The 131,013-nt window shown below is 45.8% G+C and overlaps 5 protein-coding genes, 2 long non-coding RNA genes and 1 pseudogene across 9 annotated transcripts in view; 5 read left to right on the top strand and 3 right to left on the bottom strand.

Annotated features, from left to right (window-relative positions):
• The first annotated feature begins 15,192 nt into the window (after window positions 1–15,192).
• On the top strand, window positions 15,193–81,127 carry LOC140704270 (G1/S-specific cyclin-D3-like). 2 transcript variants are annotated; one of them, XM_072988971.2, is made up of 5 exons: window positions 15,193–15,317; window positions 56,417–56,632; window positions 60,377–60,536; window positions 63,584–63,726; window positions 79,002–80,509. In XM_072988971.2, the coding sequence occupies exons 2-5, from the start codon at window positions 56,462–56,464 to the stop codon at window positions 79,173–79,175; spliced, it is 648 nt and encodes a 215-aa protein (XP_072845072.2). In that variant the 5' UTR covers window positions 15,193–15,317; window positions 56,417–56,461; the 3' UTR covers window positions 79,176–80,509. The 2 variants fall into 2 exon arrangements, with proteins under 2 accessions (XP_072845072.2, XP_072845071.2); XM_072988970.2 differs by lacking the exon at window positions 15,193–15,317 and adding an exon at window positions 53,075–53,315 and having other exon boundaries at window positions 79,002–81,127.
• Window positions 15,316–22,373, top strand: LOC140701263 (uncharacterized). The gene is given in 2 exon segments (XM_072988961.2): window positions 15,316–17,071; window positions 17,073–22,373. Coding segments are annotated over 2 exon segments (1,959 nt in total). The 5' UTR covers window positions 15,316–15,518; the 3' UTR covers window positions 17,479–22,373.
• On the bottom strand, window positions 35,107–44,686 carry LOC144587256 (uncharacterized; annotated as a pseudogene). The gene is made up of 3 exons (XR_013542426.1): window positions 44,379–44,686; window positions 40,466–40,638; window positions 35,107–36,775 (listed from the first exon to the last, which is right to left on the bottom strand). The product of XR_013542426.1 is annotated as an uncharacterized LOC144587256 (transcript).
• A 350-nt stretch (window positions 81,128–81,477) lies between the features above and the next one.
• LOC144587070 (UDP-N-acetylglucosamine transferase subunit ALG13-like) lies at window positions 81,478–84,622 on the bottom strand. Its single transcript, XM_078386420.1, is given in 4 exon segments — window positions 81,478–82,803; window positions 82,805–82,872; window positions 83,749–84,014; window positions 84,609–84,622. Coding segments are annotated over 4 exon segments (429 nt in total). The 3' UTR covers window positions 81,478–82,722.
• A 17,108-nt stretch (window positions 84,623–101,730) lies between these two features.
• On the top strand, window positions 101,731–107,967 carry LOC144587183 (uncharacterized). Its single transcript, XR_013542380.1, has 2 exons — window positions 101,731–104,008; window positions 105,117–107,967. It is a non-coding gene; the product is annotated as an uncharacterized LOC144587183 (long non-coding RNA).
• Window positions 107,968–109,363: 1,396 nt separating this feature from the next.
• Window positions 109,364–115,341, top strand: LOC110071098 (hemojuvelin). Its single transcript, XM_020778826.3, has 3 exons — window positions 109,364–109,572; window positions 111,799–112,301; window positions 114,639–115,341. Exons 1-3 carry the CDS (start codon window positions 109,461–109,463, stop codon window positions 115,257–115,259), a joined length of 1,236 nt encoding a protein of 411 aa, XP_020634485.3. The 5' UTR covers window positions 109,364–109,460; the 3' UTR covers window positions 115,260–115,341.
• Window positions 115,342–122,646: 7,305 nt separating this feature from the next.
• Window positions 122,647–124,524, bottom strand: LOC144587182 (uncharacterized). Its single transcript, XR_013542379.1, has 2 exons — window positions 124,360–124,524; window positions 122,647–123,573 (listed from the first exon to the last, which is right to left on the bottom strand). It is a non-coding gene; the product is annotated as an uncharacterized LOC144587182 (long non-coding RNA).
• A 584-nt stretch (window positions 124,525–125,108) lies between these two features.
• LOC110071322 (serine/threonine-protein kinase pim-1-like) overlaps window positions 125,109–131,013 on the top strand; it is a 9,262-nt gene continuing 3,357 nt past the window's right edge. The window contains exons 1-5 of the mRNA XM_072988960.2: window positions 125,109–125,447; window positions 125,970–126,070; window positions 128,344–128,394; window positions 128,536–128,902; window positions 130,288–130,464. Coding sequence (XP_072845061.2) covers window positions 125,315–125,447; window positions 125,970–126,070; window positions 128,344–128,394; window positions 128,536–128,902; window positions 130,288–130,464 — 829 coding nt within the window. The 5' untranslated portion in view covers window positions 125,109–125,314. The remainder of the gene's footprint in view (window positions 125,448–125,969; window positions 126,071–128,343; window positions 128,395–128,535; window positions 128,903–130,287; window positions 130,465–131,013) is intronic.

The following is a 131,013-nucleotide window of genomic DNA, read 5'->3' as shown; positions in this document are numbered from 1 at the left end:
GCTTTCTGCTTTAAAAGACTGTTCTGGGTGTTTTTGTAACGTGGTTTTGGGCTGGGAGGGTTATGTTTAATCCACCTGACACTTGATCTATATTGGCTACAGAATTGTACTCAGAGAGTGATGATTAATGGGTCCTTCTCTAACTGGAAGGAGGTCACTAGTGGGCTACCCCAAGGCTCAGTTCTGGACTCGGTGCTCTTCAATATTTTTATTAATGATGTGGATTTGGGGATACAGGAAAACTTGTCAATGTTGCAGATGATACCAAATTGGGCAGAATCATTTATTTTATATACCACACATCTAGACTGAAGTCTACTCTGGGTGGCTAAGAACATAGAAGAAGAAAAATAAAATAAAATAAAATAAACAGCAACATTTAAACCACTGCCTTTTTTCTTTCTCTTTGGGCCTCTCTCAGTGTTAGGCCCCTCAGCCTCCTATCTTGACTAAAGCAAGTGATTTGGGTAGATCTAGGTGGCAGGAGGCATTCTGCCAGATATTGAGGTTCTAAACTGTTTAGGGCTTTATATGTCATCATTCAATGTGGAAATGAACAGGCAGCCAATCCAGGGCAGCCAGAGTAGGGGAGATATGTTGGTGTTTTCTCCCCCAATAAGAAGTCTGGCCGCCGAATTCTGCACCATTTGAAATTTCAGCATCAGTCTCAGAGGAAGCCCCATTACGGTAGTCTAATCTCGAGACTACAAGCACATGGACTAGAATGGCCTTGATAGGATGGAGCCCTGGGCCAAAAGCAACGGAATGAAATTCAACAGGGATAAGTGCAAATTCCTGCATCTCAGAAAAAGAAAAAGTTGCAAGATGGGGGAAGACTTAGCTCAGCCAAACTACAAGTGAGAAGGACCTGGGAATTGTCGTAGATCAACAGTGTGATGTGGTTAAAAGGCAAATGCTATTTTAGGCCGCATTAATAGAAGTAGAGTTTACAAATCCCACACGGTGCTATTCCCCCTCTATTCAGCACGGGTTAGGCCTCGCCTTGAGTATTGTGTTCAGTTCTGGACACCACACTTCAGGAAAGGATGCTAAAGCCTTAGGAGGAAAGTCTGAAATAGTTAGGCATGTTTAGCCTTCAGAAGATAAGACTGAAGGATGATATGATATTCTTAGGCATCCTTCAGTCTCGAAAGACCATAGTAACGCACTCTGTATGAGTGTCCTCTCCAGAGCACCAAGCCTGGGTATTTTTTTTTATTTTATTTTATTTTATTTTATTTTATATTTCTATCCCGCCTATCTGGTCATATTAGACCACTCTAGGCGGCTTACAACAAAAACAGCAATATAATTTTAAAAACATTACAGCTAAACAAAGATAGAGATAGAAGGCAAAATAGAGGAAGGAAGATCGTCAGGGGTTTTCTGTTGGGAAGGCCTGCCTATACATCAGTGTTTTTAGTTGTTTTTTAAAAATGCCCAGCGAGGGAGCCGCGCGAATCTCAGGGGGTAAGTTATTCCAGAGGCGAGGAGCCACCGCCGAGAAGGCCCGATTTCTGGTCTTTTCCTTTCGGGCCTCTCTCGGCGTTAGGCTCCTCAGCCTCACCTCCTGGCTCGCGTGAGTGACACGGGTAGATCTTGGTGGGAAAAGGCGTTCCACCAGGTATCGAGGTCCTAAACCGTTTAGGGCTTGGTAGGTAAGTATTAACACTTTGAAATTGATGCGGAATCGGATGGGCAGCCAATGCAGTGCGGCCAGAGTGGGTGAGATATGTTGGTATCTTCTCACTCCACTGAGTAGTCTGGCCGCAGCATTCTGCACCACCTGTAGTTTCCGCAGCAGCCTCAAAGGTAGCCCCACGTAGAGCGCATTACAGTGGTCTAATCTTGAGACTACAAGCGCATGCACCAAAGTGGTGAGAGACCCCACATCAAGGTAGGGCCGCAGCTGGGCTATTCGCCTGAGATGGAAAAAAGCGGTACCAACCACGGACGCCACCTGGGATTCCATAGTGAGCGCCGGGTCCAGATGGATCCCCAAGCTGCGAACCCCATCCCTGGCAGGCAGAGTCACCCCCCCCCAAAGTGAGGGGGTTTCCCATATCCCCAGGTGAGGGGGCGCCCACCCTCAGTACCTCCGTCTTGTCCGGGTTCAGCCTCAGCCCGTTCTCCTGCATCCATTCCAGTACGGCCTCCAGGCAACGCCGAAGGGACAGAACGGCATCTCCTGCAGTTGGAGAAAATGAGATGTAGAGCTGCGTGTCATCCGCATATTGATGGCACTGTGCTCCACACCCCCTGATGACCCCCCCAGCAGCCTCATATAGATGTTAAACAGCATTGGGGAGATGATCGACCCCTGTGGGACCCCGCAATTGAGGCTCCACGGGGCCGAGACATTCTCCCCAAGCTGCACTCTCTGGGGGCGGTCCTCCAAGAAGGAACGGAGCCAGGCGAGAGCCCGGCCACCTATTCCCAACTCAGCGAGCCTCCCCAGGAGGATACCGTGGTCAATGGTATCAAAGGCCGCTGAGATATCGAGGAGGACCAGCAGAGACACTTTGCCCCTGTCGGCCTCCCTCAATAGGTCATCGCACAGGGCGACCAATGCCGTTTCTGTTCCATGGCGCGGCCTGAAGCCCGACTGGAATGGATCCAGGGCATCTGTTTCATCCAGGAACGCCTGAAGCTGATCGGCCACCACCCTCTTGACTACCTTGCTTAAGAAAGAAACATTGGCGACGGGCCTATAGCTGCCAATTTCATCCGCCGCCAAACTAGGTTTCTTTCTTATGGGCCTAATGAGTGTTTCCTTGAGGGCAGAGGGAAATCTGCCCTCAAGGAAAGACCCATTAATTATTACAGTAGCCCATTCCGTTGTTGAGGGCCTGGCTGCCTTGATTAGCCAGGCCAGGCAAGGGTCCAAAGAGGAGGTGGTGGCACGACAGCGATCAAGCGTCCTGGCCACAGTGTCGGGCGAGACGGGCTGAAAGGAGTCAAAGATCACCGGGCAAGGCGGAGCGCTGGACATCTCAGCTCGACTCACTGTATTCAAAAAAGGAGCGAGGTCCCGGCGGATGGCCTCCACTTTAGATTTTTAAAATGCTGCAAATTGGTCCGGGGTAAAACTAGGGGGAGGCCTATCACCCGGGCCAATTCCGGATAGGTCACGTATTATATGGAATAATTCCGCCTGCTGGTTAGACGCCTCACTTATCCGGTTAGCGAGGTAAGTTCGACTGGCAGCCTTTACCTTAGCCTGGTAAAGGTTAGTCACGACCTTAACAGCTATACGATTGAAAACCGTCGGGTCCTTTCTCCATTTCCACCCAGCAAGATCCCAATACCGTCCCTAGCCCCAATCCACACGTGGAGAGCCTCAAGACCTGGTTTTACCACCGAGGAGCGCCTAGCTACCTCCAGGGTGGACTTATAAATGATGGCCACTCCCCCCCGTCCCTCCAGTCTACCCTGGTGTTGGACAGCATAACCGGGCGGGCAGATGAGAGCAAGAGGGGTACCCCCCTCTCCGCCAATCCATGTTTCGGTTATGCAAGCCAGGTCTGCATCTTCCTCCAGAATAAGATCGTAAATTAGCTGGGTTTTGTTAGATACAGACCTGGCATTCAACAACACCAGGCGTAGAGGGCCGGCTGGTCTGGCTACCTCGATACTGGAGGTTGGTCTCCATCTCAGAACAAGGAACAGCCTTTAAACATCTGTTCATTGTTCTTCTAATACGAGTAGGGATGGAGCCAACGCCATATCGCCCTCTACCCGTGATCACGGAGATGTTTTGTGGCCCCTCGCTGGGAAGGCAGGCCCTCCGTTCCATGACGGGAAGGAAAAGTAAAAGGAAGGACAAAGAGAAACTAATAACTTAATACAATTAAACAAAAAGAAAAAAGAAAATTATACAATATAACAGCTAAACTAAATACATCATTAAAAACATTGATGTAGAATAATATGAAGGATAGGCTGTTACGCAAGCAGCAAATCCCCCCTCTCCATGTAGCTGAAATAGTCCAGTGGAAAGGCAAGAGCCAACACAGCTGGTTCCAGTGACGTCACAGGAGTTGCCAGTTGCTGATGATACACAGCTCTACATCTCCTTTTCATCTACCTCAGTGGATGCCGTCCTGTCCCTTCAGCGCTGCCTGGAGACTGTATTGGAATGGTTACAGTCGAATGGGTTGAGGCTGAACCCAGACAAGATGGCGGTCTTGAGGTTGGGTGGCCCTTCCATTAGCGGTATAGGTTACTCCCTTTCTTTTGGGGGGACGACCCTTGCCGCAAAGAGTAAGGCCCGCAGCTTGGGGATACATCTGGACCCAACGCTTACCATGGAACCCAGGTGGTGTCCGTGGTCCACTCTGCCTATTTTTCGTCTGTGGCCGATTGCCCAGCTGCGACCATATCTTGATGGGAGGGCCCTCACTACTCTAGTCCACGCACTCGTAATCTTGAGATTAGACCATTGTAATGCACTCTACGTGGGGCTGCCTTTGAGGTTGATGCATAAACTTCAGGTGGTCCAGAATGCAGCAGCCAGGCTTCTTAGTGGGGTGAGAAAATATCAGCATATCTCCCCCACTCTGGCTGCCTTGCACTGGTTGCCCATCCGTTTCCGCGTTGACTTCAAACTGTTAATGATTACATATAAAGCCCTAAACGGTTTGGGACCTCAATATTTGGCTGATCGTCTTCTTCCACCTAGATCTACCCGAATCATCCGATATAGCCAGCAGGGACGGCTGAGGGGCCTGATGCCGAGGAAGGCCCGGAAGGAAAAAACAAGAAACTGGGCCTTCTCGGCGGTGGCCCCTCGGCTGTGGGACACTCTCCCAACCACAATTCAGCTGGCACCCTCACTGGGTGTATTCAAAAGCCTGTTAAAAACTTGGCTATTCAAGCAGGCCTTCCCTCTAGTCAATTAAGTAATGTGTTGTTGTTTTTTGCCATCTTGATAATGCATTCTTTGGAATTAATCGTTCTAATTGTATTCTTCTTGATTTTATATATGTTATATTGATGTGTTTTTATCTATGTAAGCCGCCCTGAGTAGACATTGTCTAGAGCAGTGGTTCTTTATGTGGGCGATAATGCCCCCCAGGGGGTGTTTTCATTTTTCAGGGGGGCGGTAGAACGAAAAGGGGCAGTGTGGGGGCGGCGGAACAGAAGGGGGGGCAGTAGGGGGGCACTGGAGCAAGCCAAACCTGCGAAGGCAGCTGCAGCCGTAGTGCTGGCAGTGGATCCGGTGCTGCTGCTGCCAGACGATCCCATTCTTTCTGCTTGCCACATCTCACCTTTCTCCCTTAGGGGAGCACTGAGTGTGGATCGGGTGGAAGGAAAGGGTCTCTTGGGTCCCCGTCCTTGCCCGGTGAAACACTGCCTTGCACCTGGGTGGGGAGGGAGAGACAAGCCCCGTTTGTCCATCCTGCTTTCCTGCACATTACAAGGGAAGCACGGAGAGAAACGGGTCGGTTTGGGGTGGCGTGGCAGGATTTCTAGGGATGGGGCTGGCTCAGGTCATCCTGGGTGGGTGGGAATTTGGCAGCTTTTCTGGCTTTTCTTTTTGTCCCTGTTGTGGCTGGCTCTCAGGGGCAAGAAAGTTCACCTGGCCAACTTTAAATGGCTTTGAGGGATGTCAGACTTGAGATCTTCCCCTGTCTTCCATGTACACGGGTGTGATGTGCCTCTATGTGTAAATCCTCTGGAAGAGAAAGCTCTCAAATTGAACTGAGAGTGCTGAGGGCAAAATCCACAAGTCACCTGCTCCTCTTTCTCCCTGAACCCTGAGGATCCGTTCAGTGAAGGTGAAAATGGCAGCATGTCAGTAGCTTGAGTATAACAGTTTGCTTCAAGTAGGGGGTGGCGGGGGCGCTCCAAAAGGTTTAGACTACAACTCCCATAATCCCCTGCCCTTGGCCCACCTTCCCGCCCATTGCAACAGAAGCGCGGAAAGAAACGAGTCGGTTTGGGGTGGCGCACCATCTCTCATTGAGCTATTCAACAGTTCAGTTGTTTAAAGATAATGTGAAAATGTTACATTAAACAGGTTTCGTGTGTAGAAGGTTGCTTTGGTCAACAGACTTCTGCATTATTCTAACAATGCTCCTTGAATTTAAAAAATTGAAAACTGCTACAAGGCAACATACAACCCTAATTTGCTTCTCTATTTCCTTAATACAAAGTCTACTATCTACAGAATTTCTCTCTAACTTTGCTCTGCTTTTTCAAAAAAATTATTTTGAGACCCAAGTGGGTTGCTATCTTGAATTTAGGGTTCAGACAGCAGCAAAATCAATATTCCTTTCCTTTCAAATAAATACTCCATTATTCTAAGATTCTCTGATTCTTAATGTGTAGCCTGTATAATTAAAAATTGTAAACCGCCCGGAGAGTGCTTGTAGCGCTATGGGGCGGTATATAAGTCCAATAAATAAATAAATAAATAAATAAATAAATAAATAAATAAATAAATAAATAAATAAATAAATAAATAAATAAATTCTGTTAGGACTTGTAGCTGAAGTGACAAAACCAATTGCTAGCATATTATTGCCAGCCATGGCAGTAATATGCCAGCTGACATATTATTGGTCCGTATGAAGACTGAGTATTTTGGTGAAACTAGAATGGGCCATTAATACATAGTCCTGGCTATGTTTTTATCAGGATGTGGCCAGAAGACATGGAGACATATTGTTTTTAATTGCCACCCTTTAGTATCAGAGGTAGTTTGTGGAAGATAAAGTGAAGCTTTTATCAAGCTGCATTTTTCGAGCTTTGGAATACACAGGCTTGTGTCCAGTAAGGATCATCTTGCTGGTGGAAAGAGAAATTAGGCTGCTTCCCTACCTTAATTTTCTTTCTCCTGTGCTGCCCTCATTCTCCATTGCCACCACACCAGGCTCAGTTACCCAACTCACACTTAACAGCAGATCTGAAGTGGTCTGCAAGAGGGAGGGGCATCACTGAAAACTGTCTCCTTCCCTCTTCTGAAAGGGGACAGTGCCTTCTATCAGTGGAGTGACTTCCACTGGATAAAAACCTCAGCACCCTTTTTTCATTTTCATGTCTTGTTTTGTGTTTTGCCCATGGGTGATTGATTGATTAGGCATCCTTCAGTCTCAAGAGACTATGGTAAAGTGCTGTGTATGGAGGATTTGGGACAGTGTCTAGTGTGGCTGAGGAGGCCAATTCGAGCGTGACCATCCCTTCCACAGTGAACACAAATACAGTCTGTACCCCGTCTAGCTCCCTGATGTTGCTGCTTTCGTGACTGCCTCTTTGGCTCAGCCTGCTGGACAAGGGTCACTTCAAATTGGGAGAGGCTGTGATGCAACGCCTGCCTCCAGGCTGAACGCTCAGATGTCAAGGTTTCCCATCTGTTGAGGTCCATTCCTAAGGCCTTTAGATCCCGCTTGCAGATATCCTTTATTGCCGCTGAGGTCTCCCTCTGGGGCGATTTCGCTGCATTATTTCTCCATACAGGAGATATTTTGGAATCCGGTGTCAAAGGGATCTGATGTTGAGCCATCAAAAACTACAGTGCCCTTCACAGGGCCTGATGATGTTAAGGAGTCGAGGTGGACATCCAATCTTGAGAAGTATTTTAAAAAGGCCCTCCTTGCTAACCAAATCAAAGGCCTTTGTGAGATGTATGAAGGCCACAAAGAGTGGCTGTTGTTGTTCCCTACGTTTCTCCTGCAACTGTCTGAGGGAGAATACCATGTCAGTGGTGGATCTCTTCAGCACAACACGGCAAGCAACGCTGAGAAGAGAGATGCCAGGGTAGTTATTGCAGTCGCCCGTCTCCTTTGTTAATATACAGTGTGACGATGTTTGCTTTGTTTATGAATTCTTGTTGTGCTCTGTAAAACATTTTGTGTATCTCTTTGTATTGTACTTTTTTAACGTGCACTCCAGTTCGATATTATATTTTGGTTTCTCAGTTTTATGGTTTCAAAAAAAAATTCTGCTCTTTGTGTAAACTTTTTGTGTAGAGATATATATAATTTGTTGCTCTGATTTTTGTTGCTTTCCTTCTGTAAAATTTTTCTCTATGTCTTTTAAACCCTTTTTATAGTGTGCATGAATATGTATTTTCCTTGAATCTTAATTTCAGAGTTTTCGTCTTGAAATTTTTAGTTCCTGCATTCCGGTTTGTTTTTATGCCCTTTTAATATTTCTTTTTGCATCTTAAAATTCACTTGTAACTAAATCATTAAATGTTACTGGGGTTTTTTCGGGCATTTCATTTTCTTGCAATTGAATTTTATTTTCAGGGCCAATTGGATTTAACTGTCATCAATCAATCAATCAATCAATCAATCAATCAATCAATCAATAAGATATCGCCGTGGAGAGGGGGGCAATGATAACTTCTTCAATGGCTCAATGGGGCATTTCTTTCAAAAAGCTTAAGACCCACTGGTCTAGAGGGGCAGGGTAAACATCAAATAAATAAATAAATAAATAAATAAATAAATAAATAAATAAATAAATAAATAAATAAATAAATAAATAAATAAATAAATAAATAAATAAATAAATAAATAAATAAATAAATAAATAAATAAATAAATAAATAAATAAATAAATAAATAAATAAATAAATAAATAAATAAATAAATAAATGACACAAACTGCCTCCGGGATTCCGGCTCCGGATTTTGCCTCAAGGTTTACTCCTGAATCCTTTTCCATCAGTGGATATAGCCACAAGGCAGTGGAGGTTTGAAATCGGAGTTTTCCTTCTCCTAGATGGGCTGCCTTCCAGGGCAGATGAGCCCCACCTACCCGGCATGCTCTCTAATAGTGCGGAAGTATGATCTGGCCCTTAAAAGTTTCCTATCCCCAGGTGTATGCAATGCTAATTAGCTTTCCTATTTACTAAATTAGGGTCCAAAATAGAATTAGAGTATTTCATGCGCCATTAGGTGTGCACTCCTGCTCATCCTCCTTTAAAGCTGAAAGCCCTTTAAAGCTGAAACATGAGAGGTCTTACAGCTGACCTGGCTGGCGCTCCTGTTGAGGCTCTGGTTGATGGCTGGTTCACCACCGCTGCTAGGGCTGTAGACACGATCGCACATGAACGCCATCTCCACCACCGAGCTTGGCCAGCGCCTTGGTTTAACCAGCACCTTCCAGCGATAAAGCAGTTCAGGAGAAGGCTAGAGCGCAAGTGGAGGAATAAGCTGATGGATCATAATTGGATAGGGTCGAAACTAACCTTTACCTGGCTAAGGTAAAGGCTGCTTTTCGAACAAACCTCACTAACCCGATAAGTGAAACCTCAAACCAGCAGGTGGAATTATTCCCTATAGTATGCAACCTATCCGGAATTGGTCTGAGTGATGGGCCTCCCCCTAGTTTTTCACCGGACCACTTTGCAGCATTTTTGAAATCTAAAGTGGAGGCCATCCGCCGGGATCTCCTTTTTTAAATACAGTGAGTTGAGCAGAGATGTCGAGCGCTCCGTCTTGCCCGGTGACTTTCGATTGCTTTCAGCCTGTGATGCCAAATACTGTGGACAAGGTGCTTGATCGCTGTCGTGCCATCACCTCCTCCCTTGACCCTTACCCGAACTGGCTAATCAAAGCAGCCAGGGCGATAACGGAATGGGCCATAGAAATAATTAACGAGTCTTTCCTTGAGGGCAGGTTTCCTTCCGCCCCCAAGGAGACACTCATTAGGCCCATTAGGAAGAAACCTAGTTTGGCGGCGGATGAAATTGGCAATTATAGGCCCTTCGGCAATATTTCTTTCATCAGCAGAGTGGTTGAGAGGGTGGTGGCTGACCAGCTCCAGGCGCACTTGGATGAAACAGATGCCCTGGATCCGTTTCAGTCAGGCTTCAGGCCGTGCCATGGTACAGAAACGGCATTGGTCACCCTGTAGGATGACCTCCTGAGGGCGGCTGACAGGGGCAAAGTGTCTCTGTTTATCCTCCTTGACATCTTAGCAGCCTTTAATACCATCAACCACGGTATCCTCCTGGGGAGGCTCTTTGAGTAGGGAATTGGTGGCCAGGCATTCGCCTGGCTCCGTTCCTACTTGGAGGACCATCCCCAGAGAGTACAGCTTGGGGAGAGAGTATCGACTCCGTGGATATGGAGGTTTGACAGGGGTCGATTATCTCCCCAATGCTGTTTAACATCTAGATGAGGCCGCTGGGTGGGGTCATCAGGTGTGGGGCTTCGTGTCACCAGTATGCTGATGACACCTAGCTCTACATCTCCTTTTCATCAAGTGCAGGAGATGCCGTTTTGTCCCTTCAGCGCTGCCTGGAGGCTGTACTGAAATTGATGCAGGAAAATGGGCTGAGGTTGAATTTACTTACTGTTTATTTACTTATTGTGCATTGTTTTTATTGTCTATTTCTGGATATTTTTATTTTGCTTTATGTACAGTGGTGCCTCGCTTAGTGATTGACTCTTTTAACGATGTTTTTGCTTAGCGATAAGGTTTTTTGAGCGATCTTGCGTTCCGTTTAGCGATGTTCCCTATGGGGGAATATCGCTTAGCGATCTTCGGGACCTTGCCTCACTTAGCGATGGCAGTTTAGGTCCCCCTGATTCGCTTAGCGATCTTTCTGACAGCTCCGTTTTCGCTAATTTAAAAATATTCTAAAATGTTTTTAAAATTTTTAAAGTACTTGGAATTGTTAGTGCACCAATAAAACCTTCGTTAAATTAATTTGGCTGTGTTCTGAGTCTTTTTTGATTTTTTCGTGATTTTTTTTCCACCATTGAAATGCATTGAATAGGTTTCAATGCATTTCAATGGGGGAACCGCGTATTGCTTAGCGAGTTTTCCTATGCCTATTTTCACTTAGTGATGGTAATCCGTTCCCATTGGAACGGATTACAGGGTTTTCAATGCATCTCTTTGGGAAGTGGTGTTTCGCTTAGAGATTTTTTCTCATAGTGATGGTTTTTTGGAACCAATTAAAATCGCTAAGCGAGACACCACTGTATATGTTATATATAGCGAGGCCAGCTCAGTAAATTCAGTGGTGTTGTAAAGTAATCACTCATGGACACAAGAAAAACGTTTGCTGTAGCTCTTTCAGCATGGCTGGGGGGAAAACTGTCTCTGTCTCTCCGCGTCTCTCTCTTCTGCCTCCCTTTGTTCGCTGCTCCTTCAGTTCTACGCCCTCCCCCAGCCTCCTGTCAGAGCGATTTATTGCCACCATAAAACGCCTACTTGCAGTAGATTTCAACCTGTAGTACAACTCCTAAGCATTACGTATAAACACTACAGCATTTCTTCATCCTATAAGATTTCTACTGGGCTTAACATACACCCCTATAGTACATAGATATATGGAGAGATACATAGACTTAAGCTCTCTGTTCTTAGCAGAACCATATCCCAACATTCCCTCTGTTTTTAGTTTTTATAAACCATCCATCGCCAGTTATACACATCAGAAGGTTCTGTGTCTAGGGATCACATTGCTCAGCCATTGAGCAGGCGGCAAAATCTGTCTTTGCGCAATCAGCAAGTCATAATCATCACCTTCATCACCTTCATGGAGGATATGATATTCGGCTTGGTACAATTGCTTAGGGCTTAGAGAATCAGATGGGACGATCCGATGACATCAGTATTGTAGCATAGATACAAGATAAGGCAACATTGGATAAAGTAACATAAAGTAACTAAAATTACAATTACTATAATGATATACATAACAAGAGTACATTGCCATGTTCAGGAAAAGAGAAAATATTAGCTATTCCATGCATGATTAATGTTCAGATACATGAACTTAACAACCATAGAAACATCTGCCACAGAAACTCCTTTGCTTGAGATTTGCTTCTGCAAAAGAATTAAAAGTTAAATGTGCTCTTTCCACAATTGCTTGCCCTGTGGAATTAAAAAGAAATCCCATGCTTCAGTGTGATTCCCCACTGAACACACACACGCACATCATGAATTTCTTGTATGAGACTTGAGTGGAGAGATGCATGTGGTAGATATGGATTAAGCACTGGCTTCCATACATATACCAGTAAATGTACTTCTGGGCCACTGTAGCAACCCCAGACCTACTGGAGTATCCCACCTTGTAGTTATGCTGCCACCAACCATTCGCTCTCCCAAGTCACCCAGACCAGAACTGGATTTTAATAAACAAGAGAACAAGGTTTATTGAAAAACAAACAGGGTAAATAAAAGGATCAGGTAAATAGGATACTGGAACTTGGTATAGTCCCAATCATACACATACAACAGATTGGTTCCCACGGAACACTTTAAGGTAACGTACAGACCCTGAACCTATCCGTTCTGGCTACCTAGATAGAAATCTGAACCTATCAGGTATGTACTATCTGACGAACAGTTGTACTCAGTCTGACCCACAGACTCCAACTCCACTTCTCCACGTCAGCTCTCTTACGAAGGACTTCCCCCAAATATATACAGTACAGCTCCTCCCCCCTGATGTCCCGCCTTCCACTCCCCATAGGATGGAACTTTCCCTCCAAACCCATGACAGACAGGTACCATCAGTGCTGTATGTGACAGCCACTAATCAAAAGGCAATTAGCAGGTATACTGCTTGGCAAAAGAAGAGCAACTTTAAGAACAGCAACTTTAAGCCCTAGAATCTGCAAGTCAAATCCTATAGCTGTTTTGTCTTTTATTCTTTACTGTGTTTTATTTTTATTTTGGGGGATTAGTAGTAAAAAAGATAGAGGTGCTTGTTAGTGCCCTTAATTTGTCCCTTTTCTCTGGACTTGAATGCTACTTTCAGAAGCTATGAAAAGAGCTTTAAGCTCATCCTACATAATGGTTACTGAAAATGTGTTTCTACAAGAACAAGGAGCAAGATCAAGCATGTCAGATGGATACAGAGCTAAGTGAGCACAGCTCAGAGGTCAACCAGAAGTTCACCTAGTCACTGTATTTACTTTTTTTATATAATGTACATACAAAACTGCCTCCTGTGGGGCCTACTTGTGGCACATTTTTAATCTAAATTTAAATTAACTGTTGATGAGTGACTGGTCTCATAATAAAAAGATACCTGTAAAAATGCCCAGGTGGCATCATGGAGCTATGACCATAACACAGTCATATTCAGACTTGAACAGCCATAGACTCAGAGCAAATTTACACCCGTACAGTATTGGCTCTTTGGCAGCAATCTCAAGCGATCATTTGCATATGTTGAATTGGCCCTAACATTAGACACACTGAGGCAGCTGCTTCAGGCAGAAAACTTTGGGAGCCATGGAAGGCTAAAAAGTTGCTACGTTATTTTACTTCTTATTACTGTAAGAAATAGGGAAAATGCTTTTGGATTTTCTGCCTCATGTGCTAAAGTGATGTGGGTAATTTTGGAAACTGCAGCTAATTCTGAGCATTAAAACTAAGAATTGCTTCTCTGTGAAATTCAATACCCATTGCCCTTTAAGATCTGGCTAACTGATAATAGACAGAGGAAAGACATGTCAAGCGCTCTTATCAACATCACCCAGCGGAAAAGAAAAACAAACAGTTAAATATCTGTTCCTGACAACTGGCAGCATCTGGAACAAGCATTCTGTCCTTCTTTTCAGGGGAGTTCTTTGTAGGCAAGCGTTCCACAGATGAAGTCCTATCATGCTGAGCTACTCAGGAAACTCAGCAATGCAAGGTGTGATAGGAGTTGTAGTTTTGTGAAAAACGGATAATGTACTGTCCAGGATGTTTGCAACCCCTTACAAGTGACTTGAGTGTAACAATGCTTTCTTCAGATAGGAAGATGATGGGTGTTGGTGTGTAGTCGGTACCCCCCTTAGATTTTCTTCCTCCTCCCCTTCTGATTTCTCACAAGACACATGGCTTCTTTTGTACACCAGCCCATGACATCAAATAAATCCTGCAGATTCCCTAGTATTTTCTCTGGGCCTGGAGGCTGCCCGGAGTTCCATCTCTCTGAGATGGAATGTGACCTTGGCCGATCAGGTGGAGATACCGAAGTGGCTGCTGCTTCCAGGCCAGCCAGGGAGGGAGGGAGGGAGGCAGGTTTTTTAGCTGATTGGAGTGTCTGCGCACCTCTCCATAAGACGCACCAAATTTTTAGGAGAAGAAAACAGGAAAAAATAATCTGTTTTCTTCGTTCCATAAGACGCACAGACTTTCCACCCCCCTGTTTTGTGGGGAAAAGTGTGTCTTATAGTGCGAAAAATATGGTACATCTGCTTTATTTATTTATTTATTTATTTATTTATTTATTTATTTATTTATTTATTTATTTATTTGATTTATATCCCACCTATCTGGACTACCAGACCACTCTAGGCGGCTTTTTGAGTTAGAGCTGCTAGCATTAGCAAAGTTACTTGAGCAACTGCATTAATTTCTGCTTGCTGAGTTAGGCAACTGAGTCCTTCTGCTGGCAATGTTTTTAATTCATCTGGGGTTTTCAAGGAAGTTTTCCCAGGCTGGTCAGAATGAGACTGAGAGTCCAGCAGTGGAGCCAAAGAGGCTTCATACACCGTAGGTCAGCCGAGCCACTCATAATTTGTCATGAACTACCAAGGTCCTTCTTCTCTGTTGGTGATCTAGTCTGCAAAGTGGCTCTGCCCTTCCCTGCCTCCTCCAGCAGCTGACCGCTCTGATGAGGAAGCAAGACAAGGATTCTCCCAACTAAGCAAACGATTAGTTGATCGCAGGAAGAGGCAAGGAAGGGCCAGCAGGGCTCTGTTCTGGATTGGTGCACTACTGGAGAAGATGGACCCCAGAAGTGCGTGATAAGACATGACTGGCCCAGCTGGCCTGTGAGATGTGGGAGAGTTTATGTAAAAAAGGTAAAGGTTCCTGTTGATAAATGTCCAGTCATGTCCGACTCTAGGGGGCGGTGCTCACCCCATTTTCAAGCCATAGAGCCAGTGTTTGTCTATAGACAGTTTCAGTGGTCAAGTGGCCAGCATGACTAGACAGGATGCTGTCTAGGCCCATCTTTAGGTAAGAGTTCTATTATATCTTTCCCCTCAGGCTTCTTTTTTCAAAGCTAAACACACCCAGTTCTTTCCTTCTTTCTATGTTGGCTTTCAGTTGTTAATGCATTGTTTTCAAGTTGCTTGCAGAGTGTCTGCTTTGTAATTGCCTCAAGAATTTTCCCTAAGATGGATGTCAAACTGAGAGGTCTGCAGGTCACTAGTTACTCTTTTGGAAGATAGGACTCTTCTTTCATCTCTTTTTCTCTCTCCATCAGGTGACGAAGAGGACAAATGGAATTCTGTTTAGCCAGTCATTCTTTCAGTCGGAAAAAGACATATGAAGGATGAAAAAAAATTGCACAATTAAAAGGAAAAAAGTGAAGAAAGGAAACCAGAAAATAAGAGGTAAAAAGAAATCTCCAACTTCTGCTATTGATGTTGATGCACTTCTCTAATCATCTGAAAAAATCAACAGGGGAAAAAGGAAGGAGAAACGGTTCCCTGTGCACATAAACATTCAAGTTTGCCTCAGATGCCAGTGAACTTGACAAAGTCCACCCAGAGGAGGAACAAAGCAAATACATTGAACAAGGAAAGAGCATCACAATGCACAGTCATTGTACTTCACGTGAAACATCCCTGAGGAGTGAGAGACAGTACAAATGTGTACAGTGTGGAAAGAGCTTCAGTAAGAGCAGTAGCCTCAGTTCCCATCAAAGAACTCACACTGGGGAAAAAACATATAAATGCATGGAATGTGGAAAGAGTTTCAGTCAGAGCAGTGCCCTAAGTAGACATCAGAGAACTCACACTGGGGAGAAACCATATAAATGCTTGGAATGTGAGAAGTGCTTCAGTTGCAGCACTAACCTGAGTTCCCATCAAAGAACTCACACTGGGGAGAAACCATATAAATGCATGGAATGTGGGAAGAGTTTCACTGACAGCAGTACCCTGAGTTCCCATCAAAGAACTCACACTGGGGAGAAACCATATAAATGCATGGAATGTGAGAAGTGCTTCAGTAAGAGCAGTAGCCTGAGTTCACATCAAATAATTCACACTGGGGAGAAACCATATAAATGCTTGGAATGTGGAAAGAGCTTCAGTCACAGCAGTGCCCTGAGTTCCCATCAAAGAACTCACACTGGGGAGAAACCATATAAATGCTTGGAATGTGAGAAGTGCTTCAGTAACAGTAGTACCCTGAGTTCACATCAAAGAACTCACACTGGGGAGAAACCATACAAATGCATGGAATGTGGAAAGTGCTTCAGTCACAGTAGTACCCTGAGATCACATCAGAGAACTCACACTGGGGAGAAACCATATAAATGCTTTGCATGTGAGAAGTGCTTCAGTCTCAGCACTAGCCTGAGTTTCCATCAAAGAATTCACACTGGGGAGAAACCATACAAATGCATGGAATGTGGAAAGAGTTTCACTGACAGCAGTGGTCTCAGTTCCCATCAAAGAACTCACACTGGGGAGAATCCACATAAATGCATGCAATGTGGAAAGAACTTCAGTCACAGCAGTGCCCTAAGTAGACATCAAAGAGCTCACACTGGGGAGAAACCATATAAATGCTTGGAATGTGAGAAGTGCTTCAGTAACAGTAGTACCCTGAGTTCCCATCAAAGAACTCACACTGGGGAAAAACCATATAAATGCATGGAATGTGGAAAGTGCTTCAGTCACAGCAGTGCCCTGAGATCACATCAGAGAACTCACACTGGGGAGAAACCATATAAATGCATGGAATGTGAGAAGTGCTTCAGTAACAGTAGTACCCTGAGTTCCCATCAAAGAACTCACACTGGGGAGAAACCATATAAATGCATGGAATGTGGGAAGAGCTTCAGTCAGAGCGGTGAACTACGTTCCCATCAAAGAACTCACACTGGGGAGAAACCATATAAATGCATGGAATGTGAGAAGTGCTTCAGTAAGAGCAGTACCCTGAGTTCCCATCAAAGAACTCACACTGGGGAGAAACCATATAAATGCATGGAATGTGGGAAGACCTTCAGTCACAGCAGTAGCCTGAGTTCACATCAAAGAATTCACACTGGGGAGAAACCATATAAATGCTTTGCATGTGAGAAGTGCTTCACGCGCAGCACTTCCCTGAGTTCCCATCAAAGAACTCACAGGGGAGAAACCATATAAATGCATAGAATGCGGAAAGAGCTTCAGTCACAACTGTGTCCTGAGTTCACATCAAAGGACTCACACTGGGGAGAAACCATATAAATGCATGGAATGTGGGAAGAACTTCAGTCACAGCAGTAGCCTGAGTTCACATCAAAGAATTCACACTGGGGAGAAACCATATAAATGCATGGGATGTGGAAAGAGCTTCAGTCAGAGCGGTGAACTACGTTCCCATCAAAGAACTCACACTGGGGAGAAACTATATAAATGCTTGGAATGTGAGAAGTGCTTCAGTCAAAGCAGTTACTTGAGTTCCCATCTAAGAACTCACATTGGGGAGAAACCAAACAATTCACACTGGGGAGAAACCATATACAGTGGTGCCTCATATAACAAGCGCCCCGTTTAACGACAAATCCGCATAGCGATGGCATTTTTGCCATCGCTTTTGCGATCGCATTACGATGTTGCCTGTGGGGAAAAATTGTTTTGCGATATTTTCCCCATAGGCCCCATTTTCCCCCAGCTGAGCGGCGGGAGCCTCCGAAGCAGCGCTCCCGCCGCTCAGCTGGGGGAAAATGCCGGCGGTAGCCTCGGAAGGACCCTTCCAAAGGGTCCTTCCGAAACACCTGCCGGGATTCCCCTTCAGAGTATCCGGATCCCCCACCCTCCCACCCTGCCCCCCCGCTTGGATCCGACCCGCGGCCGGCTACCCCAGCCATGGCCAGACTCCCGAGAGTCCGGCCATGGCTGGGGTAGCCGGCCGTGGGTCAGATCTGGGCATCCAGATCCCCCCACCCTCCCACCCTGCCAGCCGCCGCTTGGATCCGATGTGCGGCCAGCTACCCAAGCCATGGCCGGACTCTTGGGAGTCCGACCATGGCTGGGGTAGCCGGCCGCAGGTCGGATCCGGGCATCCGGATCACCCCACCCTGCCCCCGCCGCTTGGATCTGACCCACGGCCGGCTACCCCAGCCATGGTCGGACTCCCGAGAGTCCGGCCATGGCTGGGGTAGCCGGCCGCGGTGTCATAGGAACGCATTAATTTAGTGCGTTTCTATGGGGTTTTTTGCCCCGCATAGTGACGAATCCGTATAGCGATGATTTTTTTGGAATGGATTATCGTCGCTATGCGGGGCACCACTGTAAATGCCATTGCCTGTTTGTATGCAAGGTTCCAGTTCTTTTTTTAAAAACTATGTTTAACTCCCACTAAATAGCTTCTAATTAGCTCTGAAGAAGCTTTTGAAGCCAAGCATTCAAGGGAGTTAATACAACCTCTGGAATTTTCTGCTGTTTCACCAATATGACAAGGAAAGGGAGAGAAGAAACAGCTGAACTGCTGACCTACTGCTCTGAAGAATTTATTTTTCAGGCAGAGGTTGTTCGAGGCAGCACCAGGGCCATCGCCTTCTCCCTTGGAGATAAAAGGCCACGAGGAAAGGCAAGCGAGGTGGAGATCCTGGTTCCTCATTTTTACTAGAGCAAGTGTGAAACATGGACAGAGATTTACAGCTTGCATTCTGGTGACCTCCCAAGCCCTTGGAAGCTAGTGGATGTGTATTTGCCTTTACAACCTTACAACTTTGGTTGAAAGCTGTATATCCTCACGGCCTCATTGCTAAGCAAATACTTACAATCAAGCAGCGACTCCACAGTGCAAGAATATCAGGTGCGGTAAGGAAACAGAATTTTCTGCTCTGCCTTCTCCCAACTGTTTAAAAGTATTGCTGAAAAGTCTAAAGCAGACTAAGACTAAGACAGATTGCTTTTATTTCTGGACAAAAGGGGATGAGTGAGGCCTAAGGCAGATACTTGATTGTGGAATCTCTAAGCACTCCAAAGTAATTGAGGGCCCGCCTGTTCTGTGCTTGTAACTGCACATGTACCTCTGGGTTTAAGTCAAGCCGTGAGAGGATAATCAAACCAAAAGATCTGTACCTGAGAGCAAAACCCATTCTCCAACTTTTAAACCTCCTCCAGCAAGTTGCTAGAAGACTGAAAAAGCCAGACCTTCTGACTGGACTATCTTACCAGAGGACACACAATATTAGTACGAAATTAGTACATTCTACAATATATGCTTGCCTTTATATATATATTTGAATTTTTCTGCTCCTAGACTTGCTAACACTGTTAAGTCAAAATAATTTTAAAGACCTTCTTTTCAAAGTATTATTATTATTATTATTATTATTATTATTATTATTATTATTATTATTATTATTATTATTATTATTATTATTATTATTATTATTATTATTATTATTATTATTATCATTATCATTATCATTATCATTATCATTATTATTATTATTATTATTATTATTATTATTATTATTATTATTATTATTATTATTATTATTATTATTACTGGCATGGTATATCTATATACTTACTCTTAGTAGTACACATTTTACTATATGTATATATCTTATGGTCTAGTACAGGAATAACCTGCTCTTGTTGGACAATGGTTTTTACTAGATGGGGTTATAAAGAACATGGGGCTTCTCCATTACATGGAAACTTATTAGCAGAGAGGAAAGGGAGACAAAAGAAAATTACACATTTCTTTTCTCCCAAAGAGGAGGGCAATAAAATACCAATGAAATTACAACGATATCATCACCACCACCCCAATCTAGACTGGTCAGTTGAGTATCGTTGTTCAGTAATAGAAACAAATAAGGAAGATTATGCTCCTGACCTGGCGACAGAGTTAACAGTTGCAGAAAACGTTTTGGACTCCAGCAGGGTGGAAAAAAGGAGGTAGATGGTCTCATGTTAAAACAAATAGATGAATTGGCACAAGGATGCATCCAAACAGAAAAAGGGCCCTTTCCAAAGCCAGTTAAGGCAAGAGGAGAGTCTGACACTAATACACTATTCCAGTGGGTAAAAGACATTCTAGAGGAGATAACCTTAATTAAAATATTCCTCTATGAATCTTATGAGCTATTAACCACTCTATCCAAACTGAGTTAAAAAAATGTACCTAACAACAACAACAAACAAACTGACCAAGATAATGCATTTTACAGGACAGTTCTGCCAAAGAGGGTAAAAATTCCAAACAGGAAACCAAGAATAGGGCACAGGAAGGATCTCTGTATGGATGCACAAGTAAAAAAAAAAGAATAAAATTAGCAAAAAATAAGACCACATCACCATTAATTAAAAATCCCAAGAATATTAAGAACGCAAATAAATCAAGAAAACCATCCCAAAAAATGAATTACCATAACTTATTTAAACACCTTGAGATGAACTCAAATAAAGAGTCAAAATCTTCCAGACTTAAAAAGAAACTCTGAGTGGTCGGAGGACCAGATGGGTCCAAAATTTTTCAGACCTTCTTTTTGACAAAGATAGAGCTGTTAGACCTTCTACCCTCTTCGCTCTCTCTGATCTTCCTGTTTGGCCACCAGTAACCATAGATGACTCAATTAGAAGCCAGAAAAGCAGAAGGCCTCCATGCCATCCCACCGGACTTATTGAAATGTGAACCGAACTGGTGGACTTCACTCTTTGCTTCCCTTTTCACAGCTAGAGATAATACTGGGATCTTGCCAAAATTCTGGACCGCTGCAATCCTTGCCCCATTTATAAAAAAGGGGGACCTGCACTTCCCGGAAAACGTCAGAACTATCAGTTTATTATCAGTTATTGGGAAACTCTATGCAAAACAGCAACTATTTAAACTTAATTCCTGTATCAATAACCAGACATTGCTAGGCCCTGAGCAAGCTGCATTCAAGAAAGGTAAGGCCACAGTAAATAACTGCTTAATACTTTCGCATCTTATTAAGAAAACAATTAAGCATGAAAATTCTAAATTGTATGTGGCTTTCCTTGACTTAAAGGCAGCTTTCAATTCGGTAGACAGAGAGTTTCTCTGGGAAAACCTTGAAAATATGGGAATAGAAAAAAAGACTCATTTCCCTGATAAGAATTTTATACTCTGGCACAACATGCCAACTTTGTGTCTCAGAAATTCTTGCTCCCTCCCTATTCAACCTATTTATGAATGATCTAGCCCCCTTTCTAGCCAGTGTGGAGGGCCATCCACCAAAATTGGGGACGCATTGTGTCCCGTTAGTGCTTTATGCAGATTTCATCTCCCGTTCCCGTCCAGGTTTGAAATGTTTAATCAACAGAATTGTGGAATACCTGGACAAAAACAAAATGCAACTAAGTTAGGATGAATCCAAAATTTTGGTTTTCTCAAGGTCGTGGAAGCAACTTCAATGGAATCTGAATAGGCACAAAATAGAACAGGTAAAAGGGGGTATAAATATCTAGGCAACCTAATCATCTGCCACACCCCAAGCCTTCACATATATCTGTGCACGGACCAATCTGGCAAGAGAAAAGGAGGAAGATAAAGGCTGCTTTTGCAAGTCCCTGTAAGGACAGGATGATTGAGTAATTGGTCAAATATTAAATTAATAAGTAAAATTCATTAATTGATTAACATTTAAATTAAATATTCATATTGACGTGCCCCTACGTGTCCCCAGATTATTTCACTAGCCTGAGGCCCACGACACGTTCTCTCCTTTACGCTGGCCACCAGTTGACCTCTCTCAACCCCACAGTCCGCCCACCTTAATAAGTTGGGAGGGATGAGCAGCTAAGAACTAAAGCTCCATGTCGCCAGTATGTAGAACAACTTTTAACATGCATTTCTTCCTTTTGAAGACATAGTTTTTCTTCATAAACCTTTGGAGCGAAAGATAAGGAGTGTGTACATGTTGCTAAGTTCTTTTAAAACTTTGTTGGTTTAGAGTTGAACACTAGTTTTGTTTATGAGTCTGATAAGCTTTTAGGGCTATGCTCCTAATGAGACAATTTCCTACAATAAGGCCCATTTCTAAATGATAGTAGTAAAATGTTTGACTTATTCAATCAGGCAGAAGCCTCGTAAAAGCAGGCCCGACCCCCTCCCCCTTTCTTTCTTCGTAGCTCAAGGACTAGCGCTTCTTGAAAAAGCAACATGCTTACAGTCGATAAGAATGGAATGCAGCCTTCTAGGCTAAGTCAGCAATGGTTTAAGATCTATTTAACTGTTCTGCGCATGTTTAAGATGTGTTTTTACTAATCCAATGAATTTCGCTAACTAACTTCACGCCCTTTTAGATTGTGCGCCCACCCCAATCGCCCAGAAGGGAGAGGCTATAAGAGATTGTACCGATTCCTTTGTTCTTTGGAGAAACCCATTATCGCCTTAAGTAGGTGATTTGCTTTCTCCCCGCTATCTGCAGTAGCGTCTCTATCTTGCAATAAACAAACCTCAATAAAGCCTTTGTGTCTCCGTCTTTCAATTTTTGAGAGCTTCCCTTCCTTTAGAGAACCGGATAACAGTAATAATTTTTTCTATGCAAAAGAATTTTGTCCTTTTACTTCACCATTACAATTAGTGACTCAAATAGAAAATTTCCCAACAAACTTGAAGGGTTTTGTTGATTTGTTTAAGGATAAAAAAGTTGCCAATTGAAGGACTGGATGATTAAAATGAGCTCAAAGGATCAGCCGCCTAGAGTGGTCTTAATTGACTAGATAGGCGGGATATAAATAAAATAAAATAAAATAAATAAATAAATAAAATAGATAAATAAATAAGATTATAGCTAAACCTGAAACTAATAAATTATCATGGTACAATTATATCCAATTAGGCATGGTTGAGGATTAATGGCAAATGTAGAGAATGTACTATGGACAATTTCATCATATGAAGACACAGAGAAGGATGCTTTGAAGAAGGGAGTAGTAATTAAAATTTCTAACCTAATTTTGGATCAGGAGGAAAATGAGATTGAAATAGAAGGATTGAAATCAATTTGGGAACATGATTTAAAGGCATAAATCAGAATAAAAGATTGGAAAAATCTGGAAGAGTTGTAAGATTAATGTCATTAATAATAAAGGAGATTTTTTTTAAAAAAAATAGTTTAAGGTGGTACATGACTCCAGTGAAATTGAACAGAAAAACCTCAGACTATTCTAAGGCCTGTTGGAAATGTGATGAAGAAATTGGCATGTATTATCATATGTGGTGGGAGTATAAATGATTCAGAAATTTTGAAAATTGATTTTTAAAGAAACATATAATATATTTGGAAAAGAGATTGACTTTAACTCAAAAATTGCTTTGTTGTCAATTTTTGATAAATTAGAATTTGATTAGTACTCAAAAGAATTGATTTCTAATTTTATGACAAGTGCTAAATTATTTATTAATAGCTAGTTACTGGAAAGACAAACATCATATCAAAGTAGAGGATTGGTATAATGAAATATGGGACATTGTGTGAAATGAAAAATTGACTACTGAACTTAAGATGAAAAGAGGGGAAATAGGTTTGAATATTTTTATGCTATTTGGGGTAGATTTCTTGAATTTGAATTAGTGAAAGGAAAGTAATAAAAGAATTGCTCCAAAGGCTCCTGTGGGTATGGGGTGCACTGGGTTTTAGATTGTTAGTAAGTATTTTGTATTGTTTCGTATTGTTGTATTTGATTTGGAAAATAGTAAAGATTTTTTTAAAAATGAAATCAAGATATTCTACATTCACGGGTTCCCTTCATCCACCAGGCCTGTAACTCTATCAAAAAAAGAGATCAAATTAGTTTTGAGAAACCCATGTTGACTTCTAGTAATGACAGCATTGATTTCTAAGTAATTACAAACTGCCTGCTTAATGATCATCTCTAGAGTCTTTCCAGGTATTGATGTCAGACTGACAGGATGATAATCCTTTGGGTCTTTTTTTCTTGTAATTTTTTTTTTACACTTAGCTGAGTTGAAAGTTCTTTAGTCGACCATTCTGGTTTCTTTAGAGACTCTCTGTGTGTGTGGACCAATCCAGGGAGTGACAGGGTGTCGAGGCAGGGACCCAGCTGCGCAATTCGTCTGAGAGGGAAGTGAGCGGATCGGACCACTGGCACCATCTGATTCAACACTGACGGCGTTGGGTCCAGAAGGACACCCAGCACACACACACACACACACACACACACACACACACACACACACACACACACACACACACACACATTCTCTCTCTCTCTCTCTCTCTCTCTCTCTCTCTCTCTCTCTCTCTCTCTCTCTCTCTCTCTCTCTCTCTCTCTCTGTCTTGTTTGGATTCAGCCTCAGTCTACTGTCCCTTTTATCCTCCCATGGAAGGAGAAGGTGGGAACAGAACTGAGGTTCCCTGTTGATCGATCATCATAAGAGTTTTAAGTAAAAGTTGATGGTGCAAAGCAAAATCGCCCACCCTGGCTTGTCTGTTCAGGGGGAAGAAGGAGGGAGCCTTGGAGGGGAAGCCCCCCCCCACAGACACACACACCCCAAATCAGGATGACCAAGGTTTGCCTCTTGTCAACAGGACCTGACCTTGGTGAGATTTTATTTTAAAAATACACCTAAATAAGATACAAAGAAAACCATACCACCAAACATCAGCACTTTGCACATGCTCAGAAAAGAACTGTGGTGTCATGGATGGAGGACCAGACTGGGAACCAGGAGACCTGGATTCAAATCCTTCCCGGGCCAGGGAAACTGAGAGGAGAGAGAGATTGGGGGGGGGGGGGCAAGGCTACTTCGGCCACCTCTTGAAATGTCACTGACCTTGCAAATGTTGGAGGGATTTGGGATGTGGTTCTTTGTTTTTGGTCCCAAAAGGAGCAAAGAGACACCAACTCAGTCTTGCCCCTTCCTAGGAGAAAGGAAGGAAGGAAGGAAGGAAGGAAGCTCAAATTGTTTCTAAAACTGCTAAGGAATCTAAGGAATGACATCAAAATAATAAAAATGCAATAGACCCTTTATATAAAATTTAAAGTAGTAACAGCTCACAACCCCAGCAAGCTCATTCCCAGAGGAAGCTGGTGGGAGAACAGAGTGGTTTTATTTCTTTATCAATGAATCCACTCCGTCCTGCTTGGTTGCAGATTATGCTGATCACATAACTCCGTTCGTGCTCCTGTTTAGCCCAAGATGCTGCATTTCTCCTACTCCCACCAAAGATCAGACTGGCTGTTTTCCTCTTCTCTTTCTTCCCCACCTTTATTTATCCCCTTTCTCCTCCTCGGCCGGAATCATGATCTCTCCTCTCTAACGTTTATACTTGCTCTCACACCCTTTTCCAGACCTCCTTCTCCTGACGTATAAGTGGGTAGAAACCAGTGGTTCTTAACCTTGGGTTACTCAGGTGTTTTTGGACTGCAACTCCCAGAAGCCTTCACCATCAGCTCTGCTGGCTGGGGTTTCCGGGAGTTGCAGTTCAAAAACACCTTTGTAGAAGTTTAGTTATTTTTTACTAGATTTTGTTATTCATTTAACTGCAATATTCTTTAGAAATGTAATCTATTCTATGCTTAGGCAACAAACTGAATATCTATAAAGACTTTATTTTCAAATAAAAATATTCTTTAAAAATCCTTAAGGAATGGTATTTTGAACAGCAAGTCTGCTGAGCCTGCTTCCGGGGGGTGGTGGCAAGGCCAGGAGATTGCTAATAAGAGAGTCCTATCTTTCTGAGCTTTAGAGAGTCTTAAGGGACTACAAAGCCTAAGTGCCTGTACTTGTTAAGTATAATTTAGTGCAGGAGTGAACCTTTTAGGCCAGACCTGTGGGAAAGGATCTGTGATACACCCTAGCTGGGGTTACCAGGACTCAGCCCAGCTGGAAAGGGGTACCTGGACACCTGGATGCTCTCTGGCCGACTGAGCAGAGATCGCTAGAAGGAGGCTGGTTCGCAACACCCTCACCCAAGGCGGCTGCTGAGGGAACTCCACAGTCCAGGGGACAAGAGGGCAAGTCCTCTTATGGGTCGAGAACTGGTGGAGAAACAGGGAACAGGGAACAGGGAGGAGGAGGTGTCAATGGGCGAATTCTCAGCATGGAGGGAGGTGAGGAGCAGCCTGCCCCTGGGATCTCTCCTGGGACCAGACCTTTTTTTGAACCGGTTCACCAGTTACCTGGAGACAGGGAGAAGCAGTGAGGGAGCCAAGTTTGCAGGTGACACAAAACATTTTTTTTGGCAGCGAAGACCAGAAGGGATTGTGAAGGGCTCCAGAAGGATCTCTCCAAACTGGGAGAGTCGTGGCAAAATGGCAAAGGCGTTTCTGTCTAAGAAAATGTAAAGTAATGCACATTGGGGCAAAAAAAATATTTCAAAACTAGAGTGATCATCTCACGGGTTCTGAGCTGTCTGTGAGGGATCAGGAAAGTGAGCTTGGTGTGATGGTGGAAGGGGGGGAGGAAGGGGGGAGGCAGGAGCCCCAGCTGGGAAGGAAGGAAGGAAGGAAAGAAGGAAAGAAGGAAAGAAGGAAAGAAGGAAAGAAGGAAAGGGGAGGGCAGAAGGAAGGGAGGGAGGGAAGGGAGGGAGGAAGAGGGGGAGGAAGGAAGGGAGGGAGGACGAGAGGAAGGGAGGGAGGGAGGGTGGGTGCAGCTGCTCTCCCTCCCCCCCTCTCTCCCCTCACATCGATGGGGCGGGGGGAAACTAACTACGCCACACATAAAGAGGCAAAATCACAAATTATCCATGAAGAAAGAAAAGCTGTCCTTCACACCTTCCTCATCGTCTCTCCTCAGGAGGAAATGGCGTGGGGGGCGGGAATTGTCTGCTTATCACCTGACGAACTTCTGTCTGTCAGGAAGGCCATTAACTACTTCTCAGTTAATAGAGCAAGAGTCCCAGGTTCGACATGAGGGAAAACCATCCTCTCCCTCGTCACCGCCCCTCTTAAAAACCTCTCCTGAGGGGGAAACCTTCTCTGAGGGCAAGAAATCAACGCAGAAACAAGCCCCCCCCGCGTCATAGCCGTTGCCATGCCAGCAGCTCAACCGCGCATGCGCCGTTTCCCTCCCTTCCCCCCCCTTTCAGTTAACAAGGAGCCCGCCACCGCCACCGCCTGGAAGCAACGCGCCTGCGCATTTTTGTCGTCGTTTTTCTTTCCCGCCCTTTTTTTCTCCTCACCTTTCTTGGCCCTCCAGGCGAGAAGGAAGGAGGAGGAAGGAGGGTGTGACGTGTGCCATGACGTCACCTGCCTGTCTTGGCTAAGGCTGGAGTTTCCTGGCCTATGGCAAGGCAGGAGGTGGGTCTTATAGGGGTGGAGCTTGTGTATATAAGGTGGGTGTACAAGGAGGAAGGAGGTTGTTGGGGAATTGGAGAGTGACAGGGTTAGATATAGGTTAGGTGATTTAGAAACTGTGTGTGAAGTAACTAAGAACTGTGCAGGGTGAAGGTCTGATAAATATAGTAGTACAAGTGATTCTTTTACTAAGTGATTTCCTTTTTATGTTTGCAATCAATAAATCATTATTTTTATTTTAAAATCCACAATAAGTCTGAAGTGTCAGGTTTATGTGTGGTTGGTGGCAGCGAAGAAGTATTGTGTGTGTGAGAGAAGGATCGTGGCCTGTCATCTCTTGTGGTGACATAGGAGGAGGTGGCAGTCGCGACAAAACTGGTGCCAGTGTGTGGGATACGAGTTGTCCAGTTGCCCAGTTGCCCAGAAAAGCCTTGGCTAGTGTGACCAGAGCAAAAGGATTTCAGTTAGGAGCACCTGAAGTGGGGTGTGGGTAACTCTCTAGGATTTGTCTCCAGGGGGGAGCAGATCTAGTAGAGAGGCACCTAAACTTCAGAGTGAGGGAACTGAGTTATGAGCTCTAAAAGGTCCATTTTGTGAGGGAGATTGACCCAAAGTAGAAGGCTGTTGTGACTTGGTCTGAGAGTCCAGAGTTAAGAGAACTCGGAAGGGACAGACAGACCAAGGGCAGCAAAGATTTGGGATCTCTCTGGTGAACTGCAGAACCTGAGAGAGGGTGAAGCTGTGGTGGATTTGGAAGTAGAGCCAAGGGCAGAAAATTAAAGTAGCTCTAAATCTGGCAGGAGGCCCAGTGAAGGGGCAGAAGCCATTAGAGACTACAGTAACAAGCCTAGCCATATCTATTGGTATACCCTATTGAAGAGTGTTAGACCTTAGCACAGGAAAGAAAAAAAGGTGACGTTTTAAACAGAGGCTTGAAAATAGAAAAGAGCCTTCTGTGTAATTAAAATGCCTCTCACGCGCAGTCAAATGGCAGAAGTGAGTGAACAAAGAGACCAAGCAATGTCAGACTGGTCTGGGGATGAGTCAAATGGTGAGGGAAGAGTTGTCTCAGTGCAGGAAGAAGCTAATGGTGAACAGTTAACAGAACTGAGGAAAATTCAGTTAGCCCAAGCTCATGAAGTTCAAATGAGGCAGTTAGAAATAGAAAGGGAAAGAATGGCCCTAGAGAAAGAGAAAATGGAGCTAGAAAAGGAGGAAAGAATAGAAAGGGAAAGAATTGCCCTAGAAAAAGAGGAAAGAATAGAAAGGGAGAAAATTGCTCTGGAAAAGGAGCGTATGGCTTTTGAACTTAGGAAATTGGAAATATTGAACCAAAACAACAACAACAACAGAGATTCTGGTTCTGAACTAAGCCAGTTATCAAAATCAGATTTGAAGAAATTTCCTACATATAAACAGGGGGATTGTCCTGAAAACTTCCTTAAAATCTTTGAACGAAGTTGTGCTGATTTTTCTGTGAGGGAAACAGAGAAAATGATAATTTTGAGGTCTCTCCTGAGTGGAAAAATGGCTGATGTGTATGCTGATATGCCAGTTGAGCTCAGTAAAGATTATTCAGAGTTCAAAAAGATGGTTTATAATCGTTTTGGCATTAATTCAGAACATCTTAGGCTGAAGTTCAGAAAACTTTCTAAAAGATCAGATGAATCTTATATCCAACTTGGTTTTAACCTAGAAAAGTGTTTGGATCGGTGGCTTTGAAAAGGAGAATGTAAAAACCTTTCAGGAATTGAAAAATGTTGTGGGCCTGGAACAGTTTTATTCCTTACTCCATGGGGAACTTAAATATTTAGTTCAAGAACGTAAACCAACTGACGTTAGAAACGCTGCTCAAATAGCTGATTTTATTTCTCAAATAAGGGGTCCTAGTTGTTATGAGGGGAGAAGTGTGAGGAAAACATGGGACCCAAAGTTCTCTAAGGAACAAGCACAGAGACAGACTAAAGTGGGCGGCCATTTTAGTGAAAAGCCCTCAGAACAGGGCCAGCACAGTAAAGAGAAACTTGAGAGATTTGATGGGAAAAGCTCATGGGGGGAGAGAATCTGCTTCATTTGCAAAAAGAAAGGCCACATTGCTGCACAATGTTTTAATACAAGGCAAAATAAAGAAATTCCACCTCAGAAAGTTAATGTAAAGAAGCAAAGGCTGTATTTTGTGTTCAGAGTAAACCTCAAGCTTCTTCTAATGATAGCTCTGTTGCCATGGAAACCCAAGCAGAGGCAGTTAGGAGCTCTGAATTGGATACATTGAAGGAGCTGCCTCTCGCTGAAGTTGTCCACTGTTATTACATAGAGACCAATGGTGCTTTATTGGAATCTGCTGGGGACAGGATAAAAGTCTTTGAAAATGACTATACAGCTTTGAGAGACTCTTGTTCTCAAATTTCTATTTGCCACTCAGACATAGTACCACAAAGTTGTATGATTGCTGACCAGACTCTATCTGTGAAAGGGATTGGGTCAGAACTAGTTTCACTACCTGTGGCTGATTTGAAAATTGAATATCAGGGTTGGAAGGGATTGTGGAGAATGGGGGTGTCTTCTGAGATCCCTACCCCTTTTCTTATTGGTAATGACTTAACAAAGCATGTCAAGAGTGCCCTGGTGGTAACACGTGCACAAAAGTACAAAGTGAAGCCAGTAGTGAGACTGACTCTCAAGAGCCAGAGAAATTTGTACCACAACCTGAGGCATTCTCAGTTGAAATACCTCAGAAAGGCCTCTTTGTCAAAGAACAAACAGCAGATCCCACCTTAAAAGATTGTTTTGCAAAGGTGACTGATAAGGATTTATCACCTGAGTGCCCTGAACGTTTTATTATTAAGGGTGGTTTACTTTATGGGGAAAAACTGAACAATATTTCAAAAGGGGGGCCTGAAGTTAAGAGACAGTTGGTGGTGCCTGAGAAATATCGCCCTATGATTCTGGAAAAGGGACATGCAGACATTTTCTCAGCTCATATGGGGATCAACAAGACCAAACAAAGAATAGCCCAAAACTTTTACTGGCCTGATATAGGCAAACATATTAAGAGTTTCTGTCAAAGATGCCATATTTGTCAGAGACAGGGCTCTAACTGTGATAAAACTAGAGCAAAGCTATGCCCATTACCAGTGATTTCAACTCCTTTTACACGTCTAGGGGTGGATATCATAGGTCCAATGCCCAATGCCACTAAGCGGGGGAACAGATTTATTTTAACTATAGAGACCCAGACTGTGGCAGGAGCCTTAGTGAATTACATGAGTAGGATGGGTTTTCCTTCTGAGATAAACACAGACTTAGGAACCTCTCATACATCCAAACTTATGAAGAGGTTAGGCAGGGGGGTCATTCACATAAATGCCCTGAAGCCTCATTACAGAGAGACCATCCATGTGCAGTTTGCTATAAAAGAGGCTGATAAGGAGGAACATGGGTTGCCCTTCGGGGAAGGGAGGGGCCCACAAGAGTTCAATCCACTAGAGGTGCAGATCAGCCCTGCTCTATCCAGAGAACAGCAGAATAGTTGTAGAGCGCTGGTTATAAAACCTCAAGAAGTGTTCTCAAACAAACCTGGTGTTGACAAGGGAGTGCTACCCAGGATTGACACAGGGAATGCTTCTCAGTCTGTAACACCATATAGAGTAAGAGGTTATTACTGTGACAATATTCACAGAACGCTAGATGAAATGCTAAATGATCAAATTATTGTACACTCATCTAGCGCTTGGTTAGCCCTTGTAGTTTTAATAGACAAGCCGGATGGCAGTGTCAGGTTCTGTGTGTACTACAGCAAGCTATATTCAGTAACCAAACCTGATGCTTATCCTAGGCCTAGGCTTGATGACATAAGTAAGATGATTGAAGGAAGAAGTGATCCTAAGGCCCAAGAGAAAAGCGCATTTGGCAGTCCATTTGGCCTGTTTGAGTTCCGGGTCCTCAGTTTTGGCCTGAGAAACTCACCGGCAACGTTTCAGAGGCTCATGGACCATACTCTGAAAGGGCTTAGTGACTTCACAGTAGCTTATATCAATGACATAGGGGTCTTTAGCAACACCTGGCAAGATCACCTACATCATCTAAAGTTAGTGCTACAAAGGTTGAAAGATGCTGGCTTAACTGTTAAAGCTAGTAAGTGTCAGCTAGGTAACTCAGAGATAAAGTACCTAGGTCACATAGTGGGAGGAGGCCTAATCAAACCTTTAGAGGCCAAGGTAGAAGCAATCCTGAAGTGGCCCAGACCTACCACTAAAAAGAAAGTGAGGTCCTTTTTAGGTCTGGCAGGGTATTACAGAAGGTTTATACCCGGTTTCAGTGAGATTGCTGCACCTTTATCAGACCTGACAAAGAAGCAGAGCAGCAACAGCGTTTCCTGGTCGGAAGAGTGCGAGATGGCGTTTGGACGGCTGAAAGATGCTCTAACCAACCATCCAGTGCTGCATGCTCCTGACTTCAACAGAGAGTTCATCATCTACACAGATGAGTCTAATGCCGGTGTGGGAGCGGTACTGTGCCAACAGGATGACAGCGGAGACCAACATCCGGTGGCGTACCTGAGCAAGAAGTTGCTTCCCAGGGAGAAGAATCTTTCTACCATCGAGAAAGAGTGTTTGGCGATCATCTTTGCGATCCGGAAGCTGAAGGCTTACGTCTGGGGTCGACATTTTACCTTGTGCACTGATCACTCACCTCTATCGTGGTTGCGGACTATGAAATCACAGAACAGTAAACTGATGAGGTGGGCGCTTCTTTTGCAGGACTATGATTTCGAGGTTAAGGTGGTCAGAGGGACTATAAACTGTGTGGCTGACGCCTTATCCAGAAGACTGGAAGACGACATCTAAAGGACTTATGGACTCTGTGTATGATATATGGCAATGTAAAGTGTTTTGAAAGTTATGTATTGTGTTGTGATAAATGTTTTGCATTGAATGTTTTTATTTACCTGTATGGAGAAAATGTAAGTATATTTGTAGTTGTGTTAAACTGTGTAATAAATGTTATGCTTTATGTTTGTGGCAGTTGTTTTGGGGAAAAAGCACCTTAGCTTTCCCCCACAAAACAACTTATTAAAGGGGGAAGGTATGTGACGTGTGCCATGACGTCACCTGCCTGTCTTGGCTAAGGCTGGAGTTTCCTGGCCTATGGCAAGGCAGGAGGTGGGTCTTATGGGGTGGAGCTTGTGTATATAAGGTGGGTGTACAAGGAGGAAGGAGGTTGTTGGGGAATTGGAGAGTGACAGGGTTAGATATAGGTTAGGTGATTTAGAAACTGTGTGTGAAGTAACTAAGAACTGTGCAGGGTGAAGGTCTGATAAATATAGTAGTACAAGTGATTCTTTTACTAAGTGATTTCCTTTTTATGTTTGCAATCAATAAATCATTATTTTTATTTTAAAATCCACAATAAGTCTGAAGTGTCAGGTTTATGTGTGGTTGGTGGCAGCGAAGAAGTACTGTGTGTGTGAGAGAAGGATCGTGGCCTGTCATCTCTTGTGGTGACATAGGAGGAGGTGGCAGTCGCAACAGAGGGCTATGGGGGAGGAAGAAGATGGGGGCGTAACTTTGCCCCCCTTTTGCCGCCTCCATCTCACCTTTCTCTCAGCCGGCCCTAAAGAGAAAATGGGGGGCTGGAGGGGGGGAAAGACCCCCCCCTTCCTCCCCAACTACTGTCTCTTCCCCTCCCTCAGTTGCACACACACACACCCCGCCTGCGGTGCCCCCTTTCCCTCCCTTCATCCCTGGGACCTTCTGAGGCGCCTGCCCTCCTCATAAGAACTTAAGAAGAGCCCTGTGCTGGATCAGGCCAAGGGGGCCCCTCTTACTTCAGCTCCCTGTATCTCACAGCGGCCCCACCAGATGCCTCTGGGAGTACATTTGGAGGTCCCTTCCTTTGAAGCCTGATTATACGGCAATGGTCTTTTTCTCTAGAAATCGGTCCAACCCCCTTTTCAAGGCATCCAGGCCGGAGGCCATCTCCTCAACTTGTGGCAAGGAGTTCCACAGAGTAACCACATGCTGGGTCAAGAAATATTTTCTCTGTTCTCTTTGTTGTTTAGTCATTAAGTCATGTCCGACTCTTCATGATCCCATGGACCAGAGCATGCAAGGCCCTCCTGTCTTCCACCGCGTCCCGGAGTTGGGTCAAATTCACGTTGGTAGCTTCGATGACACCATCCAACCATCTCATCCTCTGTCGCCCCCTTCTCCTCTTGCCTTCATACTTTCCCAGCATCAGGGTCTTTCCCACTCTACCAACACTCAATTGGAGTGGTTTACCCCTGAGGGTTTTGGTATTGTGTTAGAGGGAAAAGAGCTCCCCTCTATCCACATTATCTCTCCCCTGCATCATTTTATACGTCCTAATCATGTCTCACACACACACACATACACACCCCTTTTCTATGGACTAAAGAGTGCCAAAAGCTGTTGCCTTTCCTCATCAGGGAGGGGCCCCAGCCCAGTCCTCATTTGAGTCGCTCTCTTCTGCACCTTTTCCACTTCCACTCTGTCCTCTTTTCCCCTCACCTTCCGTCTCAGAGGGACCTTCCTCTGAGGGGGATTTGGGGGCAAAGGAAGCTTGCCTGTCCCTTTTAGGGCAAGAGGCATTGGACCCTTTTCCTCTCTCCCCCACCCCCTATGGACTGATGCTCTGCAGGGGTCCTTCTCATCAACTTCACCCTTCCTCCTCTGATTTCTTTGGGATCCTCCCAGTCATTGGGGTTTCATCTGCTCCTCACAGCCCCTCCTCTGCTGGGGATTAGGGAGAGGGGCCCTTAATAGGCCTCTAGATGGAGCTAAAAAAGACAATCAGGCCTTCCTTAAAGAAATTATAGTGGAGGAAAGGTCCATAGCATAAATTAGACATCAGGAATGGCAACAGACAGAAACCCGTTTCACATCGTATTAATTTACCACGACATTTACCAGGCTAAATGGGACAAACTGGTTCCTGCTCATCTCTAACCATTTGTTCTGTGTCACCTTAATGGCTATAGGAAAGGTTTTACCACCAGAGGTCCTTAGTTTCAGCTATGGCAATTCTGAGGTGGGTTAAAGGTCTGAATCTGTTGCAGGAAAACCACAAAGGTGTGGGTCCCAGGAAGCATCTCTAGCCATGGAGGGGCCTTTGTTTATCTTTCTAACCCTCACATTTGTGCTTTTTTTTTTTAAAAAAAAACTGATCATGGCCTTTGCTGGGCAGGCCCAGGAAATGAGGAGTTCTCTCTGCTGTCAGGGAGAGTAAAGAAGCAACAGAATTTTGGTTTAAAGAAGGGCAGCCGTGTGTTTGCTGCTCCTGTATCCTTGTGGCCAGAAAGCCATAGAATTGGCAGGGAGATTGTTTGCCTCATGTGACAAAGGAAGGTGGAGGCACAGAGGATTAGGACTGGAAGGGACCATGGGGGTCACTGAGTCCACATGTCTTCTCCAAGGAAGAAATCATCACCCACAAGCATATCTGGCAGGAGGCCATCCCATCACTACCTTTCTAGGTTGTTTAAAAGCGTGCTGCTTTTAAACAACACGCTTTGCTTTGTTGTTCAGTTGTTAAGTTGTGACCCCGACTCTTTGTGACCCAGTGGACCACAGCACACTAGGCCCTCCTGTCTTCCACTGCCTCCCAGAGTTTGGTTAAATTTATGTTGGTAGTTTTGATGACACTGTCCAACCATCTCGTCCTCTGTCGTCCTCTACTCCTCCCCTCCCCTCCTAACTTTCTAGATTGTCGTCGTTTAGTTGTGTCCGACTCTTCGTGACCCCATGGACCAGAGCACGCCAGGCCCTCCTATCTTCCACTGCCTCCTGTAGTTGTGTCAGCTTTCTAGGTAGCCCACTGGAAAATTGTCAAACACTGTCTCTGTTAGGAAGTTTTTTCTGAATCATAGACTGGGGCTGTCACTGCGGGAATCCCCACCACAAGCAACTCTGGCTAGAGGTCAACCAACCTTTGTTTATTTAAAAAAAACACTTAAGCACATGATCAGAAAGGTTGTCCCTTCATCTGAATATATTTCTACAAAGCACTGATATGGTTTCTCTCCAGTGTGGGGTTGTTTGTTTTCACATTTAGCAAGGGTACAGCCCTGTGCCAAGCTTTCTCCACCCTCTCAGCCTTTGTATGGTTCTTCTCCCTGGTGGTTTTTTTGATGATCAGCCAGGTTGTCACTGCGTCTAAATCTCTTCCCACATTCTGAGCACTGATACGGTTTCTCTCCTGTGTGGGTTCTTTGATGGACAGAGAGGCTTCCGCTGTGTACAAAGGCCCTTCCGCACTCTGAGCATTTATATGTTTTTTCACCTGTATGCGTTCTTTCGTGAATAGCAAGATTCCCGCTCTGCACGAAGCTCTTCACACATTCTGCACATTTGTATGGTTTTTCTCTTGTGTGGGTTCTCTGATGATCAACAAGGCTACCGCTCTGTACAAAGCTCTTCCCACATTCTGAGCATTTATACATTTTTTCTCCTGTATGAGTTCTTTGATGAATAACAAGGTTATCACTGCGTACAAATTTCTTACCACACTGTGTATGGTTTCTCTCCCGTGTGGGTCCTTTGGTGGACAGCAAGACTACTACTCTGTGTGAAACTCTTTCCACACTCTGAGCATGTATATGGTTTCTCTCCTGTGTGGGTCCATTGATGGCCTGCAAAATTATCCCTTGATCTGAAACTCTTTCCACACTCTTAACATGTGTATGGTTTCTCTCCTGTATGCGTTCTTTGATGAATACCAAGACTACCACTTTGTGTGAAGCCTTTTCCACATTCCATGCATCTGTAGGGTTTCTCCCCAGTGTGGATCCGCTGATGGTTTACAAGGCTACCGCTGTGTATGAAGCTTTTTCCACACTCTTGGCATTTGTACGGTTTCTCTCCTGTATGAGTTCTTTGATGGACAGCAAGGTTGCCACTCTGTGTGAAACTCTGTCCACACTCCGTGCATTGGTATAGTCTCTCCCCTGTGTGGGTTCGTTGATGATCCACCAGGCTAGTGTGATGTTTGAAACTCTTTCCGCACTCTGAACATTTATATGGTTTCTCTTTTGGGAGAGTTGTTTCATGACTAAAAAAATGTTTTCCGTTTTTTGAGCACTCACATGATTTATCTCCTGCAGGGGCTCCCTGATGTGCACCAGAGCGACCGATTTTTCTAAAGTTCTTTCCACGTTTACGTGGTTCTTCTAAAGCACTGGTTCTTAACCTTGGGTTACTCAGGAGTTTTGGACTGCAACTCCCAGAAGCCTTCACCACCAACTGTGCTGGCTGGGGTTTCTGGGAGTTGCAGTTCAAAAACATCCAAGTAACAAAGGTTAAGAACCACTGTTCTAAAGCATGAGTTCTTTGATGTGAAAAAAAATGTTTTATTTGACTTGAAATTCTTGCCACATTGTGAACACTGAATATTTTTTCTCAGTTCAGACATTCTTATTCCAGTTCTTTTTTCCATGGCATCTTTTCTGGTGCAGGATTCTTCCCTCAGAGGGATTCCTCGGGAGCCTTCACCTTGAGGAAAAAGACATTTCTTTCTCTCCGTTTGATTGGCTTTGCTTTTTATCTGAGGCTGTTGGTGCTTTGTAGCACATTTTCTCCTGTCACCTGCAAGGAAAAAAAGATCTTCAGGAGGGGTCATCCCATCAGAGAGAAAAAAAGACTACGACTCCTAGAGCTCTCCCAGGTGAACATGAATACTAGGGCCACTGTTCCAGACTCTGATGCTGACAAACTATTTTAACATTTCCTGTTTCTGGGATTGTTACCCAAGACACAGGAAATAGAGGCCAGATGTCGACTGATCTCTTCCATGACTTCCCTATAGAGACTCTTCTGGCCTGGATCCAGTAGAGCCCACTCCTCTGGTGTGAAGGAAACAGCCACCTCGTCCAAGGTCATCAGATCCTGAAACAAGAACTGGATTTTAAAAATATAGGCATTAGCGATGAGCATGAAGTACTTCATGCTGTGTCATCTTAATTCATCAGCATGGCAACGCAGGTGCTGTGTCTTCCCTTCCTCATCCCCCCCTTCCAGCTCCTACACTTACCAGTCAGGACACACTGATCATTTCCTTCCCTGTTGCATGATCTTCCAGTCCCGGTAGGAGCCCGGACATCCCTTCTCCACCTCCTCCCTCACTTGCCCACTCACAGACAGCACTGCAGGAATCTCTGCCCTGTCTCCTTTTCTGACTGGGCAGCTGCTGGAGAAGGCAGAGAAGGGATGTCTGTGTTCCTGCCAGGAAGATCATGCAACAGGAAAAGATTGATTAGTACACCCCAGCTGGTGAGTGTAGGAGCTGGAAGGAGGGGGGTGAGGAAGGGAACACGGCATTTGTGGTGCCCTGACAAAGAATCAAGATGACCTGGCATGAGCTTTGTGCCCATTTCTAATAGGAATCCAAAACAGGCTGCCGAAGGCTTTGGCCCGTCAGACTATCCCTCCTCTCCGGGTTCTCCCGCATCGTCGGAGGCGCAGCACTCACAATCCTCTCACAGCCCCGAGCCTCCTCCTATCCCAGATATGAGAGGCAGCCACGCTTCGTCATCCTCGGACGATTTCTCCTCCTTTTCGACCCTCATGCTGCAAATGGCTCAAGCACTCAATCTTGACATTGAACGTCCTCCCTCCACTGATGCTGACCCGGTATTCGATGACATCGATCAGGAACGCCCGGTTCCTTTAAGCCTTCCCTTTAATAAATCCATTCTTCATCTTGTTAAAGACACTTGGGGAAAACCACCTTCCATCATGCAAATTTCTCGCCGCACCAACGGCCTCTATAAAACACACGGCACTGATGCCAATTTTCTCAATAACCACCCAGTACCCAACTCTATCATTGTTGAGTCAAGTCAGACACGGACACAGACAAAGTCCAAGCCTACCCTTGCCAACAAAGACGGCAGAAAAGTCGATACCATGTCCAAGAGGATTTATTCTCTACAGGCATTTTTGCTTAAAACGGTCAGCTATCAAGCAACCATGGGTGCCTTCCAGCGTTATCTATGGAACCAGATGCTTCCATTCATTGAAGCTGCTCCTAAACCTATGAGATCCGATCTCATCAACATACATTCACAAGCGATCTCCCTCGCCAAATACCAAAGAATTACAGCGCGCCATTCCGCAGAGGCTGCCGCTAAAACTTTGGTCACCGCCATTTCCATTCGACGCCATGCCTGGCTTAAATCATCTACAATCTCCAATGACACCAAGTCTCGGATCGAGGACTTACCTTTTGACGGTGCCGGCCTTTTCAACTCCACTACGGATGACACCATGGAAAATTTCCATAAGAAACGCAAGACTGCGCGTTCCTACTCGGTCCAACCGTCCTCTTATCAACGGTCCTTCTACCGTCCGACCCAGTTTCAATACAAGCAATATCAAGCCCAAAGGTTGATATCGTCCTCAACAACCCGACAGGTCATTACCTGCTCCTCAACCTCTCATGGCACCATACAGACCTCAAGCCCTGCCTCGCCAGCGTCAGCCCTTCCGCAAAACCCAGAGGAAGGGTAAGCAATACTAACTATTATCTTTACCTCCTCTCTCTCATGTCCCGCTCTGTTCAGCGAACTCTACCAGATTAGCGCCATTCTTCCATCCTTGGCGGTCTATTACTACCGACTCCTGGATGTTGTCCATCATATCTTCGGGATACCTCATAGAGTTCTCCGAACTCCCCCCTTTGGGACTTATAAGATTCACCCTCTATTCTTCTGCGCTACAGAGTGAAGTTGCTAAACTTCACAAACATGCCATTGTCCCTGTCCCTGTATCGGACCTCCCTAATGGCTTCTATTCCAAATACTTCACCGTCCCTAAAAAAGATGGAGGCCTCCACCCCATCCTTGACCTCACTCATCTCAACCGCTTCATATCCCCTCGCAAGTTTCGTATGCTTACGCTGGACTCTATTATCCCTTTGCTTTCTCAGGGGGACTGGTTCATAATTATCGACTTCAAGGATGCATATTTTCATATATCTATCCATCCGGATCACCACAAATTCCTTCAGTTCCACTTCAACAGCACCGCCTTCCAGTTCCGTGCCCTCCCGTTCGGCCTCTCCACGGCCCCAAGAACCTTCACCAAGTGCATGGCGCCAGTAGCTGCCTTCCTCCGACTTCAAGGAGTAAACATCTACCCTTACATCGACGACTGGTTGATAGTGGCGGCATCGTACCACAATGCCATAACCACTCGGGACACAACCCTTTCCGTGCTCGACAGCCTCGGCCTCAAAGTCAATTATGAGAAGTCGCACTTCACCCCACGACAGACAGCAAAATTCATAGGCATGGAAGTGGACTCCCTCCGAGCGAGATCCTTTCTACCCCGGGACAGAATCACAAAAATCCAAAGGGCCATACGCCCTTTTCAAACGGGCCACTTCGTTTCAGCGCATCACGCCCAGCACCTTCTAGGGCTTATGGCATCGACGACAGCCATCGTGCAACATGCCAGACTCAAAATGAGACCACTACAGGCGTGGTTCCTCTCCCTTTTCAGCCCATCTACAGACCCCCCATCGTCTCTGTTACCAGTCGCACCGGCACTAGCCGCGCATCTACAATTGTGGACTCATCACCCTTTTTGCCTTTAAGACCGTCCGTCCAAGTCACCACCGACGCCAGCCCCACGGGGTGGGGCGCGCACTGCCTACATCACATGGTGCACAGACTTTGGTCCAACTACGAGCAGTCTCTACACATAAACCACCTGGAACTGTTAGCAATCATCAAAGCTTTCCACGCCTTTCTTCCCCTGATCCGGCATCAAGTAGTGCAGCTGGCGACGGACAACACCACCGCACTCTTTTACGTCAACAAACAAGGGGGCACCCACTCCCCTTCTTTGCTCCACCTAGCTATCACCCTCTGGGAATGGTGCTTCTCTCACCATATTTTCCGCATTGCCATCCACATCTCCACAGATGACAATACCTTGGCAGACCACCTAAGTCGCCTACCCGCAAGAACCCACGAATGGGCTCTCAATGACGTCGTCTTCCTCCAGCTGTGCCACCGTTGGGGCATGCCTTCAATAGATCTCTTTGCCACCGATGCCAACAGGAAATGTCCCCTGTTCTGCTCAAGAGCGGGACGGGACAGCAACTCCCTGGGAGATGCGTTTCAAGTGAACTGGTCCAACAGTCTTCTCTACCTGTTCCCCCCTCTACCTCCTCTACCTCTTATCCAGAAGGTGATCATCCGCGTCCGTCAGGACAGGACCAACACGATCATCATAGCCCCGTATTGGCCCCACCAAACATGGGTTACCCACCTGGTCTCGATGTCATCCGACATGATCCGCCTTCCTCACCACCCGGATCTCCTCTCTCTCGACCACGGCGCTGTTCTCCACCCCGACGTCGCCTCTCTTCACCTTGCGGCATGGAGGATATTCCCGATGTCATGCACGTCCTCCTCCAAGCCCGAAAGCATTCCACAACTCTCCTGTATGAAAATAAATGGAAATCCTTCCTGAAATACACCCAGGACAATAACTTACCTGCTATGCCTGTCTCTCTAGACACGCTCCTCCAATATCCTTCATCTCTTTGGCTTTTGCCTCTCTCGTGTGTGTGTTTAGTCGTTTAGTCGTGTCCGACTCTTCGTGACCCCATGGACCAGAGCACGCCAGGCCCTCCTGTCTTCTACCGCCTCCCGGAGTTGTGTCAGGTTCATGTTGGTTGCTTCGCAGACACTGCCCAGCCATCTCATCCTTGGTCGTCCCCTTCTCCTCTTGCCGTCACACCTTCCTAACATCAAGGTTTTTTCCAAGGACTCTTTTCTTCTCATGAGATGGCCAAAGTACTGGAGCCTCAGCTTCAGGATCTGTCCTTCAAGTGAGCATTCAGGGTTGATTTCCTTTAGAACTGATAGGTTTGTTCTCCTTGCAGTCCAGGGGATTCTCAAGAGCCTCCTCCAGCACCACAATTCAAAGGCATCAATTCTTCGGCGGTCTGCTTTCTTTATGGTCCAGCTCTCACTTCCATACATCACGACAGGAAAAACCATAGCTTTGACTATTCGGACTTTTGTTGGCAAGGTGATGTCTCTGCTTTTCAAGATGCTGTCAAGATTTGTCAGCGCCTTTTAATTTCAGGGCTGCTGTCTCCATCTGAAGTAATCATGGAGCCCAGGAAGATAAAATTTGACACTGCCTCCATATCTTCCCCTTCTATTTCCCAGGAGGTGATGGGACCAGTGGCCATGATCTTAGTTTTTTTGATGTTGAGTTTCAGACCGTTTTTTGCACTCTCCTCTTTCACTCTCATTACAAGGTTCTTTAATTCCTCCTCACTTTCTGCCATCAGAGTGGTATCATCTGCATATCGGAGGTTGTTGATATTTCTTCCGGCAATCTTAATTCCGGCTTGGGTTTCTTCCAATCCAGCCTTCCGCATGATGTATTCTGCATATAAGTTAAATAAACTGGGGGACAATATACAGCCTTGCCGTACTCCTTTCCCAATTTTGAACCACTCAGTTGTTCCATGACCAGTTCTAACTGTTGCTTCCTGTCCCACATATAGGTTTCTCAGGAGACAGATAAAGTGGTCAGGCACTCCCATTTCTTTAAGAACTTGCCATAGTTTGCTGTGGTCCACACAGTCAAAGGCTTTCGCATAGTCAATAAAGCAGAAGTAGATATTTTTCTGGAACTCTCTGGCTTTCTCCATAATCCAGTGCAAGTTAGCAATTTGGTCTCGAGTTCCTCTGCCTCTTCAGAATCCAGCTTGTACTTCTGGGAGTTCTCGGTCCACATACTGCTGAAGCCTACCTTGGAGGATTTTGAGCATAACCTTGCTAGCGTGCGAAATGAGTGCAATTGTACGGTAGTTGGAGCATTCTTTGGCACTGCCTTTCTTTGGGATTGGGATGTAGACTGATCTTTTCCAATCCTCTGGCCACTGTTGAGTTTTCCAAACTTGCTGGCATATTGAATGTAGCACCTTAACAGCATCATCTTTCAAGATTTTAAATAGTTCAACTGGAATGCCATCACCTCCACTGGCCTTGTTGTTAGCCAGGCTTTCTAAGGCCCACTTGACTTCGCTCTCCAGGATGTCTGGCTCAAGGTCAGCAACTACATTGTCTGGGTTGTCCGGGATATCCAAATCTTTCTGATATAATTCCTCTGTGTATTCTTGCCACCTCTTCTTGACGTCTTCTGCTTCTGTTAGGTCCCTCCCATTTTTGTCTTTTATCATGTTCATCTTTGCGCAAAATGTTCCTCTAATATGTCCAATTTTCCTGAACAGATCTCTGGTCTTTCCTTTTCTGTTATCTTCCTCTATTTCTTTGCATTGTTCATTTAAGAAGGCCCTCTTGTCTCTCCTTGCTATTCTTTGGAAGTCTGCATTCAAGTTTCTGTAACTTTCCCTATCTCCCTTGCATTTTGCTTCCCTTCTCCTCTCTGCTATTTCTAAGGCCTCATTGGACAGCCACTTTGCTTTCTTGCATTTCCTTTTCTTTGGGATGGTTTTCGTTGCTGCCTCCTGGACAATGTTACAAGCCTCTATCCAAAGTTCTTCAGGCACTCTGTCCACCAAATCTAGTTCCTTAAATCTGTTCTTTACTTCCACTGTGTATTCATAAGGGATTTGGTTTAGATTATACCTGAGTGGCCCAGTGGTTTTTCCTAATCTCTTCAGTCTAAGCTTGAATTTTCCTATGAGAAGCTGATGATCAGAACCGCAGTCAGCTCCAGGTCTTGTTTTTGCTGACTGTATAGAGCTTCTCCATCTTTGGCTGCAGAGAATATAATCAATCTGATTTCGATATTGCCCATCTGGTGATTTCCATGTATAGAGTCGCCTCTTGTGTTGTTGGAAAAGAGTGTTTGTGATGACCAGCTTATTCTCTTGACAAAACACTATTAGCCTTTGTCCTGCTTCGTTCTGAACTCCAAGGCCAAACTTCCCTGTTGTTCCTTTTATCTCTTGGCTCCCTACTTTAGCATTCCAGTCCCCTAGAATGAGAAGAACATCTTTCTTTGGTGTCAGTTCTAGAAGGTGTTGTAAATCTTCATAGAATTGTTCAATTTCAGTCTCCTCAGCAATGCTGGTTGGTGCATAAACCTGGATTATTGTGATGTTGAAAGGTCTGCCTTGGATTCGTATTGACATCATTCTATCATTTTTGAGATTGTATCCCATTACAGCTTTTCCCACTCTTTTGTTGACTATGAGGGCTACTCCATTCCTTCTACGGGATTCTTGTCCACAATAGTAGATATGATAATCATCTGAGCTGAATTCGCCCATTCCTGTCCATTTTAGTTCACTGATGCCCAGGATGTCGATGTTTATTCTTGCCATCTCCTGTTTGACCACCTCCAGCTTCCCAAGGTTCATAGATCTTACATTCCAGGTTCCTAAGCAGTATTTTTCTTTGCAGCATTGGATTTTCCTTTCACTTCCAGGCACGTCCACAGCTGAGCGTCCTTTTGGCTTTGGCCCAACCACTTCATTAGCTCTGGAGCTACTTGTACTTGTCCTCCACTCTTCCTCAGTAGCATGTTGGACGCCTTCCGACCTGAGGGGCCCATCTTCCAGCGTCATATCTTTTAGCCTTTTGTTTCTGATCATGGGGCGTTCTTGGCAAAGATACTGGAATGGCTTGCCATTTCCTACTCCAGGTGGATTGCGTTTAGTCGGAACTCTCCACTATGTCCTGTCCGTCTTGGGTGTCCCTGCACGGCATAGCCCATAGTTTCTCTGAGTTACTCAAGCCCCCTCGCCACGACAAGGCAGCAATCCATGAAGGAGTCTGCCTCTCTCACTCTACATTAAAAGTTTATCTTTCAGCAATCATGGCACATCAACCTGATGACTCCCCTTCCTCCAAGTTGTTTTCTCACCCAACTTTTAAAAAGTTCCTTAAAGGGCTCAACAACATTCGCCCTCCTCAACAACGCATCACTCCCCAGTGGTCATTGCAGCTGGTCCTTAACACACTGATGCGGCCTCCCTTCGAGCCCATGGTGACCATTGACCTCAAATTCCTAACCCTTAAATCGGCCTTCCTCGTTGCAATTACCTCGGCCAAACGGGCCAGCGAACTTGCTGCCCTCCGGGCCGACCCTCCCTTTATCCGGTTTCACCCTGATAAAGTAACTCTTTACTTCGACTTTTCGTTCCTGCCTAAGGTGGCCTCTGACTTCCACCTCAACCAGCCAATTATATTACCTTGCTTCTTCAGGTCTCCCTCGTCGCCACTCGAACATATGCTCCATAATCTCGATGTCAGACGTGCCCTCGCCTTTTATGTTGAAAGAACAAAAGCCTTCAGAAAGTCCAATAAACTCTTTCTTTGCTTTCATGGCCCCAATAAAGGGGCTCCAGCATCCTCTCAATCCATAGCTCGATGGATTGTTCAAACCATTTCCCTGGCTTACACCTTAGCGGGAAAACCTTCTCCAGAGCATTTGACAGCTCACTCCACCAGGGCACTGTCCACCTCTACTGCCTTCCAACGCGGCACCGAGGTCCCTGACATCTGTCGTGCCGCTACATGGTCCACACCGTCCACGTTTGTCAAGCACTACCGGCTGGACGTCAGAGCACGCCACGATGCTGCATTCGGCAGAGCTGTCCTGTCATCCTTCTTACCCTGACGACCCACTAACCAGTAAGTGCAGCTTGCTAATCACCCATATGTGTGCATTCACAGAGACCACGAAGAAGAAAAAGAGGTTACTTACCTGTAACCATAGTTCTTTGAGAGGTTCTATGTGAATTCACACAACCCACCCATCCTTCCCCACTATCCATCATGGGTTAATTGGCCACTTACCTAATTGTTTCCTTCGCACCCGGCGGATAAGTTTGGAACTGAGGAAGATGGTGGGTGGGAGGAGCATATACCTCATGGAGGATCACACCATAAAATTGTTACTTTTAGCTCTAGAATCTTCCGGCGCAGACAATACCCATATGTGTGAATTCACAGAGAACCACTCAAAGAACTATGGTTACAGGCAAGTAACCTCTTTTTTTGTTATAATCTTATAAACAGCTATTAAAATTGCAGGAGCCCTCTCATATTTTTTTCACTTAGTTATCCTAACTTTTGCTAGACCATACAACGTACTTCAGAGTGTAGGTGGGAGACTGTATGTTTAAATAAATAAGTAAATTCCCTTCACACAGAAACCTGAAATGTTAGGAAAATATTAGCTCCTTCATTATATACGTTGTCTGCAGTTCTGGCTGTTACTTAAGAAAAGCTCTACATATGTTCCACTTTGCTGGACAGCCCAACTTCCAGGCAGTAAATGTTTCTTAATTAATTTAAACTAACTTTTAAAAACTGGAGAATCCCGCACTCTGCAGTGGCTGTAACACAAGAGCAAGATCATATTGTAGCATTATTGTCTTGCCCATCAAAATATTTACTGAAAAGGGACTGTAGGTCTCTGTAGATGGTTTGTAATCCAACATGGCAAATTTTTAAAGCGCCTTATGACATTACCTATCTCTGAAACAGTCATACATCCTATTCAAGACTTCACAGTTATGATTTGTGTGGTTTAGGGTTTCATGTCCCTTCAATATAAGATGAAGTTTCATTAAGATATGGCTCACAATGTTTTTGTCATGTTATGAAGGACATACTGCAGATCTTGAAAATTTTACAGACCGCCATAAGGGAGTAGGTTTTGAAGAAACACACATACCCATTTAGATTTTGAGATATCTGATTCATCATTCTACTATAGTTTAGAATATTTCATTCATTCTTCCTCTTGTTATAAATGGACTTCTCTTGCTTTATTCTACAGTGAAATGCCCTTCAAGTATTTTTTTACCGAGAGAAATGCTCAAGCTACCTCTTTTGGGAGACATCAACTTCCCACCCTCGTCCAGTTGGAAACAAAATTTCACCTCCTCCCAGAAAATGAGATTTCAGGCTGCACTCTTCAGTACAGAGTGGGTTTCTTCACTTAAAGGAAACTGTAGTCAATAAAGTTCTTGAAAGGCCCATCTGATCCGCACATTCCCTGCCACATCAGTTAACAAGGCTTCCTTGACCTGGCACACTCCATATACATGTTGAACTGGAGCTTCTTTTACCTCTGGCCAAAACAGTTCAGCACATAATGAGGACAATAAAGGTTGGGAAAAGCTGGACTTCACATATGCACGTCCACAACGGGATTTATCCCTGTGCATCAGGATGGGGAAATTCAGGCTTTGGAATTGAATGTTACCCTCCTGGGATCCTGATCCTGTCCCCTGGGCTTTCCCAAAAAGTTGCCATTATAAAAGGTTGAAAGGCTTCCTCTGTGTAAGTTTACTGTGTCTTAAGATGTCTTAGCTAGAACATTCTGAAGTTTTCTGTCCTATCTTTTTGCCTTCGGCCCTTGGGTACACCACTGGAACATCGCCCCCACGAATGTCTGTGCAATTTTAATTTAAGGGTAAATGTTGTCTTTTGCTTTACTGCCTGTATTTGTCCAGACTGTCTTGAAGAAGTGTCCTGATTCACTTCCTCTGCAAAGTGGGATTTCACTAGACGTGGTCTTGTTGCATAGTTGTTTGCAAGCACAGAGACCTCTGACAATGAGGCAAAAGAGATCTTCCTGCTCTCTTCTTGCAGTACATCCTGGTTTGGTTTTATTGCAAAGTACATTACCCTTTTCTCTTTGAGGTAACATTTGTGAATTAACTGTAAGCACATAACTGCATGCCTTACATCTAGATTCTGTGCAGTCAGTCAGTCAGTCCTGTTGAAGATCCTTCTAACTATGTAATGCTATACAGACACACATCATCTTTTCAGAGCTCAGTTCTGCAATATTTAGAGTCTAAATGCTAGCCTGTGGCAGGTCACAGAATGCATGAACAAGTTTATTTTGGAAACTCTGTCCCATTCTGTCAGGTCCCCCGTTATTAGAAATCATTGTAACTCTGCATACAAAAGCATTATACATTAACGAGACTAGACTAGAGCATTATTTTTGTTCCTTCCTCTTACAGCATACAGTGGAACCTCTACTTAAGAACTTAATCCGTTTTGGAATGGTGTTCTTAAGTTGAAACGTTCTTAAGTTGAAGCAAAATTTCCCATAGGAATGGACTGAAAACCAATTAATCCGTTCTGGCTGTTTTTTTGTTATGTAGAGGTGCATTCGTACATTGAAGCATTAGTTCCCATAGGAACTAATGCAAAGCTGGTTAACACGTACTCTACCACTAGGGAGAGAATTTTTTTTGACCTAACATGACCTAAGGTTAAAAAAAGAGCAGGAAAGGGTTTTTTTCCTGTTCTTATCTTGGATTTCTGTTCTCAAGTAGAAGCAAAATTTAGCAAATGGAGCTGTTCTTAAGTTGGATTGTTCTTAAGTAGGGACGTTCTTAAGTAGAGACCCCACTGTACTGGCTGTATACTAAGATCTTGAGATGAGGGTCATCTCAATGCCATCATTTAGTAAAATACACTATGCTTTTGCAGAAGACAAGGCCTTTTTAGTGCTAGCACTCTGAAATTTCGAACCACCCTCCCTTATGGAGGTTTGGATGGCACCAATTTTACAAGACTTCTGTATCAGTTCAAAGTATTTTGATTTGCCCAAGTACATTAAACTGGTTTTACTGCCTTGCTCTGCATTATTGTTTTATAGTTTTGTTGGCATAGTATTATTGTTATACAAAGAATGAAAATATATCATGCTGTTTTTCTCTCTCTGCCCGTCTGTGTGTGTGCATGCATGCAGGCGTGTGCATGCATGTTTGTAATTTATTCCTGTACACTACTCTGGAATCTGTTAAGATGAAGGGCATTCTAAGAATCCTTCACTCCTCTTCACTTATTGTTTGATGCCAGCCCCTTTGCTTGGCTAAGATCTATTGCTTTTACTACTGCCATGCTTAAAAAGAGGGGGGGGGGGTGGAATAATTCTGTGACTCATCAAAGAAAAACATAGTTGGTATCTTGGATGCCTAGGAACCCTCAGTGCTAGATTTGTTTTTTGTTTTTTTAATTTTCTAAAAGAATTTCCTTTTCTAATTGCCAAGTTCTTTGCCAGGAAAGCCAGGAAGTTGTCCATCCCTAGTCAACAGTGAGCAAGCGCTTGTTTTCCTAACATCCTCTCCCTTCCTTTCAAAACGCCCTTCGGCGGGCTGCTCAGGGCTGCCGGAGCCTGTAACTTACCATTTTGACCTGATAGTGTTGTTTCGGATACCCTGGTTTTGCCAAGCCATCATCTGGGGGGGGAGGGGGGGAACAGTGTGCGTTTTGCAACCATTTTGTTTTTCCCCTCCTCCTTTCTCTTCCCCCTATGCATCACTAAATAAGTTTTGCTTCAGCATATTCCAAGCTGCAGTATCTTTAGTTTGAAAATGCTTGATGCAGAAAACCTGAAGGAATGGGAATTCAGCACTCTGGTTCCCCACGGTTTAGCTAAGAATACAGCCGCTGCCTCTTTTCACTGAAAATGCTGAACGAGATGCCTTTCTACAAACCAAATGACGTTTGCCACAACACACAGAATGGAACTCAACTGGAGTTTAAATTCATCTTACTGGCTTGCATTGGTAAACACAGATATTTTATTCATGGATTCTTCAAATATTTCATAGCCACAAAGATGGGAAGATGTGATGAAAGTTAAGTAAAATCAGTTTAAGAGGTACTTTAACAGGATGCCTATTTCAATTCTCACTTTTGGACACTGGATTCTCTTAACAGGAATGTGTGCGTGTGTTTTAAGTGCTGCTTGTATTACTTCACCTTTACGCGATTCTTCCATGCTCCATTTTTTTTCTAATATTATCTCTACATATACTTGTTTTTTCAGAAACATTATAATAATCAGTTTTGTCAGTAACATCTAGATGAGATGATCATCTATGAATCAGATATTTTAGCATTGCAATTGCTATTTAGAGCTGTAATCTGTTACTAAGGAATTCAGATTCTGATGTTTATTATTCGTATTCATATTCTTCTGATCTAGGCATGGAATACAGGTTACACAGGATTAGAATAAATTATGTTATTAAAAAGAAGCTCCATGTGTGTTGCTAAGCCACACGTATTACGTATATCCCCTCTCTCATATTAGGAATCTCTGTATTTCTCCCATCAGTAATTATGAACTTAGGGGAGTGAGGTATATACTGATAATGTGACTCATTTTTAAACATTTGACATTTATTCCTTTAAAAAATTAATAATATACTCACATGAAAATAAATTTATCTCTCTGCATCCCCCCCCCCTTTACCACGCGGCACACTAATAATATAACAACTAAAAATGGGATAGAACTGAATATTTGCTTAAAACCTCCTTCCCATCTTATTCATGGAGTCCAGAAAAAAAATCTCAAATATATGAATCTGTCTTTCTTTTTCCCATTAAACACAACTATCACTGTTCGATTCTATAGTTATCTGGAATCATAATACTGTACTTGCATTTTGTTATTTTTTCTTTGCTTTAAATAATTGTTTTAAATTGAAATTGTAATTGTAATTTTATGATTTTATATATTTTTATACTGTTCTGTTTTATTTTGTAAGCCGCCCCAAGCAGACGTGGTCTAGAGGGGCGGGGTAAAAATCATATAAATAAATAAAAAATTAACATTTTGAATAACAGAAACTGGCTTAAAAACACTGAGTATGACTTGACTTTTCCTTTGTCCGTTAAGATACTGCAGTACAAATTTTCCATAATGACTATAAACCAAGCCTTTGAATATCACCTAATGAACAATCATGGTCTTCTTTCAATCTACTAATAGAACAAGTCTAACTGCTACGATCCAGGACCCAACAAGGTCTTTGTATTAAAAGGAGTTATTACCCCATTCAAAGAGGCATAATAAACGTGGTTTCTTATTACTAGCATTTTCAAAATAGTAGAAAGCATGTGAATTGCCAAGTTGCCAAAGGAACTGATAGTTGAGCAACCACACTACACATTCCAGTGGCTACCCCTAAATCTGCAATCCTTATTCTGAGCTCTTAATTCTAGAAATTTGAAGTTATGTTCTTAACCATTTATCAAGTACTTTTCATGAACTTTCCTGAATCTGAAGCAGACTAAATATTTTTAGAGATCTGATTTCAGCCTAAGTGTCATCAGATCATGTGATTCAGAATGGTAAAAGTTTCAGATTGTTCTACAGGAGATATACTTTTTTTTCCCCGAAGGAGGCTATTTTGGAAGTTATCTCTGTAGTGATTCTGGTGTATTCTTCAGTCTTCTGTATCTCCCTAAGGCAAAGATAAAGAAGTCAGAACAATTATTGTTATTCTTACGCACCATCAAGCTGTCTCCAACTTATAGTGGCCCTAATAATGTTTTTCCAATATGGGAAGCGTTGAACGAGTATCTTACCAGTGCCACCCCACCACTGAATTCCCGTGGGCCAAGCACCTTGGATTCTTTTTAAGGAGAGAGGTGGGATAAAATTTTAAATAAATTAAATTATTAGTAAATTAATTCGTGGGAATCTGAACCCAGGTCTTCTGAGTCCTAGTCCAATACTCTAGCAAGTGCACTGTGCTAGAGTATTAGAGATTATAATACTGTATTTCCTTGTTGATTTCTTTGTGTGCTCATTTTAACCAAATGGATTATTTTGTGATTGTTTAGACTGAGCTCTTATAAAGGAATTGCCCTGTACAGCCAATGCAGGGCACTGTTGGCAGTGTATGAAATTTGTGAGTTTGGAGGTGTGAACCCATATATCCGAGACAGCCCTTGGTCGTATAACAGCTGTTACTAGGTTTAGGAAGATATTTACAGATAGGTTTATCCTTAACACAAGGCAGATCTCTCACTACCAAATATATATGTATTAATGAGCTAATATATTTATATTGAATCACTAGGTTATAAATAAGACAAGCTTTTGAGTTCTCCAGAACTCTTCATGAGATGAAGATGGGGTTAAGGGCAAACGGTTCAAAAATTGGGCAAGATGCGATGACCTTGGCTCCTCAAGGTCAAGACAGTCAAGAAAGCAGAAGGGAGTTTAGATTCCAGGTGAGGCAGAGGCGACAAAAGGGATCAATTGGTACAATTTCCTCCTTGCTCTGCAGACAAAAGGATGACTTGCGGGGGGGGGGGGGGGGGCTCTCCTCTCCGCCTGCCACCTCTTTTAGGACTTCACCCGGGTCTCTTAGAGGTGTCTATTGTCTGCAGCGAGATGTTTGGGAAGATAAATTCACCACTTCAGTGCCTTCTGTGGTGCAATTTATTCCATTCATCAAAGTAAAGTACCTCTCAGACAATCACTTGAAGTTCCAACAAGGGAAGGCGAGACTCACAAAATTCGACCCATTGAGCAAAGCTGTAGGAATCTAATCAACTGCCTGCCTTCATCCAGTAGTCCTATTACAGAACATAATTATAAAAATTTCTCATCTACGGAAGTTCCAACATTTAGCATTTTATATAGTACTTTTGGACTTGCAGGGACCTTCACACCTACTCTCTCAGAATAACTTTGTGAAGCTGCTCACTGTCGTTATCTCTCCATATTGCAAATGGCGTGCATGTGGGGAAGATGAGAGAGACAGAGCAAAAGTCATCTCCCACATTCAGTTTAAACGGGCACTTTCTGCCTGGTAGCTTTAACTCTTGCCCATTCTATTTAGACAAATTCTTCTCAAATAATAAGGCCAAAGAAATAAGCACTTGACTACACCTATAATAATAATAATTATACACATCTAAGTTAAGCCCTTTGTGATGCCAAGGGATTGGGGGAAGGGACCCCAAATACTGTACTTGGAAAATATTTTGTCCTAGTGGAGACAACCCGGCGAGTAGCTGTTTCTGTTAATGATCTAGAACTTTCTGTGCATTTCCCCAAGAGTTCCACAAGCGTATCTGTAAAACAAGATAGTGAGCAATACAAATGGCAAATAAAATTTCATATAAGGTGCAAAGTACAAAAGGATTCATGTTAGGACAAAAATCACCTCTTCACAAATACATTGAAGAGGCCTCAATTGCTAATCTTAGCCAAACGGTCTGGGGCTGTGAGGAGAACTCAGTAAAAAACAGCTTCATTTTGCAACTGGGGGGAAAAGAGAGGCAAGATAAATTATTTATTTATTTAGAATATTTTTAACCCTACCTTTCTCCTTTAAAAGGACCAAAGTAGGCTTACATAATTCAAAGATAATAATTATGGCTAAAAACAACATGTATACCAAGGTGGCTTACATCATTAAAATGGTATTTAATGCTAAAAATAATAAGTATATAAATATTAAAAAGGAACAAATACCATTCTGAGAAATGATAAACAAAAGCCACTCTAAAAAGCAGTAAGGCATAACAATCCATTTAAAAAATCCCACTCAGGCAGCCAGTCACCAAAGGAAAGGCTGCCCGAAGAGAAAGGTCTTTGCAGTGGGAGGGAGTTCCACAGTCTTTGAACAGCCACAGAGAAGGCCTTCTCCCGTGTCCCCACCAAACACACCTGTGAAGGCGGTAGGACTGAGAGAAAGCCCTCTCAGGATGATGATCTTAGTCTTTGAAATAGCTTGGACCCAAGCCATTTAGGGCTTTATAGATTAGAACCAGAAGTCGCGCATCCACCATCTTGCAAGGCGGCGGCGGTGGTGGTGGTGGGGTGGCATCACTGTATGTCCTGAGGCGCTTTTCCTCTCTGCACAACTCCACACTGTGTTGTGTGTGTGTGTGTTGTTGTTTTTTGTTCACGTCCCTGACTTGTGCGAAGAAGAAGGGTAGCCATCAGGAGCCAGGAGATCTTGCCCCCAAAGAGGGAAGGGGGCAGAGAGAGACCGGGGAGGGGGGGGCTCGATCTCCTGCTGGAAGAGGAAGAAGAAGAAGAACATCCTGGTAGCAGATCCCGCCACCGCCGCCACCAGCCCCCCCCACCCCCTCCACGACCTCCGCCTTGGCTTCGCAGCCTTTTCCCCTCCAACCATTCCTTCCCCCCCCCGGTCCGGATCCGGACCCCCATCATGGAGGAGGAGGAGGGGGGGGACCCGGAGCTGTTGGGGGACCGGCGGGGGCTGCAGGACCTGCTCAGCCGGGAGGGGCGACGACGCCCCCGGGCCGCCCCCCCTTCCCCTTTCCAGGAGGAGATCCAGCCGGGGATGCGGAAGACCTTGGCTGTCTGGATGCTGAAGGTCTGTGCGCGCGCCCGGGAGTCCGGCTCATCATCATCCCACCCACCCCTCAACTCTAACCCCCCCCTTCTACAATAAACTTTTCCCTTGATTCCCCAGAATAAAATCCGTAGGGGGGGGGGAATTCTTCCTTTCCCTCTTTCTCTCTCTGTCCCCCCCCCAAAGAAAGCCTTTAATTCGCTTTTAATGGAGTTACTTCTGTCCCAAGGAGGGAAAGGAGGCGAGGCTTGCGTCAGGCATCCCACTGGCCGAGCCTGAGCCCATTGACTCACAAGTAAACCCCCTCCCCCCGTTGAGTTCAATGAGATTTACTCCCAGGTAAAGTGGGTGAATAGGATGGAGAGGCCTTGGGAAAGCATGGATCTTGAGGCGGGGGGGGGAGGAGAGCTTCAGCATTGATGGAGGAAAAGGAGGGGGGAGTTTTAGAGGAGTATTTGGGGGGGTGACTCCCCACCCCCCCTCACCCACCACCCCCACCACCTTTTTGGGCAGGGGTCGCCACAGGTGCTGGAGATAGTGGTCAGGCCTGCCTGTGGAGGGGAGTCCTGGGGGGGGCGGTTAGGGTGTGTGAAAAGGCCAAAGTTGCAAAAGAGTTGCAGGGGCGGCAGCTGGACATTATGATGATGGCCCCTGCTGGTGCTGTGCCAAGAAAGTGGTCCTGAGGCGGCCTGCACCCTTTTTTTCCTGGGCAATGTGGGAAGGGCCGCCTCGAAGGGGTGTCTGCCCCCCCCACCAGCCACGTCGGCAGTGGAGAAGAGAGAGGGGCATCGATGCATGCGCGCGCCTCGGAGTTGAAAATCTGCGAAATTTTCAGAAGAAGAGTGCCAGGCTGAAGAGGCAGCGGAAATGGACAATAGCAAGGAGTTCACGACAAAAAATTACTTGAGTTCTTTGGGGAGAAAGAAATGCATTGGCTTGAACGTTAAAAAAATTACCAACAAAACCCTGCATATTGAGGAAATGCATAAATATGGCGAGGTATTAAGCATGTTCAAGTATGGGGAAAGTTACATTTTTGGACTACAGGTCCCAGTTGGCGTTATTGTTGGAATCCTCCAAAAAGGTAACTTTCCGTGGCTTTGTTTGCTCCCTGGCTGCGCTGCGTGGGAATTAAATACCTGTACTCTAGGCAGAAATGCAACAGGGAAAGACTTCTTAGAATTTGGGGGTGAAGCGTGGAGACCGCTTTATTTGTTGAGTTGCTGCCTGTGGAAAAATAGGGTGGTGGATTAATGAGTGCCAGCAGCCTGTGGTTCAAGTGGGTAGGGGATTAGACCCCCCCCCCCAATATGGGGGTGAAGCCCCACTCTTCTCAGACTGGGGCGCCTGCACAAAACGGACCTTCTTATGGCCATTGTACTTGATAGATGGATCTCATTGAGAGAAATGCCGCGAGAATTCCTGCGAATCATTTCTTTCTGCACAAGATTTTTCTTATAACGATATTTTTTAAACAGTTAATTATAACCTGCCCCTTAACCCTAGTGAATGTTGATTTCTTTTGGGTGATAAATTCAGGCTTGTAAAGAACCGCTCCTCTGATCACACCTGGGGGCAGGTAAGAATCCTTTCAAAGAAATGAGGGCTTAAATGATCTCACCAACTGGACGGACTTTTATTCTTTTATCTTGCTAAGTTCTCAATGTGACCCAAACAGGTACAGTAGTCAAGTAAGAAGGTGAACTAGTAAAAATGGTTCTTGTGAGAAACTGTGCATTGTGGATTCATTTAGAAGACTGCTGTGGCACTTTTTTTTGAAAGAGGAGATGAATGTAAAACTGTTGAGATTATAACTGAAATCCTAAAACAAAAAATCACAACCGGCCACTAATGTCTACAAAAACTGCCCAGCTACTCAGTTCATACTGGAAAGCAATGCAATAAAAGGTTAATGAGAGTGTATGTCAAAACAGAAAGCTCAGGGTTTTAATTATTATGCTGCTTTCATGGATCCAGTGTGGGCAATATTTTTGGTAAGTCAGTCTAGCCAGTGGTCATGATAAAGGACTGGAAACTTTGGCTCCCTCCCCCCCCACTTTTTTTGTTTATTTATTTATTTATTTATTTGATTTATACCTCGCCCATCTGGTAAATCTGGTTTCATTCAACAAATAACTCCTCATTAATGATGTAATATTCCCAAAGTTTGGAGTAGTTGCTGCTGGAGTGACACGCAGGGGTAGAAATTCTCAAAACTAACTATGGGAGTGTTTGTTTGAAACCTGAAACATCTCTGGTGTGTTTGGAGTGAATGCTGACTAAAAATGATCTCTGCTAGAAATGCAGGAATGGATTGGAGTAAAACTGGGATGTTAGGGGGGCTTCACATGCTTCTAGTATTTAAACATGTTGATTTCTGTTCTGTTGGGGATTTTGCATCTGCGTTTTAATGGTATCGGCAGCCTTTCATGCTGGTTTCCTTTCCTTCATGGAAACGTGGGGTGTTCCTTAAACTAAGAAGAAAATAAAATTAGTTTTGGAAAAAGAATTATGATGCCTTTTATCATTATACCTTTTTACAGATTAATAAACTGCTCTACTATCTTTTCCACACACAAAACAAACAAAGCTAAATACTGTAGATGTTCAGCATAGAAATTGCGTGTTAAAAACACGGCATCTCTGAGGCCTGATCCTTGTAATATCTCACTACTTGTGCAGGTTGACTTCTGTATGCTTTCACTGACTCAGAGTGGTACAGATGAATCAGATGAGCGGGATATAAATCAAATAAATAAATAAATAAATAAATAGACTCTTACAAAGAATGGAAACTATTTATTTATTTATTTATTTATGTATTTATTTCTTTATTTCTTTATTTCATTTATATCCCGCCTATCTAGTCAATTGTGACCACTCTAGGTGACCACTATGGCTCAATGATACAACCACGTTTACCAAGGATGTCTGTGGCAGAGCACTTTCCAAATCTTTTCCCTCTTAATTTGCACACTCTCATGTCTCTTGTGTCCCTTCAAATGTGTGTATAAAACATTCAGAGCATTTTGACAATGGCTATTTTGGCAGCCTCCATTGTAGATCACGGAGACGACTGCCTGACTATAAACCGCCTCTTCTTTTCTGTTGTGTTTTGCCAGGTTTGTGAGGAGCAGAAGTGTGAAGAAGAGGTGTTCCCCTTGGCCATGAATTATGTGGATCGGTACCTGTCCTGCGTCCCCACTCGCAAAAACCACTTGCAACTTCTTGGGGCTGTTTGTATGCTTCTGGCTTCCAAGCTGTGTGGGACCACCCCTTTAGGTATGGAGAAACTCTGCATTTATACCGACAATTCCTTCACACCAAGTGAAGTTTTGGTAAGCTGCTTTTTGCTATATTTATAAGTAAAACTTTTTACTTACAAGCGTCGTCCTCTGTTTTTCTACACATCAGTTTTTGTTGTTCTTCACTAAATAAGGAAGTGGGGAGTAGGATTAAATTTCCCTAGGAAAGGAAAGGAATGGCTAGGAAAATAGGACATTCTAAACGAGAACTTAAGGTATGGTCTTTGGGAGGACAAATGCCCCTGTCTTGACCGTTGTTTGCATCTGTGCAGGACAGAGGTAAGGAAAGCTTCTCTTTCCAGATATGTATGCCTATCAACACTACCCAGCACAGGTAAAAGGGGTGCTGGGAGTTGTGGGTCCAGAATGTCTGGTCTGCTTCTTGGAAAGCATTACTCCGTTACATTGTGGGATAAGGTGACCTTAACCTGCCGCTCTGGAGCCTGGTGGTTTTCTTTTCTTTTTTTCTTTTCGTTGCCCTACTGTTTACAGTAGCTGCTTGTATTCCAGGATGTTACTGGTGCTTGTATAATAATTCCACAGGACAGCTTACCTTGTGTTCTGCAATGCACAGTAAGGTCCTCCTCAAATTGCTTCCCATGGTTCCTTATGATCATACACATATACATCTATAGCATCCTTAAAAGACATGAAGCTGGGTTAGTGGCCCTCCATTTCGGTTAGCAGAAAAGATGAGGGAGCAAGGATGACGTGGAAGGAGCCAGGGGCTTAAGAGAGCCCAGCTAGATATGGCCCACTGGATAAGCTAAGGACTAAAGGAGGTGCAACACTTTGTAAAATAAAATCTTGCTTCTTAAGATCTGTGTTGAAGAACCCTCAGAAAAGAAGAGCATTGTGGAGTCTTGCAGCATTTTGCACAAAAAATAGCAAATGAAACTCCAAATAAAAAAAAATCAGATGGTTGTTGAGGTTCAAAAATGTGTTTTGGGGAAAGCTGTGGGGGTGGGGGACAGATCCATACACAACACCATTATTTCTCCTTTCAACAGTTTCTGAACCTAATATCCAGATAGGTTTTGAAGTGGCTGAGATAGAGTGATCATTATCAGATTTTGGTATGGTGAAGCTGGGAAGAACATCTGCTAGGGCAGTGGTTCCCAACCTTGGGTAATCCAGCTGTTCTAGAACTGCTACTCCCAGAAATCCCAGCTGGCACAGCGGCTGGCAAAGGCTTCTGGGAGTTGCAGTCCAAGAACACATATGCGTTACCTAAGGTTGGGAATCACTGTGCTAGGGGAAAAGTGGTATAATGGTTTATGTTGTGGGCAGGAAGGGACGTGTTTGTGCACATAGGGGATCAAAGCATACGAGTCCATGATACAGTGGGGTCTTGACTTGAGAACTTAATCCGTATTGGAAGGCGGTTCTCAAGTCAAAAAGTTCTCAGGTCAAATCTGCATTTCCCATAGGAATGCATTGAAAACCATTTGATCCGTATCTGCTCTTTTCCGTCCATAGAAACTAATGGGAAGCTGCTATTCCGCCTTCGACCACTCAGCATAGGCATCCTTCAGTCTTGAGAGACTATGGTAACATGCTCTGAATCGAGGAGTGTCCTCTCCAGAGCATGAAGCCCGGGTAAGGTAATATGGAGGATAGGCTGTTACCCAAGCAGCAGATCCCCCCTCTCCACATTGCTGAAATGGTCCAATGGAAAGGCAAGAGCCAATACAACTGGTTCCAGCAATGTCGCAGGAGTTGGCAGAACGACACATGCTGCCTTCGGGACTCCAGCTCCGGATTTTGCCTCGAAGTTAACTCCTGAAGCCTTTTCCATGAGTGGATATAGCCACAAGGCAGTGGAGGTTTGAAATTGGAGTTTTCCTTCTCCTAGATGGGCTGCCTTCCATGGCTGACGAACCCCACCTACCCAGCCTGCTCTTTAACGGTGCGAAAGTATCATCTGACCCTTAAAACTTTCCTGCCTCCCAGGTTTATGCAAATCTAATTGGCTTTCCTATTTACCATATTAAGGCCAGATATAAAATTTGAGAATTTCGCGCGACCACTAGACGGGAATATTTTGTTTCTTTTTTCTTAGGTCAAGAAAGGTTCAGGGAAGGCAGGGAAAATACAGTCCAGGCAGTACCAGGCAGTTTGAAGACTGTCTCCCAATCCACTCTCTAAACGCTGGGAGGAGTGAGGAAGCAGACAGGCACCCTTTTCACTGGCCAACAGTTAACTGAAAGTTCACATTTTGCACTTTCCCTGCCTCCCACGTGGGTTTTTTTCAGTTCTTAACTCAAATCTAAGTACTTAAGTCAAGTCAATATTTTCCTATGAGAGCGGTTCTTAAGTCAAAATGTTCTTAACTCAAGCCATTCTTAAGTCAAGACCCCACTGTAATACGGAGATGCTGCTGTCCTTGAATATGCCCATATCAATAGATCAATGCCTTTAAATATAAAAATTAATCTTGTGTAATTTCAGCTGGTCAAACTGAGCATGCTAAATGTCAAGGGAAAGTTAAGGGAGAGGGTGTTCACTGTTTTAAGCAAAATGCAATAGTACCTCTCTTGCTGCTCCATTTGTAGCAAGGGGTTCTGGTGTTGCTTCTTCCTGTGATAAAGCAATGAAGAAATTTTGTCATGAGTTGCAATTGCTGGGGATAAACATGGGACAGTCTTTTTAGGCAAAGAAAGAAGGCTACTGCTGTTGACCCCAAAAGCATCTGCATTTCTAATGATAAGGTCTAGTCCAGGCTTTCTGCAATATGGAGGGAACTCCAGATGTTTTTAACTAAAACCTTCAACATCCTTGGGTGGGATTAATGGGAGCTGTAGTCTAAAACATCAGGAGAAGCAGTAGGAGGAAATTGTTTTACCTTTTTGTGCATCATGGAGTCTGTTTAGGAACAGAATTCTTCCTACAGTGGTGCCTCGCAAGCTGAAAGTAATTCATTCCGCGAGTAGCACTGTCTTGTGAAATTTTCACCTTGCGAAAAGCAGTTTCCCATAGGAATGCATTGCAATGCATTCCTATGGGACCCTCGCAAGACGAATGAATTACTTTCGTCTTGCGAGGCATTGGTCTTGTGCAAAAAAAAAAATCTTGCGAAGCACGGCCATAGAAGAAGATTGCAAAAACCATTCGTCTTGCGGTTTTTTCGTCCTGCGAGGCATTTGTCTTGTGAGGCACCACTGTATAAGTATTAGTCTGGGCTACAGGTAATTTATGTCAAATGGATCATACGAGCACTCATGAGAGTGGATAAAGGTTTGAGCATTCTAGTTTAGACAGTGTTTGATGATATGGGCATATAGTTGGATAAGGAAACAGTGACTGAATGGATCTTGAATAACATGACTTCCTACTAATTTAAGCCTGTGCTTTGCAGAGTATTTATCTGAGAAACATAGAGGGGATGATGCTCAGATTCTGTCCCTCTGGATCAGTAGCAGGCGGCTTGCTTGCTGAGGCTTGCCCATGGTCCCAGCTGGGGACAGGAAACAGGGGAGGGAACAGTTATGTAATCTCTTTCCTTCTCATAGAAAGACACCAGGATGTTAACCGATGCTGCATAATAATATTCCACATGATCGCTTGTCCTATCCTGCCTTCTGCAGTGTGCAGTCAGGTCTCAGTCAAACAGATGCCTGGCCTCCCTGTTCGTTGGCCGCTGTAAATTTTGTGGGGATGTTTTATAAGTTGTACTGTATGTCTTTTCTGGAATCATAGATCTGGATGATTTCTTGTGCAATATCTGACCAAAAAGACTTTTTTTGGTGTAACCTCTTCTTTTTGCCCCCCATTCAGGGCTGGGAATGTTTAGTTCTGGAGAAGTTAAAGTGGGACCTAGCATCAGTAATAGCAAATGACTTCCTGGATCATATTCTCCAGCAAGTGCCACTTCCCCAGCATAAGTTGGACTTGGTGAAGAAACACGCACAGACCTTCATTGCATTGTGTGCAACAGGTATAGTTTGGGTTGCAGGAAATGGCCTTCTCTGGAAAGATGGTGTACTCCTTAAATGAACAAAGCTGATACGAGACAGATCTTGATCTAGTTCCAACTGTGCTAAATACATTCTCAGACCTTGTGCACTCATTCTTCAGAAATACCAATTTCCCCATTGATATCAGATCCCTTTACCTCTGATGTTTCTGTCTCTGAAAGGCAAGGATTACGTGCCTGATGAATATATTAACTGGCTGGCTCCATGCTTTTTGATCTTCTGATGGGCAGCCAAACCTATACTAATTTACAGTGGTGCCCCGCATAGCGACGATAATCCGTTCCAAAAAAATCATCGCTATACGGATTCGTTGCTATGCGGGGCAAAAAAACCCCATAAGAACGCATTAAAACACGTTCAGTGCTTTCCTATGGGCAAAAAACTCACTGTTCTGCGAAAATCCTCCATGCGGCCGCCATTTTTGCTTCCCGGTAAGCGAGGAAAGGAGATGAAAACACTGCAGGCGGTCATTTTCTTTACCCAGTGGCCATTTTGGAACCGCCGATCAGCTGTTTAAAAACATCGTTATGCGATAATCGGTAAGCGAAACGCTTACCGATCATTGCAAAACGATGTTTTCCCATCTAAAACATCGCAATGCGATCACTTTTGCGATCGCAAAAAACACATAGCTATGCAGATTCGTCATTAAACAAAGCGCTCGTTATGCGGGTCACCACTGTATACACTCTGTATGTTTTAAAAATTCATTGCTAACTTTGTTTCAGTGTTTTTAAAACAGCATTTTAATCCTTTTTAGTATACTTTATTTTGGTGGGCAGAAAGTTTTTAAATAATAACTGCCAAGACAAAAAAGCTGCTTTGCCAGGTGATGCGCTTTGCTGCACAGAAGTTTTTAGCACTTGGCTGAAGTTTAGTATTTGCTAATGATACTGTTTATAATTAGCTGAACCTCTCCCTGGCGTGCTCTGGTCCATGGGGTCACGAAGAGTCGGACACGACTAAACGACTAAACACACACACACTCCCTCAAAGTTCCTTTGGGCTGAGAAAATGCTCCCAGCGTTATTTGGGAGTGCTCTTTTCACTCTTTTAAAAAACTGGATTTATTGGTCAAGTCCAGAATGGGCACCAGATCACTCCTGAGGTTTTTCTGCAGTCATGGAGTTGATATGAACTTTGCCATGTCTGCAGTTGTGTTTTCTGTACATATGCAAGGGCAACTTCAGCTTCTTCCATCACATGCATTGTTAATGCTATTTTGCTTCCAGTAACATATCTATCAAGAAATATTTATGTGTAATATCATTCTAACTAGAAGGCTATCATTAGGTAATGAAGCATCTTGAACAGGTTTTCCATTTGTGCTTCACTGCTGTGTAGCAAACTGCCTGGTATGTCTGCTGGGCGATTTTCCTAGTCTTGGGGCTTGTGGAGGAGAAGCATTTTGTGGTTGCTTAGCAACTGTAGGATGTGCTTCCCAACCACTTCTGGATAGTTTGGAAATGAATGGAGACTATGCCATGGGGTAATACAGTGGTGCCTCGCATAGCGAGGTTAATCCGTTCCGGATTAACCTTCGCTATAGCGAAACATCGCTGAACGGATCAAAAAAACGATGTTTAATGCGTTCCAAATGGGCCGAAAACTCACCGTTCAGCGATGCTTCCTATGGCCAGCAGCCATTTTCACGCCCTCGTTAAGCGAGGGGAGGGCACGAAAACGCTGCGCGCGGCCATTTCGGGGCTTCCGCCAAACAGCTGATCGTCGGGGCTTCGTTTTGCGAAGATCGTTAAGCGAAACGCTTACCGATCATCGCAAAGCGAGTTTCGCCCTATCTAAGCATCATTGAGCGATTGCATTAGTGATCCCAAAAAAGGGATCACTATGCGATTTCGTCGTTGTACGGTGCACTCGTTAAGCGAGGCACCACTGTACATTCTTTCTTCCTTCCCTTGGCAGCTGGTACAACAGTCAATTACTAAGGACTGGCATGTTATAACATTAAAAGCACTCCACAGCAAGCATTGGCAGAACTTTTACTGGAATGCAGCGGATGCCCAGTGTTCCCAACATTCGGTTTCCCTGTCTGATGTGCAGCCCACACCTGGGAAACAGGCATCAGACATAATCCTGCAAAACAGTTTCTATAAGGTAATGGATCATGTGATTTTTAAGATTCTGAACAAAGTTTGCAAATTCCTAATCCAATTGGCTGGCTTCTGAGTTCAGTTTGAATAGTCGTTTAAACTGGTAAATCCATCCACAGCCTAGTGAATTCCAACTTACCTATAGGTCCCATTCTCTTGGTGTGCTGCCTCCTACAAATTCCAATCAGCTCTGGGTGCGTTCTCAGTGTTAATGTCATTGAGTCTGGTTAAGATGACCTCGGTATGGATGGGACTTTGACGTTCCCCTCTTGAGCTTGGGAATTGCCTCTGGGCCAGTTTGTTGAAGCCTGTCCTTAATGGGCTGTAGAAGAGGCTCAGAATCCCACTTACTAAAAATGGCGTCCGAGAGCCAAATTCTGAAGCATTTTTTGGGTATCGGCACAATCTTGAGTGTCTGGTCAGAAGTAAGTTCTGATGGAATTTAGTATGGTGTGTTTCCAGTAGGCTTGGTACAGAGTTCCAGATTCACCTTAGAACAAGTTCCATTGACACTTCTTTGCAGTAGGCACGCATAGGATTGCATCTGGGATGGTTATTTTGTTGTGAACCACCTGGTGAAAGGTGAGGTAGGTTATCTTTTTTTAAAAAATAAAATAAGTGATGAGGCAACTTCAGTTTTATATCTTTTTGAAAGACACAATACCTGTGTTATAGTGACCCTTTAATACCTCTGCCACTGTAGAGTCTCCTCAATTGGAAAAGTCTAGTTGCTCAGTTCGTTTGAATTCGCTTAGATTTCAATTCAAAATTATTGTATAGGCAAAGCTCTTGGCCTTCCTGTCCGGATGGCGGATTTTACCAGACCCAATAGTAAAAAAGTGATTTGTGTTTCTTTCTCTCTCCTAACATCCTCTCTCTCTTTGCGGCATTTGTAGATTACACATTTGCAATGTATCCGCCATCCATGATTGCTACCGGTAGCATTGGTGCGGCAGTCCACGGCCTCTCCACCTCGTCCAGCAATTTTTCTGGAGAGGCACTTACGGCGCTGCTTGCCAGCATTATTGGCACAGAAGTGGTGAGTATGAAGTGGGATGATGGGATACTTGCTTGAGAGACTGAACATCCTCTGTCATGTTGCAGTTTGATTCCAGGAAAGATACTGTGGCGTTGTCTGCCCACATTCAACACAAAAAAGGATTTGACTCTTTTTTAATAAGAGGTCCGAGGTTCGAGTCGTGTTTCCCAACCTGGGGATCATGACCCCCAAGGGGGTTGTGAAATGTTTTCCGGGGGATTGTGAGTCGTGCGTTGTGGCCCTTGTTTAATAATTTCTTCCTTGACCTTTTAGAGTGGATATTAAAGTTCGTGTGCAGGTGTATGTATGAGAAACAAACCCTTTAATGGGAGAAAGAGCGCTCCGCTTTCCAAGAAAGGATGACTTTACCCCTATTAAAAATGCCATTTTAATGCAAACATGGCAGGTGTTGTCACAGATTACTTGGCTATTATAACAGGAGGTCACAACTCAGAAAAAAGTTGGAAATCACTGCTTTAGGAGGCCTGTGACCCCCATAACATTTTTGTAGTAAAAGAACTACCAAATCTAAACACAAAGGGGATCCGGGGAAGGTGCCACAGCATGGAGGTTACTGTAACGATTAATTACTGTACAGTATACTTATTAAGATTGCTTTATATTCTTACCATTCAGTTCATTAGATCAGGATTGGGCAAAGTGCACCTCTCCAAATGTGGTTAGACTGTGACTCCCATCATCCCCTAGCCACTAGTATGCCTAATTAAGAGGAGTGGTGGGAGTTGCAGTCTTGACAACGTCAGGAGAGACATACGTTGCCCAACCTTGCAAAGACACTTCGTCTAACAGGTCACTAGGCCAGCAGAGCAATCCAGCAACATTGGCCTACCCGTGCCCTGGATGTGGCCAATGAATTTTCCTGCTCTTCCCAAAGAGGCTAAAGACGAGATCATGATGGCCTATAACATTCTGCAAGATTTTGTGCTGGTTTTCTGCTATATCTCCTGTCTACTGGAAATCTGGAAGCCCCTTAAAAATACTCCAAAGGTATTGAAACCAAATATCCCACTGCAAGGGCCTGGAATGCAGCAGGAGAGGCTGCTGATGTGACCGTAGATGCAAGGGTTCCCAGTGTGCAGAAGCATGCGTGTGATTCTTGAGATCCTGTGCCTGCAAAAGATGCTGGTGGACATTCATGACCTGTGTAAGGACGTCGGATGTTTCCTAGTGTCTTGCAGACTGAATTCTTTTCCTTGGCATGAGATTCAGTAGACATCAATTAATTATATCACCCACTGGATCCATATTTTTAGGAGGATCTGAGACTTCTTTCGGTTCCTGTTCAGCACGGGCATGTTGCAGCCCAAAGCAACAGAAGACTCCACGGGCTGCTTCCCCCCCCCCTTTTTTTTTTTGCCTGTTCCGTGGGAAGCTTGCAGGGCTGGCAAAGACAGCGACTGAGTTCTCTACTAGCAGAGGCTTCTGGCTTTCGCCCTTCCCCTCGGTCCTTTGCTTCGGTCCTAACCGAGTGCTCACATCTTGACACAAAGCCAGCACACTGAGTGGCTGCGACTCGGCTTTGGCTGGGAGGTCTCTCTCCACCCATTTGGCTGTTCTTCTAAAGCCCAGCTGTTCCTGGACCGCGCATTGCCGGGCTCTTGGCTTGCCGTTGGCTGCGTGATGGCTACACAACGACAGACGGCTCCTCCACAGATTGTTTGCAGGGTGCACCCCATCAGTTGCTTCTCTTCGCCATTCATGGGCCTTTGAAAAAAAGGGATCCGTTCACCTGAATCAACGGGTGTGAAGAGACTAAGTGGTGGGCCAGGGGAGAAAGGCTGGAGCTGGCTGGACATCTGCCTTGATGTCAGAGTCGCAGATCTCCCGCCAGGTTCAGTTATAGGCACTTCCGGTTGGGTTTGTCCCCGGGCACCCCAGAAGTGTCAGGGGAAAGGGCAAAGCTGGCCTTTCAATGTGTGTCCTGTTACCTGTCAAAAAACTGGAAGGCAAAGAAGAGGGGCAGTGAAATTGGACCCCTCTTGCAGGCCCGATAATCACCGCCTGATAGACATGGAGCGAGCGGGTAGCTGGCTGTCTCGCTGGGCTTTTTTGGCTTCCTGCCCCAGGCATCTCTGATTTGCCCACGGCCAGCTGCTTGCAAGTTGTGCTGCTGTGAATCAGGCCAAGACTTGAATGCCCAGCCTGTGAGCACCGTTGACTGAAGGCTGTATAGAACGGGTGGGAGGTGGAGAGAGGATCGCAGCACAGGGGAAGCTTAGGAAGTGAGGATTAGACTGATTACAAAAAGTCACCAGGGCGCCTTGCCATTGGGAGGTTCTGGGAATGCTCCGTCCTTCTTGCCCATTGGAGCCTTTCTCCCCTGGCCGATCCATGTGGGCTCCCGGCCTCCCCCTTTCGGTATCTTTGGAGGGTCTTATCTCCTGATTTCATGTTTGAATGACAAGCTAGCAGAGGAGATACCCTTTTAATGATGTCTCATGTCGTGCCTTCTGCTGTGCTTAATAACCTTTGAAGCTGCTTTGTTGTCTGTGCCTTCATAGTCTCTCCTTTTCGTTAGTGACATTAATGATGTTGTTTTGGGCACAAAGATTCAAGAAAGACATTCAGGTTAGATTATGTTATACAATTAAGGTACCCATCCATATCATATTGGTTTGTCTGATTAATGAATCAATGTGGTTAACAGAGTATGTTGAGAGGTTTGAATGTTATCGATATCACAGGTTTCATCCCTACACACACACACACACACCCTTGACTTGCCTTTTTCATATTGGTTCAGGTTCCAAGGAGTCTGACACTAACTACTCTACTTTCTTGCCCATTTGTCCTGCACTTAAGCAAAGACTGATAGCATTCTCAGTTGTTTGATCATTCTTCCATGCTACATTTTACAGTGGGGTCTTGACTTGAGAACTTAATCCGTATTGGAAGGCGGTTCTCAAGTCAAAAAGTCTGTAGGTCAAGTCTCCATTGACCTACAGTGCATTGAAAACCGATTAATCCCGTAACAGGCCGTTTTTGTTCCATTTTGGTTTTTTTCTGGTCTGTAAGCCAATTCTCAGTCTGCAAGTCAAACCTAAATTTTGCGGCCAGAGAAGTCTGTAACTCAAAAAGTCTGTAAGTCAAGCCGTCTGTAAGTCAAGGGTCCACTGTACTTGAAGTCAAGAGAATATGGTTGATACCTGTATTGTTTGTCTGTATGTGTTACATGCATGAGGAGAACAGTGATTTTAGGCTGCGAGCCTGGGCTTCAGAGACAGTGCAAGTAGCAGCTGAATCAGTTCCAGCTTCTGTTCTGGTGAACGGAGGGCATGGCATGGTCATCAGGTTGCTTCCAGTTCATGGTGACCTTAATACGGTTTGCAAGAAACATGCGATGTTTAAGGAGCGGCTTACCATTGCCATTCCCCTCGTGAGTTTCCATGGTTGACCAGGGATTTGAATCCAAGTCTCCTGGAGAGTCCTAGTCCCACTCTTCCAAACTTGGGTCTCTAGTAAGCATGTGCACCATGCATGAACCATTGCGCAAGTGGCCTTTCGGGAGGTGGCCCCGTGTTGACCCCAACAAGAGCGTGGTATCTACTGGATTGAGGCTCGAGATCTCTGCGCAAGGACCTCCATCCAACTGGGAACGAGGTCTCTCCAGGTCACTTCATTTAATAAAAAAATCATTTGCCTCGTAGTACATATCTAAGGCAGTAGTCAATTTCGTTACTTACTCCCGCCTCCCACCCCACTCTCTGTCCCATTGCAGACGTGGGATATCAGAGCTTCGAAACATGCCCTTAAAATGTTCACATTTCAGCCTGGCTCACGACGCCCCCAAATGCAAGAGCCCCAGAGGGCTGATATTTGCTTTGCTACTCGTAAATATCTGTGAAATATTATCCCTGCTCCTCAATAAATACATGACATAATGGGGAGGAATTGTATTCCTTTGGCTACCTGAAGTTTCTTTGGTTAATTTTTCCTGTAGTGCCGTCTGTCCTCTTTTCACTGTCTCTGGTTGTAGCTGAAATTCAGTCCTCTCGGGTGCATTTCATCCAGGCCTGAAGAGGTATTCCTTGGCTGTTTGTTTATCCATCTCCAGCTGCAATCCTGTAACCCTATCCCCCCCCACCCCCCAGTTGCACTTCCAATTTGTTTGGAAGTTCAGAGTCTGTCTTATGGGAAAAGGCGGAACTGAAATAGGAGTTCATCGCCTCTGCCTTTTCTTTGTCCTCTGCTATCATTTTCCCATCTCCATTGCGGAGCTGTGCCACCGTGTCTTTGGTTTGTCTTATATGACTCACAGTCTGGAAGAATGCTTTTTTTGTTGTTGTTGTTGCTTTTAGTGTCTCTAGCTAACACCAGCTCATTCTCAGCTTTCGCCCTCCTAATGCCATCCCTGCATTTCCTTGCTACCTGTCTGTACTCCTTTCACATTTACCCTCCTGAATTAAACGTTCCAATTCTTCTTCTTCTTCTTTGTTTCCCATACTCCTGGCATTCATATACTCTGTGCTTGTGTTTGTTATGATCATGATTATTGTTATGTTTATTATTGTGATTATTATTGTCAGGAGAAGGAAAACTCCGATTTCAAACCTCCACTGCCTTGTGGCTGTATCCACTGATGGAAAAGGATTCAGGAGTAAACCTTGAGGCAAAATCCGGAGCCGGAGCCCCGGAGGCAGCATGTGTCGTTCTGCCAACTCCTGCGACATTGCTGGAACCAGTTGTATTGGCTCTTGCCTTTCCATTGGACCATTTCAGCAATGTGGAGAGGGGGGATCTGCTGCTTGGGTAACAGCCTATCCTCCACATTACCTTACCCGGGCTTCATGCTCTGGAGAGGACACTCCTCGATTCAGAGCATGTTACCATAGTCTCTCGAGACTGAAGGATGCCTATGCATGCATGATCTTAAAGTTCTTGGATATCTGCTTATTGTAAAGCTCGTATTCTGGAGGAATTCAGGATTTTCAAATCCTGACACATTTGGGTGCCTTGTTCTCCTGTCGCTGATTCTCATGGCCATAAAACATAGACTGGCTGTCGAACAATAATGGGCCAGGGTGCCATTTTTGTGAGCTACACTTCCTCTTGGCCTTCTCCATCTTTTTCCCACACCTTTCTTTCTTGTTGGCCTGCTGCTTGAATTTTCCGAATAGTGCTGGAGACTCTTTTGCTAAGTAGACCCAGAAAGTCTAGCTCTCTGTCTCTCTCACACGAAAGGATTGCAGTTCTCATGCAATCAGCCCTGGATATAATGCTTCTGAATTTCCTTAATCAATCCTCCTCCTTTCATAGCTTCTTACTTCCTTTCCTTCCCATGAAGTTGCAAGCCGGCCAAGAAATTCAGAATGGCCCTTGCCGAGCCCCTGTTGCTGTTACATGGAGGTTTTAGCGGCCACCGTTACCGTCTTCGGAAAGGAGGTGTTGCTGGGTGTTGCTGTTTTTACTTGCCACATCCTCTGACAATTTCTAAGAAGCAGGTATGGATTCTTGGTAAGACTGTATGTATGACAGGATCCTGTGAACAGGGCCAGCCTCAGAAGCCTCTTGGGGATCTGGTCAGAGCCCTGATTCTGCACACAAAATGTCAGTGATAAGCTGGGGTGTGACAGTGACCGCTGGCCTTTAGACAAGGGGAGGCAGTGGCCTGTGGGTGTCCGTTAAGGCTCGCCACTGTGACTCACTGCAGAACCAGAGGGGTTTCCTCATCTCCCTGGTGCAAATCATGGCTGAGCTCAAACTCCTCCCAAATTCAAGGTTAAAAGTTTTCCCTTGCATTAAACTTGCTGCCTGGGCAATACTGTTCTCTAAAGAGCTCGGCCACATGTATGATCTAGTATGTCTAGAACTTTGCAAAAAAAAAAAAAAAAAAAAGCAACCACCCACCCAACTGGTGAACACATCCTGGTGTCAGGTAATGCTTCACACAACAGAGTTTCCTTGAATGTGTGTTTAGTGGGTCGGTGTGTGTTTGTGGCAGGCCCTCCTCTCCCATCCATGGCATGTGGAATAGTGCCTGCTGGCACAAGACATAGATAGGAGGTGCTTGTGGTGGTGGTGGCAGGGGCTGCTTCTGCCTTGCAAACAATGAGTGGCGGGTGTTGTGAGCTGTTTTGCTTTTCCAGGATCAGCCACATAAGAAGAGGCAGGAGGTCAAGTGGATGTATCCAGTGGTGCTGCTTTTAATGTTGCTTCTAAAGAGAGAGCACACCGTTTCAGCCAAAGAGATTTATGGGGGTGCAGGAAATCGGGACGAGTAAGAAAAACCAGACAAACTTCTAACTGCTGAGCAGAGCCAATTGAACTCAGCCAAGTTCTGTCTAAATTTTCTTACTCAGAGGCCAATCTCCTTATTAAGAAAGCAACACAGTCATAACCATGAGATATACTCAGAATGATTTGGCTCTGAAAGTTTGGTAGCAAACCCACGTGGCCAATTAGACATTCAGCTGGTCTGTTCAAGAAACAAAGCTTCTACATAGAAATCAATCATTACTGTTTTATTAAAAAGAATACTTTAGAAAAGGTTTCAGTTGATAGTAAATTAAGTCAGTAGGTACATTTTCATTCAAGACCAACGGAACACACCACTCCCCCACGCCAGCTAAAAAAATAAAGAAATGAAACTATGCTAACTAACAAAAAGCATAAATCATCCATCTCACGTGTCTTGGGTCTTCAAAGGCTGATGCTAGATGAAAACCAGTCCATTATGGGAAAAGCACGTGTCTGCCCCTTCTCAGGCAAACTCCATCTTTTTTTCTCTCTTTCTTCTTCTTCTTCTTCCCAGAATGCCTCCTGGGTCTTGTTGTTCCGCCTAACTTTCTCAGGGAGCTTCAGTTGTTATCATTCTTTGTGGCAGAATTATTTTGACTACGAAACTCTCTGCTCTCCACTCAGCTTAGCAACAAGATAACCAGAGAGCGAAGCTTCTCTGGAACAGCATGTAAAACTTTCCTACTACAGAACAGACTTTAAATCAAAATGGATGCTATTGGGACAATCTTAGTACTACATATCCCATTCTAATACACATAAAAACACAAATCATCACATGCCCCCCCTGATTATCGTTAAAATTCAGAGCAGTTAATCTGATCTAATTTTAAGAAATCAAGTAAAAGTAACTAAAAAGTAATTCAAAGTAATTAACTGGTTACATCTCAAAATTCAACTACAGATTAACTATTACAATACTGAAACATAGCACACTGTTGAATACATCGTTTCAACGTTCAGGTTCATAAGAATCTTCACAGTACATTCTAGAAAGACCATCTGCCACTACATTCAATTTTCCAGGAATGTGTTGAACTTCAAAATCAAAATCTTGCAATGCTAGACTCCATCTCAACAATTTTTGGTTGTGAGATTTCATCTTCTGCAACCAAACTAAAGCTCTGTGATCTGTTTGGAGTGTAAACTTACGACCCCATAGGTAAGGTCGAAGTAAATTGAGAGACCAAAATATAGAAAGAGCTTCTTTTTCAGGTACTGCGTAACTTCTCTCTCTATCCAAGAGTTTTCTAGAGAAGTATGAGATAGGGTAAAGGTTCCCATCTTCTCCTTGCTGTAACAAAACAGCTCCCAGTCCTAATTCAGAAGCATCAGTTTGTAAAATGAATGGTTTGTCAAAATCAGGGGATTTCAGTATAGGTGCATCCATAATCTTAGCTTTTAAAGCTTCAAAGGCACCTTGACACTCTGGTGTCCACTTTACCTTGACAGGCTGTCTCTTCCTAGTGAGCTCTGTCAGAGGTGAAGCCAAATGACTGAAATCAGGAATGAATTTTCTGTAGTAGCCGACTAGGCCCAAAAACGAGCGTACCTGTTTCTTAGTTTTTGGAATAGGCCAATCATTAATAGATTGTACCTTAGCTTGCAAAGTCTGAATTTCTCCTTGCCCAATCAAATGACCTAAGTACATGACTTTTCCTTGCATCCACTGACACTTGCTGGCTTTGACTGTCAGTCCTGCTTGCTGAAGTCTGGACAAAACAGTTTCAATGTGAGACATGTGAGAATCAAAATCAGAACTGAAAATGGCAACATCATCAAGATAAGCACTTGCAAAAGGTAAACCTTGTAAAAGTTTGTCTATCATCCTTTGAAATGACGCACCTGCATTCTTCAAACCAAATGGCAATCTGCGGAAACGGAAAGTTCCCACGTGCGTGATGAAAGCGGTCTTATCTCGTGAATCTTCAGCCAAATCTAACTGCCAATAAGCATTCTTTAGATCGAGAATGCTGATAAACTTAGCCTTTGAAAGATGTTCAATTAAATCATCCATTCTAGGCAATGGGTATGGATCTGGAACAGTAACACTGTTTAACTTTCTGTAATCAACACAAAATCTTACTTCCTCGAGGATTTCACCCAAAGCGTTACGTTTTGGCACCAGAACCACCGGAGAAGCCCAAGGGGAGAATGACGGTTCAATCACCCCCAAAGATAACATCTTTTGTATCTCTTGTTCAATTTGGATAGCATGATTACCAATTGCTCTATATGGGCTAGACCGTATGGGCTGGGCGTTGTTCTCAGTAGTTATCACATGACTGATCAATTTGGTGTAACCTGGTTTATCTGAAAACACATTTTGGTATTGTTCTAAAATTTGAAACAACCTTTCTTTCTGATCAACGGTACCTGTTAAAACAAGATTATCAGACCAGGTACCTGCATCTCGCAATTCAGACAACATATCAATAGGTTCATTTGCAGCATGAAAATATTCAGCATGACATTGGAAAACCATTGCAGATCTATCTTTGTACAGTTTCAAACTATTGACATGGTAAAGAACAGGTTTCTTATTAGAATCCAACATTTTGACAAGATAATTGACATTTCCCAATTTTTGAACAATTTCACCTGGACCTTCCCAGACAACTTCTAGCTTAGAAGGTCTGAGTGGGTTCAGAACAAGTACCAAATCACCCACAGAAAATTCCCTGTGTCTGGATCTCTTGTCGTGGAAGAACTTCTGACTTGCTTGAGCGTCCAACAAATTGTCTCTGGCCAACTCCTGGACAGCCAAGAGTTTCTCTTGAAGTTTTCTAACAAAATCAGCAACTGGCACAGTACTACTTTTAACCACACCTTCCCAATTGGATTTCAGGAAGTCCAATGGTCCTTGTAGATTTCTTCCAAACACCACCTCACTTGGAGAAAAGCCACCTAGTGAAGAATGAGCTGAGCTACGGTAAGCAAACAAAGCAAAAGGCAAAAGCTCATCCCAAATGTTTCCATATTCTTGGGTCAAAGTTTTAATCATCCTAAGCAAAGTTTGTTGACCTCTTTCCACCATACCGTGAGATTGAGGATGATGGGCCGTGGAAAAACTGATGGTTATTCCACTTATCTCGCAGATCTTACGCATAAGTTCACTTGTAAAGGCTCCTGCTTGATCACAAATTATTTTGGATGGTACTCCAATACGCGAGCACAAGTCCACGATGATTCTAGCTATGGTGGTAGCTGTCAGGTTGCTAATAGCGTAAGCCTCGATCCACCTACTGGCAGAACAGATGAAAGAAATGATGTATTTCTTCTTAGATTTAGTAGGAACAAAAGGTCCTAGCACATCCATTTGCAAACACTGGAACACTTGGTCAGGAATTTCCATAATCTGCATTTCGGCCTTTACCTTGTCAGTTTGATGGCCTGTGCGTTGGCAATAGTCACAAGAACTGACATAGTCCTTTACAGTTTTTGAAATACCAGGCCAGTAAAAATGTTGGGAAATCCTCTTTAGGGTTTTTTGTATTCCCTGGTGCCCACTACTCGGATGGTCATGAGCCATTTCTAGTATTCTCAGTCTATATTCAGTAGGCACGACTAACTGTTGAACAGGTTGGGCATCCAAGTTGGATTTGGGGAAATATTCTCTGTACAAAAGTCCATTTTCTCCCCACAGGAAACTAACTTGCTGATGCGTAGGACGTTCAGCATAGTTGTCTGCTTGTGACCTCAAAGAAGCTAGAGAGGGATCATTAAGTTGCTTCAGTCTAAAGTCCTCTGATCCCTTAGGTATCACCTCCTCCATTTTAGTTTCTGTTGTAGCTGCATTATCAGGTTTGGTCACAAGAGGCTGCTGTTGGGTAAGGTCTCCATCTGAGCTATCCTCAGTGGATTCCTGCTCCCGTTCAAGATTATGCATCTCTCTACTTTGAGAACGCGTAACTACCGACATTGAAGTTGCATTTTGACTCTGCATGTGATCCAAAAAAGCAAGATCATTTCCAAGAAGAAAATCAGGTTTTCCCTCATGGGTTAAAATATGTTTTGCCCCTGACCAGCTCTTATACGAAATTTTGACATAAGCTAAAGGAATGAAACGCTGATCAGTCTCTACAGATCCATAAGTTTTTACTGGACACCTCAGGTTGTTCAAGATTAAGGTGGGGTCTAGAAAACGTTTGCTTATCGAAGAAATGTCGGCACCCGAGTCACGAAAAGCACTTAAAGCCATATCACCTCCAGGTGTGTGAAGAAAAACCACCTCAGAAAATGTGCGGGTTGCCCAGTCCCTTTGCGCAGTTGGTACTATGCAATCAGGATCCATAACAGAAAACCTCTCTCCTGATGCAGTCTCTTTTACAATTTCTGAGGAAATTGAAGCAATTTGTAAGTCCAAAACTCTAGGCACATATTGGTTTACTGCTGCCTGCATTCCACTGGCTTGCGAAGGGGTTACAGTTAGGTTAACTCCTTCCTGACTCTGTGAAGGCACAATGCTTGACTGGTGAGGCACAGAAACTGCATTACTGGCAGCTGGCACTTGCTGAGTTCCTGCTGGCACAGAACTTACATACGCCATCTTGGGTGTGCCTGCTTTAGATCTGCGTGGAGCTGGCACAGGTGTTTTCCTAGCTGGCTCCTTAACTTGGCTAGCTGGCACATTCAACTTTGGGCAATCTCGTCGTAGATGAGAGCCACCACATTCAAAACATTTAAGAGGCGTTTTACTCTGGCTAGGAGCTAGACTCCTGCGTTGCTCAAATGAACTTTGCCTGGGCTCTTGAGGAAAAGACTTTCTAAATTCAGGCTGACTCTGTTTCTTAGGGACTACTGGTGTAGTCTTTGCCCTAACAGGTAGGTCATCATGGTAGTAAGGTAGATTGCTTCTATCAACACTGGCTATTGAGTCCTCAGACTCCTCTTTTTCCTTCAGCTTATTAACCAAACGCTCCACCTCTGCCTCTCTGTACTGCTTCAATAACTCATCAGCCATGCTCTGATTACGAATAGTTTGAGTGTGACAAGCAACAAAATCAGCAAACACCATTGCTAACTTATCCACTGGTGATAGACTCTTGTTAGGATCAGGACCCACAGCACCGGCTGCTGTTGCTGCTGCTGCTCCTGCTGTCCCATCAGAAATGCCTCTGCCTGGCACTCCCCTCCCTACTGGAGTGCTGGCACCCGCCATTTCCTCTGCCTGATCCATCTGTTGCAACTTAGTCCAAGTCTGATCTGAATCAGATCTAAGTAGATCCTGGACGTCCTGTGCTGGGAGTTTAGCCATTATATCTCCCTTTTGTAATTCCCTTCTCAGTTGTGAAGAATCATAAGTAATCCTTTGCTTAGCTCCACTTGGAGTCAAGACGTCGTGTTCAAGAGCCTCCAAAAGTTCTTGATGCAAGGGCTTCACATCTTTACTAACCAAAGGCAGCCTAGCAGATGCACCACCAATCTTAACTTTTCTCTGAGTCACAAACTGCTCTTCAGGCAATTCCAAAAATTCTTCTCCTGCTAAGTGTTGATCCATATAAGCTTCAACCAACGCAAACACCGATCTGACCCAAAAAGTAAAATCTCTCTCTGCCCATGTAGCCGAAACTGTAGGGCGAGAGCAAAGCCATAAAACACTCTGGCAGGAACAGCCCTAAACTGGAGCTTCCGAAGGGCGACCGTTTACTTGCATGAAAATGCCCACTCATTAAACAGCCCAATTAAACAGAATTTAATGTCTGTTAAAACTTAAGCGTTGTTTCTTATCAGACCTCACTGCAGCTAAGTCTTTCCGTAAGATCCTTAGCTGGAAAGAGAAAAGCAATTTGGCTAATTTACAGCCTGTCAGCATGCACGCACTCCCTCAGCCAAGGCTTCCGGAAGAATGCCTGCAGCTTCACTTACAAAGCAAGCACCATAAATCCATAAATCACACTAAAGCACGTGTTCCGTCCGACCGCTGCCAACCATGTCAACAGCCCCATATCTCCAAAGAGATTTATGGGGGTGCAGGAAATCGGGACGAGTAAGAAAAACCAGACAAACTTCTAACTGCTGAGCAGAGCCAATTGAACTCAGCCAAGTTCTGTCTAAATTTTCTTACTCAGAGGCCAATCTCCTTATTAAGAAAGCAACACAGTCATAACCATGAGATATACTCAGAATGATTTGGCTCTGAAAGTTTGGTAGCAAACCCACGTGGCCAATTAGACATTCAGCTGGTCTGTTCAAGAAACAAAGCTTCTACATAGAAACCAATCATTACTGTTTTATTAAAAAGAATACTTTAGAAAAGGTTTCAGTTGATAGTAAATTAAGTCAGTAGGTACATTTTCATTCAAGACCAACGGAACACACCACTCCCCCACGCCAGCTAAAAAAATAAAGAAATGAAACTATGCTAACTAACAAAAAGCATAAATCATCCATCTCACGTGTCTTGGGTCTTCAAAGGCTGATGCTAGATGAAAACCAGTCCATTATGGGAAAAGCACGTGTCTGCCCCTTCTCAGGCAAACTCCATCTTTTTTTCTCTCTTTCTTCTTCTTCTTCTTCCCAGAATGCCTCCTGGGTCTTGTTGTTCCGCCTAACTTTCTCAGGGAGCTTCAGTTGTTATCATTCTTTGTGGCAGAATTATTTTGACTACGAAACTCTCTGCTCTCCACTCAGCTTAGCAACAAGATAACCAGAGAGCGAAGCTTCTCTGGAACAGCATGTAAAACTTTCCTACTACAGAACAGACTTTAAATCAAAATGGATGCTATTGGGACAATCTTAGTACTACATATCCCATTCTAATACACATAAAAACACAAATCATCACAGATGGGTTATTTTTTTAGGATAGACTGGGAGTTTCTGTCCAGCCAGGATCTCCTTGGCTGCTTTGCCCATCGTGCAGTAGCTGTTGGATTGCAGCTGTAGTCAGTCCTAACCACCATATCCCATGATGAAGGATCGCAAGAGTTACAGTCTGCCAGCATCTGGAATAGTCATCATTTGTCCAACTCTGCTTTAAAACCTGGGCTACCGAAAAGAATGAACCATTTGTGTTGTGTAGACAAATGGACGAGTAAGAGCTCTAGAGTGACTGAACATGTGATTGGGAATCTTGTGTCACGGATGGGAGAGGAGGGACTGCCACAATCCTGTACTGGTTCTTCACAATCTAGGAAGCACACAAGATAAATGAATTAAGGAGAAGGTCTTCCTTTTGTGGAGCTGCAAGGGGAAAAACACATTCCACTGGTCTTAACTACCAGTGTCAGCCAGCATTTGGGTATCCCCTGAACGTTACGTGCATCATCCGTTTCTCAGTTCTGCTTCTTCCTACCAGTCTTTGCACAGAGAAGTATTTTGTTCCAGTGACTGTATTCCATGCAAGTTTCGAATTTGTTGGACAGTTGCTCTCTTTCCCTCTCCTTGCCGAAATACCCACAGGCACAACTAATAAACCCCATGAAGATCCTCAAGTGGGTATAAGGAAGAAAAATTTCAGTAGAGCCATAAAACCCATTGATTTTTTTTTAAGAATTCCCTGCACATCTAGAACTTGAAAGCTCTGAAATTCAATGTGCATTATTATGCAAGTCAGCTACCTTTAAGGAAATGTATGTAGCTTGGAACAATTAAGAAATATACTTTCATAAAACCCAAAGGTTTTTGTGTGCTGTGCATACTGTCACGCATGAGTCCCTCATAATATAAAACTTCATGTCCTTCTGTTCTCTGATTGAGAGATTTTTGAGAGCTACTTTGCGGATTTCCCTGCCCTCTGAATGAGGTCCTGTTGGTGCTTCCTTTCACATTTCTAGGTAGAGCCTCCCCGAAGGGTCATTCTCAGTATTCTGCCTCCAGCAGCAATGGCAACAGTCTGCAGAGTGTCAGCACATTGCCTTAGTTAGCGAGCACCAGAGCTGGTCTTCCAGATTTGGCTCAGTAGTTTGGCAAAGTATTTGTGGCTCTGTAGCTTGCTGAGATTCTTACAGGGTTCTTTGCTGTTGCTCAAGGAAGTGCAATAGAGTTCTAGCGGAGATTTCAAAGCACCTCACCAAAGCACAGATTCCGGGGTTCAGTAGGATGGAGCCATGACAGTTAAAGTGGTATTAAACTTGTATAACTGAGTAGTGCAGATACTGATGGGGTTTGTAGTCCCCTTCCTATATTTTAAGTGCCAAATAGCACAGCAGAGAGTCTTAACATGAATAGTTATTTATTCTAGAAAAGCATGATTCACATTTAATTCATGCAAGTTAAATACAGTGGTACCTCGCATAGCGACGATAATCGGTGCAGCAAAAATCTCTGCAAAGCGATTTCGTCTCTATGCGATTTTAAAAAGCCCATAGGAATGCATTGAAACCCCTTCAATGCATTCCTATGGGCTTAAAACTCACCTTAAAGCGAAAATCCTCCATACGGCCGCCATTTTCACTGCCCAGTAAGCGAGGAATCGGTGCGAAAACACAGCGGGCGGCCATTTTGTTTACCCGGTGGCCATTTTGGAACTGCCAATCAGCTGTTAAAAAATCATCGCTTTGTGATGATCGGTAAGCGAAACGGTACCGATCATCGCAAAGCGGTTTTCCCCCATAGGGAACATTGCAATGCAATCTCAAAAGCAATCACAAAATCTTCGTCGCATGCGGTTTCGTCGTTAAACGGGGCGCCCGTTAAGCGAGGCACCACTGTATTTCTTTTTTACATAGTTCCTCCCTCCCATCCTGCTCCCTTTTCTTTACTGCTTTCTCTTACTGCTACTGCTTCTTGATTATACTGATCTTACTCAGACGCACTCCGCCTTTCTCAAGGTCAGTTAAACTCATTAATCTCCACCTGCCTGTCTTTGCCTCTTGTAACTTTACTGAGCATAAATGCTCTTTGTAAAATGTAACTCCAACAGATGCTCCCTCCGCTTGCCCTGCATGATGATATTTGAAGATGCTCAGTTCTCATTGTGTGAGTGCTGCAGGTGGTGATGACACAATGAAAGAACTGAACATTGTTTTTCAACCTCTTTGGGTGTTGCTCTCTCTCTCTCCCTCTTTCCCTAGGACTGCCTGAAAGCTTGCCAGGAGCACATTGAGGCTTCCCTGGATGAGAACCTGAAACAGACATCATCCCAGTCCAGGCAGGAACACAACCCCTCCAAGAATGCAGTTTATCCTGACAGCCAGGAAGTTAACCTGACCAGCACACCTACGGACGTCACCGACATAAACCTGTGATCCGGCCACCCCAGTAACCGCCTCTCCCCCCCCCCCCCCAAAAGCACGTTGATCTTCATGCAGGCAAGGAAAAAAGAGGCCTGTCCTGAAGCATTTGGCCCGAGTGTGCTTATCCCTGAAGAAGCAAGGGAAAGGATTCCATCTTTGTAACAAGACTCCGATGAAATTGGGTCTTAGAAGAAGAACTTTGGGTGGGGGGGGGGAGCCTTTTGCAGTGTGGCTCTTTCTATCTTTCTGACCTGATGATCTTGAGGTGCTTGAACTGTACGTGGGCTTGGGAGGGGATGGTGAGCATGGAGACAGTTCAAAACATTCTTCCTACTGGGTTTGGTCTTTGTCCGTGGGGTGCTGGCTGATCACCCTTAGTTTTGTCCCCGTCGTTGCTGCCTGCCTGTTGCATGCAGGTCAAGAAAGGAGACCCTAACCTCCACCTTCCACGAAGTATAAGCATTCACCTGAGGACCTTCTTCGTTGAAAAAACACCTTTCATGACCCTGCGCCATAGACGGCAGTGGGAAGAAGCCCAAGTTTATTGTAGACGTAAATGTAGGGCTAGCATTCTTTTCCAGCTTCACTCGACACCGAGAAAGTCCTAGTTCTCCTCTGGAGGTTAACGGTAGCACAGTCCTTGAACGCTTCAGTGGAAATGAGTGGTTTGGGGCTTGCTTTTGGTAGGTGCTTATGGAGGTGCTGCTTGCCATAGTGAAAGCTGGGGGGGTTGGGGCAGAGATCCCCCTTTTTTCCACAGAGGTCTGAAGGGATCAATTCTGTTTTGATGCGCTGCAGACTGCACTGGAGTCTAGAATTGTGTTCTTGTTTGTTCAGGAAAAAAAGGTGTTCTCTTTTTCTAAATGCTGCTTTTATAAAATATCACTTTTGCAAAATATTAGGTGTGAGTGAGCAGTAGTAATGGGTGCAAACCGTATATTTTGAATTGTAGTGGTATTTCTTTGTTTTCGGCCCTTCCGCTGGAAAAGAAACATAAATTGATGCTACCTAAAACACCACTGACTGGAGACCATCATATTTTGTCAGCAAGAAAAAGCTGCTTTTTTTTTTTTGCATTTTCTTTAACCCCTCATGATGCTTCAGCCTGATTAGTTATAATTAAAGTGCCACCAGAACATCCGATAAATGGAAAGTCAGTATCTTTTAGGACTTTGTAGAAGTATGGAGAGGAGAAGAATGCCTTTTATACGTCCACACACACACACACACATTAGAGCTTTAAAGAAAGTTTGTCCATATGATACTCATCATTCCTTGAAATCTGGTTATTACAAAAACTGATGTTTTCTGATAATGCAATAAAGGTGTTTTTTTTTTAACTGCCACATCCTTCTCTCCTTTTCTGGGGAGTAAAAAACATGTAAAACTGCCAAATGTCTCTATTATCATTTCTTCATCCAGCAAAGTCTTCTTGTTCCATAGGTTAAGAATAATTAGCATCTTTCTTGATTTCTGCCTTTTAAAGACTTCACTAATGTAATCCCTTTAGCAATTTCAGTTCAGTCAATCACCTCAGCTAAACGCTGCCAAGCAGAGAGAGGGGCAACGTGCAAATTGCTCAGTAAACTGTGCTCTACCAAGTGCTTGTCCTGGGGGACTTCTCCCAGCACAAACAAAACTGCCAGCCCGTGGGTTGTGACCACCAAGGGGAGCATAAAAGTATTTTGGAGGGTATTGTCAGGCTTCAACCAACCTGGGATTTCTATCCGCATGCTGATGATGAAGCTAATGGGTTTCTAGTTGTACTTCACTTTCTCAGCAAGGGTTAATGGCACTGCGTTGGGTTCTTAGAGAGGAAGGGAGCCAGGGGTGCGGGACAGGGTGTGCAGCCAAAAAGGTTCCTTCTTGTCTCTCTCTTTTTCTTCCTCTGTTATTTGTGACTAACAAAATTTCACTGATTTTATTATTGTTATTATTAAAATAACAGTGCTATGTCCTCATAATTTTGAAATGTACTGTGTCACTTAACACAGATACAGATTACACATACGTGTACTGTATTCCTTCCAGGTTCAAATAAGATTATGAAGACCCACTTTAGATTTCAGATCTACCAAAGAAATCTGCTGCAGATTTCCAGACTCCTCATATCCAGCTGATGGATTCTTTACCTCCCACTAATCTGCTGCCCAGCAAATTGATCTCGCCATTGTTTATTAACGTCTTTTGTCCAGAACCTTCAAGAGGCTTTCTGGCAGTAGTGATCTCAGTGAACATTACAATTCTACCGTGAAAAGATTTAGTCATCACAGGTTGGATACCAGCCTTTCAAATACTGTAGATCTAAGTCAAAAAGAGTGCAGGTCTATTTAAAGGAAACAATTATAAATTATGCTTTTGACTTAACAGAGTTCCATTTTGAGCAAAACTGGATACGTCCAATATATGGAGTCCATCTCTTTCATTCAGCCCATGGCTACCAGCTGCATCCCCTCCACGTCCCGACACTTGGAGTTCACTAGCTCCCTACGAATCTCTGGAGAGATTTGAGCATGGCTGTGACACTTGAGCAACTCCAACACGGCCTCTTTGTGCTCAGAGGGCAAATCCTCCTTGTAGCGCTGCACAAAGGTCAAGAAGCACTGGTGCCAGAGGAAGCTCAGGATGGGGGTTGGAGCCTTTAATAGCAAAAAAAATAATAATAATCCCTGCTGGAGGGACCAGGACAGCTGGCAGTGTCTTTTGACTATCCACAGGCAAAAGGGAACTCTAGGGAATCTCAGAGTCTGGAGGGAGGTGAGATATAAAACTTTTCATTCGTTTATGTTAAGTATTTCCAGTGCCTGATGTGGGCTACTCTGATATACATTTTAATATAAATTTCAGCTTTTGCTCACTAAGATAAATTTTAGCTTTTGTTCACTATCTTAAGAAATCTATACTTGGGACAGGAAGCAACAGTTAGAACTGGATATGGAACAACTGATTGGTTCAAAATTGGGAAAGGAGGACGACAAGGCTGTATATTGTCCCCCGGCTTATTTAACCTATATGCAGAATACATCATGCGGAAGGCTCCACTGGAGCAGTGATTCTTAACCTTTGTTACTCAGGTGTTTTTGAACTACAACTCCCAGAAACCCCAGCCAGTACAGCTGATGGTGAAGGCTTCTGGGAGTTGCAGTCCAAAAACATCTGAGTAACAAAGGTTAAGAACCAGTGGACTGGAGGAATCCCAAGGCAGAACTAAGATTGCCGGAAGAAATATCAACAACCTCCGATATGCAGATGACGCCACTCTGATGGCAGAAAGTGAGGAGGAATTAAAGAACCTCTTGGCAGGAACAGAACAGAACCAATGAGGCAACATGGGCAAGTGGTGCTGAATTCCTACGCTGCACCTGTCTCTTATCACCCCATAGCACCTTTCCCCAATGTGTTACTTCCAGATGGGTTCACTTTCACTACTGGAGTCAGAGAAAAGACTGCCATTGAAGTCAGTGGCAGAGCAAGGGAAGTTTTTAGAGACAGTTGAATTTCTCCAGTTCTGATCCACATTATTGGGGAGGAGCCAAGGAGAATGTGCAGAAGAGCCCCCCTACCTAGTATTGCAGTAGAAAAGATGCCCGTCTCGGCAGAGCTGCTTGGCCAGCTCTAACTGATGGTTGTCCATCAATAAGCTTGTCCTTCACAACTACGAGAAGCGGCTTCCCAGCTTCCAGGACTTCCAAGCAGCTGCCTGCACCCGTAGAAGGATAACGAGGACAAAGCGTTCGCATTATTCTCTGTGAAAGACCATGTGGCAGTGAGGATGGCTGACCTGGGCATGGAGGACACTGGGAGTTGTCGTGTTGCTGCCCATTAGGCTCTCTAGAAGGCACCCCCCAAAGAACTGCACCTCCCTGGAAGCACAGCTATATATCCCCCTTTTTTTCCCCTTCTTCCAATGCGAAACAAAGGCCCAAGAAGCAAAGCTGACCTCAGAGGGGGGGGGGCTTTCTCTAGAGTAGCAAAATGTAAGGTATCCACGTGTGGGTGTCTATAGGCTAGATCTCCCAGAATTCTGCCTGGGAGACTCTTGGAGGACCCTGGGATGTTGGGAGTAAAAAAAAAAACAACCAAATTTGAAAGAGTGCACCCCAGCACTATTTTCTGATTTGAGGTCTGGTTGGCAACTGCAAAGCCCTCCATCAAGAAAGAGCAGGTGTTGCTCTGGGGAGGGGCTGTACCCCCCAGTGATAGAACATGTGCTTTTTCATGCAGAAGGTGCTAAGTTCAATCCCCAGCATCTCCAGGGAGGGCTAAGAAAGAACGCCACCCAAAGCACCGGACAGTCCTTGCTGGCAGCCGGTATTAACAATACGTATTGAGCTGAGATCGGATTCACTGCCAGTAGCCCATTGGTTTAGAGATTGGTTGGGACTTTGATTCCTCCTTGACCGGGGCTGGGTTCCCTTCCAGCTCTGCAGTTCTAAGAGGATGATGATCTTCCTCTACTGCTACACCACCTTTCCATGTCTTCTTGTTTAGTGGCTGGGGGAGGAAAGGGGGGAAAAGAGTTATTTAATGAGTCTCCCCATCCGTGGCATTCTGTTTCCCGTTCCCATCAGAGAAGCTTTACCTGCATGACTTATGACCAGATCTGCCGTTTGGACGTCTGCGGAGATGGAGTTCTTGAACCGGAACGCGTCCAGGGTGAAAGCCGCCGTGGCGAACGCATCTGGACACACGGCACCCCGGCCGACCTGCAGGACGAGCTTCCTGTAGCCAAGATCTTGCAGAACCTGCCAAGGGGAAGGGACTTTAGCTGAAACCGAGGGCCGGCGAAGCACAAGGTCATGTTGTTCATTGAGAAAGTTAATTAACTTGCTTGCCCAAGTGGGAAAACCTCTAGCGGGGTGTTAAATAAGAGGACCTTCTGGAGGTCATTAATCCATAGGGTTGCCATAAGTTGGAGGTCTCTCTCTGGTTGTGGAGCCAGAGGTGGGGAATTGGATTCCTCCCCTGGCCTTCGTTGCCCCTGTGACCCCTGTCCCTATGCTGGACAGGGTCCCCTCCAACTCTGCAGTTCTAAGAGGACGATGACTACAAGAGCCACAGAACAAAATGGGATATTACTCCTGAGTTCTAAAAACTTCTGAGGCTTAACTAGGCCTCCTTCTGGCTAATTCCCTGTTCAGAGAGAAGGCTCCTAAGCAGCAGTGCGGGATTTCTGCTTTCTGAAGCTAAGCAGGGTGAGGCCTGGTTGGTACCTGTATGGGATATCACTCTTGAGTAAATCTGAGTACTTTTTAAGCTAGGAAACCATAGGAGAGTTGCCGTAAGTCACAATTGGTTTCACGACAGCTAAATTATTACCTCTGGAACAACCTGCCACCAGAGATTTGTGAGGTCCCGTCGCTGGGTGTTTTTAAGACCCCTGTAAAAATGTGGATGTTTAAGCAGGCCTTCCCTCCAGATAACTCTTAATCTTTCTTTCTTTACCTATTCTTTGTCATTTTGCCATCTTGAAGAATTTGCTTATTGTTTATTGCTTATTGTTTATTGTTTAATATTTATTCCCGCTGCAAAAAAGTTACAAATGTAGCCAGTGTTTTGGTTCCACACAACTCTTAATCAGGCTAAAACATGAGCCCCATTTTATTTTATTTTTTTTGTTGTTTTACAACCTTGCATGCTGCCTGTAGAAGTTGTGGCTGGGCAGGACCTTTCTAGGCTTGGGCGGCTGTCAATCTACCTGTCTAGCCAATAATTCCCTCCCTGCCTCCGAATTCAAGAGAGCCCCACCTCCTTGCTTTGTGTCTCTTTCCCTCCTCAGTCTTGTGGCCTGTTGCTGCAAGCACTTACGTTTATTTACTATTTAAAACATTTTTACCCCACCTTTCTTCTCGAAAAGGAGCCAAGACAGCTTAATAACAATGAAAAACAGTAAAGTTGAAAACAATGAGTATACCACAGTGGTTAACGTCACTGAAAGACAATATTTAAAACTACGCAGTTTGCTATTTTTCTCTTCACTGTTCAAGTTTTTATTCTTCCTCTCACTAACGTCTCAGAGTGAGTTATTGAGGCTGTAAGTGTCAGTGGAGAGGGGGGTATGTGGAGGGGTGGACCCTTTTGGGGAACTTGAAGCTAACTCTGCTCCCCGAGTCCCTTCCTTGCACTTCTGCTGGGCAATGGGAGGGACGTTTAACCGGGAATTCAAGGCATTCAACTATTTTATGGCCCATTTGAGGGTGGACATTAAAGACCTGCCCCCTCCTCTGATCCAGGGCTGCCATAAAGACAGGCTGGAAGGCAAAGGGAGCCCCCAAAAGAGGGATTTCATGACCGAAAGGGTCCACCACTGAGAGGGGGAGGGTAGAGTGTCGCCGGCAGGCCAGACCCTTGCACTTCCGGTGAGGGGAGAACATGGACGCCGCGGGGGTGGTCGCTCTAGGACTCGACGCCTATGGCGGCATTGTCCTCCAGCCCAGGAAATGGGTTGCCAAAAAATAAAAAAATCAGTGTTATTTATGGGACGGGAAAAATGCATTGGAAATTCATTTTCCTTTTTTAAAGTCGTACAGTTAATCTCTCCAGACTCGAGTCCTCCCAGCTATTAATTCTGCGGTTTTAGGCTCCCCCCCCCCGCCTCGGGTTGTGAAGGAGGCAATTAAGGCTGCTCCCAAATTTACTGAGATGGATTTTAAAAGAAAAGGGAAAAAGTTAAGTGGATGACATTGTAGCCTTCTTCCCCGCCCCCCCCCCCAAACTCACATCTCAGGAAAAGCAGAATTAAAAAGGGGATTCCCTGCTCTTTCTAAACTCCTAAGGGCTTGCACCTTAAATGAAATATTAAGGAGAAATTATGTTAATCCTTTTAAACCTTGACCAGATCCAGCACCCTACATTGCCTGACACTTGCCTTTAATAAGATCCTTATTTTAAAAATGCTTTTGCCCCACTCAGACTGTTTTGTAATTAATTTAAATCATTATAATCAAATCCCTTTCTATAAAATCAGTTTGCAATTATTTTCATCTTTTTCTTGCTTGATAATTTTCTTTGCGTGTTTTTAATTCTTGTGCTTTTAATGATTTGTGAACCGTCTGGAGTCCCACCTCCAGGAGAAAGGCGGCGTAGAAGTGTGAGAAGTAAATAAATAAATTGAATTTTAAATAAAACCTCCCAAGACAACTTATTCTCTTTCCATGTCACAGGTCATTAAGGCTTCAACTGCATAATCGTTATGTTTACTCATGAGTAAAGAAGGGAAAGAAATCTCTAAGGCTGTCACGTTTATTTTAGCATGAAGTTCCTTCCATAAGTTGCAAGCCACATCAAGTGTGTGTGTGTATAGAAACTGAATTTATTTTATTAGTGTCTACAAGATGTGTGTTACTCTGAGCAGCAACATATATATACTCTGAATATACAGTATATGTTTCCTGACTCAATACAGTGAAGATTGACTGTATTCCTCTGTGGAGGAAAGAAAGGATACAAATATTTATGATTTTTTTTTACAGTGTATACCTATGTTTCCATTTCCTGGCACAATACAGTGAAGATGAGCTATTTCTGGGACATGGCTTTATGAATCCCAGCCTTTCTTAGAGAACAGAGTAGCAAGGGAAGGCTGTGCAAACAGGAGAACTTTGAAGTGGTGCATTTGGAGAGGGATAAAGTTTTATCCCCGTTTATTTGCAAAGCTGCTGTGTCTCATCCTTTTGTGTCCCAAAAATACTTTTAAAGCAGTCATGCACTGAATGGAACTAAGTCTTAATCACAAAGTGAGGAAGTTACTTTTTTGGGGGGGGGCTGTAATTCCAAGACACCATGATCACAATTGAGCTACGGTATATAAAGACTTTGTGTCCTTTTAAGGAGAACAGCAGAGTAAAAAGAAAATAAATCTTAAAAAGGAGTACACTGGCCCCAATTGTGGTATGTGCCTGTATAAATTTATTTACTGATCTTTAAATAAAAGCAGAAAGGGAGATTTTAAAAACTGCACCAGCAAGAAAAATACCCACCAGGGACAAGTGTACTGAAGTACATAATGCCTCCAGAGGAGACCCGTCCAGGAAAGTAGAGCTAATCAGGTGTAACAAGGCTGACATGTTTATTTTCAGAGCCCGGCCATGTCCTCTTGGCTACCGGGCGCCTAGGCAGCGACGCTTGAGGTGCAAGACTGAAATGCTGTCTATATTCCAAGGATTCCTACTGCGGAGCACCCGGCGGGGGGGGTTGGGGTTTCGTCTCTCCTGCTGTTGATCAAAGCCGGCCTAAAACGCCCCAGGCTTGCTCTTCATCGGCAGCGAAAGGAGGGACCAGAGAGAAAAGCCACCCTGGACTTTTTCTTCCAGCAGAATTTCTGCAGAAGGGAAGGAATTAAAGTCCGCCTTCTGTTTGCCCTTGAAACTCGCAAGACTAAATGGATGCCCTTCGTGTCCGGGATGAGGAAGGAGCTCTCTCTTCCACTCTGGAAGCGCCGCCTTCCTCTCTCGCCTGTGGTTCGCCTTGTGTCGGGGGGACACTTTTCCCTGAGCCGTTCCTTCCCCCCGAAGTGACCCACCGGCCCCTCTCGTGGGCCGAGTGTCTCCCGGTGTGGGGCAAGGAGGGCGGCAGGCGGCGGGAAGGAGCGGGTCTCGGGGCGAGCAAGCCGCCGACTCGGGGAGCGCCGGGCCAGGCGGCTGGGGAGGGGGGGGGCCCAATCCTGAACCTCCGGCTCCCCTTTCCCTGCAGCAGGGCTCGGTCGCCTACGTCCCTCCACGAGCTTGGATCCAGAACGCGGCTCTGGAGCAGAACATCCTCTTTGGGCTGGAAATGAAGGGGAGCCGGTCTAAGAGGGGGCTGGAGGCCGGGACCGGGAGAGTTTCCCATCGGGAGACCAGACCGAGACTGGAGGAAAGGTAGGCGGGGGGGTGGGGGGGGTGGGGGTGGGGGTGGGGGGGGAGAGCGGACCTTTGGAGTCTCTCCCGGGAGTTGTTGCAGGCCGAGTTTGTCCCTGTCCGGGCTTCTCGGGTCACGAGAGCGTCTCTTGGATATTGGACTCCCGGTGTTGGGTGAGGTCTCGCTTGCAGGATCCTTACCTTGCTTTGTAGACGAGCCATCCTGTGGGAAAAGTCCCTTTGACGTGGGACGCGCGCCCTAACCCTCAGGCAGCTTTTGCAGGCGGCCTGATCGAGGCGCCGCGCTCGTTAGGCTCCCGCCATAGATCCCGGCATCCGACGCCCCTGCCTCGCAATCCAGGAGAACTCCAGACGCTGAGGGGAGGTTGGACCTCTTGCGCGAGCCCATTCCATTCGGACACCCCAGGGTGCCTTTGCTGTTCCTCCTCCTCCTCTTCCTCCTCCACCTCCTCCTCAGGGCGTGAACCTGCCCGGTGGCCAGAAGGAACGGGTCAGCCTGGCTCGGGCGGACGACGGCAACGCGGACGACGTTTACTTGCTGGACGACAACCCTCGTCGGCTGTGGACGCCCACGTCGGGAAGCACATTTTCGAGAAAGTCATCTGGGCCCAGGGGACTCTTGAAGAACACGGGAAGTCTGAGGCTATGCGGGGGGGGGGGAGGAGGAGCGGTGCCCCTGAAAGGGTGGGGAGAATCTTGTCTTTTCGTCCCTTTTCTTCCCGGTGGTTGGACATCCTCCCGCCTGTCCTGACGTTGGACACAACGCCTCCCCTCCGATGATAAAGGAAAGTTTTCCTATCCCAGAAAAGCTCCTCTTGTCAACTCAGGGCGTTCGGAACTCTGCCTTGGCCCGGCCGCTAGCCCCCCTTCCTCGCGAGAAGCCCTAGAAGAAGTGGACTCGGCTGAGAAATCGTCGGTGGCCTGAGATTCTGCCCCCCCCCCCGCCGCCAGCAACAACCTTTCGCAGAGGAGTTTGCCTTTGAACCTTACCTGTCTGTGATCCGACGTGTACAGGATCCGACCACCGCGCCATCTTAGGAATCCTGAACCCAGGGCGGCTGCCGGTTCCAGCAGCTGGCACGAGGTTCGCTAAAAAGAGCTGAAATCCATCCCTGGAATCTATTCAATTGTTCAAACAGAAGCGTCGAAACCCTTTGTCGTCAAATGGCTTGCGAGGGACCAGCTTGCTCTTGATCCCCCCCCCCCCAGATTCTCTGTTCACAAGCCCATCACTCTTTCCTCCCCCAGACCCGGATTCTAGTCACCCACGGGGCGAGCAATCTGCCCCAGATGGATCCAATCCTCGGGACGATCCAGGGCCAAATCTCGGAGATGGGCTCCGCCCAAGAGCTGCTCGAGCAGGACGGCGCCTGGGCGGAGTGTCCCGCGTCCCAACGCCAGCCAGCGCCGAGCAGAAGGACAGGGGCAGCCACGGCAAGCGGCCGACGCTCGGAAGGGCAGGTGCAAGGAAACACGTAACGTGCGCAAGGGTGCGTGCAAGCACCCTTGAGAAGGGAGCAGATCTTTTGGCTGAGTGGGGGGGGTGGGAAATGGCAGAAAGCCTAAGAGGAAGGTGGAAAGAATTAGGATACTGACAGGCGTCTGAACCCTCGTGGAGCCTCGTGGCGCAGGGGTTAAACCCCTGTCCTGCCGCCAAAACTGCGCTCACGACCTGGGGTTCAAATCCCAGGTAACCCCGGCTCAAGGTTGACTCAGCCTTCCATCCTTCCGAGGTCTGTCAAATAAGTACCCAGCTCGCTGCGGGGGGGGGGCAATGTGTGGCCTGCATGATTAACTTGTAAACCGCCCAGAGAGTGCTTGACGCGCTATGGGGGGCGGTCTATAAGCAGCCCGCTTTGCTTTTGCTTTGCTTTTTGCTTGAATGGAGGCGGAATTTAAGAGACAACCCACCTCTCTCTAACATGGTTATAAGACCGTCTTGTTTCGCCCTCATTGGGAAACTTTGATCAGGAAGATCAGCTTTGCACAACCCGGATCCATTGTCAATAACGACAGCAGGAAGTTCTGGTATTCCGGCACAAGACATTCTGTCAATCCAAAGATCAGAGAAATGGGGGTTTCCCACCACTTCTCGCCTTTATTTTTGGTCTTGCAGAAAAGAATCCTTCGCTATCAAAATGCTAAAACCCCATGAGTCACAAAATGGGACGTCTCCCTTTTTCCTAGCGATGCACGAGCATATTGCAAATGCTTTATGAAACTGATTCTTCTCCAAGAAGCCGTGAGTGGATTTTTGAGGATGAAAAGCATCAAAAATGGAGAGGCAGAGTTTTCGTGCTCTAACCAGTACATCTGCATGAATGATGGTAGCCTCTGGTCTAAGGTAGCCCTAAACTTGCTTGCTATAGCTGTTACTTAACAATGGATGAGGTAGATCCTAGCAACTGTTTGGCGGTCTCCAGGAAACCAGAAGTAGCCTGTAACCAGGAGACTAACAAAATATCAAGATGCAAACTCATGTGTTTCTTCTAATCTTAGTGTTGGTTGGGATTAATGTACTTCTGGGACATTCCTCACTCTTGGACTTCCTCAGTCAGGACATGTCAGAGCGTTCATTGTTGGGTGAGGGTCAAAATTAGGCAGAGTTAATGGAGGTGGCTGTCACCTTTCTGTACCTTATACATTTTCATTGAATATTCTCCTTTTTCAATACCTGCTTGTGCAAGAATGGGGGGAAAAACCCAGCCCAGGCTGGCTGGGAGATTCTGCGAGTTGTAGTTAAATAAAAAGTTACTTTCTCCTTCTGTGTCCAAGGTTCGTGAAACATCCTTTATTGGGAGAAAACTGGATGTTGTCTGGGCTCAAACCCACCACTCCTCATTCCTGAGTTAGATCCACTTTTTCAATCGGCATCATTTTTTTTTTTTGGGAAAACAGTAGAAATTATTTTTCCGAAACATCTCCTTAACGTGCATTTATTTGATAATAAATCACTTTCTTCATGAACTTGAAGGAGTTCAGCTTCACCCAACTTCAGATCCAAGAAAGAGAAAGGAGGTGAAGAGAGAAAAGATAGTCAGCACGGGGAAATCACAAGCACGATCCTTTTAAGGACGACTCCACAAGGGGAGTATGGCCATTGCCCTTTTAAGTCCCCTCCTCTCTCCCTTCTCTGTGACTGCCTTAGAAAGTCAGTGGGGCTTTCTCCTACTAGCTTGAAAAAATGGGTGGGTGGGGGGATTCAAAAAAGAAAACAGCTCCTAGTGCTACAGATGCAGACAAGAATTGGGCTTGAGGGTCCTGAAAAAGCATAGGGCAAATCCGGCACCGATCCATCAGTCTTCACTCAAACACGGAGAGGGTTAGGGCACACCTACTGAATCCGGCCAATAGGCATGGGTGACATTTGTGTTCAGATATTAATAGTAAGAACTTAGCAAAATCTGCCAATTTCTGGATAAACAGGAAGAATTTTGGATTTAAAAACCCGAGAAAAGGCAAAATCAAAAGATTCATCCGTTTCTGGGCCTGAGCTTTTATAGTGCTTAAAATTCAAATTTCAATCACCGTGCAATACAGGGTCTAATTCAGCAGACAGATGGTACTATTTATCCCTTGTAGAATGGCATGGGTAGACCGAAGAGAAAAACCATATATATCTATATATGGAGGACCGCTTTCAAATATGCCTCTATATAGATATATAGAGAGGGGTCATGTATTGGCCACACCTTCTGTTTTGTCAAATTCATGGGTGGTTTTTATTTAAATACCTTTCCGATGAATCACACCCGGGCCAAACTCTTCATAATCTTGGAAGGTGACCCACATTTGCCTAAAAGAAGTCAAGCAGGCCAGAACCGAGGCCCCGATCCACACGCAGTACTTCCTCTCCGGGGGGGGGGTGCGATGATCCGGACCGCTCTCCCTATCGGCACCTGGAGCTGCATCTCTTCCTTTCAAGACACGCTCGTCCAAGCCACAGAACAAGGTGGACCCGCCAGCGAGGAGGAGGAGGTCCCCTTAAAAGCTTGTACTCAGTTCTTCTCAACAGGTATTCGGGCTTCGCTGGTATTTCCACCCAGTAATGCATTTAAGACTCAGCAAGGCCAGGGAAGCAGAGAGAGAGAGAGAGAGAGAGAGAGAAAGAGAAGACTTATTTTTGCCTCTCCTTTCTCAGGATCGCGTTTAAACCCCTTTCCCCACGCCGTTTGCGCCCCGTGTTTCTGTCGCAGGTTGACGGGAAACGAGGAGCAGGAAAGGAGGAGGAGGACCTGCGAAGGATTCCGGGGGAGGAGGACCCTCGGCTTCTGAGTCTCCTCTTCTTGCTTTTCCTGAACTTCCTTTCCACTTTTCGCCCTCTGCTTGAAAAGTTAGAGGAGCCAGGGCCTCTTCCTTTCTCGGCAGTTTCACTTTAGGTCGGCCTACTCGGAAGTAAAGAACAACTTCTCTCAGGTCCTTGGTGGAGCTTGGACATTCCAGACGCTGGACTTCCTGGTTGTTTTCAGGATGGTGGCGGAGGGTGAGGAAAGAGAGACATGAGTAGGTTTTATCTCCTTGACTTCTAAATTGTGGGTCTACTGAGGATTTTGGGGGGGGTCCTGCTCAGTCTGGGATTTACACACACACACACACCCCAAAAAATAGGCCCCGAAGTTCTGCCCTCAAGGCGCTCCCATCCCCAAGGACTGGTGTGGGCAGAAGCCTAGGACTGCCGCCAGTCTGAATTAATGGATTAATGTTAATAACATAATTGCCACTGTCACTTGCTTTTCAACATTCACTTTAAGTCTGGCCTCCTGGAGGGTCAGCTTGCACTCATGTGCACTGAAGGTTTGTGTGTGTGTGTGCGTGCGTGCTTATAAATACCTAAAGCTCTAGGATGATGGATTCCGCGCATCCAAGAAAGTGGGTTCAAGCCCAAGGAAGTTTTATTTAAAATCAACTTAAAAATAAACCGGGTTGTTTCTAGAGGCTTTCCCTCCCCCCCCCGCAACCAGGTTATTCTAGAAAGGAAGCCAAGCGCTAGCCTTCAGTTGCCAAGATCTGCGCTGGGTTGTTCATAGTTAGATAAGGTACTGTATTTTGTAGCTCCTTAATTCACAGGGTCGCCCGACGTCGGAAGTGATTGGAGGGCACAGAGCAAACGACCGTCCCTTGAACGCTGGGCCATCCAGAAAAGCATTTGTTTCAGTTGGGGTATCCAGGCTTCTCTCTTTCTTTCCCTGAGCTTCTTGGTCAGGGAGGGTGGAATCTAAAAAACCCGCTGTCCGGAGAAATTAAATTTAATCCCCATTAAAGAACACGGAGGGAAGGAAGCCACTTAAAAAAAAAATCCACATCCACCCCATACATCACTAGGGAGTCCCGCGGGGGGGGGGGGGCGCTTTCCGGATGGTTAAAAATGGTGCCCAGAGAATTAAAAATTCTACACCACGTGTGTGCTGAAATGCGCCCAGAAATGTGCCCAGGGTCAGACCTTTTAAGACCCCGGCTGAGAGCGGCCTTCCCTCTTCAGAAACAAGCCAGGAAGTGGAGCTGAATGACGGTTTTTTTCCTTAATAATAAGCACCCGGAGCAAGCGAATGGGGAACTGACCCGACCAGCATCGGAGGGCACGGGGCTCAAGGCGATCCAGGTCGTTACTCCGTAAAGGAGCCATGATCCGAAAATGAGCGCTCCTGGACGGGGCTTGCAAAGGGGGCGACCTCTTTTTTTTTCTCCCCCTGGGATCCAGCAACCTGGACTACTGCATTTTATTTTATTTTTAAATAGAGCCTGAGCTTCAAAGGGCTCGTTCCCGGCTCCCTCCCTCCCCTCTTTCCACCCCAAGTGGTAAAGGGTGAGGAAAGAAAGAAAGAAAGAAAGAAAGAAAGAAAGAAAGAAAGAAAGAAAGAAAGAAAGAAAGAGAAAGAAAGAAAGAAAGAAAGAAAGAAAGAAAGAAAGAAAGAAAGAAAGAAAGAAAGAAAGAAAGAAAGAAAGAAAGCTTTCTTGCTTGGTTGGGGGTTGGAATATACCTCGGAAAAAAAAATCCTTACTTTTGCTCCCTCTCCAAAATGCAAAATATAAAAGGTACACCTTACACTCCAATAGACACACCGCGGGAAGGGGGAAAGGGGTGGTGGTGGAAGGAACCCTTTTAAAAAAGCGCTCTTAAACTGGGGAAAAACTCCAGAGCTCAGACATTTCCCAGCTTTTCTGTGGTGGTGTCGATTTCACCCTAAAAGAGGGGGGGAACGGATGCGAGAACCCCATCCCGACCAAATGAAATCGACAGTCATGTCCGCTGCCCTTCCGTTTACCAGCCCTGACTTCCGAGGAGAATCCTTCTCCCCCCCCCCCGTGCGCAGCGGTACTTACTCCTGCGTAAACCGGCAGAGGGTGTGGAGGGTGCTCCCTCCAAGCCAACCGGTGGGGGTAAATAAAAATAAAAGAGCCAGGCATTTCCATATTGTAATGGTTACACATGTAATAGTTCGGGAGATGCTAGAAAGGCTACTTCCCGAGAAACAAACCGGCAGCGGAGAGAAAGAAGCAAGTCTTTAATTGGGGGGGGGGGGGGGGAGGGAATAATTAAGAATCTCAACTGCAAACGAAGGGCGTCCGTCCCCGCTTACAGGTGTCATATTCCGGTAAAGGAGGAAGCCCTGGTCGGCGTGGCAATTTGCACCGAACCGGATTCTGGAACCGGAGAAAGCCAGAGAGACGGGGGGGGGGGGGGAAACCAAGATATTTTTTGCTGAACTTAAATTCCGGGGGTGGGGGGGCTGTCGGTAAAGAGAGCAAGGAGTTGAGAGCAGTGCAGGAGTATTCCTAATTTTTAAAATAAGAGTAATACTTGAGAAGCCTTTCCATGATTGATTAGCGCTGCCTGCCGGTCCAGGCGCGCTTTTGGAATAAAATCAAATAAAAACCACTCGTTTGGATTTCAAAGTAGCGGGGGAAGAGCACAGGCTAATTCAGAAGGAGGAGGGACCCTTAAAATTAGTGTCGTTTAATTATATTCGATTTTTTTTTTTGGCCTGGACAGCAAGAACGTGACAAAAAGGCCTGTTCCACTATTGCGCCAATACACACACACACATCTTGCGTATGCCCGCAACGTTATTGTCAAATCTATAGTGAAGGGTCTCAACCCGTTATTTGGGGGGGGGGGCTGTCTTGGCTCAGCGCTTCCTCCTGGAGAAGCTTAAAGTGGTCTATTCCCACCTCTCTTCCTTGGAGGGAAGGCAGGAGAGCCGAATTCTCTTGACCTGGACCGAGTAACGGAGAGATCCGGAGTAAAGGAAGTCGAATCGGTTTCAAAAGTAAACAGCCAGAAAAAAGTTGCACTTCTGACCCCTCCGGTTTGAACCCGCTTGTCAACCTGGAGGCTTCAGAGGTCTCCGAAGGGGGAAGCGGCTCTCTCGGGGGGAGCCACACCTGAGCTGCACCGTTAGGCGCTTCTTACGCGGAAGTAAACCCCGCCGAGAGCTTCCTTCCAGATGAATCGTAAATCCTTCAGCCTAAAGGGAATTTCCTTGCTCTCCTGTCGCGAACCATAAGCCTGGGGAAAAGAAACTTCTTTGGAAGGAACAGGGTTTCCCGTGTTTGGGGATATATACAGTATATGAATATATATTTTATTTATAAGAATTATTAGGACGAATTTAGGATTAAGCCATCCAGATCTACACCCTTCCCGGGTCCCCAAACGCCTCGCGTCCTGGTTTCGACCCGGAGCCCAGAAGTCAAGAGCGAACCAATTCCGGACCAAATTTAACCAAACCGCCAGGATCTCGCAGGCAGAATCACGGACGTTGCAGGGGGGGGGGGGAAAGACAGGGGGACGCACCCCCCCCCCACACACCCCTCCTCAGGCGGCCGGAAGAAAAACTCCAGCCTTGGCCCCTTTCCTCGTTGCAACAAGCACGCGAACAAGGCAAAAGAACGTCTCCACCTTGTTTTTGCGGTTCTCATGGATGGGGGGATTAAATAATCATTTGAGAGCTCAAAGTATCTGCTAAATCATCCCATTTCCTTACTCTTTCCCCCCCCCCCCCCGACATCCCTTCATCGTTTCATTCGCCACCGACAACAAAACTGGAAATAACTTTTTTTTTCTCCCCCAAAAGAGAGAGAGAGAGAGAGAGAAACCAGATCAATATATTTATATATTGGTAAAGGTGGTTCCCCCCCCTCCTCCCCCCCAGGAGAAATGAACCTACGTCGGCGTGTGTGTGTGTGTGTGTGGGGGGGAAGAGCAGAGAAAGAGGAAAAACTCCAACCGAGCCGCAAGAACGCCGTAAAATCCGCCGCCACCGCGAAGAAGGGGGAAAAAAAACCGAGCGCAAAAGACGCGTCTCTTTTCCGGGGGGGGGGGGCGCCGTCTCCCTCCCGTCGGCTCTTGATTTCTCTCGGCCTGTTTTTCCATTCGGTGGCCCAGCGCCGGGATGGTTTTTATCCATACCCCCTCCACCAATCTCTCTCTCTCTACACACACACACACACACACCCCTCTCCTCACCCCCCTCGGCGGCCAAAAAAACGCTTTGCCATCTATTCATCGCCGTCAGGGGGGTGAGGAGAGGGGTGTGTGTGTATCCCTGTGTGCGTGTGTGGTTTTTTCTTCTCCTCTCTCTCTCTCTCTCTCTCTCTCTCAACCCCCCCCCCCCTTTATTCGAGCCCCCGGTTCTCTCCTGCCTTTCAGATCACTGATCTCGCCCCCCCTTCTCTCCTCCACCCCCCACCCCCGCTTCCCCCCCCCCCCCGGGCTTTCCCTGGGTCTGGCCCTTGAAGACAAGGCGACCTTTTCTGGCTTCAAGAAGGAAGGGACCAGCCAGGAAGAGGGGATATATATATAAATGCATAAATATATACCTGTGTGTGTGTCTATGTGTAAAACTTTGTTGGTCCTTCTGCGTCCTCCTTGGAAAGCTGTGCGGGAGGGGATGGAAGTTGTCATTGCTTTAATAATTGCATGCTGAACTTTGCAGAATGGCTCAGATTATGATGGGTCATCATGCTGGTTTTCCTCTCGTCTGGAAATGGTCTTTCTATCCCGAGCAGGAGCGGGGGGGGGGGGGGAGAGATCAAAGTAACTGGGAGGAAAAAGGCGATTTTTTTCCCCCGGGATAGAAAAGATCAAGGCTGCTCGTGTCTACAATAAAAATGGCAACTGTTGAATCCCTTTGGATCACCAGAAAAGCTCCTACAAAATGTAATAAGTGCTTGAAATGAATATATTAATAAATTCAAGAAATATAGGGGGTGTGTCCATACATGTGTCTATATTGGTGTGGATACCCTTCCATTTAAATATATTTATTTTTTTCCAGTGCAGTCTTCTCCCTCGAGAGCGAGGCAGGATGCGTGCCTGTGCTCTGTGCCTCAACTTCACCGGGTGCAATTTTCTAAGTCCTAGGATCATCACCATAACTACTCTATGCACACTCGCTTAACTTCATCACGAACACTTTCAGTTTATATTAAAATTCCATTCTAAACGAGGAAAACAAATTGCTGAGAGACTGGTGGAAAAAAAGACACTGAAGCATGGATGATATTGCTTGGGGCAGAAGGGCAGTTAACTGTGGAATTGGGTATCACCCACGGATTAGTGGTCAGAGGCAGGAAATGCGTTTTTTTTTTATTGGTGCTGGAAGCTCCAGCGACGTGGCTGCCTCATCATCCTCTGCAGGATCTTTCTCGTCTTTTTTACTTTCAAGGCACGTGTTGGGACCACCGTGGGCTGGCAGGGACGGTATTGCAGATAGGTGGGATATAAAATAAATAAATAAATAAAATAAATATTGCAGACGACCGGGTTCTTTGCTGGTAAACAGGTAACTGGCTTGTGGCTTCCATAGATTGTCACTGAATGGGAAAAAAGCCATTAAAGTCCCTGTATGGATGGAGGGGATCCAGGGAAAGCCACCAGCCCTGGCCTTTTTCTTCGAGTCCAACTGGCTGGCCTGTGACATTTATTTATTTATTTATTTATTTATTCAATTTTTATCCCCACTCCCAGGAGTGTCCCAACACCGTCCTGGGTGGGTTGTTACACAACACGTATCATAGAAAATACAAAATAGAAAAATAAAAAATAGAGACATTAAAAAACCCGCCACATTTTCCAGGTCAAAAAGCGGGGATTTACAGGAGCCAAGAAGTCCTTTGAGGAGGCTGTGGGGAAAAGGCCGCTCTGCAGGAGATGATGATGGGCAGCCCTGGCCCGGCTTTTGGGGGGGGGGGGAAAGTGGCCCAAGGGCCACGGGACTCCATGTGAGCCAAGCAGCCTAAATCCCCCCACCCGGCTTCCCCTTCAGGTGGCGGGGAGTTCCCCTGGACAGGCCCGAGCCCTGCTCCCGAGCCCTCGGGGGAGGGCCGGCAGGAAGCCCCGCTCGCTCGCTCGGCCCTTGCTCTGGGCGCACCCACGGAGGGGGGGGGGACAGGGCTCCCCCGGCAGGAGGACAGGCTCCGAGGCCGCCGGTCTCCCCCGGCAGGACCAGGCCCGGCGGCGCCAGCCCCAAAGCAGCCCCCCCACCTCCCCCGCCCTCCGTCGTCTCCATAGCGACGCGCCGACGCCGCCCCGCCCACCAAACAAGGCCCGCGTGCGGCGCCCTCCCGCTTCCGGCAGAGGCGAAGGCGGGGAGCCAGAGCGCCCCCAATGGCCGCCAGCGATAAGGGAGGCCCGCGGGTGGGGGGGGGTCCCGAGGGGGGGTCCCGGCCGAGCGCCATCCCGCTCCGCCTGCTGACCCGACCCGACCCGACGGGGGGGGTCCCTCTCCCTCCCCTTCTCTCTCTCTTCCCCGCCGCCCCCCCCCCCGGGCAGGCCGCCTACTCCAAGCGGAAGCGGTTCCGCCGTTACCTGGAGAAGGGCGGCGGGATGGACACCCCCTCACCCAAGGGGAGCCCCGGTGGCGGGGGGGGGGAGGGAGGAAGGGGGGGGCCTGAGTGACCCTGCAAGGTGGGTGGGTGAGGGGGGGTCCGCTTGACCGGAGGCGGGAAGGGTCACCCCAGGGTTGTCCGCAGTTGCTTTCAAACCAAACAGGAGCTTTCCTGAAACATCATCATCACTTGGGAGCAGCAGCTTCTCCGGAAAACCCTGAAGTGGAGGCTCTTCGCTTGGAAGGAGCAGAACTGAAAGAAAAATACGGAGCTGTGCAAGAAGAGAACAAAAAATTAAAAGCAAAGGTACAAGTTTAGCAATATCCACAACCATTTCTGGCCTGTCCAGACTTGATCCTGCCGCTGGCCAACTTCGGTTTGTAGATGCAGGGATCTCCTACTCTGATGTAAAACTCCAGGTGCAAGCAGGACCTGGACTTGAGAATACCCAGCACGGTGTTGAAAACGAAGAACAAGAAAAATCATGGAAATAGCTTCCTGTTTCGTTTTGTAGAGAGGCACAAATTGAGGAGTGAAAGATTGGCTGATGTGCTCCTGCTTGCAGATTGCAGCCTGTGGCATTACGTAGCACAACAAAAAACCTGCCTACATGGGGAAAGTGGCTAGCGGCTGGAGGTGTTTCCTCAGCTGAGCAGCTGAGAGCTTTGTGTTTTTCTTTTCTTTGCAGATTGCTGAGTATGAACCACCAGAAGAAGAGAAGCGGGGAGAATAAAGTGCTTTCATTCTGTTTAAATAAAATATTTTTGTAGCATTCCATGTGCATCATTGCTGATTTTTGCAGTAATAAGCTTCTGGGGGGTTCTTTGAGACCTAGAAGGTTGGGATGCTTTTAACAAAAACTAGGCAAGTTGCATGTCAATTTTGCTCCCCTTAGGGAAGTTGTATGAATGGTGGGACTGTCATAATCTTGATTTTAGTTGCCAAATGTTGATGATTATTTACATCTAGAAACCTAAATCCTTCACTTTGTGCTACTTTGTTTTCTGGTCCTTCTTGGAAATGAACTACCTAACCAAGAAGTGTGTTTTATTAGAAAGGACTGCACTTTAGTGGTAAAAAATGAGCTCTCCGTGCAAAAGGTTCTAGTTTCAATTTATGACATATCAATCCCCTCCCTAGGTAGACTACACTAAGGTAGCTGCAATAGTGGTTAGGATTTTTGTAAGGAAGCCCCTATTCATAAGTGACTCTTATTTAAGAGGCAAGATTCGAATATCTGACCCCTTGAAGTGGGAGAGCACACCTTACTGCTTGACTCTGGAATATATAAACTCTTTTGAAATGGCACCATTATTCTAAAGCTACTTCACATGTCGCTATTGAAAGATGAATTTTCCTATTATCTCTTAGTATATAATAAATAAGCCCGAGATTCTGCTTCCAAAAGAGGACCAGACTATTGCCTAAACTTGCAAAGGAGGTCAGATAAAATCCTGACGCAGTGGTTAAACTGCTGTCCTGCAGCCAAAACTGGGTTCAATCCCAGGTAGGCGACTAGAGGTTGACTCAGGCTTCCATCCTTCCGAGGTCGGTCAAATGAGTACCCAGCTCCCTAACCCCTAACCTCAACCCTAAAACCTAACCCTGCCTCCCAGCCTCCAAACCCCATAGGAAACGCATGTCGGGACTGAACCTTGTAGTCGTCTCCCTCACTCCCTCACGTTTCACTGCATTAAATTGTTTGAAGTTCTTCATGTTTGCTTGTTTCTTTCTTTGATTGGCTGATTGATTGATTGATTTGCTTTATATAGGTGAGATAATAAAGAAATAAACAGTTGAGGCAGCTTGGACACTGAAAAGTGCTATGAACAAGTCTGTCCATAAAACGTATGCCTCGTTTGGCGAATGTCTGTATATCACCTTAACAGGTAAGGTAAATGGTGTCAAAACCTACCCTATTATGGACCTTGTGGCGTTTCAGAGTTCTTACCTCTGCTCCTGCGAGAACGGCCTTTTCATAGCTGCTAAGGATCTTTCTTGTAGAACGACACTGTTCAAGGCGCATGTGGCACACCCAGTCCTTGGGAAGCTTTTCTGCATGTGGCACTTTTAGGATTAGTTTTTCCGAAGTGGAATGAACTGTTATCACCAGGAAAACCCTGAAGACAATAATAAAACAGTGAACATTTTAGTTGAGGAAAGCCAAGGATGAACTAGTTAGCCAGGTTCTTAAAATTCCTATTTGATACAAATTCTAGAGCAGTGACTATTAATTTGTTGCAGTGACCACATTTTTCACTGCATGAGCTTTGGGACTACAGTCCAAATCATCAAAGTCCAGGGGCAGCCTTAGAAAATACTCTTATTTCTTTGTTTGTTTAGCAAAGAGGTTGGAGGAGGGGGAGATGTCGTCTCATCGGTTCCACCGTAAACAAAATTAGATGTCCCCCCAGTTCCTTGCAATGTAGTCGGATTATGTGCTTAATGGGGGGGTTCACCATAACTAAGAACATGGTTATGAATGGCTGGTGTGTGTGGACTACTGCTAAAGGTATTTTCTCATTTAAAAGGTTCTGTGCTAAGCAAGAGTCTAATGAGAAGAGGCAGTAGGTAGAACTTTGTTTTCAAATGCCTCAGTTAGAACTAGAGATGGGTTCATCACCTCTACCGATTTAATGGTTCATCACCCCTGCAGATGTACGTAATGTGAGGTCACACCAGAAACTTAAGTCTTCAGATTTACAGCTCTCTATCTTGCGACTTTACTGTTAACATGCAGCTGACTGGATGGTCAGAGTACCTGATTGCACAGCCAGGGTCTGAGTTCAGTTCCAGACTGGACCTTGAGAAAAAGCTGGCTTGTGAAGTCTTGGACAAGCACCATAGATCCAGGTCACCCCTGGAAGAAGGGACTGGGAGTTTATAGTCAGAAAACCCTGGGAAAGCTCACATTAACCCAGAATCTACTTGACAGTACACAATTGTTCACAGATCATACAGTTTCAATCTCTAAGCAGGTAGGTTTATTTCTCTCTCCCCAATACTGCGCGAAACCTAAGATAGCCAGCCTGATCAAGAGGCCTGCTGGACCTTCACTTTGGGATTAGATTATAATGATGCAATAAAGGTATCGCTCAAGCCTGTTTTAGGATTTTGTTAAGAAATAATTTGATGTTCCTGCTCAAATTAAACATTGTGCTCTTGGATGCTGTGCAGAAGAAAGGTAAAATTGGTATCATTCACTTTGAAACAGAGGTCTAACATTTCTTGCATACAATCTTTCCACACAGAACACTCAGGCAGGGGGGGCTACCGTTTTCGTTTGTTAAGTACATGCCTATAACAGACAAATCCACTCCTTTATTTTCCTGTTTGGGGAATCTCTTCTAGTACAGGTTTAGTGGGGAGGGGGAACACTCCTTAGGCAACATTTGATTCTCTCAAATAAAGGAAATGTTGCATAACTCGTTGTTTTGTCTGGTGTTTTTTTTTTTAATGCACAGGTACAATGGCCAAATTAGAAATTCCAAGATTCTGATTTATTTAGTAGATTTTGACACCCCATTTTAAGACAAATAACATTGACAAGGCACTGATATTTCAGGAGAGAAGACAAAATAGGAGCACAGTATTTTTAGGCAACACTACTGTATTTTTATTCACAAATGCATATCCAGTTTGCTGCACGTTGATTTCATTTTGCGGTTCAGTCAGGCAAAAGGAAACCTTTTTAAACAAAGATGCAGCTTAACAGCCTCACCCACACAGAGGCAAACACAGGAAAACATTCACCCCTGCAAATTACTGAGCCCAAACCTCTCCGCAGCACAAGATCAATTAAAAAGGGGGTGTTTTGACTATTTGAGAGGGGTTGGGGGGGGGAGAGAAAACAGATTTACTAGCCCAAACCACAAGGAAAAAACAATTAGAAAAATCTCGACTTCCAACTAAAGGGGGGGGGGGAAAGGAGCACTGCTGCACATGGAACAACTTCCATTTTCCCCGCTTCTCCTCTCTTCTTCCTCTTCCACAAGGTCGCCTCCCTCCCCATATTCGCAGCACCCTTCGCCCCTAAACCAGGGTGGGTGGGTGGCCTGTGTGTGTCTCCATCCCTCCCGTCAGACCCTGAAGTTGGTAGAAATCTTCTCCTTCCACGCACGGAGCCCGGAAAACTCCTTGCCACTTGAACCGAGGGCTTTTCTTTCTCCCAGCACCGGAAGTGTTGGTAGAAAGAGGGGCGCCTCCCCAACCCTAACCCCTATATACACGACCCTCAGCCTCTGGTCTCGATTCGTTAAGCGAGGGAGGAAAGAGGCCAAAGCCACCTCTGGCCCTCGCACGGCCGGTCCCTGATTAGCGCCAGCAAAGGCTTCCCCCGCAATTAGACCTCGAATCCCCCCTCCCGATGTGCTTTCGCATGGGAACCGCTCAAAGTGTGTGTGTGTGTGTGTGTGTGTGTGTGTGAGATACATTGGGTGTTAAGCGGGAGGTGGGGGGGTTGTTATTTCCGTCCGCCGAGCCCCTAGAAAAGGTTTGAACCCCCTTGGCAGCCTTTTCTACACAAGCTCAGGTAGTTTATTATCTTCCTTTTTAGCCGCCTGAGGTAGGTTGGAAATCTAGGCTCTCTCCCTCCCTCTCGCTGCTAAAAACTATACACTGTCCTCTGGAACTTGTGTTATTTCTACTGCAATTCCCCCCCCCTCCCGTGGTTGTTGCTGCTCAGGAGGGTCTAATCTACAGTCTCCCCCCACCCGCCTCTCAAATACACAAAAAAACACCCCCCCCCTCTTTCTTTCTTTTTTTTTAAAGTGATCTTCCGCTGTGGAAAGGGTTTGGGCTCAGCAATCTCTGCAGGGCTGGATGTCCTCCTGCTCCTGAGACGGCGAAGAAGCTGCATCATCTCCCTTGGAAAGGTTGCCTCGCGGCTGCTAGAAGGACTCCGCCGCAACACGAAAGGAACGGATGTGCATTTGCGGAATAAAAATAGGGCTGCCTAAAAATACTGTGGGCTCCTATTTTGGCTTCTCTCCTGAAACATCAGGGACTGCTCGGTGTTGTTTCTCTTCAACTGGGGTGTCCAAATCTACTATATAAACCAGGAACCTGGAATTTCTAATTTGTGTGCTGACTCCTGGTAGGCGGATGGCCAGTTTCGGTGGTGGTGTTTCAGGTGAAAGACAGAGGCATGCCATACAGGTAATAATAACTGGTTGGCTTAGATATACTGGTTGGTTTCATACTTGGAACCGACTGTGGTTGTGTGTTGTCCGTGAATTTAGTCGTTTGAGGTGTGCTGTTGCGTCATTCTTAAAGGCTCTGCTCTTCGTGTGCAAAACCTTGATGTAAAGTCAGTGACTGTGTACAATCCGGGTGCATCTAAGGGCCGTATTTCAGAGTTTGGTCCTACTCTATGGTGCTGGATCACGTTATAGATAAAGTTTGGTCTCTTTTGATCATTGACAGAGACCGAGTGTCCTGTCCTAGGATAAAAGGGAGCCCGTTTTCCTCACCTCTCTCCCTACCTTTGCCGTTTGTGCTGGAAAGAGCCTCCTTCCCGGACAGCCTCTGTACATGCTCTTTGGCCATTTTGTGAGAGAAGACAACCAGGAACTCCCTGAATGGCCAACCGTGTCTCCCCCATCAGTGCATATGAAGGAACCTCCAAGGGCAATGGCCAAGCAGAGCATCTGACAGGAACACAGGCAGGGGCCCCATGAAACACCAGGGCCCTCCAAAACACAGCACCCCTGGGACAGCTGCCTGGCTGCCCCTGGGAGGAATGTTCACTTTTTGGGGTGGTGGCTGCTTGCATTAAAAACCCTTGCGGTAATCGACTGTAGCTAGTCAAAAACAGGGGCTCAGTCTGGTTACTTCCGAAGCGTTAAGTAAGGAGTATTCTTAGGACCTTTTTTAAAGGCAGGCTTTCCTTTAATGACTGGGTGTCTTCAGGGGGTCTTCTGAATGGATTGTTGTGCCTTGTTGCCTTTAAATGTGTTCTTAGAATTTATTTTATTTACTGTTTTAATCATAATATGTGTTTAACCTTTTAAACTATTTGCATACTTCATTGTTTAGCATTCAAATATTGTCTTAAAATTATGTAAGTCATCTTGTGTGTGTGTTTTTTTAAGAGAAAAGGAAAGTAAAATATTTTTAATAACTAAATGAAATAAAGTCTGCTTGCAATTTCTGGGGACACAGAAAGCTGTTCTTTTCAACTGTTTGGAGGGGGGAAAGGCTATGAGGATTTGTGTGTCATTATCAATATTCTTGTGGTTTCTTTCCTCTTCCGGCCAAAATATAGAGAGAAGCCTTTGATGTCACCTCTTAAAATTACGTTAACTGGGACGTTTGGGAGAATGGGACTTCCTTGAAAGGGAAGAATGGCTCCACTTCTGTTAAAGGGGGATGGGGGGGGGGCTTCATTGGGCTCAGGTTAGTGGAGAACCCCCCCCCTTGTTCCAGGTCCTGCTTCAGGAAACCATTGTATTTGTTGGTAAGTATATTTCCTTCAGTTTGGGCATGCCCACCTAGTAACACTTGAAAGTAAGTGTGCAGTACACGGATATTTTTATTTATGTGTGTGTTTAAATAATTCAGTACCACTTTCCCCACCTTCATCATCAACTGAAGACCTGTGTCCATCAGCAGCACAGTACCTTGATGAGGAATCCAGACTTTGGCTGCTTAAAAATGTTTGTTGTTGTATTATTTGTTGAAGGATACTTCCAAATTGTTAAGTTTACTTTAGGTCTATGCCTCTCACTATCTTTTATTTGTATGAACAGCGAAAAGAAAGAAAGAAAGAAAGAAAGAAAGAAAGAAAGAAAGAAAGAAAGAAAGAAAGAAAGAAAGAAATTTTTAAAAAAGCAGTACAAACGCCAATGCTTTCCAACATTTAGCAAATTTTAAATTATTTGGATAGGTGTTATTCACAAAATAAGCATTAAAGAAAACAGAAAATAAATAAAGAAACACACCTTGAGAGTGCTGGTTCGCATTTTAAGTGACAAAAGCACTACCTTGAAGCATTCATTTTGGCATTACCATTTCCTCCTGAAAATAAGACAGGGTCTTACATTAACTTTTGCTCCAAAAATGCATAAGGGCTTATTTTCGGGAGATGTTTTATTTTATTTTATTTTCATTTACAACAGTCTGTTCAAACACAGTCATGCCATCTTCTTCTGCACAATGGTGGAGGGCAGAGTTTCAATTAACTGGCTTTTATTTTTGGGGTGGGGATTATATTACGAGCATCCTGAAAAAAATCATACTAGGGCTTATTTTCAGGCTAGGTCTTATTTTCGGGGAAACAGGGTACCTTGAAGAAAACCAGGAGAACATGGCAGTGTTGTAACACACATAGGAGAGCTTGTTCAGACTACACGGAAGACACTGTATATCTTGGAAAAACACAAAACCTCAGCTGACTTTAGCATCAGAAAGACAAAAGAATGTAACAAAATATTCGGTAATTCTATACAAATATCCCACAGCATTAATATAAATTATAGATTAATTAAATGAATAAGAAACATACTTAGATCAAAATTATACATTTTTAGAAAGTAGGAACACATTTCTGTCTCTTTATACCCTGTAAAAATGGACGCTGACTGAGTCCTCCCATAAGGGCAGGGTGTTGACCCTTTTCTTAAACAACAGCCCTCTTTCCAATTGCGTTCTAAATTTATCTGGAAGAAATGTGTTAGATGACTGAGCAGTTCTGACAAAAATGAGGGAATACAACATTCAATTTAAATAAACATACACACAAACAAACATTAACAACTTCATAAAAACACAGCTGGCCTGTTATAATTTTTAACATAGATGTGTCTATTAGCAAACCACTATCTTCTGCCTTAGCAAGCAGACTCTCTCCATACAACAGAACCCTAGTGATTTATTGCTATGAGGTATTTGCAGGAATTGGTAAAAGGAATGCACAGCCTGTCTGTGGAGAGGACTCAAGCTACTGGCAATGGAAAGGAGAGGAAAGGAAGCCTTTGATTTGCCAGGAAGGAAGCATTTTCCCTTTGGTATCAGTGAATGTTTCATGGCATGAGATCATGGCAAAAAGCACCATGTCTGTCTTTTTAATCCGTCATTAGTGGCCTTTCTGTTAGGCTGAGGTATTCAAAGAGTATCTATAAGGAAAGAGTTAAAGAGGTTAAGAGCGGTTTAACACTTTGGTTCAAGCAAGGCACTCATCCTAGTTTATAAAGTTTTGAACACGTTTGCGTAAAGCAGTTCTTGTCATGGTCGCTGAAGTGGTCATCACAGCCAATATAAATTTGCGTATTGACTAGAGATGGAAAATGGAAAGTTCCGCAGAATGAGTTCCCTTTTCAGATGCAGGCTATGCATGCTCAGCCTTTGGTATCTGTGTGATTAAAATCACCAATGGAAATTGAGTGAGGTAGCATCTTTGGTCATACTATCAATAGCAGAGCTTTACAAGGAACAATTCTTTTCTTTTGAAGATGTGGTTGTAAGCATTCCTTACATTCTGCTTCTTCAACTGAAGAAAACAGTTACGAAGCATATCATTAAATGAATCACATCACAATAACATCCCATAAGGCCAAAGAAAGTCTTCACACTGGTCTCTAGAATTGTTGAAGATGGTCTGCATACACTTTAATATAAAAGAGTGGCTGCTTTCTCTTTGTTTGCTAAATGCATAGTATTTCACAGGAGGACGAACAAACGGAGGAAATGCCCCGCTCCCTTTATGAAAAAGAGGCATATTGCATTTCTGTCAAGAAATGTGGCTTAGGACTCTTGGGTATACCAAATGTAACCAAGGTTGAATCCTTCACATTCAACACACAGGGCAAGGATCTGCCACCTTTCCAGCCGGTCTGGCTAACTTTTAGTAGTATCTTAACACCTAAGGTCCAAAATATCATGAGCATATTATTTGCAACCATCAGGACCGTTCTGCTTCTGACTGTGTTCAAAGTTATGACCCCCTTCAATGTTAGCTCTTTTAGGGGTTGGGACTTTGGCAAAGGCGCCATGGATTTCCTGCAGCTTGCTTTCGAGACACTTCAATACAGCTCATAATAAGACTTTGATGACCCAACACTGTTGTCGCATGGGAGGAGCACCCTGGGGTGCTAGCTTGTGCTCCAGGCAGAAACAGGCCCCATATCCCAGTTCTATGGTTAACGTCCCCACATTAGGGTATTAATTTGTTTTCACCTGGTTTAAATTTCTTTTTAATGGTGTCAAGCAATGCTGTACAAGTGGAAAGATGGGGCAGAAATGTAATTTTAAAAAGACAGTGCAAATCACCACAGCTCATGCACGTATCTGAAATCAGAGTTTCCTTTGCTTTTTTTTTAAAGGGGAACATGGATTTAATATGATTGTTATTATAACTTAATAACCTGATTTACTAAAACAAAACATTATTGCACAACGAAGGACTAACTGGAGATCTGAGAGTTATATGTACACATCATTTATGATTATTTTTCTGTGCGTCAGAAAGGTAATGTCACTAAATATGAACACTTTGGTTCTATTGCACATCAAATGCAGGCTTCATTGCCACCTGAACATCTGTTTGCAGTAATGACTGAAAAACCTTCCCTTCCTAGCCTGTACCTATGCATGACTAGGGCTGAAAAATGAATGAAAGATTAGAGATAAATATTAAATAACGTGTGTGCAAGAAATCTGCACTGAGCTGCCACCCTAAAATAACATCTCACAAGCCTGACTCCCCAATGGGGGTCATAGCTACTTAAAACTGTCCCACTGGTTGCAAAAGAATTTCCTCAGATTTTTGACTTTAAAAGAAAAAAAAAAGATTAAATGTACTCAAGCCTCTCAGAGCTGTGTTGTTTATTTTTATTTGAAAAGATATTTTCAGGAACATGGGAGGTCTGGAAAATTTTCACTTAATATGTGCAATATTCCAAAGACCTCATTTTGACCTAGGGATTAAAACCTGTACCACTTTTGGGCAATGCAGGTCTCCGAGTCAAATCTGTTTTGCAGTGATTCACCTTTTGAGTTTAATTAATTTAGTTTAAATCAAATTCACCTGCCTTCGTCTGTCGGGGGGGGGGGGCTTGAGTGGGATAATATTGTCTCCAGCATATATATTTTTTCTTTATTGTTCTTTTGTGACACTTCTGCCTCAAAGGGGTAGTCCAAATTTTACAAAGAGGTTATGATACACAGGGGGGAAACTGGTCCTTGGCTGAGAAATTCTAAAAATCAATGCTTCCTTTCCACCTGGCGCTTGACAAGGGAGCAAAGCAGCAGCAACGGCGACGACGACGACAAGGGCGGGGGGGGGGCTTGTGAGCCTCCCAGGCGCCTCCCGCCCACTCCAGGCAACACAGCCTGCAAAAAAGCCCGGCTCTCGGTGGGGGGGGGGGTGCTGGGCGGGGGGGGGGGCGAGGCCGCGTGCTGGATCCGCCCCTCCAGGCTGGCGCCAAGCAGCCTCGTGCCGCCGGCCGCGCCTCCCCGGGGCGCCTCCTCCTCCTCCTCCTCCTCCTCCTCCTCCTCCTCCACGTGCTGCTCCCAGCCTTTGCTCGCTCGCTCGCTGGCTGGGCTGGCTTGGCTCTCTCGCCCGGTCGCCAGGGGAAGGCGGGATTCCGTCCCTCCGCTGAGTGGCTCCAGCATGAGAGGGTCGCCCTGCTCTAGGACCCCATCCTGGGCAGCGGCCCAAGCTGGCCTGGGGGTCCAGATACTCCTCACCCTTCTCCTCCTCCTCCTCCTCAGCTGTAGGCATGGTGAGAGGCCGAGACCCCCCCCTTCCTGTTACATACACCTTGGGGGGGGTTTGAGGTGAAATCCAGGAGGAAAGGCACCCCCTGATGGGCAGGTAGTTGTTCAGGGACGGGGGGGGGCAACGTCCAAGGGAAGGAGGAGCAGCGGGCCAGGCGGAGCCCCCCTCGACCTCTCCTCCTCCGCGCCAAGAGCTTCTCGCCGTGGCTGCAGGCGCCGCATCTTTGCTCTAAAAAACGAGGCGCAAAGGCAGCTCCTCTCCAAGGTTCTAACGGATGCCCTCCCATCTCCCTGGAGGGGAAGATGGGAATTGTCGTCCCACACAACTAAAGGGCACCAGGTTGGGGGGGTGGGGGTGGGAAGTGGCTGCCATTTATTTATTTATTTCATCTATTACTTTTAATGCATCTACCACCCCATTAGGGCCGAAACACAATTCCGGGCCGTTTCCCAACAGTCATAATCAACCTCCAGAAACAGTAAATGTTAAAATATAGCGCAGGTAACAACAGCATAGCATAAACATATAGCAAAAACACGATGCAAAACTTGGGGGAGGGCCCTGGCTGGCTGGCGGGATGAGGGATGTTGTAGTCTAAAACAGAATTAAGGAGCCTTTAATTTTACACGAGCTTTTGAAGACCACAGCCGCCTTTGTCAGCAGCATGGCGGCCTCCGGTGAGTTGAGGCCGGATCCCCGAAAAAGGTTTGCTTCATGAATACGGCTGGCCTCTCGGGTGAAAACAGCCACAGCATTACCAAGATCAGGTTCAAACAAAGGGCAGTAATTTTGGATCAACCAAAATCTGGAAAAGATTTTTTTCCCCCCTCTGGACATAAGGAAGTGCTCTACCTGCGCTCCTTCACAGAAAAATGGGGGGGGGGAGAAAGTACAGCCGAGGCAGGACCCTCAGGGACCCCCCCCCCAACAACATTTTTCTAAAATGAGATTACAGGTTGAAGGTCTCCTTGTTTAATGGAAAAGAGCACAGTGGTGCATTTTATCATGTGTTGAGGTACCTTCAGCATCCTTGCTGCTTATCCTCCCTGTTTTTATTCTTTTAAGTTACTCGGGGATGAAAAGGGGGGGGGGTATTGGTTTTAAAAAGTGTAAGAATTATTGGGACGGTGAGGTTTGAATGGCCTGGGGTTCCCTACGGTGGGAGCAGCCCTCCAAGGTCCAGAGACATTTTTTTTCTCCCTGACTTCTGAAAGTTCCTCTTCACTCCCAGGACAAGTAAGGTCTTGCAAAGAGAACCTGGAACAAAATATTGACTCCTGGCCTGTGCAGATGGGGAAGCATATGTGGGAGGGAGCATTTTTCTCAGGTTTGTTCACTGGAGGCAGATGGTTTGCACCTAGAGCTGGGCACAAATGATGAACAGAAAGAAAAAAACCACAAACCCAGCTGGTTTGTGGTTTGGTTCGTGGTTTTGTTTTGCCGAAACGAGATGAAGCACCAAACTTTTTTCTTGCATGGCGCTTCATTTTGCTTCGGCAAAACGGAAGGCCCGTGCCCCCTTCCGGCTGCCTGCATGGCTCTCCCTTGGCCGACCACCACCTCTTCCTCCTCCACTGCCAGCATCTTCAGAGACAATGGCCTGGCTCCTCTTCCGGGACCCAGGCCTCCTGTCTCCTGTGCCCGCTCACGCTGGGAGGGAAGCTGGGCCACTATCTCCGAAGAGGGCGGTGGTGGAAGAGGAGGAGGTGGTAAGACCTGGAAGGGAGGCAATGGGGTGGTGGGAAGGGGTGGGGCATCAGGTTCCCTTTCCCCCCCCCAGCACGGACCCCAAAAAAATGAACCAGAAACCAGTTCGTTTTCCCAGAGTTTGTGGGTGGTTCGTGGGTAGCCATGAACGAGGAGCAGCCCAGAATTTGTTATTTTTTGGGTTGACGCTCATCTCTCTTCGCAAATCTTGGTCCTCCATATATTTTGAAGGACAACAACCCCCAGAATCGCTCCTGGTAGCATGCCGGTCTGGGCCTTCTGGGAGGGGAAGTCTAAATCCCCTGAGAGGTCAAGGTTGGAGAAGCACTGATGTAGCTCTTGAAGGATGCCACTAACGGGGAAACCAGATGAGATGCTTCTAAGGACCAGCCTTCACCCACTGGGGGGCAGCTGTGAAGGAGGGGTTTGTCGCAAGATGGGGCAAAAGGGGGATGGGGGTGGGCCCATCTCTCCCAGACCCCTGTGTCTCAATGCCTTTTTTTTTGATGTGGCCATTGACTAGTTGATTCCCGCTGCAAGATCTCACGCTGCAACTCAGCGTATCTGGCGGCCACGGAGAACCTGGAAGCCCCCTATGGGAGCACAGCCTTCTGTGCCGCCTTGCGCTCCTACTCCAGCTGCACGCACAGGACGGCCCGCACCTGCCGGGGGAACCTCGCCTACCACTCCGCCGTCTACGGCATCGAAGACCTCATGATTCAGAACAACTGCTCCAAGGAAGGTTCCACCTCCCCGCCGCAGCCTCCGGTGCTGGCGCCCACCCCAGAGGGCTTTGCCACCTTAGACATCTGCGATTACGAGAAGAGCTTCGCCCGCAAGCACGGCCAGTCCCCAGCCTTCCGGCACTGCACGACTTTTGGGAACCTGCACGTCCGGACGTTTGCGGACGAGTTCCACACCTGCCAGTTGGAGGGCTCTTGGCCGCTCCTGGACAACGAGTACCTGTTTGTGCAGGCCACCAATTCTCCTGTAGGGAAAGCGTGGAAGGCTACAGCCACCAGAAAGGTAAACACAGATGTTCGCATTATGCTCGGCACTCCCAGTCACTTCTGGTGAGAGCAGGTTGATTGGGGTTAATGCTTGCATGAGGGACCACCCGGGAGCTCCAAGTAGGGAATATCACAGATGGCTTGATAGGTCTTGGAAGTATGAATCCCCCTCTTTTCAGTGCTGGTGAGTCCTCATCTAGAGTGCCATGTCCAGTTCTGGGCTCTTCAAGAAGGACAAATTGGAACAAGTTCAGAGGAAGGCCACAAGGAGGATCTGGGGGCTGGAAGCCAAACCCTGTGAGGAAAGACTGGAAGAACTGGGCAGGTCTAGCTTTGAGAAAAGAAGACAGAGGGGAGGCAGGATACTTGGAATACAGAAAGGGCACAATCGATTCTCGATCATCCCCAGAGTGTAGGACATGTAGTAATGGGTTCAAGCGACAGGAAGCCAGATGTAGGTTGAATATCAGGAAATTCTTAACTGTTAGAGCAGTACAGTGGTGCCCCGCATAGCGACGTTAATCCATTCCGGATTAAGCGATGATCATCGTTTACCAATCATCGCAATGCGATTTTCGCCCTATCTAACCATCGCAATGCAATCGCATTAGCAATCTAAAAAAAATCGCTATGCAAATTCATCGTTAAACGGTGCGCTCGTTATGAGAGGCACCACTGTATTGGAATGGGACCCTAGACCTCTCTAAAGCTGGAGGCCTTGAAGAGAAAATCAGACAACCCTCGGTCAGATCTGCTTTGATTTGGAATTCCTGCCTTGAGCATGGAGGGGCTGGACTCCATGGCCTTAGAGGTTCCTTTCAACGCCATGATTTCTAGGATTCCATGAAACTGCATGAAACCCTCGTGTGCTGTTGCTGCAAGTCAGAGTCAGTCATATTTGGTTCCATAAATTGGTGGATTAAGATGGGAGATGTTGGAGAGAACATTGTAATATCTGTCTGTCCGTCTGTCTGTCTGTCTGTCTGTCTATGCTGCTTACACTACCCAAAGGTCTCTGGGCGGCTTACAACAATTTAAATACAATAAAAAGATAAAACAAAATACAATTGAAAATACAATGCTCTAAAAATGGCCACCAGGACCCAGAGTTGATATTATTTCAATTAAAAACCTGGAACAGGGAAGGTTTTGACCTGGCGCTGAAACGTCATCAGCGTCGGCGTCAGATGAATCTCCCCTGGGAGGGTGTTCCATAGTCTGGGGGTAGCTGCCTTTTGTCTACATCCCTCTTACCTCCTTGAGGGACGGCTCTTTCAAAAGGGCCCCCTGGCTAGATCTTAACTACCGTAGGTTCCTATGGAAGGAGGCGGTCCTTCAGGTATCCGGAGCACAAGCTGTTTAGGGCTTTATAGGTCAAAACAAGCACTTTGAATTGGGCCCGGGCGGCAACTGGTAGCCAATGTAATTTAAACAGAATCGGCGTGTTGTGTGCCCTAGCGGCCCCACCACTCACCAGCCGCGCAGCTCGATTCTGGACCAGTTGCAGTTGCCGGACCGTCTTCAAAGGCAGCCCCACGTAGAGCGCATTGTAGTAATCTATGCAGGATGTTACCAGTGCGTAACTGTCATGAGACTCCACTCGTCCAGGTAGGGCCGCAGGTGGTACAATTTCTGCAGCTCAAGGAAGGCACCCCTGGCCACCAGGTCCACCTGGGCTTCCAGAGTTAGACGGGGGTCCAGGAGCAGCCCCAGGCTCTTTGGCCAAATTCTTATTGCAGACATCTATGTGTTTAAGGCAGGTGGCTTTTGCAACTTGCTGTCTCTTGGTCATGCAGCCCGTCATGTGATGAACTCCTTGACCAGAGGATTTCTAGGCATGTGAGTGGCGGCCAGCAAAATGACTTTTTTGTGCTGAGGTGACTGTCCGTCTATCCAGCACCGATCATTTCCTCCTGCCTCTGAATTGAAAGAGAGCCCCACCTTCCCCGCTGAGTATTCTGTTTCCCTTATTTTCAATGTGTTGAAAGTCAGTTTTTGTTGTTTAGTTTGCTGTTGATCTGATCACAACTGTAAGTAAAGGCATTTTAAAAATATTCTTTTTCCTCCCACTGTCTCAGAGTGCGTTATTAAGACTGGGGTTAATGAGAAAGGAGTGGACTATCTGGAGAAATTGAAGCTATTCTACTCTGTCAATCTTTGAACTTCTGCTCTGTAGCCTTTTTTTAAAAAAAAGGAATTTAAGGAGACATTCAGAACTAGTGAACAGTTGCAACCTTAGCTCTGATCTTAGGGATTCCTGCTTTGGAAGACGGGGTGCCATTCAGCCCCTGACCATGCTTCTAAAGCCGTCGCCTTGTTGAGTTTGAGCTATCAATGTACTGTTTCTTTCCAGTTGACCATCATCTTCAAGAACATGGAAGAGTGCATTGACGAGAAGGTCTACCAGGCTGAAACCGATAACCTGCCCGCCGCTTTCATAGATGGTTCAGTGAACGGTGGCGAGAGGCCCGGAGGGAGCAGCTTGACCTTCCATGAGCACACACCGGGACAACATGTGGAGATACGAGCGGCATACATTGGCACCACCATTTCCGTGCGCCAAGCAGCCGGACGCCTGTCGTTCTCCATCCGGATGGCCGAGGAGGTGGCCTCCTCCTTCACGGAGGAACAAGACCTGCAGCTGTGCGTCTTCGGGTGCCCGGCGGCTCAACGCATCCCTCGAAGCCACGGCTGGCCTCGCCTCGGCAACATCACCAGAGAGAAGGCCCGTCTGCTGTGCAGGAAGAAGCTGCCGGTGGAGGACGCCTACTTCCAGTCCTGTGTCTTCGACGTGGTGACTTCCAGCAATGCCGACTTGACCCAGCCGGCACACGACGCCCTGGAAGATGGGAAAGCCTTCCTCCTGGATGCCCAGAAACTTCACATTTTCCAAAATGAGGGGGCCTCGTTTCTTCACGGTTCCTCCCTCTGGCTGTTAGCACCTGTCATTTCATGGCTTCAGTTGCGCTTCTAAAACTCTTCCTGGGGTGGCCGAGACTTAGATTTTGTATGTCAGGGAGGTCAAGGAAAAAAAATTAAAATGACAGGATTCCAGAGGTGGGTGTGTATTGTCTTCTTTTCTGGAAGGTGACTCCCTGCAGTTCCAGTGCTGGCCATGCTGGTTGTGGATTCTGGGACTTGGAGTCATCCAAGAAACAAACATTTCCCATTTCTGCTGGTTTCTCGGAAAGGCATCATTGAGGAAAACCAAGGCTGTAAAAATATTGATGAACGAGCTCTCTTAGGCTCACAATTAGCTCATTTCCTGCCAAATTTGAAAAAAAGAAATACATTACTTACTCCCTTGGAAAATAGTTTATTTCTCTTTTCTAAAAAAATACTGGAAACCTTTTCATCAGCTCTTTCTTCTAATTCCTCTTCCAACGTCCTTAAAGAAATTTGTCTCTGAAACAAATTGGAGATGATGGAGAACCCGCAGCAATGAGATTTGTTGGGTGATGATGGTTGACGGTGGGCTCCACCCTTTGGAGACCCCATTTCAAAGATGGGGCTTGGCATGCTTAGGAATGTCCATTGCCAATGGGATGCATGGGAAGTGTCATCCCAGGGAAGCTTTTTGCTCACAAATTGATCTGGGAGGCCCGGGAACCTGTAATTCGCAGGCATTCATGGGGCACTCAACCTCTGACCATTTTTAGACCACAGTTCCCAGAATCGGCCACTTCGGAGCAGTTCTTTCAGCTCATGGCATCACCTTGAATTGTGATTACACAACAGCCTGAGTTTCAAACATTTTGGCCTCCTGAGAGAGTCCAAACTGGATTCAATTGAGGACCCGCTAGTTCCTTTTTTTCTGACAGTCCCGGATATCTGCAAAGCTATCCACCAGCACTACATTTCAAATGAATCAACTTTTTTTCCGTCGGCTTCTTGCCTGCTGTAAATTCTGGTTAATTTCATTCCTTCCAACGGCTACAAAGCCAGCCAGCCAGCCAGCCAGCAGCCGCTTGTCTTATGCTTTATATTGCAAAGTCACAGTTTCCAGCAGCTGACCCTGGTCTTGAGGTCCCTAAAGGGCCATTCACACCAGAAAGGAAAGCGCAGTGACTCATCTAACACTGGAAGGGCTACACCGCAACCATCACATTGACTATCTAAATTCAAGAATCATAAGAAAAATCCTGCCATCTCCCCCATGCACTTATTTTTCTAGAGAAACCCACTCTTGTCATTGCCTTCCTCTTTTTGACAGCTCAAAATGTAGCATACGTAGAGTGCACTTTGAATAAAAGGCACTTGTATTCCGGTGGCTCCCATCATTTCGAGTGGGAGACCGACAGCCCATAATCAGAGGGTTGCGAGAGAGGTTTAGAAGCTTCCTAGTGCTCACAGATCTCCTTGTTTCAAATTACTCACACTGATGGTTAAACAGGCTGTGCAGGTTTGTGCAGCATCACAAAAGCCTGCAGCACCTGTTTAAGCAGGGACGGATTCTCCCTTTCAAGGCACATGTGAAGTTCTCTAGAAACATTATTGTCTGCCAAAGCATGACTTTCTCAGGAATGCCCTTCCAAAGACAGCCTTGGCAATTATCGCTTGTGGGTGCGGCCCAACAGGAAAGTCAGTCCTACTTCTTTCAAGAGGATTCATGCAATAGAATTTCCTGTTGAATGGCGACCTGATTCGGCAGGCCGTTTGCTCCGAAGCAATCTCACCGGTGCAGCTGGGTTCCTTCTGGCGCAGTGGTTTGTGACCCAGTTTAACAGGACATCACGGGGGGGGCTGTGACTCCTGATGACCTCCTCCTGGGGGCCGAGCTGCCGAGGCAAGTGATGGGGACCCAGCTCCACCGTGTTGCTCTTCCCGGAGCCTCCACAACCAAGCCTGTGGCCACTTGCATCTCCAGGGCCAGCACTGGGTCGGGGCAGATGCCCTGAACTAGGCCGCGGTGCTTCCTCCACCCGCAGGATCACATTAGCGGATTCGTCGTTAAACAGTGCGCGCGTTATGCGAGGCACCACTATATATTTCTAAAGATGGAGTTACCAGAACTGGTCACTAGAGGGATCCAGAGACCATGCCATGAATAGTGTTGACAGTTCTTGCTTTGCCGGGCTAGAAGATTTCCTAGTTTCTCTTTCGTTTCGTTTAGTCGTGTCCGACTCGTGACCCCATGGACCAGAGCACGCCAGCCCCGCCTATCTTCCACTGCCTCCTGGAGTTGTGTCAAATTCATGTTGGTTGCTTCGCAGACATTGTCCAGCCATCTCATCCTCGGTCGTCCCCTTCTCTTGCCATCACACTTTCCTAACATCAAGGTTTTTTCCAAGGAGTCTTTTCTTCTCATGAGATAGCCAAAGTACTGGAGCCTCAGCTTCAGGATCTGTCCTTCCAGTGAGCACTCAGGCTTGATTTCCTTTAGAATTGATAGGTTTGTTCTCCTTGCAGTCCAGGGGATTCTCAAGAGCCTCCTCCAGCACCACAATTCAACGGTATCAATTCTTCGGTGGTCTGCTTTCTTTATGGTCCAGCTCTCACTTCCATACATCACGACAGGAAAAACCATAGCTTTGACTATTCGGACTTTTGTTGGCAATGTGATGTCTCTGCTTTTTAAGATGCTGTTAAGATTTGTCATCGCTTTCCTCCCAAGAAGCAGGCGTCTTTTAATTTCATGACTGCTGTCTCCATCTGCAGTGTTCATGGAGCCCAGGAAGATAAAATTTGTCACTGCCTCCATGTCTTCTCCTTCTATTTCCCAGGAGGTGATGGGACCAGTGGCCATGATCTTAGTTTTTTTTGATGTTGAGTTTCAGACCGTTTTTTGCACTCTCCTCTTTCACCCTCATTACAAGGTTCTTTAGTTCCTCCTCACTTTCCGCCATCAGAGTGGTATCATCTGCATATCGGAGGTTGTTGATATTTCTTCCGGCAATCTTAAATCCAGTTTGGGATTCCTCCAGTCCAGCCTTCCGCATGATGTATTCTGCATATAAGTTAAATAAGCTGCGGGACAATATACAGCCTTGTCGTACTCCTTTCCCAATTTTGAACCAATCAGTTGTTCCATAGCCAGTTCTAACTGTTGCTTTCTGTCCCACATATAGGTTTCTCAGTAGATAGATAAGGTGGTCAGGCACTCCCATTTCTTTAAGGACTTGCCATAGTTTGCTGTGGTCCACACAGTCAAAGGCTTTTGCATAGTCGATGAAGCAGAAGTAGATATTTTTCTGGAACTCTCTGGCTTTCTCCATAATCCAGTGCAAGTTAGCAATGGTCTCTAGTTCCTCTGCCTCTTCGGAATCCAGCTTGTACTTCTGGGAGTTCTCGGTCCACATACTGCTGAAGCCTACTTTGCGGGATTTTGAGCACAACCTTGCTAGCGTGTGAAGTGAGTGCAATTGTACGGTAGTTGGAGCATTCTTTGGCACTGCCTTTCTTTGGGATTGGGATGTAGACTGATCTTTTCCAATCCTCTGGCCACTGTTGGGTTTTCCAAACTTGCTGGCATATTGAATGTAGCACAACAGATGGGAAACCTTGACATCTGAGCATTCAGCCTGGAGGCAGGCGGTGCAGCATGGCTCTCCGATTTTGAAGGGACCTTTGTCCAGCAGGCCAAGGCAAAGAGGCAGTCACGAAAGCAGCAAAATCAGGGAGCTGGACAGGGGACAGATTGCATTTGTCTTCAGTGTGGAAGAGATGGTCACTCTCAAATGGGCCTTCTCAGCCACACTAGACGCTGTTCCAAGACCTCCATTCAGAGCACATTACCATAGTCTACTGAGACTGAAGGATGTCTACTAGATGTTTTTAAAAGTGTTTTTGTTGACTATTTTACAATACAGTATTTAAAAAGTACAGTGACTGTACAAACATTTAAAAAGAAATAAATACATTTTAAAAATTATTGTTGCAAGTAAACCCACTTGAGTCCTTTCAAGGAGAAAGGTAGGATAAAAATATTTTATCCATCAGTCAGCCAATTCATCTTCCAGGTCTGCAGCACCAGCTTCCTTCTGTGGGAAACCAGGAGGTTTCAAGATTCAACCCCATGAGGCATGGGAGTGTCACAGGGAGGGGACTCAGCACTCCTGCCCTTCTTGGGTCCTTTTATGGACTCTCACGCCAAAGGAAGAAAGGCTGACTTTTCTTTCCTTGGTTCCTGCAAGATGCTGACAGGAGCCCGGTTAAGAAGGCTGGAAAACCACGTTCAAAGTTTCTTTGTGTTTCATTCCAAAATGGGAGCTGTGGGGAGACGTTCATGGGTGAGGGATCTCTGCCAGCCACCCACCTGCCGCCCTTCAGACGTGGAGGAGCTTTCAAGGGGATGTGTGGGTGCAGCTGCTCTCCCTCCCTCCCTCTCTCCCCTCAGGTCGAGGGGGAGGGAGAAAACTAACTACACCACACATAAAGAGGCAAAATCACAAATTATCCGTGAAGAGAAAGAAAAGCTGTTATTCCTCCAGCTTTACACACACACACACACACACACAAAATATCAACCCTTTCCCTTCTGAGGGGAAAAACGGTATTCTCTGAGTCGACGAGATGAGGGAGCTGCGGATCAGCCTTCATTCACACCTTCCTCATCGTCTCTCCTCATGAGGAAATGGCAAGTGGGCAGGAATCGCCTGCCCTGCTCTGCTTTGATGAACTTCTGTCTGTCAGGAAGGCCGTTAACTACTTCTCAGTTAAGAGAGCAAGAGTCCCAGGTTCGACATGAGGCAAGACCATCCTCTCCCTCATCACCGCCCCTCTTAAAAACCTCTCCTGAGGGGAACACTTTCTCTGAGGGCAAGAAATCAACGCAGAAACAGGTCCCACCGCGTCATAGCCGTTGCCATGCCAGCAGCTCAACCGCGCATGCGCCGTTTCCCTCCGTTCCCCTCCTTTCAGTTGACAAGGAGCCCGCCACCGCCTGGAAGCGACGCGCCTGCGCAGAGAAGAGACTGGGGGGGGCAGGGGGGTCGTCGTCGTCGTTTTTCTTTCCCGCCCTTTTTTTTCTCCCCACCTTTCTTGGCCCTCCAGGCGAGCACTTGGAGGAGGGCTATGGGGGAAGAAGAAGATGGGGGCGTAATGTTGCCCCCCTTCTGCCGCCTCCATCTCCCCTTTCTCTCAGCCGGCCCTAAAGAGAAAATGGGGGGCTGGAGGGGGGGAAAGAGCCCCCCTTCCTCCCCAACTATTGTCTCTTCCCCTCCCTCAGTTGCACGCACACACACCCCGCCTGCGGTGCCCCCTTTCCCTCCCTTTATCCCTGGGACCTTCTGAGGCGCCTGCCCTCCTCATAAGAACTTAAGAAGAGCCCTGTGCTGGATCAGGCCAAGGGGGCCCCTCTTACTTCAGCTCCCTGTATCTCACAGCGGCCCCACCAGAAGCCTCTGGGAGTACATTTGGAGGTCCCTTTCAAGCCTGGAGATTATACGGCAATGGTCTTTTTCTCTAGAAATCGGTCCAACCCCCTTTTAAAGGCATCCAGGCCAGAGGCCATCTCCTCAACTTGTGGCAAGGAATTCCACAGAGTAACCACATGCTGGGTCAAGAAATATTTTCTCTGTTCTCTTTGTTGTTTAGCCATTAAGTCATGTCCGACTCTTCGTGATCCCATGGACCAGAGCATGCCAGGCCCTCCTGTCTTCCACCGCGTCCCGGAGTTGGGTCAAATTCACGTTGGTAGCTTCGATGACACCATCCAACCATCTCATCCTCTGTCGCCCCCTTCTCCTCTTGCCTTCATACTTTCCCAGCATCAGGGTCTTTCCCACTCTACCAACACTCAATTGGAGTGGTTTACCCCTGAGGGTTTTGGTATTGTGTTAGAGGGTAAAGAGCTCCCCTCTATCCACTTTATCTCTCCCCTTCATCATTTTATACGTCCTAATCATGTTCCGCACAGGAGCCTTTTCTCTGGACTAAAGAGCACCAAAAGCTGTTGCCTTTCCTCATCAGGGAGGGGCCCCAGCCCAGTCATCATTTGAGTCGCTCTCTTCTGCACCTTTTCCACTTCCACTCTGTCCTCTTTTCCCCTCACCTTCTGTCTCAGAGGGACCTTCCTCTGAGGGGGATTTGGGGGCAAAGGAAGCTTGCCTGTCCCTTTTAGGGCAAGAGGCATTGGACCCTTTTCCTCTCTCCCCCACCCCCCATGGACTGATGCTCTGCAGGGGTCCTTCTCATCAACTTCACCCTTCCTCCCCTGATTTCTTTGGGATCCTCATCTGCTCCTCACAGCCCCTCCTCTGCTGGGGATTATGGAGAGGGGCCCTTAATAGGCCTCTAGATGGAGCTAAAAAAGACAATCAGGCCTTCCTTAAAGAAGTTATAGTGGAGGAAAGGTCCATAGAAAGCACAGAAAGCGATCCCAAGGAAGTCAGGGTCAGGAGAGAAAGGGCTCCCAGGTAAGTAACAGGTGAGCATTACATGAAAAGAGGAGAGAGGGTGCATCAGCTGTGGAGTGTGTGTATGTGGAATTGGCACAAAACACATACTCCCCCAAACGACTGAAAGAACTGGGCATGTTTAGCCTTGAGAAAAGAAGACTGATATGATAGCATTTTCCAAATACTTGAAAGGTTGTTATACAGAGGAAAGACAGGATCTATTTAACACTTAACAATGGGCTCAAGATACAGGATTTGGTTGAATAGCAAGAAAACTTCCTAACTTTTAGAGCAGTGGAACCAGTGACCTTGAGAGTTGGTGAGTGCTCCAACACTGGAGGCCTTCAAGAGAAAGGTAGACAACCACCTGGCAGATATCCTTTGATTCGTATTCCTGCATTGAGCTCGGGGTTGGACTTGATGGCCTTTTAGGCCCCTTTCAACTTCATGATTCTACCTGTTTCTCTACCAATTTTATTTATGCCCTTTTTTTGCCTACAATGCCCATTTGCTACCCAGAGTAGACCTTTGGTCTAGATGGACAGGGTAGAATTCTAATAAATAAATAAATTTGCACTCTACATAGGACAAATGTGACAATCACTACGCAAATGAATCAATGAGCATAAATTAGACATCAGGAATGGCAACAGACAGAAACCCGTTTTACATCGTTTTAATTTACCACGACATTTACCAGGATAAATGGGACAAACTGGTTCCTGCTCATCTCTAACCATTTGTTCTGTGTCACCTTAATGGCTATAGGAAAGGTTTTACCATCAGAAGTCCTTAGTTTCAGCTATGGCAATTCTGAGGTGGGTTAAAGGTCTGAATCTGTTGCAGGAAAACCACAAAGGTGTGAGTCCCAGGAAGCATCTCTAGCCATGGAGGGGCCTTTGTTTATCTTTCTAACCCTCACATTTGTGCTTTTTTTAAAAAATCTGATCATGGCCTTTGCTGGGCAGGGCCAGGAAATGGGGACTTCTCTCTGCTGTCAGGGAGAGTAAAGGAGCAGCAGAATTTTGGTTTAAAGAAGGGCAGCCGCGTGTTTGCTACTCCTGTATCCTTGTGGCCAGAAAGCCATAGAATTGGCAGGGAGATTGTTTGCCTCATGTGACAAAGGAAGGTGGAGGCACAGAGGATTAGGACTGGAAGGGTCCATGGGGGTCACTGAGTCCACATGTCTTCTCCAAGGAAGAAATCATCACCACAAGCATATCTGGCAGGAGGCCATCCCTTCACTACCTTTCTAGGTTGTTGTTTGTAGTCGTTAAGTCATGACCCCGACTCTTTGTGACCCACTGGACCACAGCACGCCAGGCCCTCCGGTCTTCCACTGCCTCCCAGACAATGTCCAACCATCTCGTCCTCTGTCGTCCACTTCTCTTCTCCTCCCCTCCTACCTTTCTAGGTAGCCCACTGGAAAATTGTCAAACACTGTCCGTGTTAGGAAGTTCTTTCTGAATCATAGACAGTGGGGGTGTCCCTGCGGAAATCCCCACCACAAGCAAAGCAACGCTGGCTAGAGGTCAACCAACATTTGTTTATTTTTAAAAAACTAACTTAAAACACATGATCAGAAAGGTTGTCCCTTCATCTGAATATATTTCTACAAAGCACTGATATGGTTTCTCTCCAGTGTGGGGTTGTTTGTTTTCACATTTAGCAAGGGTACAGCACTGTGCCAAGCTTTCTCCACCCTCAGACTTTGTATGGTTCTTCTCCCTGGTGGTTTTTCAGATGATCAGCCAGGTTGTCACTGCGTCTAAATCTCTTCCCACATTCTGAGCACTGATACGGTTTCTCTCCTGTGTGGGTTCTTTGATGGACAGAGAGGCTTCCGCTGTGTACAAAGGCCCTTCCGCACTCTGAGCATTTATATGGTTTTTCACCTGTATGAGTTCTTTCGTGAATAGCAAGATTCCCGGCATAATGGCAATGGTGCAGCTAAAAAATATTGTAAATAAATAAAAAATATTGTAAATAAAATATTGATATTGATCAATGGCTGAAAATATGGCAAAATAACATAAAGCTTAAAAGATCGGTGAACTTTAAAAGAGAATATAAGATGTTTTATAGGTAGCACATGACCCCAGGAAAATGGTCAAAGATGTACACAGATGTATCAAATAAGTGTTGGAAATGTGAAACACAAGTGGGAAGCTATTATCATATGTGGTGGTCATGTGGAGTAGCGAAACAATATTGGAAAAGAGTGCATGTAATGTTGGAACAAATATTGCTCTCTAAGGTGCCATTAACCCCAGAACTGTTTTTATTGAGTATGATACTTGAAAATACAGATAAGTCAAAGGATTATATAGTGATATACATAGTTACGGCAGCCAGAATTCTATATGCTAAAAATTGGAAAAGACCAACGGTACGGAAACAAGAAGATCTTATTGAAAAGATATGGGAAATAGCCGAAATGGACATTTTCTCAGAGGTCATGAAGGACTATCCCTTGCAAAAGGCAACAGAAAGATGGGATCTATTTAACAAGTGGACTGAATCAGCAGGCAGCTGGTGAATAGCATATACTGAAATGAGAACTCAATCTAGAAGGCAGAAAAGAGTAAATAGAAGAACTTAAAATCTTGATATGGCAATCGGTACAGAAAGGACGGAAGTAGGTTATTCTCTCCCCTCTTCCTCATCAATTCCAATCCCCTTTTCCTTTCTGTCATCCCTTATATTAAAAATAAATAAATTTTTAAAAAAGCCCACCTAGCGGAGGCCAGCTCTGGGGAATGGCGGCCCCTCGTCTTTTTCGGTAATGAAACTGCCCGGGTGACCTGCAGGGGAAACTGCAGCGAAAGAAAGAAAATGCTCTGCGCGGGAAGAAGAGAGCCCGAAAAGCTGCTGCCGGCCGGCCGGCCTTCGCGAGGCTGAGGGAACTTCTGCAAAACTTCTGCCCCCCCCCCCGAAGGCGGCAATCCGCCTTTTTCCCCGCACATTTTTGGCCTCGGGATGCGATCACCCCCCCCCCCAAAAAAAAGGTGCATTTAGCATTAGAGAGCATTGCTTTGTGCCTTTTGAGCGGTGCCTTTGCGGAGGGGCTGCTCGGGGGCCACTGGGCAGGAGCACGTGCCCGCTGCAGAAATATCCCCCCCCCCAGGTTGGGAAAACTCCCGTGCCGACCCTTCTTGCACGCGTAACACCTTTCCGAGGTGAGGGAAAAGGCGGAGACATAAAATCGCCAAACCGTGCTTGGTAAAAAACGGGACAGCCCGTCTCCCTTTTTTGCAAACGGAATTTGAAGCGACCCCCCTGCCGGCGAATCCATCCCCCCACGTGGGGGAAACAAAAGTTCTCGCGCGCCTTCCGTTGATTGGTTGCCGTCGCGGTTCGGCTCCCCTTCCGATTGGTGGAAGACTCCAGCCATTGCCCCGCCTTCCTCCCGATGAGCTTATTTCATCCCCTGGCCACTTGGCCCCGCCCAGACGCGTGGAGGGGGGGCTCCGAGTAAACACCGTCCCTTTTTTCTCATTGGTTAAGCCTTCCCCGGTCCCGTGGCTCGCCTTCCTATTGGCCAGCGCCGCGTGCGCTTTTGGAATCTTCGTAGAAAGTCCCGGGAGTGCGAAGGAGGAGGAGGAGCGCGCGCGGTGCGGGCACGTGGGCGCCCGGCGGGATCGGGTCCAGGGAGCGCGGAGGGAGGGTCCCTCTTTCGCGGCTGGCCGCCATGCATTCGGCGCGAGGCCCCCTTCTTGGCTGCCCGGATCCCGAAGGAGGAGGAGGAGGAGGAGGATGGCCTCTGGCCCCCGAGGGGGAGGAGGACGACGCCTCCGCCGGAGGAGAAGAGCCTCGTTGCTCGGGTACGCAACACACACACACACACACACACACACACACACACACACACACACACACACACACACACACACACACACACACACACACACACACACACACACACACACACACACACACACACACACACACACACACACACACACACACACACACACACACACACACAGAGGTGCAATGCAGGTGGAGAAGCCCTTCTTAATTCAAGCCTGTGCATATCATCAGCTTCCCTAGTCTAGGGAGGGATACTGGCTATCACACACACACGCACGCATGCGCCTGAAGAAGGTGCAATGCACGTGGAGAAGCTCTTCTTAAAGCAAGCCTGGCGCCTAATTAAGCTTCCCTAGTCCAGGGAGGGACCCAAGCCTCCCCCAAACCGAGGGCCCTGGTCCCCCTCTAAGGCTGCCCGCCTGGAAGGAAGCACGTGGGAGCGCCGTTTCCCCGGCCGTCTGTGCGAAGGGGGGTCAGGGTCGGTTTTGCAACCCGGGCAGAGAAAATCCGTCCCTTTTCTCGTTCTCTTTCAGGGAAGGCGACCTTGGGGACGCGCTACCGGCCGGGAGCCTTGATCGGGAGCGGCGGCTTCGGGCGGGTGTTCGCGGGGACGCGGCTCAGCGATGCTCTCCCGGTGGGCGCGCGGGTCTCTCTCTCTCTCTCCTTTGCTTTTGCTTTTTATATATATATATCTATATAAAACAAAAAAACTTTCACCTTGGAGTGAGCAAGAACATGTGATGTGCTGGGACTTCGATTGAGGGACCAGGACTCCAGAGGGCCTGGCTTGAGATCCCCTTTTCAGGCGTGGGAACCCCCGAGGGAGTGGGGGAATTAAGCCCCCTCTTCGGGCCTCACCTTGGGAAGCCCCAACAGAAGAGGGTCCCTAAAGGTGGGCTCTGACGGGACTGGAAAGGACAGCGACCAGAAGCAAGGGCCTCCTCTGCTGCGGGTGGGATTCAGGGAGAAGGTGGCGCGGCGGGTTCAACTGCAGAGGCCTTGGTGCGCTGCAAGGTCAAAAGACCAGGCAGTCCTGAGATCGAATCCACGCGAGGGAGGGAGGGCGCTCCCGTTGTCGCTTTGTCCCAGCTCCTGCCAACCTAGCCGTTCGAAAGCATGCAAGTTGAGACTCCTTCAGCTCAGAGTTTGTTCCCTCAAAGACGCGGCAGGTCCTTTCGCCATCGGCGGGAGAGCCAAGGTGATGCCGTGCTTGCTTTGAGTGGTCAAGTAGGACTTTGGGGGAACTTGCATTCAAATTCTCATCCCTCCATTGAGTAACTTTGAGAATTGCAGTTCAAGCTATCCCATAAAGTTGCTATCTGGGTGAAGAAGGAAGAACCGTATATTGCTCCAATAAAAATAAATCAATAAGCATGATTCTTTTATCTGAGTGCTCCTGTTTCTCCCTCTTCAATAAAACAGTTTTAGGTAGGACGGGCTTTATCCAAGGATGAGGTGGTTAATTTTGAAACACAGGTGCCCATCACAGGCATGTCCTCAAGAAGCCTCCCAGACTCCAGTCCGTTCTGGCACTGCGAATCAACAAACCAGATTTAGCCCTTCTTATATCCTTGAGTAATAAATGTTTTGTAAAGCCGATGAACCTTAGTGGCCCATTCAAAACCAGGTTAATAATCGTGCGCATTCCAAGTCAATTCTGACTTATGGCAACCCTTTTCAGGGTTTTTCCAGAAGTGTTTTACCATAGCTTATGGATAGCTAAGCAGTTTAGGTATCTGGCAATGGGGTCAGAAGTTGGGAGTTCAATTCCCGCTGTCCCTCCTCGGCAGGAGCTTGACTCGGCGATCCGTAGGGTCCCTTCCAGTGGTGGCAGTTCTAAGATTCCTAGCACTGGGTAGCTTGCCCGAGGCCACCCAGGCTGGCTCGGGTCCCAGAAGGCACAGCAGGGAATAATTAAACTCCCAATCTCTGGCTCCCTAACCAGATAGCTAAACCAACTATCCAGCCAGCTCAATCCAGGTTCCCTGAAAATAATTTTCATTGGAACGGGGTCATATTTTATAGCAATACACTTGGTGCGGAAGTTCATTTCCTTTCTAGCTATAGCGAAGTTTCCCAATCTTGGGGAAACCCAGGTGTTTTTGGACTGCAGTTCCCAGAAGCATTCACTTGTAGCTGTGCTTGGTTGGGTTTTCTGGGAGTTGCAGTTCAAGAACACTGGGTGGGGAATCACTGGGCTACATGCAGGGAAGGTTGCTGAAAGGGAGCAGAGACCCCAAGGGAGGGGGCAGATGGGACGACATGGAATCTTGTGGCCTCTTAAAACTAAAATGTTCTACATTTATTAAACTTTTGGGGACTGTGGCCCACTTATTCAAATGCATTGATGTTTTTTTTGAAGCATACTAAATCTCCCACCCCACCTTGAAAAGTTTCAGATAAAGGAATTGTTCCTGCTAATGAAAAAAAAAATCTGGTGTTTAGACCTTGTTTTGCGATTAACACACTTCATCCCAAATCCTGTTACCTAGTTAAACTGGCATAGCACAAACAGCACAACTTTGGAAGGGGAATTGCCCCAATTTAAGACACCTGTAGATATTATTAGTTGTGTACTTTTGTGATTCTGCACGCAACTGATTTTTTGGAGGGTTTTTTTTTTTTAAACTTGGAGCAATCGGCCTCCACAAGTTTTGCCATTTGCTTGGCTACACAAAGGATTTGGGACTTTGTCATATATGTCAGTGAAATCTCCTCTTCCCTTGGCTTAGGCCAACAGCTGCTTGTCCTTAGCTGTCCGCTAGGTCATTGATTTGCAGTCACTGGATTTGTACTCCCCACTGGCTTGAGGCAGGGCCAGTTCCAAGTTTAGAAACGGGCAAAGCCATGGAAGTAGATGGTGCCCCTTAAAATCTCAATGTAACTTTTTTTTTCATTTTCTTCCAGGTGGCTATCAAATACATTGCCAAGGAGCAAGTCTTGCAGTTCGATCACATGGTGCGTTTGTCCTTCTCTGCTGATTCTTCTCAGAGTTCTACTGCTGTGCTTGTTGCTTGATCGCTCGGACTACAGGCGGGGTGAAATGCTCACCAGCCTCTCTCTCTCTCTCTCTCTCTCTCTTTTGGGTTCCTTCTGCAGAATGGCACCCTTGTTCCTTTGGAAGTCCTCCTGCTGAAGAAAGTGTCGTCTCCGGGTTGCCGAGGGATTATCCGCCTTCTGGACTGGTTCGAGCAGCCCGACTCCTACTTCATTGTTATGGAACGGCCCCCTGCGTCTCGGGACCTGTTCGACGTCATCACAGACCGTGGGCCGCTCCCGGAGAATGTGGCTGCGAGCTATTTCCGACAGGTGGTGGAGGCCGTGCGCCATTGCCACATGTGTGGTGTGTTGCACAGAGACATAAAAGACGAGAACATTCTGGTAGACCTCCTGCATGGTGACCTAAAGCTCATAGACTTTGGATCAGGTGCGCTGCTTCGGGATTCTCCGTACACAGATTTTGATGGTGAGTATGAAGAGCCCTGTATCTGGTAGGGCTCGGGGGGGGGGGGGGAAGATGGCTGCCTGAATCCCTGGGGGGGGGGGACTGCAGTGACTCTCTCTATACCACCCTTTCCCAACCTTGGTTTGCCTAGATGCATTGGACTGCAATTCCCAGAGCGTTATAGAGCTAGATTTAATGGTAATGTAGACCCACTGAATGAGTCGGACGTGGTAAATAAACATGAATTTACATCCAAGTGATTTAGTGGATCTACTTTTGTTGGGATCTAACACATCTGAAAATCAGCAGATTGATGAAGAGTGGTATGGGTAATACTGAACTTGCTGGGTTAAAGGACTAGGTAGGTCCAAATTAGAGGTGCACATATTTGTGGTTTTAGACCCCCAACTCCCAGAATTCCCTAGGCAAGATAGCCATGCTGCTTGGGGAATTCTGGGAGCTGTAGTCCAGAAACATAAATATTCATCCCCGTAGTATAAAGATTCTGCACTTCAGCTTTGTTTTGGATGGGAAGAGTATGCTTATGGGAAGAAAACCGAACACCAAGCTCTAAACTAGTGTTTCCCAACCTTGGAACTTCAGATCTTCCCTGGACTAAAACTCCCAGAAGCCTTCACCACTAGCTGTGCTGGCCAGGATTTCTAGTTGTTGTTGTCCAGGATCAGGAGCCCAAACTTCTCCATGGTTCGGCGCTTTCATAGAGATGCGTTAATAAAAAGTAAGAAGTCGGGTCTAAAACATTGGGGAAGAACTGCTGGATAGCTCAGTGGTTAAGGTCTCCGGCTGTGGAGCCAGAGGCCGGGAGGTCAGTTCCTCCCAACGGTGTAGTTCTGAGATGATGATGATGATGATGATTATAACTGTCTTGCCCAGAGAGGATATTCAGATATTCAGTGTTCTTAAATTGTGAAGCCGTCTCTGTCTGGAAGTTCCCGTACTGGATTGAGGAGGCGTGCAAGCCTTTCCCCATCTTGCGTTAAAAGGCCTTCACGAGGCAACTCCAGAAAACAAGACCCCTTCTGTGCCTTGGTCAGAATAAAACGAGGGGCCGTAGGAGCATTTAGACCACAGCTTGAAAAATAGGCCTTTTGGGACTGACTTGATTGCTGATACACCAGAGAAGTCTTTACTCTCTTAATTTCAGTTTTTCCCGCTCAACAGTGAGGATGAAACACTAGCACTGCCTACGGCAACGCTTACTTCATGAAGCTGATCTGGCTGGAAATGAATGTCGCCTCTTGTTTCTCCCATTTGGGTCCTGGCCATCTAGTCATCCCTTTGTCCTATGAAGAAGGTTAATGTGTAGGGGACAAGAACAATAGCCTTTCCATTCCAGTGCAGTCCCTTTGGGCCTGTTGTCACCTGCCTCTTTTCGGTCCTTGCAGGTACACGGGTCTATAGTCCCCCTGAATGGATAAAGGATCACCGGTACCACGGCCTCCCTGCTACCGTGTGGTCCCTGGGAGTGCTGCTGTACGACATGGTGTGCGGGGACATCCCTTTTGAACACGACGAAGAGATCCTTCGTGGGAAACTCCACTACCGCTGCAGAATATCCTCAGGTCAGGGGGCAGCTGCTGATCACCAGAATGCTACTGGGTGTCTGCTATGGGTGTCCGCTTGCCCAAATAATTTCACCTTCTCATTGCAGCACCTCACATGCTCTCTTCACTTTTACATGCAGGCATTTTCTAAAAACATGAGCGCACAGACAACATGTTGGCTTCCTGCCCGCACTCTCGTTGCTTAGAGTTCCCTAACAGAAGGCTCTAAGACAGCATCTTCCAGATGTGCTAGACTTACACCTCTCATTGTCTTTAACCAGTATGGTCTCATTTGGCTTGAGATGATAGGAGATGTGATCCCACCCATTTGGATGATGCTGTTTTGTGGGAGGCTTATACTAAATCATCAGCACGGATCTGCTCTGCATGACTTTCTAATTCTGGAACATACAGCAGTGACCCAAAGGTACAGATCCCTAATAGGGCAGGCAACAATGATTATTGGCACCTAATGCTGGAAGCTAGGGGTGAAGAACATGCCGCCTTCTAGATATGGCTGGGCTACAGTTGCTATCATCCTTAGGCATCATAGCCAAGGGTGCAGCT

The sequence above is a fragment of the Pogona vitticeps genome, chromosome 2 (assembly GCF_051106095.1).
Source record: "Pogona vitticeps strain Pit_001003342236 chromosome 2, PviZW2.1, whole genome shotgun sequence".
In the NCBI taxonomy this organism is placed as follows: Eukaryota; Metazoa; Chordata; class Lepidosauria; order Squamata; family Agamidae; genus Pogona; species Pogona vitticeps.
The sequence above is the reverse complement of the archived record's forward strand: the minus strand, read 5'-3'. Positions and strand labels throughout refer to the sequence as shown.

Bases quoted from the DNA above. Each gene is read 5' to 3' on its own strand.
- LOC140704270 (XM_072988970.2), top strand. From the start codon at position 53,148: ATGGAGGAGGAGGAGGGGGGGGACCCGGAGCTGTTGGGGGACCGGCGG. The intron at 53,316-56,416 runs GTCTGTGCGCGC...GTGTTTTGCCAG, and splicing joins TGGCTGTCTGGATGCTGAAG to GTTTGTGAGGAGCAGAAGTG. The intron at 60,537-63,583 runs GTATAGTTTGGG...CGGCATTTGTAG, and splicing joins CATTGCATTGTGTGCAACAG to ATTACACATTTGCAATGTAT.
- LOC110071098 (XM_020778826.3), top strand. From the start codon at position 109,461: ATGAGAGGGTCGCCCTGCTCTAGGACCCCATCCTGGGCAGCGGCCCAA. The intron at 109,573-111,798 runs GTGAGAGGCCGA...GCCATTGACTAG, and splicing joins CCTCCTCAGCTGTAGGCATG to TTGATTCCCGCTGCAAGATC. The intron at 112,302-114,638 runs GTAAACACAGAT...GTTTCTTTCCAG, and splicing joins AGGCTACAGCCACCAGAAAG to TTGACCATCATCTTCAAGAA.